At 36.6% G+C, this 144,179-nt stretch overlaps 2 protein-coding genes across 5 annotated transcripts; one reads left to right on the top strand and one right to left on the bottom strand.

Annotated features, from left to right (window-relative positions):
• Positions 1-52,617: 52,617 nt before the first annotated feature.
• Positions 52,618-58,351, bottom strand: CHCHD7 (coiled-coil-helix-coiled-coil-helix domain containing 7). The gene is made up of 5 exons (XM_072604625.1): positions 58,238-58,351; positions 57,533-57,722; positions 54,820-54,892; positions 53,410-53,508; positions 52,618-52,739 (listed from the first exon to the last, which is right to left on the bottom strand). Exons 3-5 carry the CDS (start codon positions 54,871-54,873, stop codon positions 52,635-52,637), a joined length of 258 nt encoding a protein of 85 aa, XP_072460726.1. The 5' UTR covers positions 54,874-54,892; positions 57,533-57,722; positions 58,238-58,351; the 3' UTR covers positions 52,618-52,634.
• Positions 58,352-58,842: 491 nt separating this feature from the next.
• On the top strand, positions 58,843-125,455 carry PLAG1 (PLAG1 zinc finger). 4 transcript variants are annotated; one of them, XM_072606897.1, is made up of 5 exons: positions 58,843-59,067; positions 119,892-119,990; positions 121,735-121,919; positions 122,486-122,844; positions 123,391-125,455. In XM_072606897.1, exons 4-5 carry the CDS (start codon positions 122,603-122,605, stop codon positions 124,652-124,654), a joined length of 1,506 nt encoding a protein of 501 aa, XP_072462998.1. In that variant the 5' UTR covers positions 58,843-59,067; positions 119,892-119,990; positions 121,735-121,919; positions 122,486-122,602; the 3' UTR covers positions 124,655-125,455. The 4 variants fall into 4 exon arrangements, with proteins under 4 accessions (XP_072462998.1, XP_072462999.1, XP_072462997.1 ...); XM_072606896.1 differs by lacking the exon at positions 121,735-121,919 and having other exon boundaries at positions 58,852-59,067; XM_072606898.1 differs by lacking the exons at positions 121,735-121,919; positions 122,486-122,844 and having other exon boundaries at positions 58,849-59,067.
• Positions 125,456-144,179: the final 18,724 nt, after the last annotated feature.

The following is a 144,179-nucleotide window of genomic DNA, read 5'->3' as shown; positions in this document are numbered from 1 at the left end:
ATATTATTACAATCATTCAACCAGTTCCAAATTTCTGTATTGTGGTCTTGAAGATCCCATTGGAATGTTCATCAAATGGTTCACTGAGATTCAGATATACTGTCTAGCATCCTTGTCAAAACAGGAAAAGAGCTTAGTCTAGCATGATTTGTTCTTAAAGAATCCATGCTGACTCAGAATGAGTATTACTGCTCTTTTGAAGGGCTCAACAACCACCTCTTTGATAATCTTTTCTAGAATTTTTTTCTAAAATCTCCTTTAAGCTCACCTGCTTGAAGAATCTACATTCTTTCTACAGTTTGCAGAAGCCAAATTCTTGCCCTTTTTGAAAACCAAGATATTTGATTTTTCCACTTATCAAGTGAATAACTCCCTATTAGTCTTTTTATGTTCAATGTTTTCCTGGTCAAAGGTAATTTATATAGAATTATAAGATTTGTGAATCAAAACACATGCACACAAAGCCAATAAGTATTTAAAATGATAACTATGTGTCAGGCACAGCACTAAATTCTGGGGATTCAAAGAAAGCCATAATCTCTGATCTAAAGAATCTCACAATCTAATGGGGTAGAGGAGGAAAACATGCAAACAACTATGTACAACATGATAGATAGATAGACAGATAGATGATGATGATGATGATGATGATGATGATGATGATGATGATGATGATGGTGATGATGATGATGATAGATAGACAGACAGACAGACAGACAGACAGAAAGACAGACAGACAGATAGATAGATAGATACATAGATACATAGATAGATAGATAGATAGATAGATAGATAGATAGATAGATAGATAGATAGATAGATACATAGATAGATACATAGATAGATACATAGATAGATACATAGATACATAGATAGATAGATACATAGATAGATAGATAGATAGATACATAGATAGATAGATAGATAGATAGATAGATAGATAGATAGATAGATAGACAGACAGACAGACAGACAGATAGATACATAGATAGATAGATACATAGATAGATAGATAGACAGACAGACAGACAGACAGACAGACAGACAGACAGACAGACAGATAGATAGATAGATAGATAGATAGATAGATAGATAGATAGATATAGATAGATAGATAGATAGATAGATAGATAGATAGATAGATAGATAGACAGACAGACAGACAGATAGATAGATAGATAGATAGATAGATAGATAGATAGATAGATAGATAGATAGATAGATAATATACAGGATAAATTGAAGATAATCACAGACAGGAGTCACTAGCATTGAGGGAAATCAGGAAAGTATTCTTGTAAAAAGTGGGACTTTAGTTGAAACTTGAAGGAATTCAGTGAAGCCAGGAGATGAAGATAAAGAGGAGAAACCATTTGTGGCAAAGGGATTGGCCAATGAAAATTCGCAGATTTGAGAGATCAAGTGGCTTGTAGGAGAGACAAAGAAGGAGGTCAGTGTCACTGAATTTCAGAGCAAATGAAGGGAAATAAGGAATGAGAAGATAGGAAAGGTAGGAAGGGACCCAGTTGTAAAGGACTTTGAATGTAAATAAGGTATTTTATTTTATCCTGGAGGTAATAGGGATCCACTAGGATTTATTGAAGGGGGTAAGGGAAGACATAGTTGGATCTGTGTGTTAGAAAATTCAATTTGACAGCTGATTGGAGAAAGGACTGGAGTGAGGATAGATCTGAGGAAGAAAGAGCAACAAATATGCGTATATACATTCATATACATGTGTATATTAACTCCCCCTCTGAGACTACTCCCATAACACACACTTATGTGTTGAGTGTCCAGAGGAGTAAATAATATCATGGGTTCTAGAGTTGTCCCCCAAGTCTGAAATGTTCTGCCACATCACCTCCACCTCCTGGTTTCCTTGGTTTTTTTAATAGTTCAGCTTACTTCCTCCTACTGCCATTCTTTTGTCTTCTTTTTCCATTGCAAATGCCCTTCCAACATTTGAGATTGGCCTTTTCAAATATGAACTTATCAGAGAGTTGTCCACAGCCACACGTGTCTCTTTACTGCCTTCCCCTCAAGGAAGTCATGGGATTGTGAACTTTTCAATCACAGAAATTCTTGAAGACTGTCTCTTCAGTTATAGAGGAGTGACATGTAGTTACATCTGTGTATTACCAATTCCCGAGACATTGAAGGACTAGACTGGAAGTTCATAGGAATGGTGTAAGTATACTATACCTAGATATCAACAAAGCATTTGACAAAGTCTCATGCTGGTAAAGGTAAAGAGAAAAGAGAAAATGAAAAGACAATAAATCAGGAATAGAGATGATCATTAAAGGTAAAAGAGATCATTTAGGTTATATAAACTGAAAAGCTTTTGTGGAGATAAAATCAATACAACCAGGAAATAATCACTTCAGAAAATTTATTGCATCTGATATTCCTTATAAGGGTTTGATATCCAAGAAACGTAGGGAACTAATACAATACATATGACAAAAAGCCACTCTTCAGTGGATACATGGGCAAAAGATATAAACAAACAGCTCTCAAAAGAATTGCAGATTATTAACAATTACATAAAAGTTTGTTTCAATAATTGTTACCAAGAGATTCAAAATAATCCCAAGGTTTTATCTCATACCAAGAAAACTGGCAAAGACATCAAAAGATGAGAATAGTTTATATTGAAGTGATTGTGAAGATAGGCAATGCTGTGTTGGTGAAGCTATGAATTGATCCAACTATTACAAGAAAACAATTTGAAATTATGCTAAGAAAATTACTAAAATATCTAAATCCTTTGATTCACACATCTAGCTGCTATAAATGTCTCAGAGTAAAAAATAGAAAGGTACAGTATACACCAAAATACTGTAACATCACATTTGTAGTAGGAAAAAACTGTAAACCAAGTAGATACCCATCAATTGGGGAATGGAAAAATAAATTGTGCTACACGAATTGTACCATAAGAAATGGTGAATAAAAACAATATAGAAAAGTATGAAAGATTTATATGAACTGATACAAAGTGAAGCAAGTAAAACCAAGAATGCATTACACATGACGAGTACAAAAATGCACAGAAAGAATAGCTACAACAAAAAAACAAACTAAATACTATGAAATTATAAAGACTGAGCTTGGTCCCAAGGACAAGAAAAGCAAATTATTACCTTCTTTACAGAGCTGGAAGACTTTTGGTGTTGAATATTACATATGCTCTCAAACTGAGTTGATGCATTGTTAATTATACTACTTTTCCCCTCATTTAATTCTTTGTTATAAGGGATAGCTTTCTGGGAGAAGGAAGGACAAGGTGATATTGGCAAATGAAGATTATGCAGAAGATTAAAAATACATCAAGACAATTTACATTTTTAAGAAGAAAGTGGATTCAAAACTGGTTTCATATTGGACCCAGAGTACTCATTATTGGTACAATAACAACTTGGAATGAAGTCTCTGATGAGTCTATATGTGCACGTTCAGGAGTGTTCAAGGGTGTTCATGACTCCTGGGCCTAGAGACCTATGGGTATATAATTGTAAAGACCTCAAAAAGTTAAATAAATACAAGTTACTATGTTTTATATGTGTCCTTAAGGGAGTCATGTGCTGCACTGTGCTACAAGCATAGGTCTTGGTCACAAAGGACACTATAGAGTTCAAGAATGAAACTGTCAGAAAGTCAGAGACAGCAGCATCCTTGACAACACCTTCTGAGCACTTTTCACCTGCCTATATCAGAGGTGAAGAAATCACAAAAATGGTCGTAAGCATGTGAATTTAAGATCTGCAAAAGAGAACTAATGATTAAAGTGATGAAGTAGGGAGAGAACATTGTGTAAAAATAAGAAATTGCACAAAAAATGCTTTATAAGCCTTAGAGGGCTATCTATTATTATCTATTAACTATTATTATTTTAAGATAATAACCATGGGCTTCCTTTTAGTATCCTAATTAACAAATAACAAATCAGATCAAATGAAGTGCTAGAGTAATACTGTATGCAAAGGGAATATGTACTTATGGGGAAATCCAGGAACCTGGAAAAGAGCAGAAGATGAGAGAAGGGGAAGCATGTTAGGGAGCTTTTGGGTAAAGATGAAAAGAAAAGAGAGATATACATGATATTGTGTTGATGTTGTTCAGTTGTTTCAGTCATGTCCAACTCTTCATGACCCCATTTGGGATTTTCTTGGAAAAGATACTAGTTTGCTATTTCCTTTCTCTATCTCATTTTACAGATGAGGAAACTGAGGCTTAAGGATTAAATGACTTGCCCAGGGTCATACAGCTAGTAATTGTCTAAGGCCAGATTTGAACTCAGGAAGGTGAGTATTTCTGATTTCAGGCCCAGCACTTTATCCACTGTGCCACCTAGTGGCCCCACCATGATATTGTGGTAGAGGATATTTATAGAACATCTGACTTATTGGAAAAAAACAAACTGAGTTCCTGATGCAGATTATCAAACCAACTCATAGACAGAATATTGTGACGATGGGGACTGACCTGAATGATGGTCAGGTAGTTTCATCTTTCAGAAGGTTTAGGAAGCAACATAGGGAGTTACAATTCTAGACCTGACTTTGAGATCCACTGTCATTACTAAGCAACAATTAGAGCAGAAATCCTTAACTTTTGTTTGTCATGGGGCCCTTTGGCAGTCTGCTGGAGCCTAGGTACCATTTTGCCTAAATTGGATTTAAGTGAGTCAGAGTTGCACAGAGTCATCAGCCTCACTCTCTCTTTCAGAGTCATCAGGGACCACTGGCAAGAAAAAAATCAAGATAACTAGTGATGGCTCTGGATACAGTGGATGACCTTGGTGTCTTTGATGCCTGACCAAACTCTAAGGCCTCCATTGCTCTTTCTTCTGATGCCTTCATGGCCCATTGAAATAAAATATTCACCTTTGCCTATTCCATTGGGGAAGTCTTCATATGCTTGAGGCAGATATCCCACTAACTCACCCACAGTTTGAGGCCTGTTGGTTACACTGTCTGGTTTAGCCCCTCAGCCAAGGTGGTTTTACTGGAGTGTGGGTGCTGCATATGCTAAAGTTTCTTGGAGCCATACATAAGAATTGGATGGCAAGCGGACACGAAACATGGATGAGCAGCACCGAACAGGCTCAGCAACCCTCACCCTTCCTACTTGTGTGACCCTGGGCAAATTACTTAACCCTGTTTACCTCAGTTTCCTCATCTGTAAAATGAGCTGGAGAAAGAAATGGCAAACTGCTCTGTCATCTTTGCCAAGAAAACTCCAAATGAGGTCACAAAGAGCTGAACATGACTGTAATGACTGAACAACAAAATTCATATATATATGAATATATGTATATATACATGCACATAATCTGGGTGTATGGGTACATATATGCAGTTGTATGTATAAAGTATATATTATGTATGTGTATGTGTATTTATAAATATAAATTTAGATTTTTATATATGTATACATGTATAAAAAGATTTTATATATGTATGTACATAAAATCTGATTTAATTCTTCTGATAGTACTATAACATAGTTCAGTGATGTAAGTACTATTATTTACAGAATGATAGGATTTGAGAGTTGGGAGGAACCCCAAGGGCCATCCAATCTAACCCACACATTCAGACAGTTAAGAAGTATTTATTTAGTGCCTACAATGTTCCTGGCACTGTGCTAAGCTCTGAGGATATAAAGAAAGGTAGAAATAGTCCCTGCCCTCAAGGATTATAAAGGAACTATATTTAAATAACTAGGTACATATATGAAAATATTCCCCAACAAGCAAAGTATGTCTTACATACAACCCTCTGCTTGTATATATATCAATACATAGAAGCCTCTGCTTATAGACCACAACCCCTAGAGGAAACCAATTCCAGTTCTGCTTTATTTTTGTTTTGTTTTGGAGGGAAGAAAACAAGGCAATTGGGGTTAACACAGCTAGTAAGTGTCTGAGGTCAGATTTGAACTCAGGTCTTCCTGTCTCCAGGGCTGGTACCCTATTGACTACACCACCTAGCTGCCCCCCAATTCCATTTTGGAACAGCATTAATTATTAGGAAGGTTTTCCAGAAACCAAGCCTAAATTCGCCTCTTTGGAACTTTCAACCCTTGTTCCTGGTCAGTCATCTGGGGCCAAAGTGAATGAGTATAATCCTACCTCCACAGGATGGACCTTCAAATACTTGAAGACAACTATCATGTCATCTCTGAGTCTTCTCTAGGTTAAACACCCACAGGTCCTTCAGCTTATCCTCAGACGTTAAGGACTCAGAACGCTTTAGTGCCCTGGTTGCCCTCTTCTGGACATTCTCTATTTATCAATATCCTCAAACTGTCATGCCCAGAACTGAACACAATACTTTAATTGCTGTCTGACAAAGACCGAGTACAATGGGATTATCACCCCCTTATTCCTGGAAATTAAAACACTTCTTAATGCAGTCCACATTAACTTTCTCAACTGCCTCCTCACACTCATATTGAATTCATTGAATTCACTAAAAGCACCAGATCTTTTTTTTTTCGGAACTATTGCCTTCTGTCCATGTCTCCCTCATCTTGTAATTGTGAAACTGATGTTTTGTATAGAAGTTCAAGACTTCATATTTATCCTTATTGAATTTCACCTTATCAGATTTAGACCAATACTTTTAGATCCTAATTCTGCCATCCAGGGTGTTAGTTATCCTTTCCAGCATTAGGGACAACTTAAAATTTGGTGAGCATATCATCTATGTCTTTATCCAAGTCTTTGATAAAAGCATCAAATGCCAAGCACAGATCCCTCTGACACTTCACCAAAGACATGCTGCCATATTGACATTAAACCATTAACAATTCCTGTCTAGGTCTGTAATATACCCCAATGTCAAAATCATTTCTCCCTATTTGACCTTCATCAAAATACTCTCTGGCATGTTTCCTTACTCTGATTCTTGGATTTACTCATGCGTATACTGTCTTAGTATACAATACTTCCCTACCTCACCCTCTTCTTACCTGTTATTTCTTTTGAATAAGGGTATAGCTATCCAAAACCCATATCACAATCATGCCAACAAGTGTCAATGATACCTATGAGGCCAACTTTTCCTCTCTGTATATAAGGACCTCTTCTAACTCTCATTTATTGCCTAAATTTTAGATATTTATGTGTAGACATTTGAGGACATAGGTTTCACTGCTACTTCCTTTCTTGGATTTTGTCTCCCATGAATTCATGGGTCTCTCAATGGCTATTTTTATTTCTTATTTGGTGTTATTCTGATCCCTAGAGCATCTAATTTGGGGGACATATATATTTTTCCCATTCTGTAAATGAGAAAACAAGCTGAGAAGTTATTACTTCCCAAAAGTCACAAATATTAAGTGACAGAAACAGTATTCAAACCCAGCTCTTCTGACTCCAGATCTACTCTGTCACTGATAGGGAATCATAAGCAAAGCAGTCACCTATCCATCAGAACCTCTTGATCAAAGTGTTCTGGCTATAAAGGTCTCACCTTTGCTTTCCCTCCTTCCAAGAGAAACACCACTATAAGCATAAAGATTCTACAAGCCTGTTCAAAGGCTCTAAATTTTCATGACTTTTTCAACTAGGTATGGATAATTTCAGAGTGAGAAGATTTTACATAGTCTTCAACACATTGTCTATAGCTGCCTGGAAGTCCTGCTACTCAGATGCCTTTGTCTAATAACAGTCTTATCTAATAATAACAATTAGACAATAATTATCTAATAATAATTTCTTTGCCTAATAACAATCTGTTGTTTTCCAACTCCCTCTGATTTGCAACCCCAAAGCCTGTTCTTTATCTTTCCAATCCCTCTATCCCTCATTTCTTTCTAGCTATAATCTCCTTCTTTCCCCATCTTGACCTTTAGATGTATCAGTTCAACTCTATTCTGTCTTCTTCTCTTAAATAACATGATCTCTAATTCTGTCAAAGAGCTAACACTGCCAAGCTTTAGCCTTGACTTATTCCCTGTATCTGCTGCCTTCTCTTCAACTCGCCTGCTACTGAACAAAAATGGAAAAAAATCACAAAACCAGGCCTACTGAATCCACTACATATGTATGTGACATAGTCTTCACTGGATCTTCACTGGAGCAAAGCAATCCTTTTACAGCTCCCTAGTTGACTCATTATATACCCCCTCTCCATAACAGCTCCCATGGATTCAATTATCATCTCTATGCAGATAATCTTCAGATCTATTTATCTAGCCCTACCCTCTCTCCTGGCCTCCAGTCTCACACTTCCAATTGTAGATTAAATATCTTGAACTGAATGTCTCATACATCTTAAATTCAACATGGCCAAAATGGAACTCACTTTCTTCCCCCCACCCCCTCCATCAAAAGAAAGAAAATAAAAACCTGTCCTTTTCTCAACTTTCCTGTTACTGTTGAGGGTACAACCATTTCCCAGTCACCCAGGCTCACAACTTAGGTGCCATCTTTGACCCCTCTCTCTCTCTCTCTCACTCATCATACCCAACTGATTGGCAAATCTTGGGGATTTTTTACCTTCATTACATCTCTCATATATGTCCCTTTCTCTCATCTGACACTGTCCTCATCATCTTACCTTTGAACAACTGCAATAGCCTCACAGTTGGTCTCCTGTCCCAAGTCTCTCATCACCTCAGTTCATCCTCTACTCAGCTGTCAAACTGATCTTCCTAAAGTCCAAGAGTAAATGTATTATACTCACATACATTCCACCTCCATTCAGTAAATTCCAATGGTTCCCTCTTGCCTCTAGAATAAATTATGAAACCCTCTATTTGGCTTTTAGTGCCCTCCATAACTTGATACCTTTCAACCTTTCTAGTCTTCTTACACCACACATGTTCCCACCCTGCATCCCTACCCTTCACCAATTACCAATGTACTCTTCAAACCAGTTACACTGGTCTGTTTGCTCTTCCTTACAAAAAAAGACACTTCATGTCCTGACTCCAAATATTTTCACTGACTGTCCCCTTTGCCTCCTGTCTTGCCTCAAGTCTCAGCTAAAGTCCCACTTTGTACAAGAAACCTTTCCCAGTTCTCCTTAATCTTAGTGCCTTCCCTATAAGATTACCTCCAATTTAACCTGTATATATACTGTTTGTACACAATTGTTGGTATTCTGTGTCCCCTACTTGACTGTGAGCTCCTTGAGAACAGGGATTGTTTTTTACTTTTTTTCTTTTTAATCTCCAGTACTTAGCATAGTGCCTGGCATGTAGTAAGTGCTTAATAAATGCTTGACTTATTAGATGACTGTCTTGATATGGTAATGCCCATTCTCTGAGCTTTAGCAGACAAGTATCTAAGGCTTAGCACAACATTTCTGCCACTTTTCAGTTTAATTCACTAGACATTTTTAAGTACGTATTCCATTCAGGGTACTGTGATAGGCTACAAAGTCTACATAAATTAATGGTCAAATCCATTGTTATTCTTATTCCTATATCATACTGGCCCTTTACACTGTCTGATTTTGCAAATATGTTGCAGATTTTTTTTCCTATTAAAATTCTTAGTTTATATCTCTGAATTGAATTGAAATAAAATTTAAAGTTTTCAGAGGTGATGGACCAAATATATAGAATGAAACATACATTTTTTTCTATATGCCCAATGTGAGAATTAATTTTACTTGACTATAATATTTGTTTTAAAGGATTTTCTTTTTGTTTTTCAGTGTAAGAAGAAGAAAAGGTAAATGCTTCTTACTTTTAAAAAATTAGCTAAAAATCTTTGTATAATTTTAAGTACCCATTGACTACTTAATTTTCTTTTATCTTTTCATATGAATCTGTCTTATCTCCTCAACTATGGTAAACTCACTTTGATTCAGAAATATTAGCCTTCTAGGCTAACACAGGACAAATAGTCCCATCAGTTCTACATGAACAAAGACATCTTCCAAGGACCAGTGAGGTTCCTGAGAGGCATTCCACTTTCTTCCTCTGCAGACTGGCAAACTTTTCTGAAGGGAGATACCTATTTTGCTATTACTCATCCACTTAAGATTATCAGAGACAATTATTTTCATTACTGCATATTCAAATAGTGTCATGTTTTAGAAATTAATTCTCCTGCAATACAGGAGGAACTATACCCATTACATAGCTAGGGAAATACCAACACAAGAATCACACTATTCTGTGTAGAATAAGACCTGAGTTTAAGTGCTTTATACTTTGTAGAAACAAATCTGTCAATATATATCCATTGAGTGCTTATGTATCTTACATAAAGCACAATGTAGAGACATCAACAAGACTGAATGAACTTCCAGTGTCTGATTGTAACATTATAGAGTCACTGGTACAAGGGCTAGGATGCTCTCTCCCACTAAAGGGCCCCACTTCTGAACTCATGAGGACAAAGTACAATCCTGGGGTTGTATAACCTCTTTAGACAGGCAGGCAGACTCTTCTTAGACTTACTGACTCATTACACCATCTACCCCAGACCAGAATTCTAAGGATAATCACTAAAAATTTAGATGGGGCTCATATCTAGGCTCTACGCAAAAGAAATGATTAATAACAAGGTTCTTTCTGGAAATTTATTCAGTGTTCAAAATGGAGCAAGTTTAAGCAATTATTTATATCCTCTATCACAAAATAAATGCACAAAACACAAACTACTCCTAAGTACTGACAGATATTTAGAACAAGTATGACCCATCACATAACTTTATTCCCTCAAAGGAGGTTGGTACTTAATACATTAAAACAGGAAGCACTTCGTGGAATTGCTAAGCAGGTATTTTATTTTCATTCCAGCTCTGTAGTGTCCTGGCAACTTGCTCTAGGTCCATATCTCCTGGCACAGGTTGAGCTTATCTACTTGTAAGCAATTATCTTCTCTGAAAAGCATATAGTTGATTTAAAAAAAAAACCTTGTTGCTAATCATCCAGACTTTCAATTGACCCCTGGCCTTTTGCATCCAGATTGCAATGATCAGAACTGGAAAGGTTCATTTTCAGATCATTGGTCACCAGTTCTCAGAGAAAGAAACACAAAGCAAAAAAGACCAGAGACTTGGAGTCATTCTTTTGAAGGTCAGTATATGCTCTGCCATGTGCAAGTCACTACCATATCTGTCAGAGAGTAGGAAGGAAGAAAAACTCCTCTCCCCACACAATAATTCCAAGGGACAGTTATCTGAGTCTGAAATCACATACTCAGAAGAAAGGAAGAAGAGGAGGACAGAATTTTTCTCTCTCTTTAAACTTTACTGAATTGACAATTCTTGGGTCTCAATAGTCAGCTCCCCATCATAGATGGCATTGTAGGTTGGGGGCATGTAAGGAACAACCAGTAGTCTCTATTTGTATATTTCTTTTATCAAGAAACCAAAGAAATGTATTGAGGAAGTGACCATGGTTCTTTCTCAACACTTCATGGGAAGTGTTATTATTTTTCTTTTTTAAGATAGTTGTTTTAGTCAAGGGTTGTATTTTTTTTCTTAAATAGAAAGGGTTAGTGTCCTTATAGGAGTAGGCAGTTAAATTGTAGATGGCCTGAATGCAATGTCACAAATAAATATCAATATTTATTCTGAAAGATAATGGTAAATTCCATTCAGTAGACATTAACTCCCAACATAATCTCTAGATTGAGAGTTCTGAGCCATGCATTAGGAAAACATTCCTAGTGGTCTGTGGAGGATTCATTACTATTCCATCAATCTATTTATTTCTGCTCCATCAGAGTATGCGTGTCATTGGAAGTAAGTGACCAGGGCACAAGCCTGTTCCCACAGATGGGATGATTTATGGGATGGTCACTATCACACTGGGACCAGACTTGTAATGGTAGCTGCATTACAAGGGATTAGGAAATCCCAGTTGTTTAAAAAGCATCCTTTTCCCTTCTTCCTGATGAGGTCTCAATCATTTAAAATGCAATATCCTTGAAATTAAATAATCTTTATCAAGCATTCACAATTCTATGTAAATGAAAGAATACTTTCAGCTTAGATTTTAATTTGAACTGGGACAGAGAACACTTGAGAACTCTGTAGCCTAAAAGTAGATCAGAAAGCATTCACCAATTTCTTTAAATCAGCTGGTACCTTTTAAGGGTCTACTATGTGCAGGGCACTGCATGAGGCCCTGGTTGCAAATGTAACTGAATTTCAAACTGATTTCCCTTTAGGTAAACAAAGAGGGTTCAAAAGCCTAACTGGAAATTCTGGGAGTTGTAGTCTTAAAGAGATAATGTTCCCTCCTAACTCTAAAAGAAATGGGACTATCATGAAGTTAGAGACCAAAGTAGAGCAAAGTTTCACCAGACTGGAAGCCTTTGAATCAATCTTTAGCAGAACGGAGAAGACAGAAGGGCCAAGAGAAGGGAGCCAAAGCCAAAAGAAAAGAGACTGCAGTGGAGGAGGAGCAGCAGCTACACTATAGCAATCAAGTCCTGGTGATGGTCCAGTAGTGCAAGCTCTGAGACTGGGGGCTAAGTCTACTGGTCTACTACTAAGTGGCAAGATCTCTGCTTAATACAATAAAGACGTCAGACAGAAACAGCTAGTTTTAACCATCCCTTCTCAGTTTGGTGACTGTTGCTAGCACGTATTTATATGTTATTTTCTCATTTCTTTAAGCTGTTTCTGTTTAACGATTTTGTTTCACAATCATCATTTCTTGGGGCTATATCTGTATACTAATTCCTAACAGACATCTAGGTGGCATAATGGATAGAATGCTGGACCTGGAGGCAGAGATACCTGAGTTTGAATTCTGCCTCAGATACTTGTAGTCTGAACCTAGAGAAGTCCCTTAACATCTCCCAGTCTCAATTTCTTCATCTATAAAATGGGAATAATGCTAGCACCTATATCACAGATTTTTGTGAGGATCAATGAAATAAAATATCCAAAGTGCTTCGCAAACTTTAAAGCGCTATATAAGTGATAACTGTAATTGTAATTATTATTACTAATAGTTCTATACTATGGAGGGCAAAAATGGAGAACAATGGCTAACTCTAAATGAACAGAATTTCACTAGGTCTGATTTAAATATCTGTTCAAGACATAAGACTTTTTCCCACAGAGGGGCTTCTCAAACTGAACCATGAGATGATCTTACAATGATTATTTTTATTTATAATTTTTATTGATTAAATTCATGAAGTAACAGAGAGAAAAAAAACTCACATAGACCCCAAGACCAATTTGCCCCTAGGTTAAAGCATGAGCCATTGTTGTAACTAGAACCAGGCATCTGGGCCATCCAGTAGAAGGAAAAAGAAAGAGAGAAAGAAAGAAAAAGAAAGAAAGAGAGAGAGAGAAAGAAAGAAAGAAAAAAGGAAAGAAAAAGAAAGAAAGAAAGAAAGAAAGAAAGAAAGAAAGAAAGAAAGAAAGAAAGAAAGAAAGAAAGAAAGAAAGGAAGGAAGGAAGGAAGGAAGGAAGGAAGGAAGGAAGGAAGGAAGGAAGGGAAAGAGGGAAGGAAGGAAAGAAGGAAGGAAGGAAGGAAGGAAGGAAGGAAGGAAGGAAGGAAGGAAGGAAGGAAGGAAGGAAGGAAGGAAGGAAGGAAGGGAGGGAGGGAGGGAGGGAGGGAGGAAGGAAGGGAGGGAGGGAGGAAGGACAAAGAGAATTCCTAGCCAAAGTCTTGCTCCATAGTAACATCTTTCTGCTGGTTACACACACACACACACACACACACATACACACACACACACACACACACACACACACACAAATGCACTAAGGGATAAGTACCTTTCCTCAATCAACTTGCATTCTATTAAATATAATTATAAAAAGTCTATAGGACCTAGAAGCAAAATATCTCAGGTCAGTTTTGTAAAATTAGATGTCCTGTTCACTGGATATGTTTTTATAGGAGAGTTTTGAAACCATTCATATTTTGGGACAAGTTTAAAATTATTAAAGGTTTACTAATATCTAGCGTCTTCCTCTAACTGCTGAATTCCTCCACAGAATCTTCATTTGAGGAAGGCTACCCACACCAGCCATGCTCACTTCTAACTTGGATCAGTTACTGATCCTCTGGTATTTTTCCACCATGACCCTTCAATGGTATTCTTCCTTCCTTTTCAGCTCTCTTTTATATGGTGACTTCTCCGTTCAAATGTAAGGACTCTGAGGACAAAGGCTGCCTTTTTTGCTTTTGGCATAGTGGATTGAGTACCCAGGCTGGAGTCAGAAAGAGAACTCATCTTCAAATCTGGCCTCAGATACTTACTAGCTGTGTGACCTTGGGCAAGTTAATTAACCCTATTTGCCTCAGTTTGAGCTGAAAAAAGAAATGGCAAACCAGTCCAGTATCTTTGCCAAGAAAACACCAAAAGGGATTATGAAGAGTCAGACATGACTGAAAAATTACAATCATAATGCTTTGCTGGCACTTAGTAAACGTAATAAATGCTTTGTCTAATCTAACCTAGTCTACTATATACTAGACACAGGGAAAACCCAAAATGTAAACAAGATATACTGGAATCAACAATTCCGCATACACATTCTTGAAGCAAGACGGAGTAGTGAGTTGAGTGACTTGAGTTTTGCACTTGTCATCAACAAGAGAGACCTGAGTTTGAATTCCACTCCATTTACTAGTTATTTGACACTGACAAGCCATTTAACTTCTCTGAACTTCATTTTCTAATCTGTAAAATGGGGATAATAATATCTACAGCACTTACCTCACTAGGTTATTGTAAATGTCAAATGAGACAAGATATACAATACACTTTGTATATCTGTATAAATATCAGTTCTTATTATTATTATTAGAATTGGCTGGAATTTCAGAGGCCATCTAATCCTTCTATCTGAAAATAAATTCTTTTTACTCACCATCATTCAGGCTCTGCTGGAAGGGCTCCAGTGATGGGGAAACTTGCTCTCTAAAAACAAATAAACAACAACAAACTTCATGTTATTTTTATACAATTCTGATAGATAGAAATTGGATTCTGTAAAATGAGGATAATAATAACCTACATCCTAAGGCTGTCCTGAACATAAAATAAGATACTATTTATAAAGTGTTTTGCATACCTTAAAGCACTATAGGAATGCTTATTATTATTAATTCTTATTATTGAAAGTTCTTCCTTATATTCAGTCAAAATATGTCTCATTTAACTCACCTTACTTTGATTCTACAAGTGTATATTAACTGTTTACTCTGTGATAGACACAAGTAAAATGCAAAATTTAGGTAAAATTTCATCCTTTCCCTCCTCGAATTTTTAGTCTGGAAGAGAGGTATTATATTTTGATAAGTACAAAGTAAGATATAGTGCTCTGATAATAAAGTATAGTGTGAAGTCTACAGAAGTAATTATGAAAGGAGGCCGGGAAGGAATAAGGGACAAATCAGGGAAGGCTTCCTGAGGAGATAGCATTTGAATTGGGGTTTGATAGGATTCCGCAGACAGAACAGAGGGGAGACAATGTTCTGGACAACAAATACCTGGAGAAGTGAAAGCAGGTATGTATGGGAGACTACAAAGAGACTGCTGTTCTGGATTCTAAATTGACTCTGATGCTTTACAAGTGGTGTGACCATGGGCAAATCCCTTAATCTTTTGAGGATTCATGATAATATACAGCACCTGCTTCTTGGGGTTTTAGCGAGCAAATGCTTGGAAACAAACCTTAAAGCACTACCTGAATATAAGCTGTTGTTGCTGTTTGTCCTTTGAGCTGTTCAAATTAGTCTAGTTAATTAGAGCACAGTGTACATAGAGAGTAGAATGAAATGGGGTTGGAAGGGTAAGGTGGTGTCTGATTGTGGGCAGTCTTGAATGTCAGATTAATGAACTTGGATTTTATACAGTAGGTAATAAGAGTTTATTGCAAGTTTTTTAGCAGTATTTTATTTTTCCCATTTATATATAAAGACAAGGCTTAGCATTCATTTTTACCAGTTTTGAATTCTAAATTTTCCTTCCTCCCTTCCTCCCTCCCCTTCCCTCTTCCTAAAATTATAAGCAGTTTAATATAGGTTACATGTATATAATCATGTAAAACATATTTCCATTTAGTCATAGTTATGACAGAAGAAACAGACCAAAAGGGAAAAAAAAAACATGAAAAAAGAAAGGAAAATAGTATGCTTCAAACTGCATTCAAAGTCCATTAGTTCTTTCTTTGTATATGGAGAGAATTTTTCATCATGAACCCTTTGTAATTGTCTTAGATCACTGCACTGCTGGGAAGAGCTAAGTCATTCATGGTCAATCATCATACAATGTTGCTATTACTGTGTACAATGTTCTCCTGGTTCTGCTCATTTCACTTTGCATCAGTTCATGTAAGACTTTCCAGGTTTTTTCTAAAATCTGCCTGCTCATCATTTCTCATTGCACATTAGTATTTCATTACATTTATATACCATAGCTTGTCCAGCCATTTCCCAATTGATGGGCATCACCTCAATTTCCAATTTTTTTGGCACCATAGAAAGGACTGCTAGGAATATTTTGGCACATGTAGGTCCTTTTTCTTTTCTTATGCTCTATTGAAAAGTTTTGAATAGAGGAATAAGTGACTCATTAAAGCATAGAGAAGACAAGGAAATAATATAATAAATATCATGGAGGAACAAAGATATTCAGATTTGATATCAGAAGAAACTTCCTCAATATTAGTGTTGTCTAAATGTGGGATAGGATGCCACAAAAGTTTATTGGAGACCTTCAAGCAAACACTAAATGACCACTTGTCAGGTACTCTGTAGAAGAGATCCTTTTTAAGTATGAGTTGGTCTAGATAGTCATTGAGGTGTCTTTCAACTCTTACATTCTTTGATTCTGTGAAATCTGCTCTCAAGTATCTCTAAAGCCAATCTCAAATATACTGGTTCTACTCCTGAGCTCAGTTTCATACTCACATTGATTCACTCTCTGATCTCACGTGAACTCACATTGACAATACTAATCTTACCACAACTATTTGCCTGCCCATTCCATCCATGCTACCAATTCTCACAACTCCCAGGCTAGCCTCCAATACTGGTAACCAATCTACATTAGCTTTGAGGCTACTTTGCTGACCACTACCCCATCCATAAAACTGAAGACTCTGACTCTCCTTCCCTCCTTTACCCCACTCCCATAGTAATAACCACAATTTCTAAAGATGAGAAGGAAATCATCCAGAAAGGACATAACTACTTATCTTGTCACCCCATTAGCCCCACAGTATCCCAAGGTCTTGACAACTTCTCCATTATTTCTCATTACTTTCTTTCATGTATCCTTCATTCCAGGTGAAATGAACTATTAGATGTTCTCCAAACTTGATATGTTGTTTCCCCCCTCCACATATATCTGTACACTATCTCCTATGTCTGGAATGCACCCTCCTTTTTATCTCTTCCTTTCAAATTACTGTCTTTTTTTCAAGGTTTAGGTCTGGTGCTACCTACTCTGTGAAGTTTTTCTTAATTGTCACTAATTCAAGGCATTCACTCTCTACAGAAAATTTTTTAGAACTCTGTCTGGACCTTCTTCCTTCGTTCCTAGCCCACTATACATTGTATTGTGCTTAACTGTGTAACTGTGTATCTCCCTCAATATGGTTGAAGCTCCTCAAAGGAAGCTTATATCACTTTTTTCATCCTTAAATCCCCAGTGCTCAACACAAAGTAATACTTAATACATATCCTTAAATGTTGAATTGAGAGGCAAAGTGATATAGTGAAGAAAATGTTAGATTTGGAGTCCAAGAAGCTGAGTTTGAATCCTGAGGATATGTACTACATGTAGACCTTGGCCAAATAATTTCACCTCTTCCTGTCTCAGGTTCCTTATCAGTAAAATGAGGATATTCCTAATAGATCAAAAGATATGAACAAAGTTTTCAAAACAATTTCAAACAAGAAGTCCAAATCACCACTAGTAAGAAAATTAAAATAACTCAGAGGTTTTACCTCATACTATTTCAATTGACAATACTGACAAAAAATGAGAAGAATCGATGTTCGAACAGCTATAAAAAGACAGGCCTACTAATGTACTTTTAGTGGGACTTTGAAAAAGTCTAACCATTGTAGATTTCAGTTTAGAATTATATAAGAAAAGTGACTAGGTTGTCCATGTTTTTTAACCCAGTGATCCTGCTACTAAGAAACATGTACCCCAAAGTCAAAGACAGGAGCAAAACAAAATATACTAAATGTACTTAAATATTCATAGCAAAACTCTTTATGGTAACGAAAAACAAAGTGGTGTCCATTGCCTGAAGAATGGCTGCTAAAAATCTATGATATGTGAATGTAATGAAATATTACATTCAAGTGAAAAATAGATTCATATGATTCAGAACTAAATAAGCAGAACCAAAAGAATAATATACCAAATGACTACAAAAAATGTAATTGAAAAGATCAATGAAACGAAGCTAAAATCTGAATAACTACAAAACCAATGATCGTTTCATGGAACAAATAATGAAACAGACCCACTACAGAGAAGTAGGGGACTTCTAGTATAGAATATTGTGTATATTTTCAGATACTGTCACTGTATTTAAATATTTTACTTATTTTCTTTGTCACAAGAGAGGATTCAATATGGAAGAGAATAGAAAATGTGTGATTTAAAGACAAAAATCTACAATAACTTTTTTTAATGAAGGTATTAAACTAGAGAGTCACTAAGGTCCCTTCTAACTTGAATCTGTGATCTATGAATTAAATCAAGTTAAACTGAAGCTATAGGTCTAACATGCAAGAAAGAAATCAGAATTGGAGAGAGAAATTCAGGCATCATCTGCATAAAGTGGTAGTCTCTCTGACCACTAACATTAAAGGGACTTCAGATTAAAAGACAGGGAGAAGGAAATGTGTCCAGATACTCCTGTTAAACCAGATACTGCTGAGGGCGAGAAGTATGATATACAACAAATAGCCCCAGGGGAACTCAGTAATCCACAAGAAATGAGAAGAAAGCAGAAATTACATTTGTGATATGCATGGGCTCAGATGCCTACACATAGATGCAAACAGAATAGGTAATAAATATGTAGGGTGACAAACAGGACCTGAGAGATATTACTGAGGCTTGGTGGGTTGTGACTAATGACTAATGCGATAATTAAAGCGTGCACACTATTCAAGAACAAATTAGGTAGAAGGTGAGGCAAGCTAGAATTGAGTAAAAAGATATGCTATGACTGGAATGTCCTCCTCCCTCCCTTCTACTTGTGGAATTGCTGTTTGTGCTTTGAATCTCAACTCCAGAGGAGCCTTTCCCAAAGAGCCCTCCCTGTTCATGATAAACCCACTCAACCCTCACAAAACATTCTGTTTTGCAACTCACTAAGACACTGATCATCATGTAATATTGTGTATTCGTAGCTGCCTATGTCTTTGTCTCCTAGATTATAAATTCCACAAGAGGAAGAGCTACGTCATCCCTAAAGTGATCTTCCACAAAACTTAACATGATGAGTTTCAGTCATTTGTCCCATAGGCAGCTAGGTGACATAGTGGATATAACACTGGGCTTGGAATCAGGAAGACTCATCCTCATGAATTCAAATCTGGCCTCAGATACTTACTAGCTGGGTGACCCTAGGTAAGTCATTTAAACTGGTTTGCCTCAGTTCCCTCATCTGTAAAATGAGCTGGAGATGGAAATGGGAAACCACTACAGTGTCCTAGTCAAGGAAACTCCAAACGGGGTCACAAAGAGAAAGACACAACTGAAATGACTCAGCAACAAAACCATATGCCCAGAGTTCACAAAGAGCTTCAAATGGCATTGGTGATCTTTTGTGTGATCCTCAAGGAGCAATGGCAAACAGGAAAGGTTCCACAGAACTGGACGTGTCCTGTCTTCAAACAAAAAAGGGAGCTTTCAAACTGTAGGATGATGATACGATATTGATTCCTGATAAACACCTTGGACAGATTACTGTAAGGAAGCTTGTGAGCACTCTCCCATTATAATTCAAGCTCCCTTTCAGTAAGGACTTTTTCATTCACTGTCATATCCCCAGCCCCTAGCACAGTACTCAATAGCAGGTGCTCAATAAATGTTTGTTGATTGACTGACTGATTAAAGTGTAAACATAAGTCTTCTGGATTAGCCAGCATGGGTTCACAAGATCTAAAATCTGGAAGGGAATTTCTGAGACTATCTAGTCCAACTACCTCATTTTATAGATGAATAAACTGAGGCACAGAGAGGCTAAGCTAACTTACCCAAGGTCCCACATCATAGCAGTAGCAAGTGACAAAGCTGAGATTCAAACCGAAATTTGAACCTTGACTCCAAATGCAACTCACCCTCCAATGCACTGTGCTGCCCTCTTAATGGGTCCATTAAGAACTCCCCACTCTCCCTCACCTCTTATATCCAAACAGCTGCCAGGTCCTATCATTTCTACCTTTGTATCATCTCTTATATATTGTCACCTTCTCTCCTCTGATGCTACCACTCTGTGTCATAGATTCTCATCCCCTCATGACTAGACCATTGCAATAGCCCTCTGCTTGGTCTCCTCATCTCAAGCCTCTCCCTACTCCAATCCATTCTCCACTCATCTGTCAAAATGGTCTTCCTAAAGCCCAGATATAACCATGTCACATACCTATTCAATAAACTCTAATGGCTCAATATTACCTCCACTATCAAATACAAAATCATGTTTGGCTTGGAGCATCCTTTATCATCTGACCTGGTCTCATTTTTCGAGGCTTCTTATACTTTAATTCCTTTACATGTACTCTGCATTCCAGTGACACCTACCATCCTCCTGTTTCTCAGACATGATATTCTATCTCCTCACTCCAAATATGTTCTCTCCCTCCTCATCCATGCCTCCTGGCTTTCCTCAATCTCAGCTAAAACCCTTCATTCTAAAAGCAATCTTTCCCACTCCTCCTTCTGAGAGTTCCCTTTTATCCTGCATATATTTTATTTGTACAGTTGTTTGCACACAATCTCACTCATTGAACTGAGATCCTTGAGAACAGGGTCTGCTTTTTTTCCCCTTGTTTGTATCCTCAACACTTAGTACATAGTTCCTGATACATAGTAGGTACTCAATAAATGTTAATTGACTGACTAACTAAACCTGTCATGTTACATTAGCCAAGTTGTTCTGTTTTGTTTTTGTTTTTACCTGACAGGTTCATTAAATTATTTTATTTTATTTTCAGGCCTGAATTCTTTCCTCCTTCCCCATCCACTGAGAAGGCAAGGGGGGAAAAATGCATCACATATACATAGTGATGGTATTTCAATTCCCTTTTAATCATTTTTGTTTAATCCTTTACAATCTAACAATCATTCTCATTTTTGTTTAATCCTTTACAATCTAACAATCATTCTCATTGATTGAAAAGAAACAAGAACAAAAATCAAGGCTAAATAATTCTACTTCCTTTCTGTTGACTGTTTTCATCCTACCATCCATATCCATTAGTGAACCTAAACCTTCATCATTCTTTTTCCAACTCATATAAATAAAAAGTCTTTTTTGTCAAGCTTTTGTCTTTATGTGGGCTTCACCTTCCTTATAATCTTCTTACAAAGGTCATGTCATTCTTTTATATTCATATTTGGTTACATCCAGAAGAGAGTAAAAGAATGGTGGAGGACAGAGCCAAGGTGGTGGAGTAGAAGGATGGACCTGTAGAAGCTCTCTCCCTATAACCCATAAAATACCTGTAAAAAAATGACTCAACAAATTGTAGAGCAGCAGAAGCCACAAAATGATACAGTGAAAGAGATTTCCAACCCAAGACAGCCTGGAAGGCCGACAGGAAAGGACTGTCACACAAGGCTCAGAGCAGAGCGCAGCTCAGCCTTGGCTGCCCAGTGAGGCAGGGACAGGACCAGAGCAGGTTTCAGAGCAAGGAATCATGGGCTCCCAAATCTCTCACCCCACAAATGCCAAAGACAACTTCAAAGGTCAGTGAGAAAGCTTTTTCACCTGAGTGAGAAGGGAGCAAGGTCCTGCCCTAGCCCAGGCAGTCTCAGGTGGCCCCAGGTGGTAGCAGCATCCATTTTTGGAGCCCTAGGCCTAAAGACCCTGGGGGAATTGGCAGCTGATCCGGATCTCAGCCCTGAGTGACAGCCCTAGGGTAAGGAGGAGCGCTGGTCTGGTGGAGCTGATAGAGGCTCTGCAGAGGGAATTCTACTCCTAGATTCTGGGCAGAAAAGCTTGGGGTTGCTCCCAGACCAGAGTGCAGGCCAGGAGAGGAGTAAATTCCTCTCCTTTGATTGTGCCACCTTGGAGGAACTGAGAATTTACATGTCCCTAGAGTATACCCTCCCCTTGACAAAAGACTCAAAAGTCAAGTAACTGGCTGGGAAAATGTCCCCCAAAAGGGAAAAAAATAAGACTATAGCAGATTACTTGGTGAACGGGTATTTTCTTCCATCCTTTTGGATGAGAAAGAAAAATGCATACTCTCAGAGGAAGAAGGCAAGGCTTCTGTATCCAACACCTCCAAAATAAATATTCAATGGTCTCAGGCCATGGAAGAGCTCAAAAAAGATTTTGAAAATCAAATAAGAGAGGTGAAGGAAAAATTGGGAAGATAAATGAGAGCGATGCAAGAAAATCATGAAAAGTGAATCAACAGCTTGCTAAAGGGGACCCCAAAAAAATGCTGAAGAAAATAACACCTTTAAAAATAGACTAACTCAAACAGCAAAAGAGGTACAAAAAGCCAATGAGGAGAAGAATGCTTTAAAAAGCAGAATTAGCCAAGTGGAAAGGGAGGCTCAAAAACTCACTGAAGAAAACAGTTCTTTAAAAATTAGAATGAAGCAGATAGAAGCTAATGACTTCATGAGAAATGAAGAAATTACAAAACAAAACCAAAAGAATGAAAGAATAGAACACAATGTGAAATATCTCATTGGAAAAACAACTGACTTGGAAAATAAATCCAGGAGGGACAATTTAAAAATTATGGGACTACCTGAAAGTCATGATAAAAAAAAAAGAGCCTAGACATCATCTTTCATGAAATTATCAAGGAAAACTGCCCTGATATTCTAGAATTAGAGAGTAAAATATTGAAAGAATCCACTGATCACCTCCTGAAAGAGCTCTGAAAAAAAAATTCCCAGGAATATTGTAGCCAAATTCCAGAGTTCCCAGATCAAGGAAAAAATATTGCAAGCAGCCAGAAAGAAACAATTTGAGTATTGTGGAAATACAATCAGGATAACACAAGATCTAGCAGCTTCTACATTAAGAAATTAAAGGGCTTGGAATATGATATTCCAGAAGTCAAAGGAACTAGGATTAAAACCAAGAATCACCAGCAAAATTGAATATATTACTTCAGGGGAAAAAATGGTCATTCAATGAAACAGAGGACTTTCAAGCATTCTTGATGAAAAGACCAGAGCTGAATAGAAAATTTGACTTTCAAACATAAGAATCAAGAGAAGCATGAAAAGGTATACAGGAAAGAGAAATCATAAGGGACTTACTAAAGTTGAATGGTTTACATTCCTACAAGGAAAGATAATATTTGTAAGTCTTGAGACTTTTCTCAGTATTAGGGTAGTTGGAGGGATTATATATGTATAGATAGAAGGCACAGGGTGAGTTGAATAGGAACAGATGATATAAAAATAAATAAAATTAATGAGTGAGAGAGGAATATATTGGGAGGAGAAATTAAGAAATGGAATAGGGCAAATTATCTCTCATAAAAGAGGCAATAAAAAGTTTTTTCAATGGAGGGGAAAGAGGGGAGATGAGAATCAAAAAGTGAATCTTACTCTCATCACATTTGGTTTAAGGAGAGAACAATGTGCACATTCAATTGGGTATGAAAATCTATCTTACACTACAGGAAAGTAGCAGAGAAAGGAATAATGAAGGGGTGATGGGATGATAGAAGGGAGGATAAATAGGAGGAGGGAGTAATTAGAAGTAAACACTTTTGGGGAGGGACAAGGTCAAAAGAGAGAATAGAATAAATGGGGACACAATAGGATGGAGGGAATACAGTTAGTCTTTCACAACATGCCTATTATGGAAGTTGTTTGCAAAACTACATATTTATAGCCTATATTGAGTTGCTTGCCTTCTTAGTGAGGATGGGTGAGGGGGAGGAAGGGAGAGAAGTTGGAACTCAAAGTTTTAGGAACAAATGTTGAGAATTGTTTTGCATGCAACTTGGAAATAAGAAATACAAGTAATGAGGTATAGAAATCTATCTTGCCCTACAAGAAAAAAAAGAAGATGGGAATAAGGGAAGGAAAGGGTGTGAAAGAAGGGAGGGCAGATTGGGGGTAGGGGTAATTAGAATGCATCATGTTTTGGGGTGGAGGGAAGGGAGAGATGGGGTGAAAATTTGGAACTCAAAATTTTGTGGAAATGAAGGTTGAAAACTAAAAATTAATTAATTAATTAAATCAAGTGGAAAAAAAAGAATGGTGGAGACTTGAAGCCTTCTCATCAGTGGGTTGACTGTTGTTTGTTCTTTGTTCTAAAAGAAGACTGATGACTTCAGGAGGGTGATGTCTTAAGTTGCAAGTGAATTACATTTAAGTGAGCAGGGCTATGCAGAGTCTGTCTCACCCTCTCCTACAGAGGCATCAGAGTCCAGTGGAAAGACATAGGTCCAGATAACTGGCAATGGCCCCAGAAGCAGTGGGAAACCTTAACCTTTTAAGGGAAGGTTTTTCTCAGGTCTGAATTGATTAAAGAAACTAGGAATATATAGTCTGAGGAACACTTTGGAATAGCACAATTGCTGTCTTTCAAATAGAATTGTCTAGTGGAAAAATAATTAATTTGTGTTTCATGTTCTCAAAGGGAAGAACTAGGTTCAATGAGTAGAATTTATAGGAAATAGATTTTGACTCATTATAAGGAAAAACTTATCTATTTGATGTACCCCTCCCCCCCCCCAAAAAAAACTAATGGGGAGGAGTTCATGGATAAGTTAGGCAGGGGAGGGGAACCTGCAGCTTAGAGGCTATATGTGGCCCTCTAGGTCCTCAAGTGCAGCCCTTTGACTAAGAACCTAGAGGGCCACATGTAACCTTGAGGCCACAAGTTTCCCACCTTTGAACTAGAATATATACCTTGCTGAGACCCCATCAAACAGAATCTTATAATCTATGACTTCGGCAAAATAGGTGTGTGGTATAATTTGAATCACCAAGAAAAGGCTTCATCAAGAAAGAAAAAACAAAAACTCTCCTCAACCTGCTGTCTGGTTATTTGAAATCTTTTAAACTTTAATTCTACAATTAAACAACTTTACAATTAAATATAAACACCATGCTGTCATGGAGTAGGTGCAACAGGGTGCCTGTACATTTTAACATCACTATTTTTCCCCTACTAGCAAGCCCACATCTCAGCTCACTGGTGCCTCCTTTAGGTTTCAAGCTGCTACCAATTTCTCCTGTCTCAAGGAAAAGACTAAAAACTAGTCCACCCCACTCATTTTTCTTTGCCTTTCTTCTTCTGTCTCACCACACCTTCCTCTCCCAATTGCATGCCAACCTATTACGTATTTCAAAGAGATTTATTGTTAGGCACTACATTGGGGCAGAGAGAATAGGACTGAAGATGAACAGTTCAGATGAATTCTGATATTCTTGTCATTTGCTGTTGCTGTTTAGTCTTGTCTCACTCTTTGTGACCCACTGTGCCCAGTATCTTTCTTGGCAAAGATACTGGAGTGGTCTGCCATTTCCTTCTCCAGTTCATTTTACAGATGAGGAAAATGAAGCAAACAAGGTAAGTGACTTGTCCAGGTCACACAGCTAGTAAGTGTCAGAGGCCAGATTGGAATTCACAAAAAGGAATTGTCCTTATTCCAGGTCTGGAGCTCTATCCACAGCACCACCTAGCCAGCCCCCAGCAAAACTATGCCAGTACCATATGGGCACTAGTTGAAAGAGCCACGGATATTTAATTTGGGGAGAAGAAAATTTGGGAATGTGGAAAAGACATGAGGGTATCTTCAAATATTTGAAAGGCTGTCATGTGGAAGAGGCTTACTCTCTTCTGGACCACAGGGCAGAACTGTGAGCAATGGGTGCAAATTATAGAGAAGTAGATTTTTGGCTCAGCTTATGCTTATTCCTTTAGGAGTATATGACTCACATTGTATAGTGCTACTGCACTATATAAGAATTCACATGTATATCAAAATATCAATATATTCTCAAATCCTATGCACACACACCCCATAACTGGAAAAGACAATTTCTTTTTTTCTTGTTTTCTTTTAATTAATTTTTTTCAATAAACAAAAATAGACTTTATCTCCCTTCCACCAATTCTGTCCTCACTATGTAGGGGGGAAGGGAAAGGATTAAAAGAATCAAGAAAAATAAAACTATTGTAACAAATACTCACAGTCAAGCAAAACAAAATAATGCATCAGTCATGTCCAAAAACTTCATATCTCATTGTGCACCCTGAGTCCATCACCTCTCTGTTAGGAGGTGGGTACCAAATGGCATCATCCATCCTTGAGAATCTTGGTTCATCGTTGCATTGATTGGAATGCTCAACTCTTTCCATTTTACTTGTTTTCACAGTCTTGTTGCTGTTATATAAATTGTCCAGTGGTTCCCCTATTACCTCCAGGATCAAATATAACACAATGCTTCAGCTCCCAACTCCAAGTATTTTCATTGGCTGTCCTCCATGCCTGGAAATCCCTCCTTCCTCATCTATACCTCTTAGCTTCCTTCAGGTCTCAGATTAATTAATCCTCACTTCCACAAGAAGTCTTGTCCAGTCCTCAATTTTAGTGCCTTCCCTCTCATTTTCCCCAATTTATCCTATATATATCTTGTTTATACATATTTGATTGAATATTATCTCCCCTGTTAGACTATAAACTTCTTGAAAGCAATCACTAGGGTTTTTTTTCATGTTTTTCTTTGTTTTTTTTTATATCCCTAGCACTTAGCACCTGCCACACTTGCCAACTGTCTCACTCACTTATTTCACTCAGTATCAGTCTATACAAGTGTCCCCAAATCTGTATCATTCCTTATCCAACAATAATATTGCATTATATTCATATATCATCATGAGCTCAGCTAATTGAGACAGGAACATTTCATCACAGATTTAAAAGGAAAATATTTTAGAGAGATGCAGAGAATGATATCTCTTTTTCCCTTTAGGCCAGGTATTGACAGGATGAGAAACAGGGAACCAGTGAAGGTTTAGTAGGAAGGGAAGATTGAAAGATAGGTAATAAAAACAACCCACCCACCTCTTAGTTTTGCCTAGGGCCAATCCAAACTGACAGACAGACGCAGCAAGATCTGTTGGAAGGACCAAAGATGCTATTACAAAGTTGGACTTCCACTAACTCATTGGGTGACCTTGAGTACAATCAACCTATCTGAACCTCAGTTGACCAAACTATAAAACAGGGTTTAAAATATCTTACATGACTGAAGGCAGTAGTTGAACCAAATGATCTACTGAGGTCCCTTCCAGCTCCAAAGCATTCTATATTTCTGTGGGTCATTAGAATGGGTAGGGTTGTTGGATTCAGGGAGACTGCAGCTAAGCAGGACACCACCAGGAGGCAGCATGGAGTTGAGTTATTGCATAGAGAGAGGAATTTCAACTTGACTGTCACTGAACAATACATAGGAAAACCGTACCCACAAAGGTAGAAACAGCTGGATTCATAGGATTCTCTGAAGAATCCCAATCAAAGACCACCAGTTAAACAAATTATGTACTGATGAGGTAAGGCAGTGACTCAATTAAGTTCCCATCCACAGTAGCTAAAATTAAGAAAACAAACAATAAAAATCAAAAGAAAACTAGTGGCTTTAGTGGTCCAGGCAGAGTTCTGCTATCACCTAATACTTGCACAGTCGCTGTGTAGCTTAGTTATGGCTGTCAGTGACCAAAGAAGCATAGGTGATACTCCATAAAGCTGCTGACAAGGCTATTCTCAGCCCTTTGGAGAATGGACAAAAGTCAAGGTATCCTGTTCAAGAACAATGATGCTGTTGGAATATAATAGGGCTTCGCAGACCAACAGAGAGGGGCATGCTCACCTCAGTACCCTTCAATACCATCTTAGTGATGGTATTGCCCAGGATACATAAATGCATTCAGGTTGGCGATAAATTCCATCTGAGCTGCCCAAGGGACTTCACAAGCATTAATTGTCGATCTGAAAAAGTCAGCCTTCTTCCTTTGTAGCTCTTAATAGGAATAACATTGGAACAATCTGTCATAGATTAAAATACTGTAGCTAAGACTCCATGAATCTATTCATTGTTTAATGGGGCCTGTGTCCTTCAAGGAGGGGGTCACAAATTTACATAATGTCCCCAAATGCTATAATTTAAGCTTGGCTCTTAGATTTACTCAACAGATGTGAAAAACATATGTATCCAAATAACTCCCTAGAAACTATGCATATGAAGAAGCTGAAAACAACAAGTTATTCCAGCTAAGGTCAGCATTCATTTATACTCCAAATTTCCTCTGATCTGCGTTTTTATGATGATATAACATGGCATAGTATTGTAGTTATGATCACACCCCTTTTTTTGGAGAGGTGCCCAATCCAAATGTGTATTACATGTGAATCTATGTTAATTAAAAACAAATATTCCCAAAATTATGTTTTTTTACAATAATTACACAATTACTTCAAGTTAAGGAAAACAAGCAACAACAAAAACCCAACAACCCACTACTAAAAAAGATTAGCCATTTTAAGATCAGGTGAAGGGGTGACCACTTTTAATGAGAAATGTGTTTAAGGCACCACTGGAAACTTCTTAGTTAAGTTAGACACTTAGATGGAGGAGGGTCTGGTTCAATACATGATCAAATTGCCCCTGTGGAGCATTTGAATATTTAGAGGATTTTGAAAATATCTAAAAAATGTTGTATGACAAGCAAATCCCCTTTCAACAAAGCTCATCTCCAGGACTGCTTAAAGCAAAACTAAAGTGGGCAAAAGTCCTTCACAAAACTCCCTAACACTCTTCTTTCTCTATGAGACTTTTCTCCCACACCCTACCCTACCTCATGCATCCTGTCACACTATACCAAGAGTCTTAACTAGGAATTTTTGTGCTGGAAGCAAAATACTCCAGACTGTATCAGGGCAAGTAACGTAAAATGTTTTAGCTAAGGTGAACATTACCTCACAGCAGCCTGCCCACTGGTAGCCTCCTATTTTAAACTATCGTTGCAAACTTTTAAATTGCTAAAGGATTGCAAGTACTCTCTGTGCTCTTGAAAGTCAGTGCCCTGGACCTTCATCACTACACCCTACTTACAATTCTTATTCTACATGTATACTTAAGACATCACAGAAGACCAGGGGAGGATATGGTTTGGGGGACTGTCCAAGACCTTCTAATCAAACCGACTATTTGTATAACCTGGTTGAGAAAAGAGAAAGATTACTGTTACAACATTATATTGAAGCAAAAGGGACAGAATATGAAAATCTCAAAATAAAAGCACAAATATTTCTTTAGAAAGCAAAAAAAAAAATTGTAGTAAAGATAACTGAGGGAATACATATTTTATATAACACCTACTATGTGCCAGACACAGTGCTAAGTAATGATTTAAAATATTATCTCATTTGAGCTTCACAGAAACAGATTGCCCAGGGTCAAACAGCTAATAAAGTTTCTGAGGCCAGATTTTTAACCCAGGTTTCCTGATTCTAGACGCAGTGTTTTATCCACTGCACCATCAGCTGTTTCTATGAGAAATTCATAGACCTATTTATATTGGAATTTAGGATATAATAAAAAGGATAGTGAGATACAAGCAAGTTTTTTCTTTTCTTTTTTTTTTTAAGAAATTTTCATCTGAGCTAGTAGAAAAGAATATGAATAGCTAAGCAAATCAAAGGTAATTAGAGACTAACAGTTGCAAAATAGGATGGTAAATGACTTAATAAAATAGTTGAGCATGTCTATTACCTCTAGGAGCAATAAATGAAGCATCTCAAAATACTATCATTAAAATTCCCAGAAAGTGAGTTCTAGCAGGAATAATTGTTCACACTGGATTGGATTCTACATGGTGAGTAACTTTTTAGTTATATTTTGAGTATTACAAAAGCACTATAATTGGTTTAGATTGCTAGGTCCTCCTTCTCAAAGTGTGGTCTGCAGACCACTAGAGGTCTGTGAGAACCCTCCAGGTGGCCAGTGAGTTAGTTTTTATAGCATTCATGTTTTTACCCATAGCTTTATTTTTGTTTTTGTCATGAATTAATACTCCTGCAATAGGGGCTGAATCCCTCCTCATACCACAGAGATGCTGTGTTGGTGAGACTACCATATGATAAAGTCTTTTCAAATTCTTCAATAGTTCAAACACTCTCTTCCCTTCTTTATAAATATAACTTTCAGTGAATTAAGAGAAACAGAATTTAGAGTTGGAGAGGATCTTAAAGATCATCTAATTCAGCTACGCCTCCCTGCATTTTACAAATATGAAAACTGAAATCAAGAGAGACTGATTGCCTTTCTTTTTTCTTCTTTTTTAAGCCTTTTTTTCACAGTCAACTTATTAATAAATACAAAAACATTTCAGTATACAAGGGAGAGCAAGAAAGAGGCTAGTATAAAAAACTGTGAAGCTGCGTACAAAAGGGTTTTTTTTTTTGAGAAATATAATGTCCCAAAAATCCTAGAGCAATTTTACACTTAAATAACTTCAGAAATACAAATGTTATAAACATAACAAAGCAACATTTGAAAGGTTAATTATTTACATTTTTAAAATATTGACTTATTCATTATTAAAAATTTAATATAACCACCATCCTGTGCTATACATAGCTCTAGTCGATTTTGGAATGTTGTAAAACTTTCATCAGCTACTTTTCAGTGACTGAAAGGACAGCATTTGTAATCTTAGCCTTAAGATCATTCAGAGAATGAGATTTTGCTATAAACAGGAGAGTGTCGATATGACCCCATAAGAAAATAGATCAGATGATTGAGATGGTAAAGTAAGAGGTCCTCTTCTGCTGATTAGTCTAAGAAAGTGTCAAACAGAAACTATCATACCTGCAAAACATAATGAAAAGTGTCCTATTTAACTTGAAATTAAAATCTAATTATTTAAAATTTACAAAGCCAAATAAGCAGAAAATAAATTTAAATAATTAGATTTTTCAAATAATGTCTTTTTGTTTCTGAAGTTATCTAAGTTTAAAACTATACTAAGACTTTTGGGACACCCTGTGTATTCATATTAAATGTAAAAAACAACAAACTTACTCTCTGTGTGTGGCTTTCTGCACTTTCTTGTTTTCCTCAGTTTTTTTTTTTTTGCTTACATTTTACTTTAATAAATTGTCCTACTTAATATCCTCAATTCCAACTCCCTGTCCCCACTGAGCCAATAAAAAGAATAAACTGGAAAACTAAAGCCCTCAATACATAGCTCTATAGTCTGGCAAAACAAGTTGCCACATTGACCACATCTGAAAATGTATATGTGGCTGATTTTCCTAAGATCAAGGAAGTCAAGAGCAAAGCTAGGATTCAAACACAGGTCTGCTAACTCCAAATGGGAAGTTCTGCTCAGCATACTGTACTTCCCAGAATGCTTCTTGTGAGCTCTATGCAATATAAATTAGGCAGACCCAATGATAGGCAGATGTTCTGCACAACTATTGGATCTGCTGCAATCTTAGCCTCTAAAAATGAAGGAGATTAAAGGAAAATATTCTTGATTTACCCTATTTGCATCTCTTCAAAAACAGTATCCTGAAGTTTTAGTTCATGGTTTGTTTTTGTATCACTATGTGGGATAGTAATAGATGACCTCCATGTTCTTTTTTCTTCAACTAAGTGGTTTGTAGAAATGGGATAGTCTGAGAACCATGGCTCTAAGTTCTACTCATAGGCAAAAAAGCAAACAAGCCAAGCTATTTCCATGAATAATATTAGTCAGTCAGTTTTACTCCATCCTTTCTTCCCTAAGTCCTACGTTAATGAACTCCAACCTGAACACTCCTGATCAAGAGTTTAAGAGAAGTACAAATTGGAGTAAAAGAATAGTAATTGATCCTAGAAAAAATAATTGAAATCAAGTCATTCCCATTCTTCATAGCCATTGACAATATCCAACTTATCTGAGTTTGATTTCATTCATAGGTGATGAGGTGGAGCAGTGGATAGAAAACTAGACCTGGAGTCAGGAAACCCTGAATTCAAATCCTGCCTTAGGCATTTATTAGTTGTGTGACGCTAGGCAAAGTCCCTTAATCTTTCCAAATCTCCATTTCCTCATCTGATAAATGAGGACAATAATAGCACCTACGTCATAGGGTGGTTGTAAGGATCAAATGAGATGACACATGTAAAATGCTTTGCCAACTCCAAAATTCTATGTAAATGCTAGCTATTCTAGTCATTATTGTGGCTCTAGGAAATCAGGTGGAAACCAGGTCAGTGACTAAAGAGTACCCTGTAGTTAGTTTGAAACAAATACAGAACCATAAATTAAATCAGCCCCACCTTCTGTCCTCAGCTTCCCCCTCTGGTTTTTTCTCTCCAGAACCTAGCATGATGACTTGCAACATGCACGCTGTAGGAGCTCAATTGTTGTTGATTGAATTGAGTTGAGTTAAGCATAACCTAAGGGGGTACTTGATAAAGGTGTGACGAATTGAATTAAATTGAATGTTGATTTGGCTACATACATAGGAATACGACTTTTCCATCTGTTATGAAGTACAATCAGTTTTAAAATTATTTTTTCAGTTTTAAGTGATTCAAAATGGCAGGTGGTCCTTTTAAAATGCAGTTACTGTACTCATATAGCTGGAGATCTTCAAAGACTCCTATAAGGAATTTTACCAGGCAAATTCATTATTGTATTATCTTCCAAAATATATATTGACATGATAAAACACTATAGATTTGTACTTAGAGTAGAAAATACATTAAAAAATGTAAGTACATTTGTTGACCAATTGAACAAATAATATTTTAATACTGATCAAATTTGTTTAGAATAAACCAAAATCAACTTTTTTCTCTTTTTTTAGATAGATAATATGTTTGTATGGTTATATATGTATTTGTATAAGATATGTGTTTATATTCATATTTATACATTATATTTATTATATATGCACATATTTCATTCATATATATGCATTTGACTCCATTATTCCTTCCCTCAGTTCTACAAAATAGAGCCATTGAATCTTTCAGCACTGCTGAAGATTTTAAGCCAACAAGCTTAAACAGCTGCTCTATAAAAATGTTTAGATATGAATTAAAGTGCCGTAACCCCTCCTACGCCCCAGACACTGCCTTCCTCCCATTCTCTGATCCTCTTCCTCTCTTGATCTCTCTTCCCACAAAACACATCCTTTTTTTTTTTCTGTTTCATGTATTACCCAATGAAAACTAAACCACTAGCTGGGGCAGGGAGAGGAGAGGAACTATCAAAGAAAACCAGGGGGCAAAAATTGCTAAAAAAAATTCCTACACACTGGAAAGAGTACAGAAGAGAATCATGTTCATAGAATCACTGACTTAGAGCTGAAAGGGACCTGAGAAAACATGAGTCCATCCTTTTTATCTCACAATCAAGGGAACTAAGACCCACAGGAGTTAAGTGATTTGCTCAAGGTCATATAAGTATTAAGTAACAGAACTAGGATTTGAACCCAGATATCTTGACTTCAAATCTCGAGGTATGTCCACCAAATTGCACATCTGTCTTTTGAGGCATCTCAAACCCAATATGTATAATATGACATGTATATTTTTAAAAGTTTCCCCCCAAACCTGTTATCCGTCTTCTGAATTTCCTCATTTCTGTCAAGGACAATTTCATCCTTTCAGTCACTGGGGCTACCATCTTGGAATCATCTACAATTCCTCCCTTTTCCTCACCCCATATATTCAATCAGGTGACAAATCTTGTGGATTTTAGCTCCATAACATCTCCTGGAAATGTACCCTTCTCTCTTCTACCTTGACCATCTTAGTTTAGACTTTTATCCCCTCTCATCTGGACTATATACAATAGCTACACAATAGTCTTCTGATTGATTTTCATGCTCCCAAACTCTATCCTAACTCATCCTCTAGGAAATACTAAACTGATACTCCTCAAGCACTGGTCTAATCTCATCATCCTCTTGCTCAGGAAGCTTGAGGGACTCTGTATTGGCTCTGGTATGAAATATGAACTCTTCTTTTTGTCATTTGTGTCTTTTTATTGTGTCTTTTCACAACCGGGCTCCAACTTGGTTTTTCAGGTTTATTATATATATTACTTGCCTTCACCCACTCTATGAGCCAAAGTATTCCTTTTACCATTCCTGTCACAGGATATTCAATGTATCATCTCCGTGTCTTTGTACAGACTGACCCTTGTTCTTGGAATATATTTGTTCCTCACTTCTGCCTCTCAGAAATACCAATTTCCTTTAAAGTTCAGCTTAGCACCATTGTTTGTATGAAGCCTTTCTTGATCCCCCGCAGTTGCTAATGCCTCCTCCCTAAAATTACTTTGTATTTACTTTGCTTATATTTTCTATCTACTTATATGTGGGCTTATTTCCTCATTAGACTTATTGTTGTGTTCATCCTTCATTGCCAAAGAAGACCATGCCATCAGAGAAATGATGACATGACTTGCACTTGATTTTATTTTGAGTGAGGGAGGGCTGTGCAGGTCACCAACCTCACTTCTCCTCCAAAGCCATCTGAATCCACTGACCAGATATTCATCAGGATGACTGGAGATGACCCACAAAGGCAGAGTCTGTTCTGTTTTTGTCTTTCTACCACTGTCACTTGGAAAGTGCCTGACATATGATAGGTGCTTAATAAAGAACTTCTTGATTGTGTTTTTTTTTTTAAATTTAAGTAAAAGCTGTGTGTTTTGCATGTCATATGTAACCCTATAACTGTGTTTCTGATTTTTTAACGGGGTGAGCTATTGTGAAATACCCTGCTTGAGAGGCTATTTATCAATCTCATCCTTCTGATCTATATTTCAAGGCTACAATGGACCAGCAAAGATGCTTTAATTGATCCGGAGAGGCTGAAATGTCCACCATTGACTTGTTTATCTAAAGGAACATATACTGTCCTTTAGTCCTCAGTAAGTTCTGAGAATAGAGAAAAGCTCATTCAGTATTTAAGCACCACCCCAAAGAGGAGGCGAAAAAATAATAATCCTGCTTAGCTAGATAGATGACTCATAGAATCTTGAAGATGCCCACCTAAAATCATCACTTAAGTAAGTGGTAGAAATCAGTGAATGAGGGTCTCATGAATAGATGCTAGAAGGAGTGATGGTTATAGGGAATGTAATGAGCTCATCTCTCCATCAATTTTTTCCTCCCTGTTAAATTATCTATGATTCGAGAATGCAGATGTGGGAAATGGATTGCAGTGTTCTGACTGTAAGCTATAGGATCAAGATGAGAGGTTGCCATAGCTTGCTCCATGACTTGAAGGTATACTTCAGAATTTTTCCCTAACCACACAAGAAGTGCTTTATTTCATTCATATCTCATTTAAAAGGAATTAAGTGCTGCTTTGTTGTTCAGTCATTTTTCAGTCATATTCAACTCTTCATGACTTCGTTTGGGGTTTTCTTAGCAGCGATATTGGAGTGGTTTGCCATTTCCTTCTTCAATAGATGAGGAAACTGAGGCAAACAGTGTTAAGTGATTTGTCCAGGGTCACACAGCTAATAAGTGTCTGAAGCTAGATTTGAACTCAGATCTTTCTTCCTGACTCCAGACCTGGTGCTCTCTCCACTGAGCTTCCTAGTTACCCTTATTGAACAATCTAGAGTACAACCTATAATAGAATCAGATTTAGAGCTGGAAGTTTCCTGAGAGAACTTCTAATAATAGTGATGATAATAATAACTAACATTTACAGAGTACTTTAATGCTTGCAAAGCACTCGACAAATATTATCTCATTTGATTCTTACAACACCTCTGAGAAGTAGGTGCTATTAATAATACCACTTTACAGATAAAGAAACAAAGGTAGATAGATGTTAAGTGACTTGCCCAGGACCATGCAGCCAACAAACGTGGGGGGTGGAGAGAGATGGTGGATCTGAACTTGGCTCTTCCTGTTCAGTGCTCTCTCTATTCACTGCACCTTCTAGTCCAACCTTCTGAAAAAATAGAATCCAAAGAAAGGGTAAGTGATTTGTCTAAAATCGCACAAGTACTACTCTGAAATGTAGAGCAAAGCTAATAGCAGACAGGTTCATGACATCAGGTAACATCAACAGAAAACAATTCTGTTTCTTCCTTTTAGCTGAATTTGACTGGCTGTTTTCTTTTTAAAATTAATGTCTTAATCATTTAAAAAAAAATAATTCCCATCTCAGCCCAGCTTAGAAGAATTTAGACTGGGTCTGCACATTGGCAAATATCTGGGTGAAAAGTGGGAAATTCAGACAGTCATCATATCCATAGAATAGTTAGATGAATGACTGATTTTTTTTTTACTTTTCAAATATATGTATATATTCATGTATATACATATGTATATATGTGTGTGTTTGTGTATGCAAATATATATGTTTTATATATACATATACACACACGTATATATATATATATATCCTTTTATGGAGACTCTCAGATTCTCATAACGTGTTGAATGAATTGGTCTTTAAGTTTGAGTGTTTCTGAAAGTCAAGGTGTTCATGCAAAAATCTCTTTTTCAGGGCTTCATGCCAAGATGGCTACCAGAATAGGAGAAAGATCACTCAACTCCCACATATCTAAAGAAACAAAAACAAAACCTGATGTTTGCACTAGACTAAATAATGATGAAGAAATCCAATGAAGAGCAAAAACAAAATAAAACATTAAGTGACTTCTCCCATACCAGAACTGCACAAGACATTTTACAGAAGCGAGAAACAATAGGAAAATCACCAAATCCAAGCCCAAGGTCCTAGAAAAACCAGCATTCACTCTCCTTAGCATGACCAGAGATAGGTAGGGATAGGTGTAACCTTCAGGGCTCTATGTCCTAAGGCAGCAAGAGCAAATGACTCTCTTCAAAAGGCCCCATAAATTATTTTTAATTTTAAAATCTTTTAAATTTAAATTTAAAAATTTAAATAAAAATTTTAAAAATTTAAAAATAATTTAAAATAAAAAAGAAAAGAAAAAGCCGCAAGGTGAAAATCTAGGAAGTGTTGGAAAGGAAGCAGCATCAGTGATCAGAATGGAACAGTATGGCTCTAAGGTCTTTAATACTCTTGTCCTGAGATACCAGAGAGAGTTTTGAAGATCCAGGGCTCTGAACCTCAAAGATCCAGGGGAGGTGGAGGTCAGTACAGGAAACCAAAGAACTCAGGGAAAGACCAACCTGACAACTTCCCCATCCCACCCCCCCCAAGTGCAGGAAGGGATGGAGAAAGACCCTGACATAAAGTCCCACTTCAGGAACTAAAGTTGGAGAGATGAGTAATTCAAAGAAATCCTCTATCAGCATCAGAAAGTATTACAAATCTGGAGATTCTCTCCTTAGGAGAGAAGAACTCTGTTATAGCTACAAGTAGTTTAAAGGGGGAAAGGAGAAAGAAACTTCCACAAGGACTATACAAATACCTAGAAGAAACAAAGAAAGAGATAAAAATAAAACCTCTGGAGGAAAGAATTGGAAGGAGAATAAATAGTTCAAAAGAGAAAGTGGTAAATTTTACCATGAAATGGAGTCCCTGAAAATTAGAATATACCAAACAGAAATCCATGACTCCATGAGGCAGAAAAAAAAATGATCTAAATAAAAAGGTCTGAAAAATAGAAGAAAATGTAAGATAGCTGATATTAGAAACAACTGATCTGGACAACATGACAAGAAATAATTATTTAAAAATCACTGAACTTGTAGGAGATGGGAGTAGGGCATAGGAAGGGGATAGAGATAAAGTCAAAAAAATCAAATAATAACTGTCATTTACTTCCTAAAAGGAACCCAGAAAAGTCCCAAGAATGTCATAGACAAAGCTCCCTTGTCAAAGAAAAAATACTGCCAGCACCCAAGAAGAAATAACTAAAGTCCCAAGAGACCACAGTCAGATTCATAGACCTAGTTATTACAATTAAAAATGAAAGATCGTAGGCTTATAACCAAGAATAATGCACCTTATGAAGCTAACTGCAATCCTGCAGGGGAAATAATGGACCTTTCATGAACTTTTAAGCATTTCATGTCACCCTTTCCTGTGGTTCCCTATTACCTACAGGATTAAATATAAAATCTTCTGGCTTTTAAGACCCTTCATAATCTCACATCTTCCTACCTTTCCAGTTTTCTTACATTTTATTTCCTTCCACATTCTTGGCAATTCAGTGATCTTGGCTTCCTTCTTGTTCCTCCCACAAGACACTCCATCCCCTGACTCCCTGAATTTTTACCAGCTGTGTCTCGTGCCTAGCATCCTATTCTTCATCTCTTTTTACTGGCTTCCCTGTCTTCCTTCTGATTCCAACTAAAACCTCACCTTATGAAAGAAATGCTTCCTGATTCCCCTTAAATCTAGTGCCTTCCCTCTGAAATTATCTCTAATTTATCCTGTATATAACTTATTTGCAAGTGGTTGTTTGCATATTATCTTCTCCATTAGACTATGACCTCCTTGACAACAAGGATTATTGTTGAGTTTTTAGCGGGGTTGCTCCTTTTGTATCCCCAACCCTTAGAATGGTGCCTGGTACCTAGAAAGTACTTAATAAGTATTTGTTGATTTGACTTCTGATGGAAAGAGCAGAGCTGAGGAGGAGCTTTGAAACATAAACACGGGAGTCTAGAGGAACTGAGAAAGGTAAATTTATTTGAACAATTAGGAGTTATATGATGATATCATGCTGCCCTTCTAATAGAAGACATAAAAAATGTGTCCTTTTAAAACCTGAATGTCTTCAAAAGTTATCAAGGGAGTTAAATTAGAAAAAATAGTAGAGGTCTTAGGAGTGAATAACTTCTATTCTGAGGATTTGAAGTAGGAAAAGAGAAAGAGGGGTAGAAGGAATACAGTGTAGAAAAGAGGAAGAAGAGGATGGAATGTGCCAGTTCTCATAATTAGGGTGTGTAAGATGTGTATGCAAACAAAGAGAAAGGGTTTGGGGGAGTGAGGAGCAGAAGAACTTCATTTTTAAAAATGAACAAAGGAGGATTGAACACATGTATACCCACATGAACACACAGAGTGTGGTATAGAAAATACATCATACTCAACAGGAAAACAAGCGGGGAAAGGGAGGGGAGGTTGTTAAAAGGGACGATAATACAAAAGAGGGGATAATTACAAAGAAAACAAACTTCCTGATCCTGAAGAGTAGAGAAAAAGGAGGAGGGGAAAGCAAAGAACTTGAATCTAAAGGGGTGCCTTAGAATGCTTCTTAGGTAATTAGGAAATAGTTGAATAAAGTGAGATATAAGAATGTAACTTGCACTGTAAAAATGATGGAGATGATTTCAGAGAATTCCAGGAAGCATGAAATGGCATAGAATGAAGTAGGTAGAAGCAGGAAAATAATTTAGTCAAGGACAGAAACCTTGTAAAGAAAAACAACTTTGGGAGACTTAAAAATTCTGATCGAGGTAATGACCAATCATCATGCTTCCAGAAGACCCAAGATAAAGTCTATTATCCACACCCTGACAAAGAGCTGATGGACACAAAGTGGAGAAAGAGCCACACATTTTTGGACATGGCTACTATGGGGATTCACCTTGCTTGACTGCTTATTTGGTAAGTTTTTTTTTTCTTTCTCTTGGTTTTCAAGAGAGTGAGGAGAAATTTCAAAAGAATATAGAATGTATTATATACTTTTTAAAAAAGCAAATGGTAATCAATAGAGATTCACAGTTTTATAGAGGATCCTCTTTTTGTGTTTTGTTGTATGTACGGAAATGCTCTTTTTTTGGTATTTAAGTCAAGAATAAAGAAAAATAAAATAACTAAAATTTCTTTTTCTCAAGTATGAAAATAGCACTTCCCAGTTACTAATTCTTAAATAATGGTTATATAGCTGCTCTCCTAGTTTAGGTTTAAACTTTGTGCCTAAACTATACATAGTTTTAATTTATATATAATATATATGTATGTGTATATATAATATATATGTATGTGTATATATAATATATACGTATGTGTATATATAATACATATGTATGTGTATATGTAAAAACTGTATTTATTCACCTCTCTAGTTTTTTTTTATTTTTTTCTGTTGCCCCACTTTCAGAATGTAGGCAACCTCTAAACTATTATTCAAAGTCCTATGGCTTTATCCACACCATTTCAGCAATCGTAGTTTTTCAAATATTCCTTGTCATTTTCACAGCTTCTAATATCTCTTCTTTTCCTTTCCTGTTCAAATACTAGCATACTAGTAAATACTAAATAGTATTAAATATTAAATAGTAGCAAATACTAAGGTATTTTTATCAGAAAATCAAAGCAGGATGCAGAGTAGCAAGGAGGAAAACTCAATTGGTCAAAAGACTGCTAAGAGAAAAGATGATCATAATGGGGGTGGGAAGGAGGACTGCTTCCTCTATTCTTTTTGAAACACTAATGATATTGAAGGAAAGGGCATTATTCTGGACACATTAGAGCTGATCTAAAGATTTTTCTCTTGCTTCCATTTTTCACTTATATGACAAAACTCTAGGCAAAATGTCAGTGAAATCCATCTTTGGAATTGTATCATTTCTCTTTGCATCTCTGTTAGTTTCTCAGTGCCCTTAAACCACACAAACTTCACCCCCCTCAACCCACTCACACAGGTTTTGTCAGACTTGACCGTTACTATTTGAGATATAATTAAAATTAAAACAAATTAAATCGCCCTTACTTTTATCTCTCACAGCAATCAGAGAGTCCATCAACAAACCTTTATTAAACATTTACAGACTTCTAGATCACATATCTTAAAAATGGAGGATGACATTTTATTCGATGTTTACTACCACTAAAACCTCTCCAAAATAGGAATTAAATTCAAGAGATAAAGCAATTTCAGTTTTCTCCATGGTCTAAGACACCAAGAACCCTAATGAGGTAACAACTCAATGAACTAACAGGAAAGAAGATTAATTCTAATCTTTACTGTTCTTAATCAACCCTAGCACCCCTGTACCACCACCAAGTCTTTATGCTTTGTCAGGGCCACACAAGGTTTCAGCTTAATTCAACTGTCCCTCCCTCCTCCAATCAACTTTTACCTTGTACTATGGAAAGCAAAAGTGGTAAGCATGTTCTGCTTAGTAATGCAGAGACAGCATGGGAGTATGCTATGCTGCAATAGTGCTCAGAGAAATGAGGTCCAGAGGGACCTTAGATAGAATGCCAGCATATGTGAGAGGGTCCACCAGTCCTTATGGAAATGGGACTGGCAGCCACCTGATACCAGTTCTGTCCCCCCAAAAATCACCTGAGTCAGAAATTAAGACCAGCAAAAAGTGAATTCCGCTGCAAAGGAAGAGACTGAGACAACTTTAAGCTCCATTCCTCTGGGAAACTGCCGGGGGAAAAAAGGGGAAAAAGTCAGAAAGTGAATGACAGAACAGTATAAGGATGATACTAAAGATCTCAGAATGAAACAAACTCAGTTAAAGATTCTGAACACACGCAGGTAAACAGACAGGGAAGATATTAATAACAGAAGAGAATATGGCCTCTTGACCATCTAAGCAATTCCAAACATCTCTGAATAAATATTGTAAGAAGGGGAAATTAATAAATACTTGAAGAAGTGGAGGACCCTGTGGATTTCTAAGAGAACATAGAACCACATGAGAATTTTCCTGAATGGTCCAAGAGGAAAATAAGAATTTTGAAAGCAGAATTTACGGCCAACATAACAGAAATAATCAACAAAATAGAAAAACTTTTATCCATGGTAGCAAATCTTGCCAAAGAAATACAAAAGAGAACAACTGATTGGAAATTCAAATACACTAATTAAGGACAATCTGGAAGGAGAGAAGCAAAAAGTGATAATGTTGGAAGAAAACATGATCTCTATACAAGCAATATATATCTTGAAAAAAAGATATAATTCTTCCAAAAGAACATGACAAGAAAACCCCTAAATTTCATAATATAAGAAATAATACAGGAAAACTTCTGAGACCTTCTGAATATGGAAAAAAAATGCAAACTGAAATAATCCACAGATTGCCTCCAGAAAACAAATGCTAAGCTACAAACTCTAAGACTCATAGTAGTTAAATTTAAGCACTTTAATAGCAAATAAATTCTTCAAGAACCAGGAGAAAGATCTTCAAATATAAAGGAAAGAGATTTGAATAACACAAGCTTCTTCTATGCCCCTAAGAAACCATAGAAGGAAATGGAATAGTGAGTACTAAAGAGCAAAGGATATCAAAATTCAGCCCAAGGTAAAATATTAGATGTTTACCGTGTGCCAGGCACTGTACTAAATACTGAGGATAAAAAGAAAGTTATATTCTCTGCCCATGAGATGTGTACATTCCAATTGCAGAGGTTCTTAACCATTCCTGTGATACGATACTAAGTTTTAAGTAGGGAGGGCCACAACTTCGTAATCAGCATGAAAGTAGATTTAAGTCACCAGGCTCGTCTAAGTTCCTTTTGGTCTTTCTAAATGAAGCTCTTATGAGTGATTTGGTCATACCTTGCTGACATAATACAAGTTAAGGGAATTTTCTCAGTTTAACTTAAAATGTAGACTGAATTCAAAGACCAGAAGATGGGGACAGATCATGTACACAAGCTTAATGTTTAAATACTTCTCTGACTGACTGACTGTCCAGGTTGTGTCTAAATCTCAAAACTGGCATAGCCCATAGAGCTATGAACTAAAAATGAGGAAAATTATATAATTTATAATTCAGCAGAAAACCAAAATATGGCAGAAATGGAGATCCATCAGACAACATTTCAGATCAGACACCAACAGCTTTTAGAAAAGAAGAAAAGATAATCCAGCAGAAGTCTCCAGCACTGTGCAACAATAGATAAAGCAGCTTCATGTCAGATAAGGTCACTAAGTCAATAGATGACTTCCAGAGGGAGTAAGAAGAAGTAGAGAGGTATTCCAAAGGAGTCACCAAACTAGGATATGTTTCCCTCTCTCACTTCTGTCACATTGTTCTTACAACTTTCTTACTTAGAGTATACCCTTTTGTATACATGAAGTTAGGAGACAGGACTAAGAATATGCCTCGTTACTTATTTTGTTAAACTATTTAGTTAAATCCCTCTTGCTTAAGCAGATGATTAACCAAGGTGTTTTGAATGTCAGATAATTTTCAGGGAGTCCACAACTGATGGGACCCAGATCATATCTGACGTGTTATCTTCAATAGGATCATAGATTTAGAACTCTATTTAGTTGCATTGGTCTAACTTTCTTATTTTAATATTGGGATGAAGCACCTGGAGATTTGAGAGGGTGAATGATAATAATAAATAATACTTAGCATTTATATAACACTTTAAGATTTACAAAGCTCTTTACAAATATATCATTTTATTCTTACAACAACTCTTGGAAGGAGGCACTATTACTATTTCAATTTTACAAATGAGGAATCTAAGGCAGAAGTTAAGTGACTTTCCCAGAGTCACACAGGTACACAGGTATTAAGTGTCTGAGGCCATATTTGAATCTACATGTTCCTGACCAGATACAGTATTCTGTCTGCTATGCCACCTTGCTGCATAGGTAACTTGTCCAAGGTCAAACAAGTAGTCAGTTGTAGAGTCAGGAATCAAATCCAAGTCTCCTAACTCTAAGTGCTTTTTTCATTCCATCAGATTGATACTAATCTTTTGATTACAAAGAAATTGAAGAGTAACAAGAAGTAATTGTCACTAGAACCATTCTAGGGAAAGGGTACAGGCTTAGGGCTGAAGGAAGTGGATATATGTAATTCCTCAGCAACTCAAAAAGAAACTTAAAAAAAAGAAATTTACATGATAACTTTGTTGTGTATTTACAAGGAATAGCAAGTTATTTGTGTGTAATTATCTTTTTTTATTATGCTGTGCTATGGAAATGCTTATTTTATTCCATAAACTAAAAAAAAAAGAAAAGAAATTTAAAAGAAAAGGAAACTAAAGCCAAGAAGATGAGGATGACATTGCCTCCTCTTTTCTGTCCAAAGAATGAGAGATGCATGTGATGGACTATGTCTTACTTCTTGGAAGAACCCATGTAATAATTGCTAGCGAATGGGAATTTTGGAACATTGTGAAATAGGCAGTTTTTTTAAAAAGTCTCTCAGTTGATTCCTTTTCTTCATCAAAGCTTCATTTATTCTGTCCTTTTGCTAAGATATGTGCATATTGCCTGTAGGCACTTACCAATGTCAGTGTAATCCTTGGCTGATCAGAGTTTACCATTTGTAGCTCCTTGAGCATTCTATATATCAAAAGAGGCCAGTGAGGGAGATATTTAAGGTCTATTAAATGATACCACTTTACAGGATCAATTTTACTGATTTTAAAATTTGCTGGGGAAATGAGGTGGGAGAAGGGAGAGGTGAGGATTCAGTTTACAATGTGGCTTATAGAATATGTGGGTTATATGTTGGAAGTAAGAGGGTAGTCTAAATTCTAAAATAAGGGGAAAACTAAATAGCATCCTGGCAAAAGCAGGGTTCCCCATTTTTGGCTAGGGAAAAAAACAAGGAAAAGGGCAGATAGAATGCAATAAAGTCATGGTTTTCCCTTTAGACAAGTTTGTAATCCAGTTTAAAAAGAAACAGGCAAAGAAACATGCAGGTAAAAAGTCAAAGTTTTTCCATTTCTTACATGACATATGGAGAACTGTATTAACTAAATTGGATATGAGTTTGAGTGTAGCCCCTCTTCCTAAGGGAAAATTTTATGGAGAAAGTGGATTTTCATAGGCAACATGGACGGAAAAAATAGGCATGTGGGTTAGTTAAATGAAGGAGGTCAGGAGACTTTCTAGATGTGAGGGACAACATGACTGAAATTTTGAGGACAGGTCACCAGTACAACTAGCCTGATTACAGCAGAATTAACCTTTCTATTCTTTTGACTGTTTTGTTTTTCTAAGTGGTAGAGAACAGGAGTTTATTAGGGGTGTGAAAGACATTCTTCAAAAGTGGAAATTATACACAGAAGCTGTCAAGGGATTGGAATGCTGTTATACAAGGTGACGTATAAATCTAAAATGCAAGAAGCACAAAGATGAGAAGAAATCCAGGCTCCCAAAAATGTATCATAAATTAAAAACAAATAAATCAGCAACAACCTAAACCCCCCCAAAGTTCTGAACAATTAAAATTGCCTGTGTTGACAGAATGCCTTCCAAATACCAAAAGGACATAATCAATTCAATTATCCAGGGAGAAGTTATCCATTTTGCTTCTCATCTGGGCGCCTTGTTTTTCTCATCCTTCCCATTGCCTCACACTTAGTAATGCCACCTCTCGTAAATACTCTACTTTGGAGGATGGGCTATTGAACTCCATCGCCTTCCACAGTGACCTTTATATAGTGGGTTCCTAATGGACATTTATTGTTGGTGGTGAATAAGATAGATGTGAAATCCATCAGGTTACATTTTTTGTTTTTGCTTTTCAACATTCACAGTTCCTACAAAGTCAACAACTCTGTGGGAGGGCTAAATAAATTTGGAAACAGAGTCCTTTGTGTACAGAGTACTATAGCTGTTACTGATTCATTTCAACTCAAAATTGATTAAGCATACAGTATTGGCAGAGTACTGGAGATTGTGTCAGAGGACCTGAGTTCAAATTCTGCCTTTGCTATTTACTACCTTCTACAAGTCACTTAATTTCTCTGGATCTGTTTCTTCAAGTGTAACATAACAAAGATAGAGTAGATTATATCTAGGTTCCCTTCTAACTTTGAATGTTATGATACCCTATGTACTCAGATAACTATGATGTAAGGGAGAACCAAACAAATATGAAGAGGTTCAGGCAAAGTGTTACAAGAAGTTTGAGGACAGAGAGAGAGGGAGGTGGATGCAAAGTACAAGGAAAATGGAAGACTGAATGTAGAAGACCTTTTTATTTTAATGGAGGAGATGACAAAGACAAACCTATAAATACAATACAAAGATGCAGACATATAATCATGCACACAAACAACTTCAGAGTTATGCACATTACTATTAAGCCTTAAAAGTGGTAGGTAGGCAGAAGGGAATCCTGTAGGTGGGAGTGAAAGGTTACTAGAATAAACAGTGACTAGTGCAAGGTAGAATTAGCCTGGGCAGGTTTTGCAGAGAAGGTAAGATTGGAGCTACATTTTGAAGGAGTAGAGGGGTTTGGTCTGAGGAACATTCTAGACTAAGAAATGGTATATTCTAGAGATGAAGGCCAAGTCATGGTGAATAGATTTCACTTATCTCTGTCACATACCTTAATTCTTTTTTAGGATATACTTTATTTCCTTGAGGAGAAAGTTTCTCATCCAGAGTACTGTTCCCGAAATTGTGGTGAAGGATTTTAAATGATCTAGAACAGAGATTTTTAACCTTTTTATACATGTCATGAAACCCTGTGGCAGTCTGGTACAGCTGATTGACCCCTTCCTCAGAATAATGACCTTAAGTATAAAGAAAATATACAGGATTATAAAACTGGAATATAATTTTATCAAAATGTTTTTTTAAAAAGAAGTTTCTGGACCTCAGGGTAAGAACCTATGATCTAGAAGATTTCTAGTTATGTATTTCATCTGTCCCATCCTTCCTCTTGTTCTGTTTCTAATCATTTTTATTCTGTTATATACAACTATGGAAGATCTGAAGGTAATGTTAGTGGATAAGAGGTAATAGTAATTTACTCTGATATAACCTTCAAGGTTTGCAAAGTGCATTATATCCTATCATTTGATCTTGACAACAATCCTGTGATGTCTAACTCACTGAAATGTGAGCTCCTTGAGAGCAGGGACCATTTTTGTCTTTCTCTGTATGTATGCCCAGCACTTAGTACAGAAGTAAACACTCGATAAATGTTTATTGGATGGAGAAAAAGGATGAAAGAACTTTGGAGAGGACAATATTTTGTGTAAAAAAATACAATAAAATTTTAGAGTGAAAGCATCAATAGGTTGAAATGGAAATAAGCCAATTTGGAATCTATTAACAATTCAAAGAGGAGCTTTTTTTTTTAAAGAGTGGTAGTAGGAGAGTATTAGAATTGTTAAGCTAATGCTGAGGTTCTTTTTTTTCTAGGCCCAGAGATAATTCAGAATTAGTCATGATTCTCATTTGCCAGCACTGGGTTTATACGGAGGCATTACATATATATATGTTTTTAAAATATGTGTACAAAAGCAATTTAAAAGTTATACATACATGTAGTACATGTATAACTTTGAATTCACATATACATGTGTAGAGGGGGAGAGAAAGAGAGGGAAGGAAGACAGGGGGGTTGGAGAGAGAGAGAGAGAGAGAGAGAGAGAGAGAGAGAGAGAAATGCAGTGCTTCTTAGTGGATAGGGAAGGCCTCAGAGTGAAAAATATTTGGGTTCAAGTTCTGCCTATGGCAAATATTGGTTGTATGACCCTAGCCTAGGCAAGTCATAACCTTGGTGTGCCCTTGGGCAACTCTCTAAGGCTGTAAATTGCAAGAGCTCCTTATTTCCATTGGTAATGGCAGCAATAAAATCATAGATATAGATTAAAAAAAAAAAGTGTGTGAGTGTATTTGTGTGTGTACTTATATATGTATGTATATGCATGTGTTGATCTTTTTTGAGTATATGTATGTATATATATACATATATATACTGTTACATGTAAGTGTACATATGTAAATGTGTGTGCATATAGAAATAGTCTGGATGTGATTTCGTTGGTGCATGGCACTCTTCAATGAGAGAACTCTCTCTACTAATGTAGGTCAGCACTAACTTTGCCAAGAGCACTGAAAGGCTGTGACTTGCCCGGGGTCACAAAGCCGGTATATGTCATTGGTAGACCTTGAATTCAGGTTTTCTTGACCATCCACTATGCCACAATGCCTTTATGCATTTATCTCCAGATACATACAAATTACCATATACATAAAACTTTGCATTAAGATTTGGAGATTTTGACACACCTTTGATCATTATGGATGATCCTTAAAATTTATTCATTACCAAAGGTAGAGATTATTTCTATAAACATGCAAATTATAATTACTATAAACACACATAGGTCTTTAAAAGAAAGACTCATATCCTGCCATGAACCACCTAGGTCATTATCTTCTTTTTATTTGTGTCAACATTCCCTTGTTCCTCACAGCTTGCTCCATATTCTTGGTCCCATTCCTTTTCTCTACTCACATTAAGGTGCTGAGAAAGGACACAGGTAATCAGTACATAGGTAAGTGAATATTTTTGTAAGCTGATAGATTTTTTTTTCCCCTAGAAAGAGCCTTTCAGACAGATGATAGGTTTGCTGTACTTGTTGGGATTTCAGACTTTTGCTGCACAATAGCACCATCCAGTTGTCAAACACAAAAGTATAACCGAAAGAAACCATCAGGGACCCTACACTGCAGTGTGGACATCTTGCCTCTAAGATGAAATAAGTAATCCACAGAAGTGACTCTATTAGGAGTGCTATCAAACAATATTCTTCCAAATTGTTCTTTGAGAATTTTGATTTTTAACTGAAACAAAATCCAGCTTCCCTCTCCTCATATGCATTTGAAACATAAGAAAAAAGGTAGACATTTCTTCTCACCTTTTTTTAAAATGTAAGTGGGAGGTGAAGTCAATTGGTGAAAATGTTTTTTTAAAGGTATTTGAGCTTGTCTTAGTTTACTCTAAAACTCTACTCAGGAAGTTATTTGACTTCAGGCAATATCAGATAAGTAGATGAAGTAGAAGGCCATGTAGAGTTATCTGAGGTTGCCAAAGGGCCTACCCAAAACCATCTTTCTCACACTGACAGAATTTCAGTGGGAAGATACCACAATGGCATTCTAATCCAATCCAGATCCAGGAGAAATCCCCTATTTTAACATATCCATCAAGTAGTGAAGAATTGAGTAGAGAACCCATTATTTTAGAAGGCAATTCATTTCTCTTTTGAATTAAGGAGTCTTCTCCAAAACTTCCCTATCTTGGTGCCTGAAATTCTCACCTACACTTTGTGTTGAAGCTCCATCTTGTATTATAACAGAACTAGAACTATACTTTGATCAGAACTTGGTTCAGATTCTTGCTATGGCATTTACTTCATGACTATATTCAAGTCACAACTGCAGCCTCAATTTCCTTAGTTGTAATATGGGGATATTAATATGACCTACCTCACAAAACTTTAATGCTTGTATAAATTATCAAGAGTAAATACATTTATGTAGGTAATATTCCACTAACATACAATTACATATAATTTTCTTATCCCAAACAAACCAAAGTCATAGGGTAAGGTGTACTGGCATCTTCATGACAGCACAAGGACACTGAACCATGAGTGGAAAGCAATAAGGTGAAGGAATGGGAAGGTACTGGAGGGACTGACCAATTAGCAATTTTACACCAATTGTTGTATTGAGACTTAGGTTTTTTAAGTCTGAGGCTGTTCGTGTTGACTCAAAATGCCAATAATATTTTAGTCACTTCCTCATTAAATGTATTTTATAGGAAATCTACTTATGGGATGAGAGTTTTGCCAGCAGAACTATTATGAAAATTACTATTTGACTACCATAATAAAAGATGCGATATTAAAACTGCAAGCCCTCTAAGAAATATTCTTTAAATATTTGTGACTGAAATAGAAACAAGTTTATACAAAATGTATATTTAACTAAGATCATTTCCAGAACTATTTTAATTTCTATATAGTAACCAAACAAAACCCAGGAAATAGTGCTTCCAGATGAAGTCCATAATTTCCACAATACATCTTTATTCAAGTATAATAGGGAGCTTTGAATTGCTTAGATCAAAATAACATGATTACACTATATTACAGAAATTATTAATAGTCGTCTTTGTGGGTTTTTTTTTTAAATTATGCCATGTAAGATGGTCTGAATTTTGGCAGAGTTCCATTCATCACTACGAAACATTTCTGATGAAAATGCATTTTTAGTTTTAGAAAAATCACAAAGTACACATTCACTTGAGTGAAACAAACATTTGATGAAACCAGTTCTAAATTCACTCTTCAATTTCCTCCCCACCCCAACCCCAGCCCCCCAAACACATCATCATGGTTGTTTATTCATGGTTGAAATATAGCCTACCCTTACAAGGTTGGCTAAGCTTAATAGGTTCAGATTCAGGAGAAAAAAGTCCTATCTAATGCAAGATAGGCTTATTCTATGCAAGCTGTAGTAGCCTAACTTAAAAGGTGTTTCTTCATCTTTAAAACCGGTACTTGCATTACCTACCTCAGCCCCATTGTGAGAAAAGCCCTTTGTAAACCTTAAAGTACTATCTAAATGTTATAGTGAGCCTGTAATCTAATTCTGGGTTCTAGAAGTTACCTTTCATTCACTCACTCAAGACAGTCACTGTCCTTGTAGAACTTAGTTCAGTACATAGCCTAGAAACACGAGCTAACTGTAACTTGGCTCATTCAGTAAACGAAGTACAAACGTAGAAAATGGGGCTAGCTAGGCAAGGTTTTTTTTTGCTGAATTCAGATGGGGTGGTAAATCAAAGAAGGCTTTGTAGTTCCAATTAGTTAATATTTACCACTTCTCAACAACGGATACTAGGAAAGCTTACCAAAACTTTACCAGACTTCCACTTCAGCAAAGCTCAAGGTAAATTTCCTATAGACTTGGAAATCACAGAGAACTATTTCTAATTACTTAGTTCTACTGAAATGCTGCTGTAGAACAGGAATGATATTTGTCAGCGGGGAGCTGCATTTGTGAAGCAGTTAATAAGGTAGTGTGGGATACTACAAAAAGTTAATAGCTTGAGTCAAAAAACCTGGGTTTGAATCCTCTCTGATGTGATGTTACTCTGGATGAATCACAGTCTCTCTAGGTCTCAATTTGTCCATCTCTAAGATGAGGTGGTTGGACGACATGGCCTCTGAGGTTCCTTCAAGCTCTAGATCTATGATCCCATTTCCATTGTACATAGGACTAAAGGTACATAAGGCAGTGTCACCTAACTACATTTAAGAAACTGTAGCAGACAAGCCGTAGCACAACCAAACTCCTAGAGGCTGCTGTGTGATAGTGAGAAGCTGGGCAGTCTCTGACACTGACTAGCAGCATGATCCTAGACAAGTCATTAAACTCGCTCACCTGTTTTCTGTACCTCACTGAATTGTTGTGAGGATTAAATAGGCATGGAGCACAGTGCCCTTATACATGGCAGATGCTATATAAATGCTTATTCCCTTACTCAATTACATTTTAGATTCAAGTTTGATGTCTAGTCTCTGGTTAATTCCAAAGGAATGTTTCAAACCCTTAGGGACTTAAATCATCTGACACTCTCATTTCTCCTATCTGTGAAACAGCAAGGGGTAAGGGTGAGATGGGAGAGGAGAAAGGAAAAGGGAAAAAAAAGATCCAGATTCAAAATCATTTACTCAGTGTCACTCAATAAGTTAGCAGAAGAGCAGGGTGAAATTCATGTCATGTAACTTCACCATCTAGTTGTTTTCTCTCCTGGATCCTTAATAATTTCTGTAACTAAGGCTAATGGGGATGATTGAAGGTAGGAAAAGAATGTGTTAAACTGAGTTAGCTGATGGGGGTGAGATAAGCAGAGGAAAGCCGTTAATTTCTCCATCCTGCCTACAATGCCAACAGTATATAAACGTGGGAGTAGCTGTGTACCAAACTTTTTTCAATGTAATTTCGTTTGAAAAAATGCATCAGGAAAGTTAATAGTAATTGTCACACTAGATAGACTGTGGTGATAGGTTATCTGGATTATCTTCTCATCAATGGGACAAAAAGAGATATCTTTGCTGAAGTGATTCTTGTTGAGATCCAAATTCAACTAGGCAGTCTTGTGAAGTCTCTTTCCAATTCAGATTCTGAGATTACTTTCAGATCCAGTATGGGAGAGTAGACTGAATATCAAATAACCCAGCTTAGAATCCTTTATTACATAAATGATCTCCAACAAGTTTCCACTTATCAGTTTTAGTTTCTTAATCTGTAAAATAGAACATTTAATACTCACAGTATCAACCTCAAAGGGTTTGAGGATCAAAATGAATATAAAACACTATATAAAATGCAAGATATTGCATTTATAAATACATGAATAATTACATAGTATGTCATTAGTAATAATGGAATTATCCCTTGAAACAATAAGTTATTTTCAATCTGACATTTGCAGAAACTAGAAATAGTTAAAAGTATTTACCCTTAACTCCAGGTACAAAACAGTACATTCTCTGTCCTCTGTAACATTAAATTGCAGTTGTACCAGGTCTGTGTTAGTCAAAAGGATCAGATAGTTAAGGGAAGGCACTATGGAGGAGCTGGTGGCATGGGGAGGTGGGGGGAGAAGGGGAGTGGTGGAGAGGGGAAAAGAGAATGGAGAGAGAAGAGGGAAAATAAATTGTTTGGAAATAACTTTGGTATAAAAATCAAAATGCATTAAATATATTTTAAAAGATGTGCTCCAAAACATCAAATCAAAGAAACAACATTATCATATATAAGCCTTTAATATGGCATCTTTCCCATTGCTCCCAAGATTTTTTCTCTTTCTACAACTGTGGGCATAGGTGGTTTAATTCCATTTCGTCGTCTTTCCATCATAACGGCATTCTAAATGTAAGCAAACAGAAATCAAAGTTAATTTTATATTTATTTTAACTTTACTCCACTACTTAAAAAAACCCCAAACAACAATATTTCCCGCAAAGGCAATCTTTTAAAAAACACATCCAAGTTTCAAAGGTCAAGTTTAAAACAAAACTAAACAATAACAAAAAAAGGCCAGGAAAAAATGTACCCCTTAAGAATAAAAAAATTTGTCAAATAAAGTTAGTAGTTATCTGTGGTGGGATGAGAGGAGGAGGTAGAGGTCTTTCCCTTAAGTTCTAAACGTGGGAAAAGTTTAAGAACAAAGGAAGCCTCTAGGAGAAACTAGCTATTTTAGAGGTAGTTCTAGTGTCATGGTAAGGTTGTTTTTCATAAAAACACTTCTATGAGTAGGAGACTATATTGTGCTTTTGCGTGACACAACAAAGCTAGTAAATTTGGATAGGAAAAGTAAGTTAACCTATCATGCTTCTATGCCAGAAATGGATATGGCAAAATTGAAAATGGCTGCTAAGCATCTGTAAACTTTTGGGGCTCTCTTTGCTCTGAAAGTCACAATTAGCAGTAGGATCTGGGTTGTGATTTCTGTACATCTCATCTTTCAAAGTGGTGTTTGGGCCATAGCTAATCTAATGCCTAAGTGACCAATACATTTTGGTTTAATTCTACTTACCCAAAATTTCCTGCAGTTTTTGTACTTCAAGAAGTAAGTGGTACACATTTCCCTGTCATAATTATTTTCATCCATACATCTGGTAGAAGCATCTGATTCCTTTAACATGCAAAACATGCAATATTTAATGATGGAAAGATAAAACTAGTCCATTTTGGAAGCCATTTCGGAACACTCATGGACAAAATTTCAGTTTAACATTTTCCAATGCAACATGTCTGAGAAAAAAATTTGGCTTCACACTTCCTTTTTCCCCCAAACAGTCCTGACACCCTGTAGGAGTTAGGAAATTCTAATCCAGGCAGACCTAAGAGATAAAACCAGGATACAAATGATCCTTGAGTCATATTAACTTCAAGAAAGCCTGTATTATACCTATCACCAAAGTATCTTTAGGTCTATCTCCACCACAGTAGTAAATGCCATATGCTAAGCAAGCAATATTTGAAAAAGGTATTAAATTCCACTTCAAATATAAGTCAGGAAAAAAAAGAGCTATGCGAATTTAAAGGAGTATATCTAACACTTGGGAACTAAGCTTAAGTAGATGGGATAACTCAAAACATCAAAGTGAAAATGTGTGAATTTCAGTTAGTCAACTATAGAACTACATGAGTAGCATGATTATCTGCTTTCATAAGCATAAGAAAACATGTTCTTTGCAAACAGGCTCTTTTAATTACAACAAAGCCATTACGAACTATTTAACACATGAAAGGATCCAAGTTTATATGCCATCAATTTTTAAAAGTGAATACACATACATATGAGAAAATGCACACAGGATTGAATGATACAGTTTTCATTGGCATAAGTTTCAGATGACTGAATTTGGTGGAGTGGGGAGAGGTGAGGGGCAAAGCCAGGAGTACGTGTTGCTAGTCATACTCAACAAATGCCAATAAAAACTTTGTAATACAGTACTACATTTTATTTATTCTATACCTTTTAGAAAAACACTTTAGTTTTAAGAAATTAGTTCTATTAAAATAGGTTACCTCAAAGACAGCACAGAATTGGGAAATAGGAACAGAATTTAAATTCCAATGTCAGTTTTTAAAATGCCACACCTTCCAACTTTCCCATATAATAAAAACCACATTTGGTCTGATATTTTTCTCTGACATTACTATATGTGTGACTAGGTGTCAAGTGACAACAAAATGGTTTGATGTATAAATGTGGATACATTATACAAAAGGGTAAGAAAATAAGTGGGTGCTCAATAAATATTTTGGTGGGCTAACTCGTGAATATTTAATATATTCTATGAAATAAGGCTACGATAGTTGAGAATTTTTTAAAAGTTTATTCAATAATTACAAAAATACAGAAATTCTAAGTTACAAAATTGGGGTTTATTCTTCCAACTCAAAATCTACGAAAGTTAAACAAAAAAAGCCATCCTACCGACAAACAAGGATTTCCGTCAGGGTCTCTAAGTCTCTTCGTAACAATAGGCATCCTAATCTTCTTACTGCAGCTAAAAGTCAGAAAGAAAAGTTATTTATATAGGTGTTATAAAGCTTATTGGGAAAACTGCCTGAAACATTTAAGATTATATTATTCTGAAAAACTTGATGGCTACCATGAACTTCAATTAAGTTTTACAATTAGAAACAAGTACTTTACATGTTTTGCCCCACACTTGTAATTACTAACAGTGGTACAAATTTTGTCTAAATCTACTTTTAGAAGTTGCCAGATTGCTCAAGTGAGTGTGTGATCATCTTTATCTCAATATGTATGTTATATATAGTTACATGTAACTATATATATACTATATCTAACTATATTTATATACATAGTATATATGTATACACACACATATATACATATAACTGATTAGTTCATATAAAGCAATTAAATATTTAAGACTGGTTCTGTTTAATGAAGTACAAACAAGGTAAAACCCTACTAAGTTCAATTCAAGTATGTGTGTAAATTTGGGAGAGGTGGAGAAAAGGTGACAAGAAGAATCAAAGAATGATACAGAATGTTAGAGCTGTTATATGGCCTTAGTTATATAGACATCACCCTCACTTTGTCATTTAATGGTATGAAAATAAAAAAGCGATGCAAGCTAATTACTATCTTCAAAAATACTGTCACATAATTCCCACTTCATTACAAATCACACTAGTTAAGTAATACTGTTCTTAGATAAAAGGATTCCATCTGAAGGAATGATATTGAGATATATTAGCCTATGCATGTGTGCGTATGTGTGCGTGTGTGTATGTGTGTGTATTCAGGTATCACTCTATTTTATAGTTAAGAAAACTGAGATCTAAAGAAATTAAAATAACTTGCCCATAGTTGCATGGTTATGTATCAAAGGCAGAATTTGAAACCAAGTCACCCTGACTCCTAAGTCCAACACCATACACATATATCCACTATACTTGCCTCTCTCTGCTACAATAACTAAGGTGTGCCTCAGAAAATGTCATTACAAAAGGAGAAAGTACTGTGGATACCTTCACTAATGCTGCCTCTGATAACATAACATTTGTGACGCTGAGCAAAGCACCCAACCTCTCAGTGTTCTCGGCAACTGTCAAGCTTTAATTTTCAGAGAAAGTGATAATTTACATTGATAGTTTTGTTTCTCAATGAAATTATAGCTCCAGTTCTTAAACCTATAGGTATATTGTACAGAGAGCCTACAAACCATCCCAAAATAGCAGTTTTCATAGGAATTAAGTTTCTCCCTTGATTAGATTTTTATGAAATATTTTTCAGAAGCTTTCATAAAGTTTAAGCATGTTCTACTGTTGATTTCTATTCTTATCTATCAAATACCACCTCTAAAGGAAATGGAGAGAAATTCCTTAGAGACAGCAGCACAACCTACTAAACTAAGATGAATATGAAGTTAACTGTGAATTTAAAAATTATAACTAACTGTTATGATTCAATTTTCACATCTCAAAAGAGAAACACTTGCTTTGTTTTGACAAACAGTACAAGGTTTGTTTTTTTTTTCTTGGAGGGGTGCAGAGGGAAGAAAAAATTGATTCTGGAGGATGGCATATTAAGATCTTGTAAGATTAAGGGGGTACTCAGGCTAAATTTCTTATGTAGGCATAGAAGATGTTTGAAAAATTTTTTCACATATGATCATCTTCCAAGCATTCAGAAAACAGTTTAGCCCCTTCAGTTTTAGCTAATGTCAATGGGGCTACACTCAATAAAAATACAGTAATTCATTTTCAACATTTAGAAAATGCAGGTGAGGATGCTCTAAAGATGTCAAAAATGCTACTTGAACAAGATTTGGGAACTATCTAACAAAATTAGAAATGCAATAAAAGATATGTAACACTAAGTCAATATGTGGCCTGCAGGGATGTTATGTATGGCTTGATGACCCTGGTTCTTCTTGAGTTTGACATCACTGCTCTAGACATAAGTCCTAAGCAGAGGTCAACAGTCACTCAAGTTGATAACTGTTAAGAATCAACAACTAGAAGTTTCCTTCCTTCCTAAGCACGTTTTTATATCATCCTATTTCTCCCTGTACAAGGACAGTCAATGTGCTATGAAATGATTTTTTTCCTATGGACCCAAAACACTGGAGCTTACCTTTAGGAAATACCTTCTTTTCAGTTTACTAGTTAATCAGACACCTACTAGAACTCAAGTGGCTAACAGGACTTGAAAGTAGGCAACTTCTTCAAGACAGAATTAAATGGTTTATTACTAAGATTGTGAGAGAAATATAGTAAGACCTGCTTCCTTTCCCCTTCAGTATTTATTTTCTGTGCCCCTCTTATCAAAAATGTTTTAAGTTTCTCAAGGTTACTATGCCGCAAGCACAAATGATCTTCCCATAAAAATCAGTCGAGTTCAAAGTCCATTGAGGGTAAGAAGGCAGTTAGGTGGAAGCCTGGCTATGGAGCACAGTTAACGTGACAAAGGTCTTGAGGTTCTGGCCCACTCTGTGAAGACCAGAGGGAGCTTTCCACAGTGGTTCTGGAGGGTGTCTGCTCCTTGCACCCCGAGGAGGCAGCAAGGACTCTCTTGTACCGGGACAGTGCGAGAGGGGAGCAGCAGACAGACTGCTGCAGCTCTCCCTCCCCTCCCTCCCATGCCCTGGAGGAGAAGCTCAGACACCTACCCAGGCGGCTCTCGAGTGCTTACTCCTGGTATCACTCCCCCAGCGGCTGCTGTCTTCTCGGCTCCGGATCTGCTTCGGGACGAGAGGGAGCCCGCATGTCAGGGAGTACGTTTGTACCCATCCACTGGCCTGGCCGCTGCCAGGGCTCGGGGCCCCCCGAGGACCGGCGGCTCCAGCCCCTAACCGAAGCCTGGAAGACACAACCAAGGCGTTCCACACCTGAGTCACGCGAGGGGGCTGCAGCTTCAGGCTGCTCGAGGGTGGGGAGGGAACCCCAGGAGGGGGGCGACCGGGCCCATCTCACCCCAGGGGGCCACTAAACCTCCCCCTTAAGAAAGGGCTGAGGGAGGAGCGCTGAATGGAAGCGAAGAGCTGAGGTGGGTCTTCAAAGACAGCATCTGAAAGGGGGGAGCTAAGCATGGGGGAGGGGGTTTGCGCGCCCCCTCCCCAACCACACCCACCTCTCCGGTGAGGAGGAGAGGTCACCTTCCCCGTCCCGGTACAAATGGTGCAGCTGCTTCCCCGACCTGAAAGCAAGCGAGGAGGAGGAGACAGAGCCACGACTAGGCCTAGAACACGCCGTTCCGGCCCGAGGAGGCCGCGGGGTCTCCGGCTCAGGCTGCAGGGCCGAGGAGCAAGGGCGGGGGACGGGACCGTGCACATCTTCGCTCTAGTTAGCCCAGAGCTAGAAGGGATCCCACTCACCTCTCACCGCAGCAAAGCCAGCACCCAGGCCGTCTCCAGCTCCAAACACGTCAAAGGCTCACGCAGCAGCGCCTTATGTAGCACGCAGCCTAACTCGCTGCCCCTTCTCCCCCCGGTTGCCGCTCTGTCCAATCGGTTCTCAGTCTCGTGTGACTGACAACAGGCCCGCCCACTCCAAGACTTGGATTCAGCCGGCCCCTCCCCACCCCCAGCTCGCGAGGAGGCGGGAGCGAGGGAGGAGGAGAGAGGGGGGAGAAGCCCGCGAGGTATACGCCTCCCTTTCTATTCCCCCCTCCCCCACGCTCCCCCCAACCCCGGCTCTGCGCCCACCCCTTAACACCAGCTGCTTGACAGACGTCCAGATTCGCCAATCGCCTGGCCAGAGCTGGGTCCGAGGCCGGCAGCGGCGCCCAATGGCCAGGCCCGGCGGTGGAGGGTGGTGGTGATGGGGTGGAGGGGAGGAGGAAGGATGAAGTGGAAGGGGGGGGGAGAGGAGGGCGGGCGCGAAGGGGGGGGGGAGGCCGGAGAGGGGCGGGCCATCAGGGAGGCGGCGGCCCGAGCGGGCCGGGGGAGGCGGTGGCGGCGGCGGCGGCGGCGGCGGCGGCAGCGGCGGCGGCGGCGGTGGGCGCGACGTCGGCTGCGGCTGCGGCTGCTGCAAGTTGGGCTGCAGGGGCAGCGCATACACTACAATGGCTGCTGGAAAGAGGCGAAAGGAAACAATTTCCAGGCCCGCCGCGTCCAGCCCGAAATATGAGAAAAAAATTATTAGAAATTCGGCGGGCGGTGTAAAGGCGGCGGACGGGCCGGAGGGAGGATGTTAAAGCCCCGCGGTGAGTTCTCCCGGGGTCCGGGGCGGGCGGAGAGGCGTTTAGCGGGGGAAATATCAGGGTTATTTAAATTATGGGACGAGCCGAGGGGGCAGAGGAGCAGCCGCCGCCGCCGCCGCCGGAGCAGGAGCAGGAGCCGCCGCCGCCGCCGCAGCAGCAGGAGGAGCAGGAGGAGCAGGAGGAGGAGGAGGAGGAGGAAAAGTTTGTGCTCCTCGCAGCCCCTGCTCGGGACCCCAGAGAGAGCAAAATAAAATGAAAAAAATAAAATCAAATCAGATCATTGGAAAGGGCAGCCAAGAGCCCCAGCTCCCGCTCCTGCCGGGGCCGGAGGCGACGCGTCCCGGGGACCCAAAGGTGAAGTCGGTGGGAAAAAAAAAAAAAGAAACTTTTTTTTCCCCCTTTTCGGAAGGGTTTGGAAAGTTTGAAAAGTTTTTTTTTCTTCGCCTCCTCCTCCTCCTCCTCCTCCTCTCCTCTCCTCCTCCTCCTCCTCCTCCTCTTCTCTGGTGCTGTGAATATTGTGACAGCAGCAGCAGCGGCAGCAGCGAGAGCGGAAGACATTAGAGACCCGAAAAATCAGGGAAAAATTAATATAAATTCAGTTTTGAGAGTAAACACTCCGCATTTTCCACCAAAACATCCCCGGGGAAAGTCGCTTCCCAAGGGCCCCGGCGGAAACCCGCAGTCGGCAATATTTGGGGGGCACTTGGAGTGACTTGGGGTAACTTTGCCCCTTTTTCACCAGAGGTTTTTCTTTCCAGAGAAATGAATTTGTTTTTCCCCTTTCCCCAGGTAGGAGAGTTGGGGTTGGGGTGTTTTGTTTGCTTGGGGGGAGGTGTGAGCCCTGGAAGGGGGGTTGCATTGGGGGGGTAGGGGGAGGGGGGGTGTTAAATGAAAGCAGGAGATCTGCAGAGAGCAGGGACAGCTTGTTGTCAGTATCATAAACAACCAAAATGGAGGGAGAACTCAGGCATATAACCAAATAAAAATTTTTAAAAAATCACAAAAAATGCCTAAAAACCCGGGATGCTCCCCCTTTTCTCGCTAAAGGTAAAAGTATCCTCCGCGTTTCCCCTCAGGTCCATTTTGACTTTGCAGGGACCAAGGAGTTAATATTTATTTATTTTTTTAAAACTTTCGAAGGGCAAAAGCCTTTTATAACTCACAACCGACAATGAGAAAACGTGAAAATCCGATGCAAGAGAAGGAGGGAGAGGGAGGGGGGAGGTGGTAGTGCAGAAACTGCTAAACTTATTGGTAATGGGGACTGATCTGAGATAAGATAAATGCTGCCTTTGCTCTTTTGGAACTCCCTTTTCGTGATCTTTGCGTGAGTTTGGGGAGTCAGAGAAGGGATGTCTTTACAATGTCACTTTCTTCGTCCAGGGGGTTACGTGGGATGCGAAGAATAAACCTTTCCGGCTGTAAATTGCATTTTCGTTGCCTTTACGTTTCAGGTTTGGTTAGTGGCTCCCTCCTTTATTTAAACTGAGCTCTCTGGTAGCCAGGGGTAGAGGTGATGTTGCACAGGGAGGACAGAGAGTCAGCGAAGTGCACCTTTTGGGGAGGGCGGAGGAGTTGTTCGGTCTCTCTTGTCCTGACACCTTTGTTTCACCTGTTGCTCTTAAGGGAAGAGTGTAAGCCGAGGTTTTCTCGTTTTATGTATGTAAAAGGAGGATGCCTCTTGCATCACATTGAAGTTAATGGGAAAGTGCTGCTGATGTTGGTTCCACGTGGGATCAGGGACAGAACAGGGCATGTTAAAGAGACAGCTTCTCTTTTCTTATAGTTATCATCACCTATGCAGAAGCTGTCTCTGGACCTAAGCAGCCAAAGGGGCTTGGGGGGGAGGAGGGTGGGGGGGGCCTCAAGGGGGGGGAGGTCTTTTCTTTATATTACAGAAGTGCAGTCATCTTTGGGAGAGATGGCATGGGATGGAGTAAAAGACTTCCTAAGAGGGGTAAATGTGTAGATTTGTTTGCATCTAAGCATTCCTTTTGTGTAACAAGTCCTCACAGGAACTTTTTGTGTTAGATTACTTTGCTTTGGAAACTGATTTTGGAAGGAATTCTGGAGAAATGGAAATACTTTAAGGTGTATGGTATCATGGTAGCATAGCACAATTTAAAGTTATGAATCTCATGCAGTGAGATCAGAGGACTCTGTGGATCACTAATGGGATTTTATAGTCATTTTATAAAAACTTTAAAATATAGAATAGTCACTTTGGCTTATGGTACATTCTGGGCTTCTTGTTGAACATTGTAAACAAGTTGGTTTTGGGTTGGTGGGTGGGGGGTGGGACTTAAACATTTGAGCAATGGCCATTCCTGTGAAAATATGTATGAACTGTGGATAGGTTTACATGTATGTTCACTCTAGAAAGGTTGTACCATACCTACCTCTCCTATGGCTCTGAGTCTTTGAAGTGTTTTTAAAATCACTAGAACCATCAGATTGCATCTCTTGATGTATTTGTCTTATTAACTGTTGAATGTTTACCTGTGGTGAGCTGTATCATCTGCCCTCAAGGGTTTGTTTTTCCATTAGTTTAAAAATCTGTGATGTGTTAGTGATGATCTGTTTGAGAGTAAGTACAATCTATAGGAAATTACTTACACTGCATTTTCCACAGGTGTATGCAGGCTTCTGAAAGAAGTCCTAGTTTTTGTTTTATATTTAATTCTTAATGAAAGTGACTTAAATACTAAGTAGTTCTTTTCCTAGAGAAGAGAGCTGAGTTTTTAAGCTTCCTGTGCAAATCACCTTTCCTGCTGTATAAACATGATGCTTTTTTGTAGTCTATTGTATGTTAACCTGTGTTCACCACTGATCTCTTATCTTTGCCACTTCTCTAAGCTGTCTATAACTACACTACACTAGATTAGTTGAGTATCAGCTTGTGGTTTCTGATTTTGGAAACAGAATTTTTTTTAAAAAACCCACTTTAAAAAAAATTAAATCACATTAGCTGCTCTTAAGTAAATACCAAGAAAGGAATTAATCTACTACTGAAAAGGTGAAGTGGAATTTTAATAAATGTCTCTACTTTCAGAGATCTAAGAATGTTATCATTAAAGCCTTAGTGGACCTCAATTTTCATATATACCTTTTCTTCAGTAAAAAACAGTTACCATGGCCTCACAGTAGGCAGAAATGCATTATATGTTTAAAAGAAAGGAAACAGTAGTTGAATAAACGAGAAAGTGACACCAAGAAATCAGTTTTCTGTAAAAGTGAATGAAAAGCATTTCCCTACAACACAGGTTAGGTCATTGAGCTGTTCAGGTTACTTGGAAACTTCATGTTGTCATTAGTTTTTTTTTTTTGTCAATTTAAATAAAAGCAATAGTATTGTGATTCCCTTTTACCCTTGCTTCCCAAATAGTGTGAGTTTGAATATATGTTTCACACAATTAGAAAATACTACCAGTGTGTACTAGTATGGAATTAGTAATTCCTAAGGGAGTTCTCTTTAGATAGAGTACCACACAGTATCTAATTTGAATTTGCTTTTTTTTTTAAAAAAAAAAAAAAAAAAGCTTTTTCTATGTACCAGAAATATTACCTGTTGAGCATCTCTTCTCTCAATTGCTACTAAGGACTGCTGATTTTCTATAGCTAACCTACTCAGATATATTCTGAGGATGTTATACAAATCAAACCTTCCCCCCCACCCGCTATTTAGGGTTGAGAATGCTTTTACTGACTGAGATCTTACTTAAAATGTCCTTAATCTCACTAATTCAAAGTTTGTGAGAGTTCTTGGAAGAATTTAGTTCTATTTAAAAAGAAGGACATTCAAGAGTTTTTATCGATAACATTCTCAGAATAGATCTTCTCAAAGTGTTTTAAGCTCTGTAGACATATTTCAGCCAATTAAGACAATAAGTTTATTTTTATTGATATTCAGTCTTAACTTTAGTTAAAAAATTAAGACTATTGATTTTGCTATTTATTATCAAAGTCTACCTTTTGAGCATTTCATGGAATCTCGATTGCTACAGTAAATATTTTGGTTCATTAAGTTTTCTACAAAAGGTGAATTTCCTTTTTAAGGATTAAACTTTCTTGCTTAATTAAACTTAATATTTTATCTTTTATCATCCACTTTAAAAGACATAACTTTATTACATAGGTAAGCTACCTTTGAAGTCCTAGATGTGTAATCAAAGTGATAGTGCCAGCTTGGAGGGTTTAATATGTTTTTATTATATCTCTTTCATTTAGTAAATGAAGCTGTTTTAAAATGTATAAGCTAATAAAGTGGTTGATTTCATTTGTGTGGCTTCATTTACATTGCCTAGGCTTTTATAGTGTTTCTAATAGGTCTCTACATGTATTGAATCTGGTGAAATCTAAAACTTTTCTCTTTGTACTGATAATATCTTAGATTCTTACGTTAAGTTCTTTGAGTAAAAGAAGTTTCAGAAGTCTAGAACAAATGAATCTGTTCATCAGAGTGTAAGGTAGAGGAAAGGTAAAAGGCATCAGGGCTATAAATCCTCCATTGAAACATTTTTATGTTTTAAGTGTTTTTGATAAAATATTTGAATACTTCTTCAGAGCAATAATTGTTATTCAGATCTGTACAAAAGTGAGCATTTAGATTCCTTAAAATTTTAATGCAAACAGAAATTAGCAGAGTAGGCACCATATTTAACCAATTAGTAAATGTTTAGGTAGCCTTCGAAAAGTATTTACAAATAAGTTAAATGTGATGGCAAGGTACATCTGCATTGATGAGCTGTAAGCTAAGTATGATTTTACAGTTCTCATGTAAGGTTTCTTTTATGCTTTGGAGTAAGAAACCATTGTGTTGGTAGAATTTTTACCTTTCAGAATTCTGTCATAACCACACACAAGCATTTTCAAATGCTTGTCACAGATTCTTCAATGCAATGAATACAGTGTATCAATATTTTAAATTTATGACAGATTAGCATCAGGTTCACTTGTAAATTAAATTTATCATCAAGGGAAGTAAATTTTTGAATTGATTTGAATTTAAACTAAAATTTTCATATTATAATAATTTTTCATACAATTATTGTTGTTTAGTTATCAGTGATTGAGGCCATGAAAGACATGCATATAAGAAGACTTAGTAGAATTTGTTATAGTCCCATATTTGAGATTTTCCTTTTAAATGTATTGGCCTGCTGCCCAGTATTTTGCATTTTTACTTAATGTGTACACCTGTCACTACTTCTTTACAGGGTAATATTGGCCAGAATATGGTGGTATGGAACTACCAAGAGCACTTTGGTGTTTTTGTTTTCTGCTTCTCTATGTGCTGTTGAATTTGTTGTTGAGGAGGGGGGCTCCTGCACTTTTTTTTTTTTTTTTAGCTTAGGATGCATTATGAAACATTCTTAGGGAAGAGAAGGAATGTTATGTCACTTAAAATTGTAGTGGTGTGATGCTATTCACAGAGGATGGGGCTCTTCTCAGAATACATTTAAATTGTTAGTATTTAAATAGTCCCTGGATATCTTGTAAACAGAGTTACTGCAGGATCATGGTATTAAAACTAACCACAGTGTGTGTTGGGAATTTGAGATGACTACCTAAGAAATGTGTGTGCATACTTGCACATTGAGTGAGCGAACTTATGCAATTATATCTTAGGTTAACAGGATAAGCAGTTTTGCCTGAAACATTTCCCTGTACCTTGTATTACCTTTTCTAAGTTAATATTTTTCTTAATCTTCAAAAATAAGTATTTCCAAAAATTAGAGAGTGTCCAAAAGCAAGTAAAAAAAATTTTATTCCATTTTTATGACCCAAGTTTTAACGAATAAAAATGTATACATGTATGACCACAACTGAGGGCTAAAATGCACAAAATAGATGAGAAGCTCGTGGGTAGATAAGGATTTTGAAATAAAATAATAATTATGGTAAGTTTAAAATTTGATCTATGCAAATGCAGGACCAGTAACTACATAGTCAAATGTTTAGATATACGAAAAATAAGTGGCCAAAAGAAGGGGGAACTTAAATGTCTTTTGCCATAAGATCCTATAGAGTCTACTTTTTAAACATGACCTTCCAAGTACCATTCTTAAAAAAGGCTATTTTTTTCCTCTAATCACATTAAAAGAAGTTACATTTTGAAAATTATTTATAGTGATTATTTGGGTTAAATTTCTTTTAAAAAGAAAACATTGTATTCTGTGTTATTTTAAATGTAGGATTATTTGAAATTGTAGCTGGCTGAAGATCCTGCTAGTTTTATTATTTTCATCATCAGAAGCTATTGACAATAGCAAATTTTAAAAAATTACCTACAATTCATCTGATAGTCCAAAATTTGCTTTTTGATAAATGAAATCAGGGCAAAGCTCTTTAACCATAAACAACTTGTCTTCTGGACTCTATGGGGCAAATTTGACTATTTCTTACAGACCTAATATAATCTGAAAGATGTAGTTGGTGACTATCATTTCCAGAGTACATTCTCTGTACACAGGGTTATGCTGTGGATTAAAAGAATCACAGCATCATTTTAAGCATTAAGCTATTTCTTACTTAAAGAAGAATATAGTTTTATTAGTGTTTAGTATTAGAAATTTTTTATTTTACTAGAAAATATTTTGAGAGGTAGAGAGAGGTATTTTAATTAAAGGGGGATGGAATCTAACAAATAAATCTTTCCTTTTAGTCACTGTCAATCAAGATTTTGTGTCTGGTTAATTTTCTCAGTTATTCTGAGAGGTACACATTTTAGTCACAAATATTTTACATGCTATTATTTGAATTGCATATTGATTATTTAGGATTGATAATAGTTAATTCCTGAATATAGGTATAGGTATTAAATGAGGGAAGGAAAGGGCTGCCATATAAAGTTGACATCTTTGGTATATAGCTATTCAGTCAATGCTTGTTAAAAAGGTACAGTTATTCGTTTTGATTAAAATGTGGGGAGATTCTCAAATAAAAAGTTCGAAAAAAGGCAATTAACTACCCTTGCTCAAATATCAAATGTAGATGTTGACAAAAAGTCCTCTAGTTCACTGGAAGATAATTTAAGCAGTGTTTTTTTCATTGTTCTTAGGAAATGTTCAGTAAGCTGAACCATTGAACTTTGAGTAGCTCAAATGTGGCTGATGAAAATAGGTGACAGTTTAATATAAATCTATTGGATTTTCTCAATTATTTGACTTTTTTTCTTTAGTGTCTTAATACTGGGATTATAGATGGAGAACGATTGCTTCTGGATATATCCAAATAGAAAGATATAAGTAATGAATTAGGTTATAATCAGCTTTAGAAAAAGAAATAAAAATATTTTGTGGAGTAAGACTGTGCCTTTTTATATACACCACTTTAGTATAATTTGTTAATAAGTATTTCTTTACAAGTAAATTGAGAAATTATGTCTTTCTAGGAAAGTAAAATACTTTGATCTGGGAAGACTTCTCCCTAATTTAGATAAGACCATCTTTTCTTGATGTAAGCCTTTGAATAAAGATAGCTATGAACAGTGCTTCTGATCATAATCAACATTGTCAGGTTGCATTTGATTATCCTAAACTTTTAAAATACAATGTTTCCTAGAACTTTAAAAAATGATTTTTATTCATCCTTCAATTTTATTCATTTAAAATTTTTTTTCTCAGTTTATCCATATTTAATATATAAGAGGAAAAAAATAATTCTGGAAATTTATAGGGGTTCTTATTAGATTAGAATGAGGCTGTAGAATAAAAGAGGAAAGTAAATTGCACCAGTGTGCTGGGAGCTGTCCCAGCAGTTGTGAGTTGGAGGAGGGTGAAAAGGTCTGAAAAAGAAGCAGCTTGCCAATGGTTAGTGCAAGAATCTATCTCACTGTTATGCCCAAAGTGTTTTTATCTGTTTCTCCAGAAATTGTTTCTGAGATCTTAAGAGTTATCTGTGTATTTACATAAAAATAATGTACAGGTCAAGTTTAGCTTAATTTCTTTCATTATACTTTAGGAAAATTTTGCCTTTCAATAATAACAGCAACCTAGTGTAGGTGAATGTGAATTAAATAATTTAAGATAAATTGGTTTTTGGTCCAATTCATGATATATTTTTAATAAGTAACAATTAATTGGAAGTAGGAATTGAGTTTTAAAATTTCAACTGGAGAGGCATGATCAGAGAAAAACAAATGAATTATTTTTTAAATATATTTTTGTTTATTCCCTGAAGCCTATAAAAATGGTTAATATTTAGAAAGAAGGAAGGCCTTCAAGTAGCAGATACTATAAGGTAATTGATGACAATATATTTTAAAGATTAGATAATACATAAGCAAATAGTTTTCAATAACATGATAAAATTTGTCAGGGTTTAAAATATTCTGATTTTTTGCTATTTATTAAAAGAAGTGAGAAATAGGTGGGAATTGTTTCTTGACAGAAAAATATTTTGTAATCTGTTACCTTATTTAAAATACGTTTTTCACTTATAACCATTCACATAACCATTTTCAAGATATTTAAAAATTTTTAAAAACATATGTGTTTCAAAATTGTCATAGGTAATGTTTTCTGTAATAGTTTTTCCTAATTAGTAGCAGCATAGTCTATGAGTATAACATACCCAAATCCAGACAACTTTTTAAAAAATTGTATTTGTTTTAAGAATAACTATTTTCCTTTAATAAAAATACTCTTCCCTAGTGTCATGTTATAGAAAAAGTTATTAACTTGAGGTTCACAATGAAACAAAATATTTTTAAATGATAATTTTTATTGTTATCCTAACACATGGTAAGAATGACATTACTTTTAAAATAATGAGTATATGAATCAGGTAAGTACCTGGTGAGGTCCTTGAACTATATTAAGCAGGTGTAGAAGGAAAGGAGGGAGGGTGGAAGGCAAACTTTTTAGTTTATTCATGAATCAGAGATGCTAATTGAGTTTCTAACTAAATGTGTTATTACTAAACTGCAATTTTTTACACATTCTTTAGATGGCTTATCTAAAAGCCAGCATTATATGAGAATGTAAAGGAACTATTTAATTGGCACCAAGTACCCTTGGGCTCTTAAGAAGTTATTGCATATTCAGTTTTATATCTGTGTACAGTCATTGGTGTGTATAGCTGTGCTTTTGCTATGCTTGTCTGCATTTCATTCTCAGTGCTGCCACCCTGTGTATAGCAATACCTGTCTATAGCAATACTGTGTTGCGCTGATTTTTCAGTGCTATATTATCAAACAGTACTGCTCCAAATTGTTGTCTGAAGAGATAAGTATTTAAAGAAAATTGAAAAGATAGTTAGATTTCCTTTGCTTTTGTGTTTGCTACTGTATTGTTGAGGGTGAAAAGGCACAGAATTAAAATGTCTAACATTTAGAAGCCGAAAGTGGAGTTCAGGAGCACTTTTAAAGACAGTTCTCAGATATGTCTATCATTCCCTAAATCAGGTTGCCTTTACGCTGTCCTAAGGTCAACTTTGAAGTTTGTAAAAAAGGAAAACAACATTTTTTGTCCTCTAAAGGTGGGAACTATTACGTTTTGATTTTTTTTTAACTGAAGTTTTGCTTATAAGTAAATTTTCCCCAAGTTAAAAAAAGTTTGTTGTTTCTGTTTCAGTGAATCTCTAAGAGTTTTGGTTAATTTGATGCGATCATCTTTTACTAATGTTTGTTGATAAAAACTGCCTGGTTAACTTAATATTCCAGTATTTCTGAGAGTGTGAGATAATTCCTTGTCCTATGATGATTATTTGTGTAATGCAGTCCAGTAATTGTACAGTAATTTTCTAAATACTTTCACAAATACCTTTTGATCCTCCTAACAAACCTGTGAGGTCAAGACAGAAATAATATGAGAAGGACAGTAACAGTTTTGGATTTTAGAATTCTGACACTGATCTTGATTTTCTCCATGTTAAATTGGGATAGTTCTGTTCTGTTGATTTATAAGAAATGAAATTCGTAGGAAATAAATTCAAAATTTGCTAATAAAGTAAAAATGTTAATCAGTTTAATGAACTTAGTGTTTATTTTCATATCTCTTCTATTAAAATTTTTCAGAAGTAAAGATAGTTAAATGTTTAAGTTATAGAGAATGCTATATGCTGACTAATTTTTTAAAGTGCTAATTAAGGAATTGTAACCTTATTGCAAAACAATATTTGGTTAAGAACATTTTAGAGGAAAGGAATTCAAAACAATTGTTTTATTAATTTTTAAGGTGGAAATAATTTTGTAATGTAATTTTCCTAGCTTAGCTTAGGAAAAGCAAAAGTAAAATACTGTGAGTTTAGAATAGGGAGGTGACTGCTTTCTAAATTTTTAATCTTTATGAAAAATGTAATAATATAAATTAAAATTAAGGTTTTAAATATTTACTGCCTACTAAATCTGACTAATCCTAATTGCCACATATTTAAGTTAGAATTGCTATGGATACTCTTGCCTTCCACAAGAGTTAAAGGAGCCAAATACTTAAATGGGTATTGTCTGACTTAATGAATTCAAACTTAGGGAACTCTGAATTTTAGAGGGTTTATTACACATAAAGATATATCTGCATAGATTTGGGTAATTTGGTACACCTTTCCCCTTCCTCCTTCTAAGGATAACTTGGTTTGTGTAGAAAATGCTGTAGCCTTGATCAGTATTGAAGCATTACGAGTACTTGCAAGGCACATTAAGCATTACATACAGTGATTTATATAAGGTGATTGTGAGAAATAACTAGCTAAGAGGGTTGTTTGCAGAAGCAAAGACTCATAAGGTCTTAGGACAAATTGTTGACTTGGAATTTACTAACTGTGCAACTTCAAAAAAGTCATTAAACCTATTTGGGCCTCAGTTTCTGTATCTTCAAATGATATGATGGTCTCATTAGGTCTCTTGTAGTAACTGACATTCATTGATTCTGTGATTATAGTTCTAACTTCCCAAGTTTCTAGTGTCTTGATAACTATTGGGCTACATGCTGCTTTTATTTCAGAATTAGTGGGATTATTAGTTTTATATTAAAAAGCAATAGTTCTCTTTTAAGGAGACATGATTTGTTGCTAGTTATCAGTTATTAAAATCACAGAGGTTGTTATATTTACCAAATTTCAACCTTGTCAATCTATATAATTTCCTTTTTTTGTAGTTAGCTTTTTAATCTTAAATGCTACAAAATATTGCTACCATTTTGACTGGGTATTCTTACTTTCTTTTTTAACCTTTTTTTTGTGAAGTTTAGCATAAACATACATTTTGAGGAGGAAAAGAAATCTCACAGAAGCATTTTGTTATTCATAATTTCTATATGTTAGTATAAGGAATAAAATAAGACTCAAACTTATTTTCCTGCATCAAGGAAAGGGAACAAGCAATTACTAAGTGCCTACTATATGCCAGGTACTATGCTAAGCACTTCACAAATATTTCATTTGATCCTCACAGCAACCCTGGGAGATAGGTGTTATTATGAGCTTCATTTTACAGTTGAGGCAACTTGGGGTAGACAGGTTAGGTGATTTGACCAAGGTCATGTAGTAAATGTCTGGAGTCATATTTGAACTCGGTTATTCAGATTTCAAGCCAGTATTCTATCTACTTTGCCACTTAATTGAATCAAACAATGATCCTTTACTTTTCGGTTTATGAACGGGTTGTGTTCCAAAAGATTGGAATGTGGGAATACATTTTACCATAGAAATGATATTATGAAGAATGGTTGGATTATCAGACTAGCCCTCAAAACACAGTTTAACCCTGGGGTGGGAACCTGCAGCCTTCTAGGTCCTCAGGTGCAGCCCTTTGACTGAATCCAAACTTCATAGAGCAAATCCCCTTAATAAAAGGATTTGTTCTGTGAAACTTGGACTCAGTCAAAAGATTGCATGCAAGGACCTAGAAGGCTGCATGTGACCTCATGACCCCAGGTTCCTCACCCCTGGTTTAACCTATAAAGTATACCATAGACCCCCTAATTAACATCTACAACCATTTTTTCCATGGAAAAAAGTGTATTAAGTTTTACAAGTTAAAATACCAGGAACAGAAGACAATAATAAACCCTCCCCAAGTTCCTACTCCAGCCAGAGGAGTTCTTGTTCTGTTGGGTCCAACTATTTGTGACCCCATTTGAAATTTTCTTGGCAGAGATATTGAAACGATTTGCATTTCCTTCTCCAGCTCATTTTACAGATGAGAAATTGAGGTAAATAGGGTTAAGTGACTTGTCCAGTGTCACAAAGTTATGAGTGTCTGATGCTAAATGTGAAGTCATGAACATGAATCTTTAAGCCCAGTGCTCTATCCACTGCACCACCTAACTGCCCTATCAGCAATGAGAGATTTCCTTATTTTTTTATTTCTCCCTTTTCCATTGTCCTTATTGAGTTTCTGTGTCATAAGGTATTGGGGGAGTGAGGACAGTGGGACCTAGTGGGGATGGGGATTAATTATGGTGGTTCAATAATAGATGAAGAGAATGGGAGGCCTGGAATTTTCTTTCTCCCTCCCCCATTCTTCTCCCTCAATTTCATTGTCTGGCCCTCATGGGGCAGAGTCCCTGTGCTTTATGAATTTGCAACCGAGATGAGAAGTTATATACACAAATGATCATAATGTGAGATAGATATGGTATCAATTAAAAACATCAAAAGTGCTGTTGGAATTCAGAAGAGTAATGGATTACTGAGAAGACAGTAATTTGTTTTGACTTTCTGACCAGTGTAATATAGTGGAAAGAGTTCTGATTAGGAGTCAAAAAGCCTGAGTTTGAATCCTGAATCTGTCACCTCTTGTATGATTTGAGGCAAGTCACAAAGCCAGTGGGCCTCAGTTTCATTATCTGTAAAATGAGGTAGTTGAATAGATCACCAGCCTTCAAAGTTCCTTCCAGCTTTAAATCTACAAATCTTGTAAAGCAGGGGTTCTTAACTTTCTTTTGTATCACAGATCCCTTTGGCTATGTGATAATGCCTGTGGCTCCCTTCTCAGAATAATTAATGTTTTTAAATGCACAAAATCCAATATATAAGATTACAGAGGAAATCAGTTATATTGAAATACAATCATCAAAATGCTTTAAAAAATTCATGGACCCCGGGCTAGGAAATGCCTGCTCTTTTCCAATATCCTACTTGTCAAAATATTATGATTTACTCATTCGAATTACTTGTCAAGGATAGGAAAGTTACAGATAGAAACTAAGGAAAAGAAATAATGAGAAAGAAAAAAGAAGAGTAAATATAATGAGGCTATTGCTTTTGTCTCCTATTTAAGAGGGCTTTTGTTGCAAATACTTCCCCAGCACATCTCAACCACCCATGGACAGTTCCTCTAGGAGAGCTGCTTTCCCAACCCTGCCCATTGGGATCTCTGCTTCTCTTTCCTTATTGGAAATCCTTATTTCCTAGTGCTTTGAATCTACCTGAACACTAGAACTCACGTGGTTTGTTTTTTTTTGTCCTAATAAACACTTAAGAGTGAACAGTGCTTTTTATGTAGATAATTGGAGACTCATAACATGGAAGGGATTTTAGAGGTGATAATCTAATCCTCTTATTTTATAGTTGAAAAAACTGAGCTGTCTGAGATCTTCTACTTACCCAAAGGCCCACAGCTAATTAATGGGAAGCAAGGATTAGAATCTTTCCTTCTGGTTCTCAGTCCACTGTGCTTTCTCCTGTATTACAGCACAATCAACTAAGGTTAATGGAGAGAACATTGGCCTTAGAGTCAGAAAACTTCAGTTCAGGTTTCCCCTCTACTACTTACTAGTTGTCTTAACCACCATGACCATATTTCTTCATTTGTGAAATGGGAATAATGACAAGTCTTACCACTCATGGGAGTCTTTGAAGGATTGAAATTAAAGGTCTACTAAAGGGTAACATCAAGCAGAATGGACAGTTTGCCTAGGGTGCAACACATTACCAATTAAGACTTAAGAAAAGCTGTGTAAAGTATTCTATCTGGAATGACCAGAAGAGAAGATGGGCTAATCATGTGATGAGAGCAAGGAATAACTGATGGACATTGCATGTGTATTCATTTAATGTTAAGCAAACTAAACCTTCACTCTCGGCACTTGAGTATGGACTGACTCTGTGTGGATATTTATGAAAAGATGTGAATGAACCATTCAGGTTGAGAGACATAGATTGCAATGAAGACTCGAAATATGTACCACAGAGTTGTGAGAAAATGTTTTGTAAACTAAAATGTGCTATATAAATACAGCTATGTTCTTTCCAAGAATCAACATCACATAAAAACAGGTCATAGTTTCTACCAGCATAGTCTTCTTATTCCAGTCCACATCAGTGTCTTCTCAGGGTGACATCACGTCTTATCCTCTGTAGACTAAAAAATTACTTCCCAGTTTTGGTATAATAAGAACCTACTATTGTGGTTTTTTGGATTTTATTTCGGTGTACTTAATTTATTTTCAAGAAATAATATATACCCTGAATAAATACCATATATTACGTCTTTTAATAGACTTGTATATAAACCACAAATAGCTACAACATTTAAAGCTTTAGTAGGATTTAATATCCAAATTGGCTGTTCACCTTTTTGTCAAGAGCATATTTTCTAAATGGATAACATGCATACCCTAACACACAATATTTACTTTAAGGGTCATAAACTAGTAAGTAACTTGATCCTAATACCATCCTCCTTGCCATTAGCCAACATTTATTAAGCAACCTTAAGGTATGTGTCATTATATTTGACTGTGGTTTTAAAGTGTCAAAGCTAAATATAGTCTCTATCTCTAAAGAGCTTATGATCTCTTCAGAAGACACATCTGGCAAATATAGATAAGATACACTAAGTAAATATTGAACAAGCAACATTGCTAATATAATATCCAATGGTACCTCATTTCTCTAGCATCATTAAGCAGGGAGGTGTTTCACTAAGTGAATTTTCCATAAAACTGGTGTTTAGTCTTTCAGATGCCAAAATTTTAACTATTTTTCATGGAAAAATTATTTTTTAAGTATTAACTTATCTTTTTAGAATGTGGGCATATTTAAACTTTTCTTGAAGCTGCAGGATTGTCAGTATGAAGATTGTTGAATTTTGGTATTTTACGGGAATAATTGAGATACGTTGGCCTTTTTGCCACTATACCAAATGGATCTCTATTTTAAATCTTTTAAGCTTTTCTTTATGTTTATTGTCATTTTTGTGCGTTTTCTTTGGCTATTAGCTGTCACCTCTGTAGTGATTTTACTTAACTTTAACAGCCTTAACTGGTTTGTAATTCTGTTTAACTCTGCTGTAGATTGGGAAAAAATGTTTGTTAGAATTGTGCCCAGAATAAGAATAAATAGATTAAAGATTTGGGTCATGTTTCTTCCACTTCACAGCTTTGTGATTCTGCACAAATCACTTCATTTTCCTGATCTCTATTTCCTCATTTATATAATGGGCATACTAGTTATGCTGCCTGCCTTCATAGGGTTGTAGTAAAGACAGCCATGTATAAATTGCAAAGTTCCCTATAAACATGAGCTCGTTGGTTGTTAGTAAGAACCTAAAGTGCCTGTCTGTGAATACAACTCAAAGTTTTAGTGCAGGCATTTTGTGTCATCTCTTTTTGTCTGTTCAGAGCCTTTCCTTTTTCTTCTTTCGGCAATTTTCCCTATATGCAGGCCAGGGGAGGTTGCTAGACATATGAAATGTTATTTATGATTGATTTATGCTGCACTGCTAATTAGCAATATTTTTGTGACTTATTGACTCCTTTCTGACTCTCCTCCAGGCCTCTTCTAGACGTTTTATCCTCAGATCCTGTTTCAACTCTTATGAGTAGATGACCCTGTCTTATAATTTACTGAAAGCATTGAGATCATCTGGGTTCGTTCCTTTTTCAGCCTCAAAATCTCTCTGTCCTCATCTGTTCTCTCCTCCTTCCTTTCTGTTTCTGAGGATGAGATTATCTTTTCTGCCAGCTGAGGCTAACCCAGCCATTTTTGCCCTCAACACCATCTTTTCTCAAGTTACCCAGGACATTACTTCTTTAGTCTTAATAAGTAAGGAGATGCTAAGAGAGCATTTAGCTGCACTTTAGGTCATCAAGTCCAGATAAACTCTGTTTTTGAAAAAAGTGGTGGATATTATTGCCAAGCCATAGAGGAGCAGGGAAGGTGTTAGAGAACTGGAGATGAACAGATGTCTTAATTTAGAAAAAAAAAAGTTAGCTTTATTTTCTGGTCAAATTCTAGACCATATAATTAAAGAGATGGTTAATTGGATGTCCATATAGAAAAGGAGTTATTAAAAAAACAATAGGTCACAACTAAAGCGCCTAGAGAATAGGTAAGGAAGCATTCTTCCTTCTGTTGTTAGGGAGAGAGGGACTACTTGGGCATAATGTTGTATTGTCAAGCACAGCTTCTGCATTGAGAATTTTTTGCTTAACTTTTCTTTGAGGGAGGTTTTAGTTGCGGGAGGAGGAGGTATTTCCAGAAATGACTGTGATATAGAAACTGGTAGAAGAGGAAAACCTTGTTGGTATCTATTGTTTTCTCTAATTTCATGCTGAAAAATAGCATGATACAGTGGAAGAGAACCTAGATTAAGCATAATAAAAATTGATTTGAATCACGGCTCTACCACTTATTGTGTGGCATCCAGCAAATCATTTACTTTTTTGGCCTTGATTTTCTCATGTATAAAATGATGGAGTTGGACTATATGTTTTCTGCAGTCCCTTTGGGCTACAATCCATATGATTAGATGAATTCTAAGGTGCCTTTTAATCCTGAATCTCTGAACCTATGACCAATAAAATTTATTTTAAAAAAATAAAACAAGTTATGCCAGAATAGCTTCATTTCCTTTTTCTCACAGTTAATAAGTTTATAATTGCTGTAGATATAGTTTGACTAGATTTTTACAAAGCACATAGGAAAAGTCTTGCTATTTTGGAAAAAAAATGGAGAGATGTGAGCTATTCCATAAGATAATTAGACTGATTTTGAGCTTCTTGAATAGTCAAGCCCAAGTAGTGTTTAGTGGTTCATTGTCTGTTGGAAGGAGATGGATTCATGTTTTGCTCAGTGCAGTTCAATATTTTTATCGCTGATATTGATAAAGGCATAGGTTTTATGCTTATCAAGTTTGCAGGTAGCTGGGAGCCGCAAGGTATAACTAACACAACAAATGAAAAAGTTTGGATGCCAAAAGATCCTGACAGGCTATCACTGGACAGAATTTAATAAGACTTGTGTGAGCTGTTAAAGAGTGAAGAGACTAGACATAGAAGAACAATATTATACCACTGCAATAATGTAGATGAAAATCACACACAGACAAACATAAACTAAGATTAGCTTTGGTCCTAAAGAATAGATGATAAACATCCTTGCCTTCTTTAAATAGAGAGGGAGGGAACTATGAGCATGGAATGTTGCCTGTTTTATCAGATACAGTTATTCTATAGAACATTTTTTGGCTTATATTTTTATTATTATTAAGATAAATGTATTGATTCCATTTGTCTTTATAGCCGAGTTGGGGGGGGGGGTGCAATTAAGCAAAAACATCTTCACATTTGACAATGTATGCAGAGTAGTCCCCTGCTCTTCTGCCATAAATAGGAGAGAGATAATTTTCATTACCTCTTCTCTGAGACCTTAACTTTTTTTAGTTACTAAAGTCAGCTTGTTTTTAGTGATATTTTCATTCACGTTAAATTCACTGTGATTTTTTTTCCTGTTTGCTTCATTCTGTATCTGTTCCTAAAAGTCTCCTCACATTTCTCTGAATTCTTTTTTTTTAATTGCATAATATTCCAGTAATACATATACTCTTTCTTTTTCTTCCTTGGGAAAACATCTATCTTGTTTACAATTTCTTATTACTAGAAAAATGTTGGTATTAACATTTTGATATATAAGCGGTCTTTTCTTATATACTTCTATCTCATTTATTAAGTGAAACTGGACTTTTCCCTAAAGATACCACATTCCGTATCATTCTGTTGAAAGTTGAGCAAACCTTTTCTTATATCTTTTTCCTTACTCAAGGATTTGGAGAGATAGCATTCTTCTTGTTTGGCACTGGTATTCCAGACCCTTGTTGTGATGCTATCATTCAAAAATCCCCCTTTTTAAGTTCTTGCTGGTGAATATGCCCTCAATAATCAATATATCGAAAAACACTTATTAAGTGCCTACTACAAACCAAACACAGTGTACACTGCTAAAGGAAGAAAGAAAGGAGAGTATTCCATGCATGGGAGACAGCCAGTGAAAAATGCCCGGAGTCAAGAGATGAGTATCTTGTTCCAGCAGTAGCAAGGAGGTCAGTGTCATTGGATCAAAGAGCTTGGGGAAGCAGAGGGGAGAGGGGAATAAGGTATAAGAAGACTGGAAAGTCTGGGCTAGGTTTTGAAGGGCTTTGAATGCCAGACATTTCTATTTAATCCTGTAGGTGATAAGAAGCCTCTGAGATTGATTGAGTCGAGGAGTGACATGGTCAGACCTCTGCTGTAGGAAGATCACTTTCACACTCAGTGGATTATGACTTGGAGAGGGGAGAAACTTCTGGTAGGCAAACCAACTACAGTTCATGTATGAGGTGATAAGGGCCTGCACTGAGGTGGGCAGTATTCTGTAAATCCCCAATCATCCACTTTCTTAGTTCTTACCTCAGAGTTGTAAAGTAGTTAGTCACAAAATTATTCTGATTGAGGTTACTATAATTTTATACTAAGCTCACTACTACACAGTAGTTCTTATGTTCAGTCCCTTAGTTATTCTGTCCTATCTCCTACTAGATTGTAAACAGATTGAAGGCAGATACTATATCTTCATTAACTTTGTATCTACACAGAATAAGTTTTCAGATATTTGCTAAATTATTAGGTGCCATGGTAGTGGCAGAAATTAAACTTGTAGTCTAAGGAAGAGATGGTATATAATTGTTAGAGGAAAGAGTTTAGGAGAAAAGGAATTCACCTCACTACTTGCCTAAGAGAGAAGGAGTTGGAGGAAGATGCTAAAGGGAAGGAGTGATTTTTATCAAGCACTAAGCTAGAGGATAGAATTGAAAGCTTTTAACGAAGTTAGAAAAAAGCAGTGTGTGTGTTCGTCCTTCGTTGCCGAAGAAGATCATGCCATCAGAGAAATGATGATACGACTTACACTTGACTTTGTTTTGAATGAGGGAGGGCTATGCAGGTCACCAGCCTCACTTCTCCTCCAGAGCCATCTGAATCCAGTGACCAGATATTTATCAGGATGACTGGAGATGACCCAGGATGAGGCAATTGAGGCTAAGTGACTTGCCCAAGGTCACACAGCTAGTGAGTGTCAAGTGTTTGAGGTGAGATTTGAACTCAGGTCCTCCTGACTTTTGCACTGGTGCTCTATCCACTGTACCACCTAGCTGCCCCTAAAAAGCAACAAAAGAAACAACACTTAAAAGGAAAGTTGAATCTTAGAATCTTGGAATTTGAGAACTGGATATTGGTCACGTGCAACCGGCTGATTTGTCAGATGGGTAATCTGAGACACAAAAGATAATTGCTCATAGACAACCAGTGATAGCAGAGTCTCAAATCTGTCTTCTGTTAGCCCAGTGCTGCTTCTATAAAACCTCAGAGAAGGAAGAGGAAGAACTTGCCAGAGCAAAGGAGCAATAGGTGTGAACATCCCCCATCCCCACAAAGGAGGAGGCAGCTTATGTTTTATTTCTTTTTTTTTTCATTTAAAATGGCTGTTGAGATCTTTCTTTAATTGAGAAATAAAAAATAAGAAAGGAATCTAGAAGACGGGAATGGAAGACATAAAAGTTTATAAATTAGGTTTTTAAAAAAATTCTTGAAATTGAAGGCTGTGGTTATTACTTATATTTTCAGACAATTTTGTTCCTTAATAAAATATTTAGTTGCCATGTTTTGCTTTAGGTGATAGAAAAAATCTAGTTGGGAATGTCCTATATATAGTAGAAGGAAAACTTCCTCTACCTCTCTTTTGGATATGTGTAGTCATAGCAATACCACGAAGTGCTCTAGGCAGATAGGTGGCTCTGGGTGTTTTATGGAAGCTTTGCAGTGACATGGCAGAATTTTCTTCTCCACACCTCTTTCCTCCTTCCTCATTCACTTGCCCAAACAGAGCAGTTGGCCTTCGAATGCACAATGTGTAGTAAGAACAATGTCCACTCCTGCCTGCTGGGAAAGTGGGAGAAGTGAATCTGTGTCATTTATGGGATTCATTGAGGTTATATAGCCCTCTCAAATCTCACATACCATATTATGTGGATCTGTCCTATGCACTTAACTATAATAGAAGTTACATATAACTTGTCTTAATCCATATGGATTATAAAACTCTTAGGAGGCAGAGACCATATCTTATTTCATTTTTGTATTCCCAGTACCTAGTCCAGTGCAGTGCATCATGTGTATAGACCTTTGTTCTTTGAACTGAATCAAACACAGCAAGAATTTGAGAGAACTAACAAAAATAGTTTGGTCCCTAACAACACAAATAGTTCACTAATTGATTAAAAATAAAACTGTGTAATGTAAATAAAATAGATGATTTGTATATCTGCCATTTTAAACTGTCTTGTCCTGTCTCCCTTTTGTGTTGCCCTCAACTCACCCCCTCACTGTCTCCCTCTAAGCTTCCCACTCCATACACTGTGCTGTCTGGAATACCTGTTCCACGTGGACAGTAAACTTGCTTTTATTTGATTCTTTTCCTTTTTCACTGCTTCCATCTTCTGGCTGTCACTGAGATTTGACTCGTTCCTTATGACACAGCCTCCATGGAGACTTTGTCTATCACTGGCTTTATTTTCACTAATATTCCCCCCACTCACTGGTTGAGATGAAGGAGTTGGAATAACCTTTATCACTTCTAAGTTCTCCCACTACTATCATCACTCAGTAATCTTTCCTCCTTTAAGATCATTCAGTGTATGTCTATCATTCAATCAATTCTGGTAGCTGCTGTTTGCCAACCTCCAGGACACCCCCCTTTTTTCCTCAGTAAATTCAGTGCCTGACTCACAGTCTTTCTCTCTTCCCAATGCCTGTTCTCGGTAGTATACATATTGATAACTCACTCAAACCCACTAAGTTGCTCAACTTCTCCATGTCCTGTGAACTCCTCTTGCACTCCATCTCAGCTACATATGGTCATATCTTTGTTCTTGCCATAGCACAAATGCCCCACTTCTGTGTTCATGAATTCTGAAATTCCTTTATTTGTCACAATCTATCGTCATCATACCTGTTTCTTTGTTCTGCAAACCCAAATCCTGTTCTTTGTCTACATGGTGACCTCTGATCCCTTCACCCTTCACTTTTTTCTCAGGTCATCACTGTGCCACCAAGCCTTAGTCTTGGATCACTCTCACCTTCACTACCTTTGCTTCTGCAAAAGTGCTCCTGAGTAAAGCTGGAAAAAATTATGAAACTGCTCTGACTGGGCCCACTAAAAATTCCTTATATAGCATCATTTGAGTCCTCACCATTGACAAGGCGATTCTTTTACACCTCCCTAAGTAACTTGCAATACTGCTCACTACAAAGGCTTATCTAAACTTTTTTATCCCTCCTCAAACCTCTCATGTCTCCTTTTCTCCCTTCTCATCTTAGAATCTTGCTTAATATTTTAATGAAAAAAAATTAAGGGCATTCCCAGAAGGCTGTCTTTTATCCCCTCCTCCTATCTCACATCACCCAGATGCTTTTTGCCTCTATATCTTCTTTCATTCATATTTCACGTAATGAGGTGGACCTTCTCTAGGTGTCTCAGTGGCTAGAACACTGGACCTGGAGTCAGAAAAGCTAAAGTTCATATCTGTGCTCAAATACTTGCTATCTCTGTGACCCTGGGCAAGCCACTTGACCTCTCTTTGCCTTAACCCACTGGAGAAAGAAATGAAAGCATTCCATTATCTTTGCCAAGAAAACCCCATGGATACTATTGGTGTGCTGTGATCCATGGGGTCACAAAGAGTTGGATACAACTGAACGACAGTGACATTTACTTGTGGTTCCATCCTATCTTGTCTTCTCCAGCACATTGCCTCCTTTCATTTATCTTCACTTTCTCTGTCTACTGGTTGTTTCTCTTCTGTCTGCAAACATATCCAGTTCCCTACACACACTCACGCACCCCAATTCCTCAAAAAACTCTCACTTGATCTATTTTTTCCCGCTAGTTACAGTTCCATTTCTCTCTTCCCGTTTGTGATAAAGCTTTTTGAGAAGGCTTTCTCTACTAGGTCCCTCACTTCTTTTCCTCTCATTCTCTTCTTTACGCTATAAACTGGCTTCTAACCCCATAATTCAACCAAAATTGCTCTCTCTAAAGTTACTAACAATCTCTAATGACTTTTTCTCAATCTTCATCCTTCTTGGCCTCTCTCTAACCTTAGATACTGCTGGTTACCTTCTTGGTACACTCGTCTCTCTAGGTCTTTATGACAGTAGTATATCTTGTGGTTCCCTTCCTACCTATCTGCTTGTGCCTTCTCAGTCTCTTTTGCTGGTTCTTCATCCAGGTCACATCCACTAATGGATATCTCACTGGCCTAAGTCATAGGCCTTCTTTTCACCTAGCTCTATACTGTTTCACTTAGTGATATCATCAGATCCCATAGATCCATTTATCTCTGTATTGACGATTATTAAATATACTTGTCCAGCTTTAACCTCTCTGTTATCTCCAGTAGCCTGTTGGGCATTTCAAACTGGATGTCACACAGACATCTTAAGCTTACCATGTCCTGAACTGATCTCCTTACCTTTTCTGAAAGCCTTCTCTCTTCCTAAGTTCTCTCTTACAGTTAAGGGCACCATCATCCTCCTAGTCACCCAGGCTAACAATCTAGGTGTCACCCTTGACTTTTCACAATCTCTCATCACTAATATCCATTCTGTTGCCAATTTCTATCTATTCTACCTTCATAACATCTCTCTTTCTCTCCTTTGACACTGCCACCACCCTGGTACAGTCCCTTATCACCTCATAAATAGTCTTCTGGTTGATCTCTCTGACGGTGTCACTGCCCCCACCCACACTCAGTCAACTCCAATGGCTTCCTGTCACCTCTCGGCATTCAAAATCCTTTATAATTTGTTGTCTACCCCATCCTTCCAGTCTTCACCCTATACTACCCTTCTCCTCCCTCAACACACATACTCTTTAGTTCAGTGATACTGGCCTCTTTGCTCATTCCTTGAACAACACACTCCATCTCCTGACTGTGAGCATTTTCACTGACTGTTCCCCATCAGAAGAGTGATTTATAGTGGTAATTAACTGAATTCAGAGTCCCTTTTGTGATTTAGCAAATTTTCAAACCCACCTGCTACTCATGATGCTCCCTCATTTGATGTGTGCCAAAGGAAAGCAAGCAAAAAGATCCATAGTTTTTAGTGAACCGCATTCAGTCAGCTTAGCAATGTGACAGCACAAATAGCTTTTGCAGTATTAATCTACTTAAGAAAAATATAGTGTCCAGAACATGAGGTAGTAATCTCCCTGTATTCTACCTTTGTAAGATGAAATCTGGTGTACTTTGTTTAGTCCTGGGGACTACAATTTAGGAAGTCATTGGCAAGCTGGAGAATATCTAGAGAAGAGTGATCTGGATGGTGAGAGGCCTTGAGGTTGTGTGATTTAAAGGAAGTAAAGATGTTTAGCCAGAAGAAGAAAAGACATGAGGGCAGGGAAGGAAGAGAAATATTTTAGCTGCCAAAGGATTTTATTTTAATTAAAAAAACTGTTGTTGTATGTCACTATCACTTCCAAGTAACATCCCCACCTCTGCTTCACAACAGTTTATCCCTTGTAACAAAGATTTTAAAAGGGGGAAAATTTCTGCAAACCCAATACAAAAATTGTGTCTGATAGCATATAAAATATTACACATTTCTATTCTAAGACCATCTCTACAAAGCTAGACTGAGCTACATTTTCTCAACTCACCACTGATAGCAAATTTGGTCATTGTAATTACATAAAATTCAGATTTATTATTTTTAACATCATCATAGGTACATATCGTTTTGCTGTTTCTGCTGATATAGTTGGCATCACTTCATGTGTTTTCCCCTGTGTCTCTCTGAATTCTTCATATTTATCATTTTTATGATACAGTATTATTCCAGTCTATTCATGTTCCATAATTTAAGCCATTTCCCAGTGACTAGCATCTACTTTGTTTCTCTCTCTTAACTACCTCAAAAGATCCTCCTGAGTTAAGAGTATAGATTAGTAGTCATAGTAGTCACTTTATTAGCGTAATTCCAAACTACCTTCTAGAATGCTTATACCAGGGGTGGGGAACCTGCTGTCTTGAGTCCACATGTAACCTTGTAGGTCCTTCAGTGCAGCTTTTTGACTGAGTCCAAATTTTACAGGACAAATCCTTTCATTAAGGGGATTTGTCATGTGAAGTTTGGGTTCAGGCAAAGGGCCACATGTGATGACCTAGAGAGCCACATGTGCCCTTGAGGCCACAGGTTCCCCACACCGGGTTAGATCATTTCATAGATCCACTGACAAATAATATTTTCCCTTTGTCCCTCCATTATTGACCATTTCCATCTTACATCATCATGGCCAGTGGTCTGGATGCAATGTAAAACTTTGAACTGTTTTGATTTGCATTTCTTTAATTAGTGATTTGGAACACTTTTATATGATTGGTTGTCGTTTGTAATTATTCTCTTGAAAACTTGTCTTATCCTTTGACCACTCATGCTTGAGATAATGCCCTGCATTTCCTGGTTATAGACCTTTATCAGGCATACTTGATGCAAAGATTTTTTTTTCCTTAACCGTTAGTTTCTCTTTTTTCCTCAAGTATTTTTTAAAATGCTATTACATGGAATAGAGATTAGGTTTATTCTCCGTGGCTCCACAGAAACTGGGAGCAGAGGGCAGAAGTTGCAAAGAGAAAGGTTAGAGTGGCACCGAGCTTAGTTTATCTGAGTAGATATTTATATATCTCCATATAGAGCCTGATACACAAGGTAATAGGGATGGGTCCTAGCAACTCTGCTATCAGGAGAGATTTCAAGTGTGCAGTAACACTTAAACTGAGTCCTGAAGGGAAGAGAGGAAGCATTTATGTAACTTCTGCTATGCACTAGGCGCTGTGCTCAACGCTCTTACAAATGTCTCATTTTGTTTGTTACTGCAGGCCAGCAAGGTAGGTGCTATTATTATCCACATTTTATCCTTGATGAAACTGAAGCAGACAGGTTGGGTTTTTTTTTTAAGGGGGGATTCTTTTTTTTTTTTCATAAATGTAGGCAGGTAGATGGGGTGGGAAGAAGTATATTTCAAGGATAGGACATGGTCAATGCTAAAGCAGAAATGGAATGTCAGGTATGAATAAGTAAGAAGGTGAGATTGACTAGACCTTGGAGTATAACTAGCCTGGAAAAGTAGTTTGGCCGAACTGTGGAATGCTTTAAAAAAGCAGAGGTGTTTGTGTTTGTTCTTAGAAGTAAAAGGAATCCACAAAGCAGATTAAATTGTAATTGGGAAATGTTTAACAAAATAAATAAAAATAATGCATAAATAATGTTAATTGGTGGTTTTCTAAGTCAATATATAATGGCCTGCAGGGATCTCTTTCTATTTGAGTTTGACACTACTAAAGAAGAATGAATGCTGTGGTGTAAGTCTTGGGAAAGGGAGAAGCAAGGCTATCAATATAGCCTAGATGAGAAATGATGAAGTTATGAAATTAGGTAGTAGATGGGACTAGAGAAAAGGGAACATAGATATGCAGTAGATGTTGTAAACATAGGCACAACAATAGTTAGCAATACAGTAAATATGTGAAGTGAGTGACAGTAAGGAGTTGTGATTATAAACCCAGGAGAATGGAAGGATGGTGGTTTCTAGGACAGAAATTGGGTAATTTGGAAATGGAACAAGAGATTCAAGGGCAAATATAATGAATTGTTTTTGATATGTTGAGTCTGAGATGCCTTCAGGATATCCTATTTGAAATGTCCAGTAGGTAATTGATGATGCAGAGCTGGAGCTCAAGAGAAAAAAATTAAAGCTGTCTATATAAACCTGGGAGTCATCCATGTAAAGATGAAAAGTAAACAAACCCATTAGAGCTGATGAGGTGTTATGTAGAAGAGAAAAGAGGAGGAATCATAAGATCCATTTAGCTACACTTGCATTTGAGGTTGTGATAGGGATGATGAGCTAAAGATACTGAGGAATGGTCAGGCAGGGAGGAAGAAACAGCAACAAGAGAGGTCACTGTCACTGAAATTCAGAGTAGGAGAAGTATCTAGAAGGAGAGGATGAAGGGTGTTGGCTAGTCCAGGAAGACCAGGAAGGTTGAGTTCTGAGGAATGATCATCAGATCTGACAGTTAGAAGATCATTGGTGTCTTTTAAATGAGGTGTCAAATCAGATTGGGAAGTGAAAGCTGGATGACCACTGGCTGGGTATGTTGTATGAGGGGATTCTTGTTGAGTTATAATTTAAAACTAGATGACCCTTGACGTCGTCCAAGTCTGAGAGTCTGTAAAACTAGTTTGAATATGAACAAAATCTTACGTTTGTATAAGGGTTTTTAGAATTTTAAAATTATATGAGATCAGAATAGGACTCCACTGAAGTTCAGTCTAGGGCATTGTGGTATAGCCTCACCTTTGGATCTCTACAAATTCTGGCATGTCACACCTAGCTGGAAAGGCTTGAAAGTATAGACCAATGATAGACTACCTTTAGTTGTTGGAGGGTCAATCTCATCACTGGAAGGTTGACTACTAAGAAATGTTTTGTTTTGTTTTGTCAGCCACAGGCTTATAAGGAGTTAAAAATCTCTGTTGGTTGAGGCAGTATACACAGTAATTAAATCATAGGTCCTTGGAATTGTGAAGTACTAACAGTTTTTAAATGGTGTCTCATTTGAGCCTCACAACAACTTTGTCAGGTAAGCAGGTCAAGAATTAGAATACTCACTTAAGGGAGAAAAATATAATTTAGAAGTTAACACTACTGTCAAAGCCCCACCAAAACAGTAAAGCCTCAATTCAGAATAACAGTTAGGAAGTAATGCCGAGCGAAGCCCAGCCTGATCTTTGAAAGTAGGCTCTGTAGAACTTACAAGGGAGAGAGGAGACAAATTTCTATTAAAAGGTAACTGAATTTTCCTTACTTGGAAAAAAAACCCACTAAGTTTTTAGAGGCCTAGTTATGTCAATAAACATTAATTAAATACTTAGTATATGCCAGATACTGTGCTAAATGTTGGAGATATAAAGGCAAAAAAGACTCTGCTCTCAAGGAGCTCATGGTCTAATAGGGAAGACAACATACAAACAACTCAATGTAAAGGAGATATATACAAAATAAATTGGAGACAGCCTTAGAGGGAAGGCACTGACTTAAGGAAGACTAGGAAAAGCTTCTTATAGAAGGTGAGACTTTAGCTGGGAATTGAAGGAAGCTAGGAGGCAGAGATAAGGATGGAGAGAATTTTAGGCATTTGGGACAACCCATGAAAATGTAAAGAATTAGAAACAGAGTATCTTATGGTAGGAGCAGCACGGAGGCCAGTGCCACTGAATTGCTGAGTAAGTGGGAGAGAGTAAGGTGTGAGCACACTAGCAAGGTGGTAGGAAGGAGTCATGTTATAAAGAACTAAACAAACCAAACAAGATTTTATATTTGATTCTGATGGTAACAGCCACTGGAGTTTATTGAATAGGGAAGAAGGGTAGGGTGACGTGGTAGAACCTGTGCTTTAGGAACATCAGTTTGACAGCTGAGGGAAAGTGGACTGGTGAGACACTTGAGGCAGAGAGACAAAACAGAAAGCTATTGCAATTGTCTGGGTCCACAGTAATGAAACTCTGCACCAGGATGATGACAAGGTCAGAAGAAAGAAGTTAGCACAAACGAGAAGTCTTATTAAGGTAGCATTGACAAGACTTGGCAACAGATTGGATGTAGGAGGTGAAAGAGGATGACACCTGTTTGAGAGCCTAGGTGAACCAGAAGGATGATAGTGTCTTTGCCAGTAATTGAGAAGTTAAGAAGAGGACCGGGTTTTGAAAATCCTAAAGTTAAGATGTCTATAGAACATCCAGTCCAAGCTGTTCAATAGGCAGTTGAAGATTGTGAGACTTGAATTTCATGATAGATCTTAGAATTATCTAAATAGAGATGATAACTGGATCCATGGGATTCTTTTTTTTTAATTGTATTTATTTATTTATTTTTAGATTTCAACATTCATTTCCACAAAATTTTGAGTTCTAATTTTTCTCCCCATCTCTCCCCCCCGTAATACCTTGTATTCTGATTACCTCTTCCCTCAGTGTACCCTCCCTTCTATCACACTCCACCCTTCCCTTATCCCCATCTTCTCTCTTTTCTTGTAGGGCAAGGTAAATTTCTATACCCCAGTATCTGTGTGTCTTATTTCCCAGTTATATGCAATAATAATTCTCAACATTTGTTTCTAATACTTTGAATTCCAACTTCTCTCCCTCCCTACACATCCCCACTGAAAAGGCAAGCAGTTCAATACAGGCTATATATGTTTTACAAAAGAATTCCATAATAATCATGTTGTGTAATACTAACCATATTTCCCTCTAACCTACCCTGTCCCCCCCTTTTTTTATTCTCTCATTTGACCTTTTCCCTTCCCAAAAGTGTTTACTTCTAGTTATTCCCTTCTCTCATTTGCTCTCCCTTCTATCATCCCTTTCACCCCACTTGTCCCCTCCTCCCCTACTTTCCTGTAGTGTAAGATAGATTTTCATACCAAATTTAGTGAGCATGTTATTCCCTCCTTAAGCCATATGTAATGAGGATAAGCTTCACTTTTCCCCTCTTACCTTCTCCCTTTTCTCCTCCATTGAACAAGATTTTTCTTATCTCTTTTATAAAGAGTTACAGTCTGTCCCATTCCATTTCTCCCTTTCTCCTCCCAGAATTTTCCTCCCTTACACCTTAATTTTTATTTTATTTTTTTATAGACATCATCTCTTCTGATTCAACTCAACCTGTGTGTGTGTGTGTGTGTGTGTGTGTATGTGTATAATCCCTCCACCTACCCAAATAATGAGAAAAATCACAAGAGTTACAAATATTATCTTTCCATGTAGGAATATAAACAGTTCAGCTGTAGAAAGTCTTTTATGATTTCTTTTTCCTGTTTACCTTTTCATGCTTCTCTTGATTCTTGTGTTTGAAAGTCAAATTTTTTCTTCAGTTCTGGCCTTTTCATCATGAATACTTGAAAGTCCTCTATATCACTGAATGACCATTTATTCCCTTGAAGTATTATACTCAGTTTTGCTGGGGAGGTGATTCTTGGTTTTAATCCCAGTTCCTTTCACTTCTGGAATATTCTATTCCAAGCCCTTCGAACCCTTAATGTAGAAGCTGCCAGATCCTGCGTTATCCTGATTGTATTTCCACAATACTAGAATTGTTTCTTTCTAGCTGCTTGCAATTTCTCCTTGACCTGGGAATTCTGAAATTTGGCTGCAATATTCATAAGAGTTTCTCTTTTTGGGTCTCTTTCAGGAGGTGATAGGTGGGTTCTTTCAATATTTATTTTGCCCTCTGGTTCTAGAATATCAGGGCAGTTTTCCTTAATAATTTCATGGAAGATAATGTCTAAGCTCTTTTTTTGATCAAGGCTTTCAGGTAGTCCCATAATTTTTAAATTGTCTCTCCTGGATCTATTTTCCAGGTCAGTTGTTTTTCCAGTGAGATATTTCACATTATCTTCTCTTTTTTCAAACTTTTGATTTTGTTTCCTAACTTCTTGGTTTATCTCATAGTCCTTAGCTTCCCTGAACTCAATTCTCTCTTTTAAAGAACTATTTTGTTCAGTGAGCTTTTGAACTTTCTTTTCCATTTGGCTAATTCTGCTTCTCCTCATTGACTTTTTTGGACCTCTTTTTCCAATTGAGTTAGCCTCTTTTTAAAGGTGTTATTTTCCTAAGCATTCTTTTGGTTCTCCTTTAGCAGTCTGCTGACACGCTTTTCAAGCTCTTCTATGGCCTGAGCTCATTTCATCTTCATTTGGAGGTACTGGAGGCAGAGGCCTTGACTTCCTCTATAGCATGCCTTGTTCTTCCTCATCCCAAAGAATAGAAGGAGACACCTGTTCACCAAGAAAGTAACCTTCTATGGTCTTATTTTTTTCCCATTTTTGGGCATTTTCCCAGTCAGTTACTTGACTTCTGAATCCTTTGTCATGAGGAAGGTCCTAGTGCTCCTCCTCTTCCCAGTACTGTGCTCAAGGCTGAGATTCATATCAGCTGCTCAACACCCCCAGGGGCTTTGGATGGGAGTAGGGCTGCCACTGAGGGCTGAGGTTCAGATCAGCTGCTCAGTTCTGCCAGAGGCTTTAAGCTGAGCTGCCTGGACAATGGACCCAGGCTGCCCATCACCCACTGCCGCCGCCGCCACCTGGGGCTGTTGCTGGAGGAACCTAGTTCCCCTCTCTCCCAGCTGGGAAAGCCCTCCCACACTGACCTTTGGAGCTTTCTTTGTTGCTTGTGGGTTGGGAATTCTGCCTGGAGGTCTGTTGAGGTCCTGGTCCTCCCAGTGCGGCATGACCAGGGCTCCGCTCCACTCAGTCTCCCTTGAGATAGACCTTTCCTGTCAGCCTTCCAGGTTACCTTCGGCTGGAAACCTCTTTCATTCTGTTGTTCTGTGGCTTCTCCTGCTCTAGAATTTGTTGAGTCATTTTTTACAGGTATTTTGTGGGCTGTGGGGGAAGCGCTAGAGTATATGCGTCTTTCTATTCTGCCATCTTGACTCTGCCCCCCAATCAATGGGATTCTGATGATACCACCAAGTGAAGTAATATGTAGGGAAAGGAGAATAGGACCCAGGACAATGGTTTAGAGGAAACCCAGTATTAGTAGGCATGGCTTGAATGAAAATCAGCAAAAGAGACTGAGGAAGAGTTGTTGGAAGGGCAAGAGGAGAATCTGGAAAGAGCAGGGTCATGAAAACCTAGAGAGAAGAGAATATCAAGGACAAGAGTGTGACTGAGAATGTCAGGAGCTGCAGAGAAGTCTGGAAGGATCGAAGATTGAGTGGGGGAAAGCATTAAGTTTGGCGATTAAGAAATCATTGGTAACTATGAAGAGCAGTTTTAGTTGAGTCCATGAGATTAGAAGCTAGACTACAGAGGGTTAAGAAGAAAGTAAGAGAGAAGGAAGTAGAGAGCTTTCTCAAGGAATTTATTCACAAAAAGGAAGATATACATGTCTGGATAGTTAGAGACAGATAGGAACAGAGAATATATGGATCAAGCAGGGGCCTTTTGAGGGTGGGGTGAGGGGAACCATGGGCGTGTGTGAGGGCAGAAGGGAGATAGTTAATTTACAGAGACTGAAGGTTAGTGAGGCAATAAGGATGATAAGAGGAAACAATCTGCTGAAGAAGGTGGAGTAGAATGGATCCCCTTGTGCCTGTGGGGAAGGATTTACCCTGGCAAGGAGAAGGACTCCCTCTTTATGTGAGGCAGGAATTAAAGGAGGAGATAGTGGGGAGGCATCTAAGTGATGTGAGATGAGGAGGAAAGAAGAAGGAGCTCTGTGTGAATGGCCTCAATTTTTTCAGTGAATTATGAAACAAAAGTTCTCAGCTGCAAGAGTGAGGGGAGAAGTAGACATGGGAGATATGAGGAAGGATGAAAAGGTTTGGAAAAGCCACTAGTGAGTGGGATAGGGAATCAGTTAGGCAGGTGTAAAAGGGTGGCCTTGTAGAATTCAGAAAAAACTGGAAAGACTTACCTGAACTGATGACCAGTGATCAGAACCAGGACAACATTGTGTACAGTAACAGCCATATCGTGGGATGACTGACTGGTCAGCTTAGCTCTTCTCAATGATGCAAGGATGTAAGACAATTCCAAAAGACTCATGATGGAAAATGCTACCACATCCAGGGAAAAAAGTGTGGAGTCTGAATATAGATCAAAGCATACTATTTTCTCTTTTTTTTCTTTCTCATAGTTTTTTCCCTTTTGTTCTGATTCTTCTTTCTCAACATGACTAATGTGGAAAAATGTTTAATATGATTGTACATGTATAGCCCAAATCAGATTGTGCTTGCCATCTTGGGAAGGGGTAGAGGACACTATGTAATTGGAAAAAATAAAATACTATTAAGTGGCGGGGGGAGGGGGGGAGGGAAGGATTGCCTTTCCACAAAGAGGACCCAGTTGAGATTATGTAACAAATTTGTAGTGGATTCAGTCACTTTTCTGACTTTCTCCATCTTCTTCAACAGCAAGTGGTGTGTAGGAGCAAAGATAGCAGATAGGGAGAAGGGAAGGGAACAAGCACTTATTAGGCACCTACTGTATGGCAGTTGTTATGCTAAAGTAATCTTTTGTGATCCTTACAACAACCTTGTGAGATTGATGCTATTTTTATCCCTAGGATGATGAGAGTACTCTGAGACTGAGGCTTACTAGGGTAAGACTGGCAAGAAGATACTGGGGGAAGGAACTTGAGTGAAGAGGACAGTGTACAGCTAAACCAGTTCACCAAGGTCACAGTGGGAGAGGAAGGAAATTGTAGCCTCTGACTGGGGAAAAAACTGAGGAGTGAAAGGATTGTGGGTCAACTTGAGGATAAAAAACAGGGTTGGGGGGTTGCTGCAACATAGAGTAGTGGGATAACAATAGATTATGATCAGATAAGAGATTACAGAGCTCATAAACTTGGAAATAGATCAGTTGTGTTTGATATCATCATGATTATGACCATCTCTGTGTGTAGCTGAAGTGGTGTGGTAGTGTATGTTAAAGAAAATTAATATTTTGAAGAATTGTGAGGTTTCGTTGTTTGAGAAATTATCACTATTTATGTTGAAGTCCACTAATAAAAGGGCAGGAGTTTGGGAGAAGAGTGACTGTGAACCAGGCACTGAAATCATTGAGGAAGGAAGGAGAGTTTCCTGGAGGCTGGTAAACAACAGCTACCAGAACCTTGATAAAGTGGTAGTTATGCATTGAATGAACCTCAAAATTCATTCAGGTTACTGAGTGATGGTGGTAGGAGAGAGTATTGAAGTGTTGGTGATGAGCAAGGAGAAATCCAATTCTCCCACCTCAGCTGTGGGAGTGGGGGAAATAAAAGTAAAAATGCAACCAGTGCAAAAAGATGGAAGGAATGAGAAAGGAAAAGGTGACAGCTAGTTTTGTTACTTACGGAGCAGGTATTCCTGAGAGTGGTGTGGAAAGGACGGGACAGTTTGGGAGTGTCATGTTGGAGTTGGATTGAGGGGAATTGGAATTAGGGAACTGTTGGCGGGTAGCATTTGAGGGGAGGAGAATGAGAGAGTGAATGAGATTTGAACAATAACAGCTTGGGGTTCAGAATCACTAGGATGGAGAAGATATGAGGGACTGTGAATTTGTTAATCCTTAAGAAATGAGTTTGTTGTTACTCAGTCATGTCAAACTCTTTGTGACCTCCTTTGATACTGATGTGGTTTGCCATTTTCTTCTCCAGCACACGAGAAAATTGAGGTAAACAGGGCTAAGTGACTTACTCACACGGTAAGTATATGAGGCTGGATTTGAAATTAGGTCTTCTTGACTCCAGACCTGGCACTCTATCCACTGCGCCATCTAGTCACCCAGTTGCCTGTGCAGTTAGGTAGATTATTATCATCCCTAGTCTTTAGGCCTCTGATGAAAAGTTTGTGTGAGAGAGAAAGATGGTTAAGTTCAGGTGAGGTAACTGTTGGAAGAGGAATTGTAAGATGCCCCAAGAGCTACTGGAAAGGAGCCTCATGAATGGGTATTCCAGAAAGGCTAGGAGCTAGACCTTCCTCTACTTATCTTATCCAGAAGACTTAGAAATAATTATTTTGAACTTTTATTTGGTAAAAATAACTAGCATTTATATAGCACTGTAAGGTTTGCAAGTGCTTTAGAAATACTATCTCATATGGTCCTCATAGCAACACTGAGTAGTAGGTGCTATTATTATCCTCATTTTACCGTTGAGGAAACTGAGACAAATAGAGATACTTAACCTCTTGTTAAAGCTTGTCCAGGGTTGAACAACTAATAAGTGTCTGAGACAAGAATTATCCTTTCTAAATTATTCAAATAAGTTTGGAATATATTTTTAAAATATTCCATGTTGCTGTTCTCTTAATTATAACCCATATGCGTATGCTATTTCAAAGTTTACAATGTTTACAGTTTTGTGAGTTAGTTAGTACAAATAATGTAAGGTTCTTTTTGTAGATGAGGAAACTTTTTCTCTGCACAGTTCTTGGCACAAGGCACTTGATAAATGCTTGTTAATTGATTGATTCAGAGGGAAGCACTTAGAAGTGAATTATATTGCTGAAAATGATGCTGCCAAGAATCTTCTGAGATGTCTGCTCCATATCCAACACTTTTCTTACACTAACTTCTGCCTTTCAATTTTGTCATTAATTTGTACATAATAAGAAATAATTTTTAATTGTATTCTCTATCTTTAGTTTAGATTCATGCAAAAATATGATTTTTAAAAATAGAAAATGAATTTTTAACACATCAATGTCATATCATTTATTAAGTAGTATCTTTTGAACTAAAATTACTCTTGTGAATTAAACAACATCCTAGTTTTCTAAAATAGTTTATAGACATTTTAGAAGTGAATTAATTTACTGTTAGGATTAGGCTTGTTAATCAAAGAAAGAAAAATAAGAAGGAACTTACCTCAGTTTATAATAAACCTGAAGTCAGTATTAAACTATATTTTGCAAGTTACTTTAACTACTTTTCTGATATTTGAGAGATACAGATAAAGTACACATACACATAGATAACCCGTTTCCTTTTCCAGACACAGCAGTGTTTCTTTTTTAAAGAAACTTTTGAAGGTTGTGAACATCTTTGGCCCTGTAGGGATAGGTTTTTAAGCATACTCAACAGCCACTCTTTCCACACACTTTGCAAGTAATCCCTTCCTTCTTTATTTAATAGCAAGTGTAGGTAAACAGTTCATGACTTCTTCATTCCTTTTTCTTTTTTGTTGCTACTCATCAAATATCTTGATCATATTTTGAGCTCTGCTTGAGAAGTGAGAAATAAAAGGAGCAGAGGAAAAGGGGAAAGAAATGAGATATTTTTGCGATAGAGCACTGTTTAGAAAACAGACTTGTGATGTGGATGGATGTGATAAGTATGGAAGTGTAAGAGAGATATTTGAATTAAGCTACATAAAAAGGTAGAGCAGAACTTTTAAAGGGAGTTAGAGAAAATGATAAAAGAAGGAAATATGTTCAGGTTAATTTTTTGCTTAGAGATATTCCATATGTTCATGTTTGCTTTTTTTTTTTAACCCTCTCAGGAACTTAGGAAATTGGGTGTGGCATATGATGGTATCTGAGTTCCATTTACATACAGATAACATTCCAATATAAAATTTAAAGATAAAATATTAGACAGCTTTTATATGGTAGTTTAGTAAATTAAAAGAAGCCCTTTTAACCCAGTAAGGCAGAGAAGTATCCTGGACACACATTTAATATCCCTTTCCTCCTAGGTCCTGAATCATTTAGGACTTTGATCTCACGTGGATTTTTAGTAGAAGGATAAGAAGATTTGAAGGATAATTGCAACTTGATGTCAAGATAAAAACTCATTTCAGTTCTCATTTTCCCACCTCCATTACCAGCTCCCTCAAGTTCTTTTTAAAAAGGTTCCTTGGACAGGGACCAGAGTGGTTGTTATATAAGATTACCTTTATTAGTTCAACATAGCATTTTTGGAAGAAGTAGCTTCATATAGAACTTCGAGTTGTAATGAGATTTTATTTGTATATAAGTTTGTTTGCCGCAGAGGATTTGTGAAAAGTTGATGGCATGAATTGCACAGAATGAGAGAAGAGGGGCTCAGTTAGTCTTTGTGAAGGAAGTAGGCACTTTTCAAAAATCATGGATCCATTGATTCATGTTTGTTAATCTAGTGTGCTTTAAATTAGAGACGATTATCTGGGAAAGGTGAGTTGTGAACAGAAGAAGAGCTGATACTGTTTTTGTGCATCACCTCCTTCCCTCCCCCATAAACACCCCACTTCCCTCTCTTGGTCACTGTGAAATAAATACCAGGCTCTGACACAAGGTGGCGCAGCAACTACACACAGCTGTTTCCTGGTATCCCGGGGAAAAAAACAAAACAATGATTGGAAGCCAGGAATCTCTTGATTCCAAGTGAATCCCCGTGAAACACAGGAGAATTGGCAGTTCTCCTTTTTGTAGTAAATTCCGATTATCCACATGGAGATAATTGAACAAATTTGGGGAGTTGTTGCTGTTTTATGACATCATATTCCAGTTGGGCAACAGGATATTGACAGTATTTCTGTTGTCTTGATTACAGGCAAATGGGTTGCAGGGAATCAAACAGGAGTTTCCTGCTGCCTTACTTACATTAGTGACTTCTGAAGGTACCTTTCTCCTCTTTTTTGTTCTAATAGATGGGACTGATAGTTTTTTTTTCCTCATTACTCTGTATTGTGTAAATACTATTCCCCAATTTGAGCGCTCAGTATCAGTGTATCTTTTCATATAGATCCCATTATCAGACTCCATGTTTATTGTTGATGTTTTCTTCTTTTTTAAAAAATGCTAGTAGCAGTTTTAAAGATTAGTGTATGTACTGGTTTTCCCGAAGATGCCAGTAATATTTTTAATGTTGCCTCTAAGATCTGCTCCTTGAAAACATTGTTGATTGTCTCTTAGATTGGTGTTCATCTAAAGTTTTTTCTTTTTCTCACTTTTTAAAGATACGGGGGCAGGGTTCAGGAGCAGGAAGCCTGGAGCAGTCCAACTTCATTCCTTAGATTTTAGAACCAGGCTTGTATTTTTGCTAGAAGTGGTTAAGAGCTATCCAAGTTAATGTTAACGTGCTTGAAACATGTATTATGTGTATACAATTTGCAAGTGACCTGGAGTTTGAACTTCAAAAAAGTTCTATTTAAAAACTGTGTCAGAAATTGTAAAATTTTAGACTATAATAATTTATTATTAACCCTAACTGGTTTCCATTTCAAGGTATAGAGACTAAGAATATGTATGTATATACATATATGTTTGTATACACATACACATGTGGGTATACATATATGCACACACAGATATACATATATATGTACACATACATATACACATGTGAAAAAAGACATGGCATATCATTAACTCCTCAGGGGACAAAAAAATTACATATTTCTAAATGTTTTATTTTGGTCATAATGAGGAATCCTAGTTTTTGTCTTCAGGATCACAAAATTTTATCCTTTGCGGATTTGGGTCATTGTGCTCTAGGAGCAGGGTCCTAGGAAATAACAGTGAATGAGATTCAGTGCCATCGCTCTTCTTTTTCTTCTGACCTTTCTTTTTTTTCTTTCATTTAGAAAGCAATGAGAAGATGTAAAGGAGATGATTTAGAAGACTTGCTTTTACTATTATGATGAGCAATATAGTGACAACATATTTACCTTCCTAATTCTAGGTATCAAGGCAGCAAAGCTCCAGAGGGTTCACATTGCTTTCTGACAATGGCCCAAGTCCCAAACCTAAATTCTTAAAAATGATTTACTGATGGCTTTCACCTCTTTTTATTATCCCTTTTAAAATCCATTTTTTGTCTATTTAGTTTAACAAACTAAAAATAAGCCAAGTAATTATGCTAATAAATGCAATTACGTTTATAGTTTTTTTTTTTAAGGATGTTACTATGGTCAGTGGACTTTATCTCAGAATTTATTCAGTTTCTCTAGCTTATTAAGTTGCATTCATAGTAGAACATTTAGATAGCAAGTGTAATATGCTAGTCCATAAAGTAACAGGTAAATTAACCTAGTTTCCTCTGTGTTTTAACAGTTGAGAATATGTTTTAGAACCATGTATATACATCTTTAAAAAGATTTGAATGGGACTTGTAAATTAATAATATTAATGTCTATTTTTTCTTTTGGGAGATGACATTCAGTGAATTGGAGGAGAAAACATGCAAATAGGTATACAAAGGATAAATTGGAGATAATTTGAGAGGAAAGGCACTAGCATTAAGGGAAAGTAGAAAAGGTTTCTTGCAGAATGTGGGATTTTAGGTGAACTTGGAAGTAAGCCAGAAGGTAGAGATAGGAGGACGGAGAACACTCCAGGCCTGAGCAGCAACCAGTGAAAAAGCTTGGAGCTAGAAGGAACAAGCAAGAAAGTCAGTGTTATTGCACCATTAAGGTGCATGGAGAGAAATAAAAGTATAAGAAAACTGGAAAAATAGAAAGAAGCAAGATAGTCATCTGTATTGGTAAATGCACCTGCCAAAAAGGAAAGGAAAGGTTGTTGGAGGGATATAATGTGGTGACATTAATATTTTAAAACATAAATGGTATTAGCCACTTTCCAATTAATTGCTAAACCTTGATTTTTAAATAAGTTTGTCTTTTTTATTCCTTAATTTAAAAAAAAAATTGCATGTTAGTGATACCTAGTTCACTTTGGAGATATATTACAATCTTTTACATGGAACCTGGAATAAGTATTCTAGACCAATAAATTCTGTATTACAATATTTTATGCTAGATTGTACTGGGTATGCTAAAGTCATATAGTTTCTTTGTGGAAAGGTGATTTGCAAATAAGGCTCCAGAATCATGTTTCTTAAACTATAATTTACTTGAGAATTTCCTCTATTTGCATGACTTTAGCTCTCACAGCTGTCCATATCTCTAGTACCAAATAGTCTCCTAAGATTCAGTTCCAGTCTTCTGTTGCTTGCTCCATATCTCCACATCTCCAAACAACGTGCTTCTGAAAATAAATATCATTTCATTACCCTCTTCTGGATTTCCAGTTTCTATCATTCTTCCATTCACCTAAGTTCAAAACATTGAGGTCATCCCTGACACATCTGTCAAGTCACCAAAATAACATGGCTCCTTGCTTCAATCTCTCATCCTGCATTTTATTTTCTTTCCTATGCTGCTAACCAAGTTTAGGCCCAGTATGAAACTTCTGAGCGTCTGGGCAGGTTTTATTTGCTAGTTTGTATATTCTTTCCAATAGGTTCCTTGAGGGTAAGGGCTCATTTCCCCTTTTTTTACCCCTTTCTCTCCAGTATTTAGCATTGCCTAGACTATAGGCACTTACTAAATGATTGTTGAACAGTGGTTTTTAAAAAGGTTTTGTTTTGAATGTAGGTATAAACAGAATACTTTGTTTCTCCTAAACTTTAACTGTGGCCAGTTATAGTTCCAGAAAGAGGGTAACATTTATAGCATAAGTGGTTAAGCATTATAATTGTGATTTTTTTTTGTTGGCCTAATTTTTAATATCACTATTAATTGCCAGTTACTCCATCTTCCAAACCAACACATCCGCATCTGAAAAAAAAACATGCCTCACTTCTGGATCACATGGCCAGCATGATGGAAGACTAGACTTTTTCTCAGATACTCAAGACTTTTGAAACTTCTCCTTAATAGAAACTGCCCCAGAGATGAACCAGTTTTATATATCTCCATGGTATAGGACAGCAGTCAAATTCAAAGAGAAATAGATCCCTGCAGGTTGCATATTGACTTAGAAAATCACAAATTAGCACTGAATCAGCTAATGGAAGGAGAATCAGAGAGAACTGGGGTGGGATGCAGCATGTGTGAGGAAAGGTGGGCAGAGTGACTTTTTTGTGGCATTTCAATGAACCTGAGGGAAAGAGTCCCTCAACAGCAAGGTAAGGCCAGTTTTCTCTCCCTCCCATACTCTCTCCTCACCGGCACCTTCTCCCCACCCCTCCCCAAAAAAGTAACATGGGATAACTACTTAGGCTGATTAACCATGAATTGCCAAGCCCATGGGAGGAGGCTGAGGCACTTTAAGATTTAACCCTCAGAGAAATCACCATCAGAAGGGAGGCATTCAGAATGTTAACAGTAGGGGGAAATTGAGGGGAAAGAATCAAATTACCAAAGATGTCAGGTAGAAGAAAATTGAAAGACCTTGAACATAACCAGATAAACCAACAGGGAAGACCTTAACAGAAACAGTGATGGGACCGAGGATTTTATGAATTTTGAGGAGAGCTTGCTGTTCCTAAGTTGTTTAAAAGACAATTGAGAATTATAAGAGCAGAATTTAGGGCCTGAACAGGTGAAATAATTGACTAGAGTAGAAAAACTTGAATCTGTGGTGGCAAGTCTCACCAGGAAAACAAAAAAAGAAGGCAAATTATAAGTAAAAATACAAAGAAGTGAAGAACAAGCTGAAACAAGAGAAGCAAAAAGCAATAAAAGAAAAGAAAATATACTGTAAGTACAAACAAAATATAGTGTTCTTGAAGAAAGGAAGAACAGATACTGTAAGAATTATAGGTCTTACCATAGAACATGACAAATTACAAAACCTGAATACCATAATAGAAGGAAACTTCCCAGAACTTGTAAACCCAGAAATCAAAGTACTAATGAAAGAATCCATGTATCATCTCCAAAAAAAAATCCCAAAAAAAACAAAAATCCAGGGCTGAGTGAAAACACATAGTGGTTAAATTTAACATTTCCATTGAGAAGCAACCAATTCAGCAAGCAACCAAGAGAAGAACCTTCAAATACAAAGGGAGGGAAATTCTAATAACACAAAACAATTTCACACTCACTAGAAAAAAAAAATAAAGAGGGAATGGGAAAATGTGTTTGGAAGAGTGCTGGACCTTAAAACGCAATACAAGGTTACCTACTTTGTGGAAAGATCAGCACATTTGAGTTTAAACATAAATGAAAAAGATGGATTTTCAGTAATAAAAGGAGCATTTGAAACTTTCTTATTAAAAAAAAAAGAGAGAGACCTGAAGAGATGACTTTTTTCTTAAGTACCCCAGACAACAGAAGTGCTGGAGAGGTGAACAGTGTAGCAACCAAAGGCTGCAACAGAGAGACCATTAAGATATTTCTTCCTAAATGTAAATGGGGAAATAGAGTAAAGGCAGAAGTCAGATGAAGATGATACTGGGGAAGTAGACCTGGGAGATTGTGCCCCGAGTTTTGTAGCACTCTACCTACGTAGAAATCACCTTTTTTTCGGTAATATTAGATTACAAAATGGGAGACTGTGCAGAGGGAAATAGGGAGGAGAATAGAAGAGAGTGCATGATATGCCCTGGTCCAGTTGAGTGCTAGAAGTGAGAAGAACATAACTGCGTCTTTCGTGAAGTAGAGAACCTGCACGGTTGAGGATAGCAGTGGGTGAGGAGGTAAGGGGAGGCCACTAATGAATGTACCAATGGGTAAATAGAGATGTTCTCTGAAGGTAGATGGACATCTTGCACTGGGTGTTTGTCTTTGAGGATTTGATTCTTGGAAAGACCACTAATCCTCTGCCTGGATTGGAGGAGTCTGAGCTCCTGGGGACAATTGGAGCTTGGGAGAATGGGAGAACATGGAACCTGGGAGGAAATTTTGCAGCATATCCATAAGGATAAGTGACCTGAGGAAGTCAAAAGTCACTGATGGGCTGCATATTAAGGGGTGGGGTTGGGGGACTCTTTGCATGGGATATGGTCCTCACTATCACTTGAGAAATTGGTATTTTTTTTAGGAAGTGAGGTATACTGGAAAAGGGAGTAAAGGGCAAGTTCCACAAGGCAGTAACAAACTACTTAAAGTGGAGAACTCAGAATAGCTGCTGTGGAAGTTTTGGATTCTATGAGGGATGCAGAGACTAGAGAGGGACTAGGTAAATATAGAGACTGTGAACTAGAGAATGAGGGTCTAGAGTAGACAAGAGAATGGATAATGAAAAGAGTGAGGAAGAGAAATCCTCTCTGAAAAGGGGCAAAGAAAATGAAATTTTAAAAACTAATCAACAGGACAAGTTAAAGAGGAAGTGAAATAGGGGATTCTATTTGACTAAGAGGAAAAAAAGAAGAGGGGAAGAATTAAATAACCAGATAAAAGCAGGAAAAGAAAAGAATCATAAAGCAAAACTGACTCTAAAGGGAAAACGGTTACAAATGGGGAGAGCCCAGGGACAAGAAAGAGAGCTTGTGGAAATAGAACAACCTCAGAAAAAATCTGATAAAGTAACAAAAGAGATGCACTGTGTTTATAATAGAAGAGGGGGGAAATTACACCTTCAAAAGAACAATATTAGATACAAATGGAGGAAAATATAAAGCTAGTTCTCATAAAATTAAATGTGAGTGAATTAAATAGTCTGATAAAATGAAAAAGAATGACAGATGGGATAACTCAACAAAACCCCATATTCTGATCCTTACCAGAAACACATTTAAAAAAATCAGACATACACAAAATGGCTGGGAGACAGAAATGATTGTGTCTATCAAGTGAATCTGAAAAAACAGGAGTTGCAATCCTTCTATCCAACAAAACAAAAACAAACATTTGAAAACTAGAAGGGAGTAAACAAGGAAACTTCATTATGCTGAAAGGAACTATAGACTGAAAATAAACATTAGTATTAAATTTATATGCTTCAAATGCCTTATCTAAATTCAGAAATGAAATAGTAACTGGGCTACAAGAATACACAGTAACATAATAATGGCAAGGTATTTCAGTGTCCCTTCCTCACTTTGGGATAAGTTTAACAGAAAGATAAACAGAAAGGAAAATATAGAACTGAATGAATTGTTGCAGAGACTACAGCTAAAAGATTTATGGCATCTTCTGTTAGACTGTAAAAGAATATACACATTTCTCAGCACCATTATAAAAACTGACCCTGTATTGGGGCACTGAGAGATTGCAAACAAATGTGAAAAGGCAGAAATAGTAAATACATCCTTTACAGTCAGTCATTGGCTCAGAGACCACATACAAAAGATACTTAATAACAAAAATAGTATAAAAGGAAACAATTATGAAATAATAAATAATGAGTGACCCAGAAAACAAATCCTGGAAACAATAATCACGTGAAGGAAAATTATAATAATGGAATAATATACCAAAATTCCTGGGATGCAACTAAAGCAGTCCTCAGGGGAAAAGTCATATTCCTTCAAATATACATTAACAAAAAAAAATTTTTAAGAGCGTTAATGAACTGACTGTGCGTTTTTAAAAATTAGAAAGCCAACCAATTAAAATTGCACAAAACAAGAGATCTAAATATTAGAGGAGAAACCATTAAACTAGAAACAAAAAACCCTTATAAAATGAGAAATAAAATTAAAAACTGGGTCTTTGAAAAGATTAATAAAATGGACAGATCTTTAGCGATTTAATCTGATTAAAAAGAAGAGGCAGAAAATCAGGTTAATAAAATAGCAAATGACCAAGGTGAAATCACAAAACCAGAACAAATAAAAAGAATAATCAGAACCTAGTTTACACATTTATATGCTAACAAAGCTATGAACATCAAAGAAAGAGAGGAATACCTTAAAAAAAATACAAAATAATAAAATTATCAGAATACTACCAGAGAGATTTTAAATAACCCATTATCAGAAGATGAAATTAGAAGTAAGTGAAAAGAAACTACTCAGGGGAAAAAGAAAAAAAAACATTTCTGGTCCTGATAGATCACAGAAAAATTCTCTGAAACATTTAAAGTATAGTGCATATATTCACAAAATATTCTCAAAAATGAGAAAGAACCTTATTAAAATCTTTATATGAGACAAATCTGGTCTTAGTACCACTAAACCAGGGAAAGACAAGACAGAAAAGTACATAAGTAGGCCAATATCATTAATGAATTATTCAATTTTTTTAAAGAAATTTGTCAGATTACAATTTATTTATTCAAGAAATCATTCATTATGACCAATTTGGATTTATATCAGGGAAGCAAAGATGGTTCAATATTAGGAAAACAATAAAATTAAGTTAAAAACCAAAATATTCCAAACCACATGATTATCTCACTAGAGCCAGAAGAAGCCTTTACAAAATATAACAAACAAAAAAATATAAATTTTGTGACTAGAGGGACTTTTTAAATGTAAAAAGTAGCTATCTAAAACAAAAACAAGCATCATATGCAATGGGAAGATACCGGAACCTTTTCCAATAAATAGAGGAATAAAACAAGGATTCCCACTCTACTCACTGATTTAGTTCTGGAACTGCTAGAAATAAGATGAGAGAGAAAAATTTAAAGCATAAAGAGGAAAAAATAACTATCCCTATTTACTAGGGACTTGAAAATCCTAGGAAATCAACAAAATATTAATCAAGATAATGTCTCCAGCAGAGTTGCAGACTACAAAATATACCCTAAAAATCAACTACATTTTTATATAACAATAAAAAATCCAAAGAACAATAATCAAAATATCTGGGTATTGTATAGATTCTATTGCAAAGTGTTCCTTAAAGGAAAAAAAAGAACAAATTGCTGGGGGAATGTTCAGTACTCATGACATTCAGTACTCATGCAGTATTGTCATGAAAATGACAATACTACCAAAATTAATTTGTACTTCCAATATTTTCACCAATCTAATTACCAAGGGAATACTTTACAGATCTTGATAAAATAATAATCAAATTCATTTGGAAAAACAAGAGCCATAGAATATTAAGAGAAATGATAAAAGGAAGGTAAGGATGAAGGGGGAGTGCCTACAGACCTTAAGATATAAAACAGCAGTCATCAGAACCATCTGATATTGGTTTAAAAACAAATAGGTAGATCTAAAGATCAGATTAGCCAGTCCCTGGTCTCAGGGAGCTTAGTCTAATGAAGGAGAAAATGTGCAAACAACTATGTACAAGCAAGATAGATCCAGAATATATTGGAGGTAATCTCAGAGGGAAGCCACTGATGTTAAGAGGAGCCTGAAAAGTGTTCTTATAGAAGATAAAGATTTAGCTGAGAGTTTAGGAAGATGGGAAAGCTAGGAGACTGAGGTGAGGCGGGAGAGAATTCCAAGCATGGGGGCCAGCCAGTAATAATGCCCAGAAAAGGAGGTTAGGAGTCATGGATGGCACAGAATGTGAAGGACAATAAAATGCAAGAAGACTGAAAAGATAGGAAGGGGCCAGGTTATGAAAGACTTTAAAAACTAGCGGATTTTATATTTGATCCTAGAGGTTGTTGTAAATGTTTGTTAGTCATTTTCAAAGAGAACCAGTGACATCATGGAGTGATGTCTTAACTTTTGAGTGAATTGGATATATGAGGTAGAGTTGCGCAGTCTTTAGCCTCACTGTGTCTTCCTGAGCCATCCAAGTCCAGTGGCAAGACAAAAGTCAGGACAATTGGTGACCATCCTGGTGCACAAGGAGTCAGCTGGGGAATAGGCTGATCAGTGTGGCTTTTAGGAAGATTGTAAGCTGAGTAGAAGATGACCTGGAGCGGGGAGAAACTTTCTGGACCAAAAGTGTTGGGAGGGAGGTATTTTTTGAAGCCTTGTACACCTACCAATCTATAAGTATAGGTAGAGCTGTTACTTCAGTAGCACTTACATGAAATAGAAGAAGTTATAACTGCTTTGAAACACTTAAGATTATTCAGCCTGGACAGCTAATAGGTGTCCCATCTTGGACACTTATTAGCTATGTGACCCTGGACAAGCCACTTAATCTGTCTGTGCCTATTTCCTCAGTTGACTTTCCTCAGTTGATTATTTCCAATTTGTCCTGTAATATATCTTGTTAGTTAATAAACTTAGATCACAAAATTTACATATACCTTATCAGATTTTTAAATATATCTTTCGTCATTACTAGCATTCTACTTTATATAGATAATAATTTGCCATGGAATCTAGGGCATTTGCTTTTTTAAATAAAGGAATAGATCAAAATGAGTAACAATTTTGGCATAGGGATCATTTTTTTTCCCCAATTGATCTTTTCTGTAACATTTTCCCATTCTTTATTGTATAGTTTAGGAATTTGTATTTCTAAATTACTCTATAAATCTTTTTCAATTATTTTTAAACAAATCCTCTGCTAATCGTCTGTGGGTATGTTTTGTTTGTTTGTTTTTTGTTGTTTGGGGTTTGTTTTTTTTTTTTTGGTATGTGGTTTCCTGAGAATTTTTTTTTTTTTTTATCTCAGCTTCTGGCACACAGATATGCGTTTTTACCACATTTGTATATTGCTTGCATTCACTTCACTGCTTTATTCCACATCTTGTACCTCACCTACATAAAATACAATGCCTTTTCTCTTGAATGTTAAAAACATATATATGCAAATTTTAGTTCAGCATTGATTTTATTTTGTTAAACCAGCAGGAAGAGTTTTGAGCTGTGTAGTCTGGAGCATAAAAAACTAAAGTTTTTCTGACAGTTTCCTTTGTAAGAATTAATTTAAATTGTCCATGTTGATATAGAGAAGCAGTGTTACAGATAATCCCAAATAGGGATAATTGAAAAATGATTTACTTATATTTGAAATGTGTTTTTTTCTTTTTTTCTCTTCTTTAAGATGTATTTCAGATATTCTAGGAACTTATACAATATCTGGGGGAAAAAATGAAATCTGTTGCTCTAGCTAAGGAAAAATCACTGAGAGGTGTAGCTTCCTACCCTTTCTTTTACTACAATATCATTCAGCTTTGCTCCTTTCTTTTTCACTTTAAGTAACTGAAATACTTTCTCAGGTTGATATAAAAAACACCTATGCCATTTTTCTGAAAATACACTGATTCACACCTTCCTTGGGCAAGTAGAGGATTGTTTTGTGATTAACGAAGTTACTTCATTTCCAGAGGCTTCTGGTAACTAAAGATGCCATTTAACTGTTCTCATCTGAATTTGTTTATTATGAACTTAACAAACATGAACACTTTCATATGCAAAGGCAGAAAAAGAAACATATATTAAACTATGAATCTCTATTATGTATTTTGTTTTCATTATATCTGAAATTTAACATGAAAGGGCCATGTTGGCACTTGATCCATTGATCTTGCTATCATCCATGAGTGTTGCATTTCCATGTTCATGAGCTCTGAAATTATTTTATCTAATCATCTTTTCTTCATTCTATATTTCCCTCTGCCTTAGGATCCCTAATGCTGTTCTTTATCCTCACCGCCATTCCATGAGAGCTCCCTTCTTATCTCATGTCACTCGGATACCTTCCCTTATGATCTTTACTCTTGCCTCACCTGCATATGTAATTCTCCTTGCAAAGACAGTCCCACTCTACATCCATTCCTTCCCTAGTAAATTGTCTCTCTATCATCCTTATGTTCACTAATCTTCAAACTCTCCCTATCTACTAGCTGCTTCCTTGCTATCTACAAATGTGCCTATCTTGCCCCATCCTTTAAAAAAACTGTCATTTGATCCATTCATCCTTATTGTACCCATTCCCTTTTATGGGAAATTCATTGAGAAGGCTGTCTATAATCAGTCCTTCACTTTCTTTCCTCTCACTCTCTTAACCTTCTGGAGTCTGGCTTCCTGCTTCATCGTTACCCTGAAACTGCTCTCTTGTTAAGTTATCAGTGATCTCTTAATTGCCTTTAATGGCATATTATCTGTCCTTATTCTTTTGACTTCTCTGCAGTCTTGGACCCTTTCTCCTCGATATTCTCTCTTCCCTCTAGGTTTTTTAGAACCCTGCTCTTTCCAGGTTTTCCTCTTACCTGACAACTACTCAGCCCCTTTCCCTGGACCTTCATGCAAGCCACCCCTACTAACTTTGGGTGTTCCTCAAGTCTCTATCCTAGTCCCTTTTCCCCTTATATGCTATTTCATCTGGTTATCACATCAACTCACATGGATTCAGTTATTATCTCGATGATGATGATTCTAAGATCTGCTTATCCAGCCCTAGCCTCTATCCTGACCTCCAGCCTCATATCTCTAATTGCCTTAATAAGCTATCTAATGACAATTTGAACCTGATATTCTGTAGACATCTTAAACTTAAGATTTCCAAATATGAAATCATTATCTTCCTCTCAAAACAAACAAACAAAAATCCTCCTTTTTCCTCAATTTTTCTATTTCTGTCTGGTGCCACCATCCTTGCAGTCACTGAGGCTCTCAACTCAGGTGTTATCCTCAGTTACTCAGCCTCTCTTCACCTTCCACTATCTGATATATTGTCAAGTCCTATAAATTCTACTTTCACAATATCTCTCATATACACCCCCTGCTGTCTTCTGATACTGCCACTACCTTGGTACATAGTCATATCACCTCATACCTGTATTATTAGAATAGCCTTCTGGTCAACCTGTGTACCTTAAGTTTCTCCTCATTCCAGTCTATCCTCCACTCAGCTATCAAAATCATTTATATAAATCATAAGAGTTAGCATGGTACACCTATTTCAATAAATTCCAATCACTTCCTAATATGTCCAGGTCAAATATAAAAGTTCACCTGTAAAACCTTTCACATAGTGTAAGTTGTCTTACACCTTACTTCATTCCATATTTTCTATGATCTATAAGCCTTTTTGCTGTTTTTCAACAAGATACTCCATCTCCTAATTCTCTGCATATTTGCTGGATGTTCTGAATTCCTGGAACCTTCTTCCTCCTTTTTTCAGCGTCCTGGTTTCTTCAGCTTCCTTATGGTCTCAGCTAAAAGTATGCCTTCTACCAAGAGCTTTTCCTGGTCTCCCTTAATTCTAGTGCCTTTCTTTTGAGGTTTTACCTGATTTATCCTATGTGTATCTTGTATATACGTAGTTATTTACATGTCATCCTACCCTTTTAAAAGTGAACTCTGAGAGCAGTCTTTTTTTGCCTTTCTTTGTATTGCTCACACATAGTAGGCACTTAATAAATTCTTCTTTACTGTTGCTAACCTTGCCTTTTCAGAGCACTGTCCCTTTCTGAACTTGCTTTTGCTTTTTTTTCTATGCATATTAATAATATTTTGTCAGTTTTCTTTTTATATCCTCACTGCCCCCAATCAACTCCCTGTACAAAAATAAATGCCCTCCCTTATAACAAATCAAACAAAACAAGTTTAACACGGTAATATCTGAAAATGCATAGTTCTCTCTGCATCTGTAGTCCAGCACCTCTCTGCCAAGAGATGGGAGGCATAGTTCATTAATAAGTCTTCTAGACTTGTAGTAGTTAACTATTCAAAGTTCTTAAGTCTTTCAGATTTTTTCCTTTACAGTGTACTAGTCATTGTATAAATTGTTCTGGTTCTGCTCACTTCATTCTACATCAGTTCATACAAGTCTTCTCAGGTTTCTCTAAATCTATTCTTTTCATCATTTCTTACAACACAGTAATAATATTTGTCCAATTCTTCCTCAACCAAAGGACACCAATTTGTCTCCAGTTCCTTGCTATAACAACAAGTATAGCCATAAATATTTTTGGACATATAAGCTCTTTCTGCCTTTTGAACCTTTAAGAGGATATATGCCTATTCATTGTGTTGCGTGTGTATTCGCCCTTCATTGCCAAAAAAGACCATGCCATCAGAGAAATGATGACATGACTTGCACTCGACTTTGTTTTGAGTGAGGGAGGGCTGTGCAGGTCACCAGCCTCACTTCTTCTCCAGAGCCATCTGAATCCAGTGACCAGATATTCATCAAGATGACTGGAGATGACCCAGGACGAGGCAGTTGGGGTTAAGTGACTTTCCCAAGGTCACACAGCTAGTGAGTGTCAAGTGTCTGAGGTGAGATTTGAACTCAGGTCCTCCTGACTCCTGCACTGGTGCTGTATCCACTGCACCATCTAACTGTCCCTCCTATTCATTGTACTGCTGGGTCAAAGGGCAAGCAGAGTTTAGTGACTTGCCAGAAGGTCTAAATCAGTCTCTAACTCCAGCAACAGTGAATTAGTATCCCTCTCCTTTCCATTCCCTCCAATATTGAGTATTCCCCTTATTTGCCTTCTTTGCCAGTCTAATGGTTTTACGGTCAAACCTCAGAGTTTTTAAAATTTGTATTTCTTGTATTAGTGATTTAAAGGGTTTTTTTCCTTACAATGAGTTGACATTTCTTTGGAAAATTCCAATTTCATATCTTTTGGTCATTTATCATTTTATCATTTATTGGAGAATATCTCTTATTCTTAAATGTTTGTATATTTCCACTATGTATCTTGATAGAGATAAAGACTGAACTTGTGATTTTATTAATATAGGAAATACCCTGACAGAGAAATTCCTTCTGTCAGAGCAGATTGGCACCTTCCCTGTTACTTAGAGTCTTAGTTGCTGCTTAGAGCACCAAGAAGTTAAGTGATTTACCTAGGGTCATGTAAGTGTGTGTTAGAGACATCTTGAGTCTGGGTCTTCCTGTCTAGGTGAAGCTGCCTCTCTATTCCCTATACCATATTGTCTTTCATGCATACTCTTTCCAAAAAGCCATTCCTGTTCTTAAGCTTCAGCCTTTGCTTATCCTGTTTCCTTTACCTAAATATTCTCCAACCCTCTCCCTACATGGATCATATACGTTCTTCAAGAGCAGAGTCCATGTATTAGAAGAAGCCAAAAGAATGGCATTTGAGTCTCCACTCTACCACTTAAGCTTTGGAAAGTCATGTAAGTTATCTGAGCCGAAATTTCCTTCATCTGTAAAATGGAAATAAAAAAGCTTTACAGCTCACCTTTTTTTTTCTTTTATGAAGCCTTCTCCAATCCTTCTAGTCTATAGTGATTTCTCCTTTAAAAAATTCTCTAATATTTCTCCTTTGTATCATTTATGTTGTTCTTTGGAGAGACATGTGATTTCATCAGTGAAGGAAATTCCCTCCTTGTGTGAAATCTGCTTTAATTTATAGTCTTAGTTGTCTGGAGTAAAGCAAGATTAAATAACTTTCCAGTGATCATATAGGTAGTATGTGTCAGAGACCAGATTTGACCCCAGGTTTTCCTGATTCCGGAATTAGTTTCCCTTCCTCTACATATCATTTTGCTTCTCCATTCATTGGACTCCTTAAAACATATATTGCATCTTTGTGTTATCTTTTGTTTTCTTATTTTGCTATTTATTAATCTAATTTACTTCAGTTTAGCATCTTCTCATTTACAATTCACATTGTATTTTACATCTCCTACAGCAGCTAGCATTTTGCCATGTACATGGTAGGCAGGAACTAATAATATTTGTTGAATCAATGAATTTCTCAGTGAACTATTTAAGCAGGAATCAAATAATGGAGGTGATAGTATATAGACTTTGGGATTGCAGACAGCTTTGTCTCCTGCCCAGTGGGGAATACTTGCCTTTTGGTATTCCTTTATCTCCTTGGCAGTATCCATAATTTAATTCTTGAATGTCTTTACAGACAGAAGCAAGTTGAAGTTTGTCCAAATTGTTGAATGATGCAAATTGTATTTTATACTTTTCTGTTATCTTATTTCACCATAGAACTGGGTTTGGACATTTAGGAAAACCCAACCCTTTAAATTTTCTCTCTTCCCTGAAACTTATTCCTTATTATGAGTACACAGTTCTAGTATTCAGTAGGCTGCTAGGAGAGTATAAAGTACTGAGTCTAGAGTCAAGAAAATCCAAGTTCAAATCTAGTTCTGTGACCCTGGACAAGTTATATGATCTCTATTTGCAGCAGTTTCTGTGGTTGTAAAATGGGGATAATAAAAGCACCAACCTCCCAGCATTGTTGTGAGGGAGCTATGTGTAAAGTGCTAAGTGCATAGCAGATGCTTCATAAATGCTTGTTGCCTTCCCTCCAAGTTGATAGGAAAATACCATTCCAAATAGGACTTTGATCTCTCAGCCGTTTAAAAAAAAATTCCCAATGACTACCTCTTCCATAACAAATAAATATAGTTAAATGAAACAAAGCGACATGACCAGGTCTGGCACCATATGCCACACACAGTGTGTACTTATAGCCCACCTCCTCTCTTGCCAAGCGTAGGGGAACGTAGTAAATTGTTTGTCATCTAAAGTTATATTTGGTCACTGAATTAATTAGGACTCTGATGTCTTTAAGGGTTTTTTTCTTTACTTTATTGTGGTAGATGTGAATATTGTTTTCCTGGTTCTATTTACTTCCCTCAGTCTACCTATTTGTATTTTCACTGAAGTATTCGCTCTGAATACTTCACATTCTTCATTTCTCTTGATACAATAATATTCCATCATTCAGTCATTTCTTAGAATGAGGAAAATAGCCAAGTTTTGTGCTAGAATGGGGGATGGGGGTGGGGTTATGGACTAGAATAATGAACTAGCATACATTAGGATTTAAGAAACAAGACTGATCAAAGATAAGCCAAACTTTCCACAGTGTTCATTGTAATATTAGTGGTATAAAACCAAATAAAATCATTAAAATTTATTTTATAAAAAAATTAAATATGGGGTCCAAAGCTGAAACTGCCTTGCTTGGGAAGTAACCAGCATAATCCCCATGATTTCAGAATGTTTGCTTTAATGGTGAAGTAGAATGAATGTGATGAGAGGAGTCTCTCTATGTAGTGTCTGGGAATTTGTTTCCTTGTGTGAGGTGGACTGTGAGGGAAGAGGAGAAGCATAAGAGAAGTAGGGTTAGTATAGAGTCTGGACCTGGCTGCTTAGGAGCCAACCAGGGAAGCTATTGATTGTACTGCATCTGAAAATGACTGGTGACAAGGAGTACATCTCTAATAGGAATGGGGGAATTACTTGTCTTCCCCTAGAGTGTGATGGGTGGGTGAGGATCTAGATCCCAGAACTTTAATTGAAAATTGTTCTACATCAGGCAGTTCCCAGAGTTAATCTTCTAGAAACCACTGCCATGTATTTCAGCTTTTTTCCCCCTGGAGAAACAGGAGAGGTTCTTGTTGGGGGTGGGGGAGGAATGGGCTAATTGTCTGTTCTGACCCAGGTTATCCTCACCAGACTAAATTTGATTAGCATTTAGAATTGTCTACACAAAGAGATGTAGTGTAATTGTAGAGATAATGAGATCTCTGAATTTGGAATCAGAAGAGACTGGGATTCTAATCTTGCCTTTAATATTGACTGGCTTTGTGTATTTGGGAAAATCACTTAACTTCTCTGAGGTAAGCTTGTAGGCTCCTTATCTGCAAGATGAGTTTTGATCTGCATTCCTGACAAAAATCATAGATCTACCTTCCTTCCCGCTACCCGGAACTGCATCTTCAGATCAGACCAGAGCGGCCAGTCAAGTCAACAATATTTTTTAAGTGACTGTTATGTGCTGCACACATCATGCTAAGTGCTGGATATACAAAGAAAGACAAAGCACAGTTCCTCCTCTCAAGGAGCTCATGGTCTAATGAAAGAGACAGCAAACAGCTATTTACAAACAAGATAGATACAGGATAAATTGAAGATAATCTCTGAGGGAAGGCATTAACATTAAGGAGGACTGGGAAAGTCATCTTGCAGAAGATGAGAATTTAGCTGAGACTTAAGGGAACTAGAAAAGTCATGAGACAAAATGAGGAGGGTGGGAGTGCAGAGCCAGGAGATAACGATCTTATTCTGGGAACAGAAAGGAGGCCATAATCATGGAGGAGATCGTATATGGAGGGGAGTAAGTTGTAAGAAGATTGGAAAGATAGCAAGGGGCCTCATTATGATGGACTTTAAAAACGAGAGTATTGTGTATTTGAACCTCAGGGTTTATGAATGGGGGTTGAGGGGAATGACAAGTGGGCTTTAGGACCATCAGTTTGACAGCTGAGTAGAGGATGAAAACAAGCATTTATTAAGAAAGACTAATCTTTCTGAGTTCAAATCCAGCCTCAGACATTTACTAGCTGTGTGACCCTGGGCAAGTCACTTAACCCTTTTTGCCTTAGTTTCTAATCTGTAAGATGAGCTGGAGAAGGAAATGGTAAACTCAACCACTCTCTGCCAAGAAAACCCCAAATGGGGTCATGAAGAGTCAGACACAACTGAAATGACCCAACAGCAGCAACAAAGCATTAAGCAATTACTATCTGCCAAGAAATATCCAAATGCTGGACTGGCGTGAGGAGAAATTTGAAACAGGTCTCCAGTTGAAACTGAACCATTGAAATGGGTGATAGCAAGATCTGTATGTAGCTGAAGTGGAACAGAGGGAGGTCAGAGGAAATGAGGAACTGGGAGATTAGGGTATTTGAGAGAGTATCATCAGTATACATGATGAAGTCCCCTAGTATGAAGTCAGGAGTTGGGGAGGAGACAAAGGCTGAAAAAAAAGAACTGAATTCATTGAGGAACATCATATATAGTTGATAGATAACAGCCATTAGAATCTTGATTGGGTGATAAATCTAATTTGACTGAACTTCAGAGGAGGAGAGGTTATTGAGCAATGGTGAGACAGAGAGAGCCTGGAAGTAGCAAGGGGATTCCATCTCCCCTACCATGAGTTAATCAGGTAGTATGAGTGAAATGTTGGACAAGGAAGCTGTATCCTCAGGAAGAAGCCAGGACTTGAGTGCAAAAAGATGAAAAAAGTCCTTGAGGCCTTCTTGACTCATCCTCTTAAAAGCTTGCAGCCTCCCTGTCCAAGGAATTTTTGTGACAGACAAATATTTACCACTTCCACCACTGTGATAAGAAGCAAAATATCTTCCTTGGCTGGGAATTGAAGCCATGCCAAGATAGCAAGAGTATCAGATCCTAACTACTAGACCACCAAGGAGTTCAGCCCACTACCATGACACATTGAAATTCAGAATTGGGGTCTTGGATTTGTATATTCTTTACTTTGTGAGATTCTTTGTTACCATTCTAAAGAATTTGGGACAACAACTATATCCTGATTTAAGGAATCCTTAAGAGATAGATAGCCTAATTTTTCTACTTAGTTCCCAGTTTAAACAAATGAGGGAGTAGGGAATGCAATTAAGATACAGTTTAGCCAGTACATCTTGTAAGATAATAAAATCATAGATCTAGAGCTTGAAGTCTTCAGAGGTCATCTAGTTTTGTAGATGAGAAATCTGAGAACTGTATAAGAAGTACGCTTTGAATCCAAAGTCTTCTGACTAAAATAAGTGCTCAGTCCAACACATCAAACTACTTTACCTTTAGGATTTATTAAATTCCTAAGATATTTCTAAATAATATCCAGCAGAAAATTGAAAATAGCACTACCCAAATAGATTAAATCCAGGTATAAGGAATTTGAAGAAGATTGTTAATTCTTATGTTGTGGAATTTTCTGAGTATTGCTCAAGATAAATTAAAAATGTTCCCCAGTCAACAAGTATTTATTAAACTCTTACCACAGAAAAGACATAGTATAATTTTTTGCCATGTCACCTGTTTTTCTATTTTTGTAAATAAATAGTTGGAATCTGCTATTTGTTTACAAAAACTAAGATTTTTCTTTCAAAGAAAAAATGTTAAATGTTGCTGCTTCCATCATTAGTCAGTCTGTGCTTTCCCTCTTCCTTTCCCCGCTTTTGTAATTGCTGTGTTGTACATGGTAAGTCAGCACAGAATAGTGGCAGAAGAAATTTGAGAAGGCCTTGGTCACATAATCTCTAAGACTTTATTTTAGAAGAGCTCCTGTTCTTCCTTGGACAAAGGAATTTTCAGACCTGGAATTCCCTACCATGATGGAAAGTCATAGATCCAGAACCAAAAAAGAATGCTATACCTGAAGAAAAAAGTATGAGTGCTTTTCTTCCATTATGTCAAGTAATTTGTATGAGTAACGGAAGACTGGTATAACCAGGAGAACATTCTTTGTAAATCAAATATTCATAGTTGTGAATCCCATTGTAACAAGAGCAATCAAGTGATATCTATTAGAATAAACAATAGACTTTTAAAAAAAATCCGTAAGCCTTCAGAGTCAGGTAAGGTTCAAGGAGATTACAGCTTTTATATAGTCATCCGATAAATCACTGATGAGACCAGAAAACAGACTCTTGGCCTCTCAAATTTCTCTTAAATACTACATTCACTAAATCGCACGGTTTCAATAGGTTACATTAATTCCAACTTTTAAATGTAAATTAATACTCTAGTATGGACTTTTTCCATCATGGATATTTAACATAGTTGTATGCAGTTGGAAGCTTTTTTTAGGCTTTAGTAGTTTTTAGATAAGCATATGTTTCTTTTTCCCATCTCTAGTCAGTAACTTTATAGCATTAGGGAAATAATTGAGAGGTAAAAAATAGTTTTTACACTGAATAATATTTTATTCGGCATTTTAAAAACTCAGAGCTTAGAGAAATTCAGTTTTACTTGGGGTCAGTAGTCAACGGGCTTCCCCACTATGGATCTGACCTTGGTATGGAGAGACAGGAGATGTGGGGAAGAATTCCTAAATAGGAAAACCTCAGTATCAGAGGTGATTATATTAATAGTTTTTACCCATTACTCACAGTTAGGAAATGTGCTGATAATCCAAATTAGATTTCTAATAAAAGGAAAAAAAATTGAGGGATATTGAGATTTTTTTTGAAACTGCAAAACACATTTAATTAAAAAAAACAACTTGTTAGTGCATTATAGCTTTACTGTAATGTGTTGTGTCTACAAGCTGAGTAGCTTCTTCTGTACCTTTCAAATTTGTATGCTGCCTGTTAATAAACTTGCAAATTGCAGTGTACTACAAGCCTGGTAAGTTTTCTCTTCCAATCCATCTTATTTATATTACATTACTTAGGTATAGGGAAGATTTTATGTTGATATATACAGTTATAAATGTCTCATGAATGCTTTTTTTCTTAAATGTTTTTATTAAGGTTTTTTTTTGTGAGTGACATGATTATGAGACTTAAACTGAGATTTGCAATGGCACTCTATTAGAAAAGTGCATTTTACTTTGTTAAACTTTTAAGGAACTGTGGATGCAGGTAAGTCTCATTAGAATTTATGTCAATTGTTGAACAGTAGAACTGGGAAATTTAAAAAAATCTGAATTATGCCATACTTTCTTTTTTATGTAAAAAATATTTGTTAATAAATCCTGTATGTGATACGTTACTTATTTTATTGTCTAATTTACTGTTCAGAATGCAGTTTTTAAAAATCTAAAATGAAGATTCTGTATATTATGTTTATATAGAGAGATTTCCCTCAATTTTTGTAATTGCATATGACTAACTTCCATTATTAACTTGTACAGTGGAAATGAGCCTGTATTTTGGTGCCTGCAAACATTGGAAGCATATTCTGAAGTGTTGACTCCTCATAGTAGCAATTTGAAATGGTATGGCACAAACACTTTCACTATTGCAATCGTTTGCTTTTTTTTTAAATGAAAACAAAGAACTGTTAATTAGTTTAAAAAAAAAAAAACAGTGAACTTTGATAAATGAAGGAAAATTGGTAGAGGTTATGGTCCAATTCTGTGGGGAAGCTAGGTGGCACAGTGGATAGAGTGCCAGACCTGGAGTCAGGAAGATTTATCTTCCTGAATTAAAATCTAGCTTCAAACTCTTAGCTAGCTGCGTAACTCTGGGCAAGTCACTTACCCTTGTGTGCCTTGGTTTTCTCATCTGTAAAGTGAGCTGGATGGATAAGGCAATGGCAAACCACTCCAGTATCTTAGCCAAGAAAACCTCAAATGGGATCACAGAGAATTGGCCACAACTGAAAACAATTGAACAACAACAGTGGACCTTTCCCTGAATGATATTTCCATGTAGAAATTCTACAAAATATTCCACCAGAGTACAGAGATTCCACCTTAAAGTTGTTATTCATTGTATATAAACACAATCCATACTTTTCATATTTATTGTATCAGGATAAAGAATTAGGTCTAACTAGTTTTCTTGTTTCCTCTAGTTTACTATGTAATTAGGCGCCCTGCAAGGCAATTAGTAATTCAAAAAGACTTTTATGTTTAGAATGAATGACATAATTCTTACTTTGTCTTTGTTCTGTTCCCTGTAGTTTAGGACATAAACTTTTCAGCAGGATTGTATTCTCTTGACTTTCATAAAAATCACATAAGACTTTAAAAAATTATTATGCAAGGTTTGAAGCATGTAGATAGGTTGAGAGATAGCGTAGTGGAATGGAGAGAAAAGGACTCCGAGCCAGGAAGACCTGGGTTCAGGCCCCCCTCTATTCCATACTGGCCATGTCATTATGCTGGACAAGTTTCTTAATTTCTCAGTTTTCCCAGTGTTTTCCCTAAGACGGTAATTCACCAAGAAAGTGGTGAATGTGAGCTCCTTGAAGGCAGGGACAGACAATGCTTTTGCCTTTGTCTGTATCCTCAGTGCTCAGCACAGTTCCTGGAACATAGTAAGCATGAAATAAACATTTCTTGACTGACTGACCTATATTAGTAGAAGGAGTTCCTCATAGGTCCAGTCTCTTTGCTAGATAGCTTCGGCTAATAATAGCTCACATCTATATAGCACTTTAACTTATAAAGTGCGTTATCATTGGAAAATAGCTAATGTGTATCTGATGTGAATAGTTTCATATAATTTAAATGTCTCTTGCAGTTGAGAGGGTTTTGCAGATTGGGGAGGGACACAATCTCACTGCCGAAGTACTACCTTCTATATGAAGCTTTCCCTGATCCCCCCAGTTATTAGCACTCGTTTATTTTCTCTGTTCTTTTGTATTTATTTATTTGTGTATGTGGTATGTCCTCTCCCAGTGGAATTTAATCTCCTTTGGGGCAAAACTATTTCATTTTTTCTTACTGTGGCTAGCATTGTGCCTGGCACATAATCGTAATTTAATGGATGTTCCTTACATTGAATTGAAAAGATTGAACTAATTTCTTTATCATTGACTTTGATTTCAGATGTCATAAGCTTCCTAATTTTACCAGCTGATATATATACACTTAAAATTCTAAATATGCTAATATATTCTTGATACTCTCTTGTTTAAAGGAAGATTTGAGTATCCTAAATTCTTTGTTAATGCTACCTGTCAAAGGGAGAGGAAAAGGGACTTGGCAACTGTTTTAGCCTTACAAATAAGTTCACAAAGTTTACTGGCCCATAAAATTTTCTGTGTTACTCTAACCTCTTCACTAAAGTTACATAAAAAACATTTGTTTTATGTACTTATTCATCTGCTAAAAACTCACTATTTATCCTGGGCAAGTAAGTATTTGCAAGGTTGAATTTAATCATCCTAAAAGTTTGATTTGCAATAATCTGGTACCTTATTTATGCATGTTCTTTGCTTTGCAAAAGAAGGCAGACTTATTTCTTTAACTTTTAAAATGTTTTTTAATTAGGCTGAACCTTCCTTAAAGTATGATGTATCAGTTTCTGTTTTTCGAATGTGCTCTCAGTAATGCCTTTTATACAATATTCTAATAATGTCTTTTTGTTAAATAATATAGCTTATAGATTTTAGAATTAGGAATTGTATGGAAATTTGAATGGGGGATATTTTGGTTTTTGTGTTTAGCAGTTTTACTAAAAGATTTTTGTTCTTGGTCATTAATAAGTTCTTCTTTATAGCTTGTTATCATTTGATTTATATTGACCTCATTTTATTTTCCAGTATTGATTTCTGAATAATATGTCTCAAACATTCACTGCTTGCTTACCTGTGCCTATACCATATGCTGCATCAGATTTTTCTAAATTTTTTTCTATTTCTATCATATCTTGTAAATAAATTTTACTAATACAAGCATCTTTTTTTACATTTTTTTCCAAGCTTGTTTTTAGTCTGTTGAAATGTATATTGCATTAATAGGTTGTTTGGAGGCTACTATACTACTGTAGTATAGTATAGTATACTACTATACTACTCTACAACCATGTTGTATAAAAATTTAAATTGTGGTTTGTCTTTTTGCCCATTTAACTGACATGTTTAACTTAATAAAATAATAAATCCAAGGAACAGATGATTGTTCTTTCTATCTTTAATATAAGCACCATTCTAAGAAATAAAGAGGGAGGTGTTGGATATAAAGAAACCAATACTGAGAGAATTTGATATTCTCACAGTTGAATTTAGTTTAAATTTCCTCACCTTCAGTTCATCGCTTTTATAGGCTAAATAGATTAAGAACTAGAGGAACTACAGAGGTTATTTTATATAAATAGAAACAGATGACCAGAGAGATGACATGACTTGTCCAATGTCATATAGATAATTGTAGAACTAGGATTTGAAACTAGCTTCTTTGGCTCCAAATTTACTGTTTCCTACTGTATTCAACTCCTCAACCCATAAACTAATGTTTCTTAAAATAGCATCCTCCTGAGTTGTCAGTGCTTTTTTTTTTTTCATTTTCGTTCCAGCTCTTAATCCATTGCTTAAACATTTCTGAAAATTTCTTCTCAACCAATTTTCATGTTCTTTTCTATACCATTTTTTTTTATTCTCTAGGATATTGATTAATACTATTAAGTGTAGTATAATGGGTAAAAACCTGGCTTCGAACCAGGAAGACCAGATTTCAAGATTTTTTTGCCTCTGACACATGATGTCTATGTGTTATTTTGTTAACTTCAAAGGAGTGTGGACAATTCGGAGATTATAAACTGCAGAGAAGATGATCTTCATTAATCAAGAGAATATTTTCTTCCAAGAACTTCTATGCACTAGTGAAATCACAACTCTAGTTCCTCTCCCTTTAGAGGATTACTTAACTCTAAATTTAAAATACTAGAAAATCCACTAATAGTAATTATTCTGAATCTGGGCAATATTGATATTCATTCTTGGGTTACAAATTTTCTTTCAATTTAATTTTTTAAAATATTTCTTAACAGTATTTTTAGTAGCTAAGTGGGCTATATTGAACTTTTTAAAAGAAACAGCAAATATTTGAGAATAGGAAATTTTATTTAAATAGTATTATGAATTAACATTTATCAGAATGATTCTTCTTGTTCTTTTCTCATTTTGTCATAAATTCACTTAGAATTATATTAGTGCATGATTAATCAATAGTTTATGAAATCTAAGCATGTGCTTACTACTAAATCACATTTTTCTTAACTTTTACCTTTATTCATAAAAATACTGGTTCCATTAGTGTATAGTCCATTCTTTTTTTTTGTTTTATAGATCAGCCAAAATGGGAAGTACTGGATTCTGCTCTCCTCCAAGAAGAGTCAGTGGGACTGGTTAAGATCAGTATCTGAGGATTTTACCAGCTATCATCAGGTGTGCATTGAGCAAAATCCATTGTAATTCTCTTTTATGTATGTATCTAAGATATAGCTTAATGTCATCAGCTTTTAATGTATGTATTTATTGTTTAACATAAGCAGTTATTATTAGATGTTGAACCTTGTGTTTATCCTGAAGTTATGAAAGCACCAAAAAAAGTATACTTTGAATTTTGGTATTCTGTTAAGTACAGATAGGCATTATTATTCATAAAATATTTTCAGCTGGTCTTAGAAAACTGTAATATTTGAGCATCAGTGTTGAAATCATTCCTCATTGCTCAGTATGTACATCCAGGAGTAAAATTTCTGACTCTTTTAAGGAGTAACACTTAAAACCAAAGGTGAACCGTTGTCTAAAAGTACCAAGTGTATATTTGTACATATTTTCACAATTGCACCTTTGATTTTTTTTCAGTACACTTCACTAATTTAAAATTCGTTCTAATTAGTCCAAACTAAAGTTATATTTGTTATGGTTAGGTCGCATAATATGTTAGATATAGCCAATTTCTAAAAACCTTTGGCCATTATATGTAGCAGCTTAGGAAAATGGCATGTATCATGAATTATTGACTTAAGTAGAAAACAATTAGTGCCATTTGTTTTATAAGTACACAAAAATATTATGTTATTGATAGGAAATAGATAATTATTCTAATATGTCCTTGAGATTCTAACTTGGCAGAAATACTTTGCAACATTCAAGAAGGTATAGCTAGCTGGCACAGCTAATTAAAGTTATTCATTTAGGAATTCCTGAGGAATATATAATGCATAGTGGAATAGGGAAGCTTAAAGGAAAGGAATTTTCGAAGATCCTTAGGGCTAAGAAAATCTTGAGAAAGAGCAAAAATATAGCATGTCGGTAATTAGCCATATCAGTAGCAATGATTGCTGACTATATATGCATACCCAAGGAAAGATGCTACAAAGCACTGCCTCAGTTATATGGATATTAATGGATTATTCAGTTTAAATTTTTGTTGTACATTTATGTGATACACTTGGATGAATTGCTTGGTGTCCAAGGCCAGGCCACTATGACATCATTTTCACTGCTCAGAACTCTATGTTCTCTGGGTCCATTTGTGTCCTGAGAAAACAACATGACTACAGATTGGGCCTCAGTTTCCTTAACTATAAAATGAGGGGATTAGATTAGATGTCCTGTGAAGTTCTTTTGAGCTCTATGAGCCAATTAATGCCAGTAGTTTTTCAGCAAGAATTTTATCCCATAAGAACAGTGTCATAAAGAATTTTTTTCCTGTTTCATGCTCTTAAAAAAGTAAATTGAATCCAAAATCGACAATAATGCATGCATTCAGCTGTGTTCAGTTTTTACTTCAGAAATTGTCCTTTTTTATTTAATAGAGTTGCCAGGTTACGTTATTTCTGCGTGTACTCTAGTGAACTGAAGAAACACTGTCTTTTGGACACTGTAGGACAATTCATAATTACATATTTACTAAGTACTTGATATTGACAAGCCATTTACTTTTTCAGTATTAGTTTTTCCAAGCTGTACAGTACTTTCTATCTTCCATTTAAGAATTTCTTGAAGATTAATGTTTATGAAGCTCTTTTAAGATCTGGTGTTTTTTTAAACCACATGCTTTACAATGCATTATATACATCTTCCCAGTATAGGTTATAAATTCAGTTACTCTGTCCCACAGACATTTTTGCCAGCTTGAATCACCTCATATAGTGAGTAGTTCAGTTTTACTGTTTTTTAGGTGTTCTTGCGCAGACATTGTGCCCCAACCAAGGTCTTTGATCCTTCCAAAATAATGACAAGGAGCCATGATCCTGACCTAATTTAAATTTCACGAGATTTTACCATTTCAAGATGCAGACTTGTTACGAAGATAAGACATTTCCAGTCTTGAACTCAGAAAGCCTATTGGGTGTGATAATACTGGTAAGAGGAGTAAATTGTTCATTTCGGGGGAGTACATTAACTCTTTCAGGCCTTCAGTGTCCTTTAAATAAATAGCCTCTTCCAGTGTGCCAAATGATACATGAGAGTTTTCACCTAGCCTTACCTATTTCTTATTATACAGTAGTCTTGAAATAGTATTAAGTAGCACTGAGGGAAATGCAGGCATGAATGTTTTTTACTATTTGTTTTTACTCAGATGTATGTACTCCTAATCCCTTGTTTAAAAAAATGAAGCTGATATAATACAGCTCTTCATATTAATTTTGTGTGGCTATCTCCTATGATTTCCCTGAAACACTATTATTATCCCAAAAGTAAAGTTTTTTAGGTGAAGTTTCAAGGTACATGTGGAACTGTTCATTCTGAGCAATGCATTTATATATAATTTTAACAAATATGAAGAAATCTACAGATATTACATTAGACCAGCTGAATCCAGTTTTATGGGGTTTTTTAATTCAGAAGCATCACATAGCAAGTAAACTTTAAAAAAAAAATAAATTAAGTTTAGTTACAAACTAGTTGTTTCTTATTTTTTTTTCCAGTCCCCTTTTGCTTTCTTTTACGACCACATGAAACTTGAGAAGCCATCTAAAGCTAAATCATTTAGTGGAGTTGGGCAGTTCCCAAGTGTCCAACAAGAAGGCCTGGTTTAGGCTGCGATGGCCACTGTCATTCCTGGTGATTTGTCAGAAGTAAGAGATACCCAGAAAGTCCCTTCAGGGAAACGTAAGCGTGGTGAAACCAAACCAAGAAAAAACTTTCCTTGCCAACTGTGTGACAAGGCCTTTAACAGTGTTGAGAAATTAAAGGTTCATTCATACTCTCACACAGGAGAGAGGCCCTACAAGTGCACGCAACAAGACTGCACCAAGGCCTTTGTTTCTAAGTACAAATTACTAAGGTATTAAACTCTCTTTATCTTTCAGATTATATTTTCTATAATGTTGGCCATTTTAGGCCCTTGTAAAAGTATTTATTATGTTTACACATTCTTCAGCTGATTTGCAGAGAGGAAATGTTAAGTAAATTAGATTTTGGATTGTTTTTAGAATTCCAAATTGCATTACTTTAATGTTAATGTCTTTGGGTTTTTTTTAATAAAAAGCTTAATAAGAATAGAATTTCCATTTGTACAAGGAATTGCTACAAGAAAAGTGTATGGACTGAGAATTTTTGGTTATGGACATTTACGTGAGTATGTTCAGTCTTACCTATTTACCCTTGTTATGCTGGCTAAAAGCCAACAAAAACTAAAATGACAATTTAAATGGCTCAGATTTGCTATAACTTAGACAAGTTCAGTTATCTTTGTAGTATCATATTGTAAGCTAAAAAAAGGTTCTGTTGGAAAGAAACTTTAGCATAGGATTTTAGCTTCCTTTTTAAAAGTGAGCACATGTAACTTTTGATCAAAATAATTACTTACAGAATATATCTGTGTTTAAAGGCATATGGCTACTCATTCTCCTGAGAAAACCCACAAGTGTAATTATTGTGAGAAAATGTTTCACCGAAAAGATCATCTAAAGAATCACCTACATACACACAACCCCAACAAAGAGGCGTTTAAGTGTGAAGAATGTGGCAAGAACTATAATACCAAGCTTGGTTTTAAACGTCACTTGGCCTTGCATGCTGCAACAAGTGGTGACCTTACCTGTAAGGTATGTTTGCAGACTTTTGAAAGCACAGGGGTGCTTTTGGAGCACCTTAAAACTCATGCAGGCAAGTCTTCTGGTGGGGTAAAAGAAAAAAAGCACCAGTGTGAACATTGTGATCGCCGTTTCTATACCCGCAAGGACGTCCGTAGACATATGGTCGTGCACACTGGAAGAAAGGACTTCCTTTGTCAATACTGTGCACAAAGATTTGGGCGGAAAGATCATTTAACTCGTCATATGAAAAAGAGTCACAATCAAGAACTTTTGAAGGTCAAAACAGAACCAATGGACCTTCTAGATCCCTTTACCTGCAACGTTTCTGTGCCTATAAAAGACGAGCTGCTTCCAGTGATGTCTTTACCTTCCAGTGAACTAACATCAAAGCCATTTACAAACACTTTGCAGTTAAACCTTTATAATACACAAATTCAGTCCATGCAGAGTTCCGGACCAGCACACCAAATGGTCACCACATCATTACCGTTGGGAATGACATGCCCAATTGATATGGAATCTGTTCACCCTTCCCATCATCTATCTTTGAAATATCCACTCAGTTCTACCTCATATGCAATATCTATGCCTGAAAAAGAACAGCCATTAAAAGGGGAAATTGAGAGTTACTTAATGGAGTTACAAAGTGGTATGCCTTCCTCATCCCAGGATTCTCAAGCATCTTCATCTAAACTGGGCTTGGAGCCTCAAGTAGGACCCCTAGATGATGGATCTGGGGAACTGTCCTTATCCAAAAGCTCCATTTCCATTAGTGAACCTCTAAACACATCATCTTTGGATTTTTCCCAATTGTTCAATTTCATACCTGTAAATGGCCCACCCTATAACCCTTCTGTATCGGTGGGGAATCTTGGACTGAGCTACTCTCAAGAGGAGACACATTCTTCTTTGGCTCAGCTTCCACCACAGACCCAGGATCCTCAAGATCCTGCAAACAGTATAGGCCTCGGTTCTCTGCACTCCCTATCAGCAGCCTTCACAAGCAGTCTAAGCACAACCACCACCCTACCACGCTTTCACCAAGCTTTCCAATAGGACACTGAAAGCTCTCTTACTAAAAGAATTTATTTGTAGAAATGCCTTAGGTGACCATTTTTAATGTAGTGCCTACATTAAGACATTATAAAATCTCTGCTTACTTTGTATAATACCAATTTCATTAAGCCAGTAAGAAATTGAAACTAACTTTTTTAATGAGCTCTGAAACCGTTTGTGTTCAATTATGTTTACCTTGGTTAAGTCTCAAAGTGTTTTGTCGTCTTTTCACTGCCAATTGACGTGCTTTACAAAATAATTGATATAGGAAAGCCATTACTGTTAAATTTCAGTATATCCCCTGTTAAAAATCTTCAGACATTAATCCTTTCATTTTTATGCAGTAATAATGGCTCTACCCATTAATGTTTGGCTCAGTAAAAAAGATTTGCAACTGAATGTTAATTTACAAAATTTTGAGGTATACCTGGAGACTTCCTAAATTCTTAAGTAGCTTTGATTTGATACATAATTTGATTTGATACATAATTTAAATGTTAATTATAAATTAAGAATCCAAATTTTGTGACAAAAAAAGTTTTTATTTGCTATCACAATTTCAGGTCAGTATGTTTTGAAGACTTGCTATTGTCTGGCTAAAATATTTGTGGTCTTTATTTTAAAACATTAATATTTTAAAACAGCCACTTAAACACAAAGCAACAGTATTCTCAAGAAATAATGCTCTTTCAGTCAATAAATATTTTCATTCTGACATGAAATAATACTATTTCATGACACTGGTAGGAAGAACATCATGATTGACCTTGGAAAAAAGTATTCAGTAAAAAATTAGTACCACAGATTATTCTGTCATTTTTCAACTTTCAACTTAATTCTAAACTTGCTATCTTTCATCTTAATGGTATTAAAATTAAGGCATATTGGAGTCTTCAGAGTCTGTTCAAATCCATAGACCTCATCAGTCTTTTCAACTTTCACAGCCAAAGTGTGGGTCAAGTCCAGCCAGAAACTTTACATTGATTGTCAATTAGCCAACATTCAGAGAGCCAGTGTAGATTTGCAAATGTCAGGTATGTTTGTAGTAGAGTGGATCTTCTCAGCTTGTATGGTGTGATTCTCCTGAGCAGTAAGATATTAATCACACCTGCTAACCCTGGGAACTTGGTTAGGGACAATTTCCCCTGTTGCCAAGGTGTAAAACAGGACTCTTAGGAGTAAAGTAAAAGCATATTGCTTACACCACTTTTTACTTAATACACTCTAATTCTTCCCCTAAGTCTTAAGAGCCCAAAGCAAAAAAAACAAAAACAAAAAAAATCTCAACCCTCCCCCCATCCCACAGTAAAAGCATATTTTCTACATAGTGCTCATTTTTTTCCTTGCCATTTTTTAGTAAAGAATTTAAAGTTAAGTGCATGTCAATTATCTTTGAGGCATTATACAAAATTTTAAATGGCTGAATATATATACAGTAAAACCCCACTTTTACACTTCTCCAGGAAATGAGGTAGGGGGAAATTATAAATAGGTAGCAAGTGACAACAAGAAAATTAAAGTTGAACAAGCTGAATTCTAGTTAATATAGTATCAGTAACCATAGAATATTTTGCAATCACCAAATCAAGTGCCTTGCCACCTTACAGGTGCTTAATAAGTATTTTAATTGAATTAGATGGTGTTTACTCATTCTGAGTAAATACCTTCTCAAGAGATAAAAATAGTAAAGCTATTTTACTATTTTACTCATTGTCAACTGGAAATCAGCCCAGGTGACCATTTCTGTAGGTAACCTTATAAGGTTTATGGGATTGTTAGAGGAACTGTGTATCTCTTTTAAAAAAAGAAAAAAATGTGCCAAGCACTCAGCAGAATAGCAGATACTAGAACCTTTATTTTACACGATTAGTTTCACTCAAATAATGGAGTATTTCCTCAAGAATTTCTAAGAAATTTGTGCAGATTACTGAATCTAATGCAGTAGCAACATAGCATATTTTAGAAGTTTGTGGCAGGGAGAGGAGGTGTAAATTGTGAGGAAAAATGTAAATTGTAACAATGTAAATAGGGGGTTTCACTGTGTATATAGCACATCACAAAAACAAAATTGTTCCCATTTAAAGAGCTATGGCTCCTGCTCCTGTTTTTGTTTACCCTGGGAGCAATGTACAGGTGTAGTTTTTTTATACTTATATTTAAATTTTATTACTAAAAATAACTTTTTTATAAAAGAAAATTTGTTCCAAAGGCATTAAGATGAGATGTGTTAGTAAGGAAAAACCTTTTTTTGTCATTCTCAAACTGTCGCTAAGCATTTGGTTTCAGCGACTGTTTGCTCTGAAAGTAGACGCTTAGCTCTGCTTCCTGACTGCTTCCTTTAGTTTCTATGAAACAGATTGCTATTCTAAAACTGTAGTTGAATGATTCGTGTTCAATACTGCTTTTCTCACCATATTAAGAAGGAAAAAAATGGTGACAGAGCACAAATAAATAGAAAAAAATATATTTTTAAATAGCAACTATATTAAATAGCAAATGTAGAATCACTGCTTCATTCTAGCATTTGTTTTTAAACAGTAGAGGTGGATTAACGAGTTGAGACATTAGCCTTTGTGGGCTGTATCTTCTTTTTCTAATATAAAGGGAGTACCAGGATTAATTGACTATAGACTTTTTTAGAGGTGGGGTATGGCAATATGTTGATATTAACCCTAATTCTCCCCGTATTTTGGAGACCTGTAATTCAAATACATGGAAGAACATCTATTGGGGCAGCAATGTTAAACTAGCATACTCTTAATATTCTTGTACTCAACAGTTTTGCCTATTGCAATCCCATAGGCTTGGAAATTATACTTCAAAATTGGAGAGAATCTAACTTAATTAGTTTAAAATTGGCTATAGTAGTCATTAACCAGTTTTGGAAGAGTACCTATGAAAACACATGTTAGTTTATTTGAACTGCATGGCATTCTGACCAGGATATGACACAGGATTGGCTCTTACATTCTGGAAAAAGATATTGTCATTTGTTGATGTTTGTTGAAATTAGACTTCATTAACAATAACGTATTGCCAGTGATGTTTTCATTTTTGATTAACCAGAATCATTATTCTTAATATTTCTGGTAGTGCCTTAATATTTCTGGTTTTTAAAAAGGAGTAGAGGTGGTGATGGAAATTAATAAAAATAGTTCTCTTGGAAGTTTGGACCCTCAATATATTGAACCTCATTCAGTTAGAACTTCCATTTGTGACTGCACTTTTAGTCACTGAACCTGGAAGTATTGTATGGAAACAGATTGACACCATAGGCAATATTAGTATATTATGAGTATTATCTTTTTTATCTATTGGCTATTAAAATTTCCATTTTAAAACCCTAATACCAAGTTCAGATTTTAAAGTTACAATATTTTATACGTCCTGGCTGATCATGCACCACTCTTTGTGCAACTCTTTTATTTCAAGTAGTGTTTCTTTCAAAACTATATTTTTTTGTCTACTTGTTGCTTGTGCTTTATTATTAGTAAAATTGTGGAATATAGTGATATATTGTGTTAATTTGGACAGTAGCGGTTTTTAAAAACCATATACTGACTGAAACATGAGCCAGAGCTGAGTGCTTTATTTTAAGCTAATAATGAATGTTAAAGAGTACATATTTTCAGGATCATTTGTCTAGTGAGCAATACTTGTATTATAGGCCAATATTTTAAAAAAAATAAAGCTTGGTCAACCTCTATGTTACACATATTACAAGATATAGCACTTTCAAAAAGAAAACCTAAACCTTTTAAGAAATTGTCTTATAGGTTATGCTTTTTTATTATAAAATCTTTTATTATTTGTTTCAAGTGCCATTAGATTACATATATGTAGGCCTTTCATATATTGCTTTGTGTACAAAAATGGTAGACTTAATTTTAAACAGGTACATTTTACAGTGTTTTCTTATCAATTTGCTATATTGCACAGAATCCAGTGTGTTTTTTCATGAGGTTTTACAATTTTTAAAACTAGATTTACATGTTTCAAAACACACTGTCTTCCCCGGGTACATTAAAACATATATACACACCCATGCCCCAGGCCGTTTTTTTCTAGCCTACTGAAAACCATATGATGTAGTGATTTTGGAGGAAGAGATCTTTTAAACAATTATATTAAATATTCATAATTAGCTGTAATAGATTATTATAAATCTATGATAAGTAGATGCCTATATTAACTCTGTCTTTTTTCTCATACTCTGTTTCAGCAGCCATCTCTCTACACAGCCTACTCCACAGAGAATCTGTTGATTTTTATTTACTATATAGACTTACATAACATTATGTAGGTTTATCCTGAAGATCCTCAACCCATATACAGCAAGACAGAATAAAACCACCATAGTTAAAAATGTATTTAAATGATTCTTAAGGCCCTCATGCAATAAGGTTGTCAATGCTCTATGGTTGGAAGGCAGTGTCTTTTGATAACAGTTATCTAGCCCTAGAAATGACACAGAACTATTGCTAATCATATATAAACACTTTGCAGTATAAGCTTCAGTGGTACAGTTGAACCAGAATGAATGTTTATCTTCTCAGAAACACTCCTGCAATATTGTTCTATTGGATCATGCTGCTAATGTAACTTGGGAAACAACTCCTCATGGTGCTACAAACCTTCCTGTCTCATTCAGATGTATTTTTACCCATAGAAAAAGGACAATATTAGACCTATAGGTGTATGATATATTTTTATACTGTGACTTAATTTGTCATTAACGAACTTTTACAACACCACAATGTATTCATATGCACTTGCAAAAGGAAAATCTTGGACATGCAAACCTTACCAGAACAAGCCTAACTTTTGTTCATAAAATGACTTAGTTAAAATGAATAATGGGCTTTTCTTTTATATATAGTGTGGAGTGAAGAACATACTGTATGTTACTAGAAGCCCTTTGAATTTAAAAGAAACTGGGAAACCATTAGGAAATGGATGATGTCGTACCTGAACATGTGTTGAATTGCTGATATTGTATTGAGGTAGTTTAAAAAAAAAAGATGTTTGGACTTGAACGCTAAAATATTCTAATGATAAAGTTTTGAGTCAAAATAGAAAAAAAAAAACAACCCTGCATTCCAGACTGAGTTTGTATATGTCTCCTGCATTTAAAATTGCTATCCTGTGATATGGGAAATCAGATTGCTTATCATGTATATGTACTTAAAATGTATTCACAAACTACTGTTGTATTTGTATAAAATATAGACAAAGATTGCATATATATTTTTGTGTATAAGCTCTGTGAAATAGCAATCACATTATGAAGCTGCAGCAGTACTTCATTTTAAACATTCACATCCAAAGAAACAGACTATTTATTATTCAGATATCCTGATATAAAATATAACTTGCTGCTATTAAACAATAGTGCTGCAGCTTCTCATGGCCTACAGTGTTATGTTTGCTGTACAAAAACAAAAAAAAATATGTGAACACCACAAAATATATGAATAAAAGTACAGAATGGTTTTAGTTAATGTAGAACCTCTGCCTGAAATCTTGATAGACCATGGTTTTGTTTGGTATCATGAAACAGATATTTGGTATTCCTTTCCCCTACTAAGCTGGATGCTTTTTTCATTTATTTGGAATAAGATTCTAATATTTAGTACCAGGATAGTATTTTGTGGGTGGAATGGGAAATGTAGCTTACCCTTCATTTATAGTTTATATTTTTAAAAGGAAAGCTGCAAAATGTAAGTAAAATGAAGCTTACTTTATACAGAAGCAGTATGGAATAATGAAAAGAAGTACAGGACTTGATTTCAGAAAACTTAGGTTTTAAGCCCAGCTCTTAAAATTTACTATCTGACTATGGGCAAGGGACTAAACATTATCTACCTTCAGGTTTATTGTGAGGAAAAGATAGTTGGCAAACCATATAAATATGAGATATTAATTTTGTGAGATACCCCCAGTTGAATCTGAACTTTAAAACAAAATTGATAATATTTCTTGTTCATCTGAAACAAATATTTTATAGGCAATTTATATTGAATTTACACTTACCAAATATGTGTATCTTTCCCCTTGGACTATTTACCTGGAAAACCTTAATAGTTCATCTGGATCAATATTACCTTTCACTCACCCCACCCTCTGCACTCTTGCATATTATTTGCTACTCTTACTTAAAACGCATAGAGAAAAGCAGTAACTAATTACAGGATTTTTTTCATATCTCTTGTATTACTGCATCTTTCTTCATCTCTTTAAGTAGGATGTGAAATCCTGATTTTTCAAGACTTCTGCTTTGAATGGGAGGAAAAGTTTTTAATTGCTAAGAAAGCAAATTTGATTGCCTTTAAAAAGTGACTGCGACTGGGTTGGATGTTCTTTCATTTCTATTAATCACTTTTGTAAAGTGAAGCTTTTTTTAGAAAGTAAAAACCACATTCTGTTTTATCTTTATAAACATCTCAGTAGTTACAGTTGACTAGAGTGTTACCTGAGTACTCTCCTTAATGGAGGATGCACCCATTTACCTCCTATTTCAGAATGTTCTATTTTATGTGTGTTGGAAGTTCCCTACCACCATCCATTTGATCGGTTTACATTTCAATTTCCTTAAGTCCTCTTTGCTCTGTTAAGTGAGAGAGAAGATGTAGACAGTTTGAAGGAAAGTCCTTTGATGACTGATGCATTTCTATGGATCTAGAAGTTATGGCAATTGGATCAAAGGTTCTATTGAGAATGGTGAGATAATTTAAGGCAAAGAGCACCAGCTCCAGAGTCAGATGGATTTGTGTTCAAATCCTGCCACGAACTCTACCTGGACATGGGCCCCGTTTTCCTCCTCTGGAAGATGATGGGGAAGAGGGAGTGGCCTAGATGGTGTCTGAGAAACTTTCCTGCTCTACCTAGAGCATGATTCCGTGGACTTTCCCAGCCCTCTGGATAATAATGACATGCTTCTGTTCTTTGCTGTTTTCAAAGCATCGTTATGAACATTGTCTTATTTTTGCCTCACCACCCCTGTGAGGTAGGAAGGGGAAGAATTGTTCTGATTTTGTAATGAGGAAGCAGCCTCAGGGACATAAATAATCTGACCAAGATTTCACAGACAGTTAATAAGTGTCAAAGACAGATCTACAACCATGGGTCTTGGAACTCCTAGGTCAGTAGTCCCATGAAGATCCCCTGGGAATGACCTAATAATGATCAATCCATGATTACCAGGGGACAGTGCTACACTGGTAAAAATGGAAGTAGCATAATAACAAAGATCTAACATCCTGAGGATAACAGTGACCAACAGCTTCAATGTCTTTTCTTAGAGTTTAAAGGGAAAGAAGATGAGAAGGATGAGTGTATGATTATAGAAAAGGGAGAAAGTATGTCTTGTTATGAGGCACTTGTGTGAAAGGTATCTAAAACAGGAGACTGAAGAAAGATCTTTTTAATAGGATGTCTTCAGGATTGGAGACCATGGCTGGCAAATTGCAACATAAAAGTTATTTAATTGAATGAACAATTGATACACGAAGGTGTTGGAGATGTACTAGAAGACCTTTTGTGCCTTAGTTTCTCTGTATTGATGGGTGCCCCCTGCCCCGAAATCAGGATTTTACTAAACTTACGCTTTCTCACACCCGGTTTCGTATTGAAGACCATGATTATCCTATTTTAAGACCTACAAAATGGCTTCTGAAGGTGTGATGGTTTTAGTTTTTGTTTGTAATTGAAGACTTTATACAGCTTTTGTTTTTTGTTGTTTTTTTCTTTTTTTGTATACTTTCTTTTTTTATTTTATTTATTTATTTAGTTTTAGTTTTCAACATTCATTTCCACAAGATTTTGAGTTCCAAATTTTCTCTCCATCTGTCCCCTCCCACCACCCTAAGATATCATGCATTCTGATTATCCCTTCCCCCCATCTGCCCTCCCTTCTATCACACCCCTCCCTTCCCTTATCCCCATCTTCTCTATTTTCTTGTAGGGTAAGATAGATTTCTATACCCCATTACCTGTATATCTTACTTCCCAGTTGCATGTAAAAATAATTCTCAATATTCATTTTTAAAACTTTGAATTCCAACTTCTCTCCCTCCCCACCCATCCCCACTGAGATAGCAAGCAATTCAATATAGGTCATATATGTGTAGTTATGTAAAAGACTTCCATAAAAGTCATGTTGTGAAAGACTAACTATATTTCCCTCCATTTTATCCTACCCCCTAATTATTCTGTTCTCTCTTTTGACCTTGTCCCTCCCCAAAAGTGTTTACTTCTAATTACTCCTCCCATTTGCCCTCCCTTCTATCATCCCCCACTCCATCTATCCCCTTCTTTCCTACTTTCCTGTAGTGTAAGATAGCTTTTCATACCAAATTGAGTGTGTATGTTATTCCCTCCTTAAGCAAAATGTGATGAGGGTAAGCTTGACTTTTTCCCTCTCACCTCCCCCCTTTTCCCCTCCATTGAAAAAGCTTATCTTGCTTCCTTTACGAGAGAAAATTTGCCCCATTCCATTTCTCCCTTTCTCCCCCCAATATATTCCTCTCTTACCCCGTAATTTTGTTTTTTTAAGGTATCATCCCTTCCTCATCCTATGCCCTCTGTCTATATGTATATAATTCCTCCAACTACCCAAATACTGAGAAAAGTCTCAAGAGTTACAAATATTATGTTTCCATGTAGGAATTGTTTACATTCCTAGGAAGTCCCTTATGATTTCTCTTTCCTGTTTACCTTTTCATGCTTCTCTTGATTCTTGTGTTTGAAAGTCAGATTTTCTATTCAGCTCCGGTCTTTTCATCAAGAATGCTTGGAAGTCCTCTATTTTATTGAATGACCATTTTTTCCCTGAAGTATCATACTCAGTTTTTCTGGGTAGTTGATTCTTGGTTTTAATCCTAGTTCCTTTGACTTCTGGAATATCATATTCCAAGCTCTTAGATCCCTTAACATAGAAGCTGCTAGATCCTGTGTTATCCTGATTGTATTTCCACAATACTGGAATTGTTTCTTTCTGGCTACTTGGAATATTTTCTTCTTGACCTGGGAACTCTGGAATTTGGCTACAATATTCCTAGGAGTTTTTCTTTTGGGATCTCTTTTAGGAGGTGATCAGTGGATCTATGGATGTTTTCCATTTCTATTTTACCCTATGGTTCTAGAATATCAGGGCAGTTTTCCTTGGTAATTTCATGAAAGATGATGTCCAGGTTTTTTTTTCTCATGGCTTTCAGGTACTCCCATAATTTTTAAATTCTCTCTCTTAGATCCATTTTCCAGGTCAGTTATTTTTCGAGTGAGATATTTCACAGTCTGCTCTTTTTTCATTCCTTTGGTTTTGTTTTATAATTTCTTGATTTTTCGTAAAATCATCAGCTTCCATCTGCTCCATTCTGATCTCTAAGTAATTATTTTCTTCAGTGAGCTTTTGGATCACCTTTTCCGTCTGATCAATTCTGCTTTTTAGGACATCCTTCTCCTCATTGGCTTTTTGGATCTCTTTTACCATTTGGGTTAGTCTATTTTTTAAAGTGTTGTTTTCTGCAGCATTTTTGGGGGTCTCCTTTAGCAAGCAGTTGACTCATTTTTCATGATTTTCTTGCATCACTCTCCTTTCTTTTCCCAAATTTTGCTCTACTTCTCTTGATTTTTAAAACCTTTTTGAGCTTTTCCATGGTCTGGGACCAATTCATATTTTTCTTGGAGGCTTTGGATGGAGGAGCTTTGACTTTGTTTTCTTCTGTTTGCATGCTTTGGTCTTCCTTGTCACCAAAGTAAGATTCTACAGTCTGATTCTTTTTCTGGTTTTTGCTCATTTCCCCAGCCGTTTACTTGACTTTTGAGTTCTTTGTCAAGATAGATCTCTACTTCCTGTGGGGGTAGGGGGTGTACTGTCAGCTGCTTGATCCCACCACAATCTATGGCCTAGAACTCCAGAAACAGTGACTGCAGCTGCCCCTGCTGCTGCTGTGGCTGCCATGGGTTCCTCCGCCCCCTACCCCCTCTGCTGCCCTGGGGCTAAGGACAGATCAATCCACTCTCCTGCACTGGTCCTACAGGCTTTTTCTACTGACCTTCTGATTTGTCCTCAGCGTTTTGGGGTCCTGAAGTCTGAAAATTGCCACAGGTGTGAGAGATTTAGTCTCTCCAGGTCCTGTCTGTGCCTGTGTGCAGCCTGCACTAGACTGTGCTCTGCTCCCAGTATGGCATGACAGATGCTTCCCAGTGACCGTCCAGGCTGTCTTGGGCTGCAGATTTGCTTCATTCTGTCATTTTGTGGGTTCTACAGCTCCAGAATTTGCTTGGAGCCATTTTTTAAAGATATTTGGCTGGGTTTGGTGGGAGTGCTCTAAAAAGTCAGTACTGTTACTCCGCCATCTTGTCTCCACTCCTCTTTTATTGAGTTTTACAGTGATTATCTGAGAGAGTTCTAGTAGCTCTGTGCTACTTCTTGGTAATATAGCTCATAAATCAAGTTTTTCAAGTAGCTTAAATTCGGAGATGCGTGTATAGTTTTATTTTAGAATTGAGAAAGATGACACCTAAACTTAGTGCCCCAAGGCTTGGAACAATCATTTCACTCTTAGCTTTTCTTGTGAAATGACTCCTGTTGTTCAATTTGCTGCCTCAATATGTGGTCTGAAATTCTTACTATAAATTATTTTACATGTTATGTTCATTTCCAGCTCATTTGCTACCTAATTAGAGGAAGCTCAAATCTGAATCTTAATAACATTAAAACTTTATGGAATTTGACACTATTGGAACAACATATTCTCATTCCTTATAATTTTTTCCTTATGTAAAGAAGCTGAATGGTGACTTAATGATGTAAAATCATAGAATTTTTTTAACTTCCTGCCCATGTGACCCTGGACAATTCACTTTTTGGGCCTCAGTTTCCTCACCTGTAACTAGGTAACCTCAAATGACCCTTCCAGCTCAAAATATAGGATCAAAGGATTGTAATCCCAGAAATGGTAAGATGTGGAGCTGGAATTTGAACCCATGTTCTCTTACTCCAAATCCAGTACTGTAACTACCCTGAATACAAGTGTTGTCTCTAATTGAAGTCCAATTCTTGGCCAAACAATCAAAATCACTTTATAAGGCTCTAAGGTTTGAACTTTGTTGTATATTGTCTCTGAATTAATCTCAAATAAGAAGGGTTTGTTTTCTATACTTATTTAGTCTTGAAATTTCATATCCTTGGCAACCAGAGCAAACTTACCCCTGTTGAAACAGATATAATGTATAACTGCTCGTCTAAAACATTCTAAAACAAGTCAAAAGAAACTGTCATACCCATTTTTTTCCAGACATAATGTCGTAGTTGTAATGCATACACTACATGTTTTCTCTCTAGTTCCCTTTTAGTTGTCCTCTTTTATGCCATGTAAACTTTTCTTTCTGACTTAGTTGTGTGCTGCCTTTTTTCATGTTCTTTAGTTTTCCCACTCCTTTCCCTTGTTTAGTGTACCTTTCTGCAATAACTTACTGCTTAGATCTCTTCAACATCTGCAGCATTGATCATCTGTTGACTGTATCTTTGTACGTTTCTACCTTTAGGGGAGTGTTGCCCAAGGCAGAACACAGGTAAACATCATCCATTCGACTCTCAGTGATTTGATTTAACTTCCTTCCAAGCTTCTAAAACCAAAAATCTCCAAGCTAGTATCTTGCTAGTTCAGCAGACCTGGGAAAACAGGAGATAATGAGTTAAAGCTGCCAAATTTCATTAATAACTTTTGAATTTAACATGAAAGATAGTCATTAGATTATTGTTCAGCTCCAGAAATGTAGTGAAGACGTAGACATTTTCCCAGTTTTTGTTTGCTTAATTACAATAATTTGTTTCAGCTGTATTCTGGAAGCAGTGGGGTAAAGAGAAATACATTTAGAAAAATATTTTGAAGGTTCCAGATGTTCATAAACATCAAATGTACAAATGATTAAGTTGATACTTAGTAGTTATTTGTTTTCTGTAATAATACTTGATATAATGAAAACTGTGAGGTCTTGCTTAAAACATTCATTTTATCTAATCTTTCTCATAGCAGTCAAATTCATATAAGAAATGTCTTTTCCTCAAAAGTGATAGCCATAATGAAATTCCATAGATCATAATTGAAGAACCAGTGGAATTATGCTCCTTAAGATTTCTGCAATTCAGGACATCTAATATAGAAGCTTAGACAATTCTTCTGTGGATGACAAAAACTCTCGGAACAACTAATTTCATTTTTGTTTCCTGAAGATGTATCCTCAATTTCATCATCTTTATTGCTAATAAGAGGCTGAGGTAAGTGGTTTTCCCTTTTTCCTTTCCTAAAATATATCTTAAATATGCAGTATATCTTAAATATGAAAGAGTAAATCATATCATTTCCCCATTCTTTTCTGAAAGCAATTACAATTCTAGGAAAAGGAAATAGCTATAAAACTGCAATAATCATCAGATGTTTTTACTTCTAGATTATTGTTCAGGATACCCCATTTCAAGAATAAACAGTAGCTGTATTTGCTATTAAAAACTCTGATGTTCATAAGGATGCCAAGAAGTTCAAAACCAACAACAGATTACGGAACATTGAGAAGGCAGGATGCAATTAGACCATGGCTGTTGTCTTGTTGTTATGTCTGTCCTTCATTTTCAAAGAGGACCATGACATCAAGGTGATGACATGACTTGCAGTTGACTTTGATTTGAGTGAGGGAGGGCTGTGCAAGGTCACTAACCTTACTTTCTTCTCCTGAACCGTCTGGGTCCAGTGGCCCAACATTCATCAGGATGACTGGAGACGGCCCAGGATGCAATGTGAGACACAGGCTCTTTCAGGCTAAGTCTTATCACATTCTCACTTTGAGAAACACCTACTCAATGAATAGTCTTCTTTAAGTAGTTACTCAAGGAATGGCGCCTTTAATCAAAAAAAAAAAAAGAAAGAAAGAAAAAATCAAACCGGGAAGGGACGACCCTTAGGGTTCTTGGGTAAAAGAGAAACAGTTACTATTTAGTTATTACATTCACTCTGTGCTAGGTGAGTGGGGACTTGTCCAGTCTGTGAGCTCCAGAGTGAATTGGGTTTAAGGCTTGATCTTTGAGCAAGAAATGTAGCCAGTAAACCCAAAGGAAAAAAAGTGGTTTTTGGCCAGGGAGTTTACCTTCTTCTGGGCAGAGCACCAGAGGAGCGAAAAGGAGCTGCTACTCACTCACAAGTTGTGTTTGTCCTTCATTCTAGAAGAGGACCATGACATCAAGATGATGACGTGACTTGCAGTTGACTTTGATTTGAGTGAGGAAGGGGTGTACAAGGTCACCAGTCTCACTTTCTTCTCCTGAGCCATCCCATAGTAACAGAACTGAAGAAGAAAGAAAAATGATAGAAGTAACTTACAAAGCCTTGCAAATAAATAGATCTAAGCAAGTAGCCACAGTAATTGTCAAAATATACATAAAGGTGGAAAAAACTATTAGCACACACTTTACCCTACCCCCAAAAGATAGCAACTTATATAAATGATGAAGTGTATGGTTTCAGAGCAACCTGGGAAGAAACAATGAAGTAAGCAGAACTAGATAGAACAATTGCTCTATAATAACATTTTAACAGTGAACAGGTATGAAAGATTTGATTCTATGTGCAATGACCAACCATGATTCCAAACAGTTTATGGACATGGCCAATGTGGGAATTTGTTTTCTTGATCATGTTACAAAGGCTTTGTTTTCTCTTTTTCCTGTTGAGGGCGGAAGTGGGGGGAAGGGAGAGATTAAAGATGGAAAAAAAGCTTGTTAATTGACACAGATCTATAAAAAAGATACCACCCAGCTAAGAAGTAGTTTGCTATTACAGATAACCATGTGGGTTAATTAGTAAGAGCAATAGATATATTCAGCAAATATGAAAAGGCAAGGAGAATATTCAGTAACCTAGCGACTGTGCTGTGGTTATATGTCTGTCAGTGTATCAGATTAAAGATAGTTCTTCCTAAACAGAAGGTGAAAGGTCTGAGTAAATTATTTTATTCTCCAGCTTATTGGGAAGAATAAAGTGTTCTTTGAAGGAATGGAAAGTAAACTTCTGTTAGGGAGCAGGGGATATAAAAAAAAAATCTGAAGAGCCCTCTTACCAGGAAGCTGGAACTATGTAATAAAGAACCAAAAGGATTTCCACCATCTAAAACTAAACCTGTTAATGAGAAAGCAGCTTCTCTAGGAAATGGTGATCCATATGTTCTACAAAAGGAAAGGGTATGCAATACTAGCCCAAGGAGTCCACTTGAGGGCGTATCTGTTTAGCCATGTATTAAACTTAATGAGCAGTTGGGAAGTATGTTATCTTCCCATGTATGTGGCTGGAGAGATAATGGAGAGCTTCCTAAAGCTTGCCCAACCTGACCACCAATACCCACTTCTAGTGATTCTTGTAACACAAAATGCTACTGCCAGAAGTCAGTCAGTAAACATTTATTAAGTGTCTGCTATGTACCAGGTACTGTGCTAAATACTGGGGTTACAGATGTGGAAGAAAAAAGAACAGGTTCTGCCCTCAAGGAGCTCACAATCTAACTGGTGGGTGGGAGGAGACAGCACACAAAAAGGAAACTAAGCAGGTGAACAGAGGGGAGTTACTGGTGGTAAAATTAGGAAGTGGATAACCTGAAAGCCTTTTATAGATGGAAGCTTTGGGAGGAGTTCTTTGCCCTGCCCTCCCAGACTTCCAATCAGAGGTATAGATGAGGTGTCAGAAAGAAGGTGAATACAATATTTCATGGGGTGATGAGTTTTCTGTTGAAGTTTCCGGAGCATGACTGTGATGGAATCCAGTCCAAAGGAGTGCAACCAGGTATGGAACAAAGAAAGAGGGAGCCTAGGAAGTATTGTTTAGGGATTATGTAATGGGCATGAAATGGAAGGCTATGGGCAAGGAGTTCTTGACCTGAGGTCCATGAATTTGTGTTTTCATGTGTCTGTGTAGATGGATAGGCAACTCAGAATAATTGTCTTCCTTTGTAACCCTATTTATTGTAGTTTAATATATTTGAAAACCTGAGAAAGAATCCATAGGCTCCACCAGACTCTCAAAGGGATCATAACATCAAAAAGATTATGGACCCTTACTATAGAAACATAAATTTGATAGTGTAGTTATTGTCAAATGAAAGTAGGGTCTTCAGAAGAGAGTGGACTTGAGCAGGGAACATCTGTTTCAGAAGATATCAAAGCACAGAACTTGGACCTCTGGATCATTCAGAAATAGGAATTACAGTCTTAGCTGGAGATGAAATATATCGAATAAGAACTATAAAAATATTGTCGTACATGTGATCAACAGGATGGTGCAGTGAGTTACTCTCGGCTAAGTTAACAAACTTTGACACTTCTAAAGAATAGGTATATGTCAGATTTGTGGTGATTTAAATTGTATCAAGAATAAGAGAAGATAGAAAATGCCTCCACACAAAATCTTCTGGAAGAAAAAAAAGGTTAAGCTTTAAATAAAGGATTGCTTCCTCACCTCTCACTGACCTACAAAGCAGGCTTCCATTTCAGGTACTGGTTATGATAACTTTTATCTTTTCTCCCTCCCTCCCCCCCCCAAAGGTAATGACCCAGCCTGACCTTCAGTGGGAGAGAGATTTGAATTAATCCAGCACCATGATGGAGAGGGAAAGCTACTGGACATATGAGAGTACAGCTGGTGTTCCCTTCTGATGGAAGGATTTGTGGTATAAACAGCTATGATCCTTTACCTGTGAAGTTTCCATGTAGCCCTCAACACAATGAAGTTGTCTGCATCTGTTCTAGACAAAAAAATAACATTGTATCAATGCATGAAAGAAGGGGCCAAACATTTCAGAGTACTGACGGGAAGGGATAGGACAGATGGCAGTGGGTCTATCAGGGAAATGTTGGAGATAAACTAGAGATACAAGCCATTGAATAAACATTATGTAATGATAGAAGGCAGCCAAACCACTCTAAAAAAGAAATCAAGACTATTCTACTGGATCTCCACCCCATCTCTCAAAATGATGAACCCAAAGCAAACAACTTCAGAATTGTTTAGAAGATAAGAAAATTATCAAGAGAAAAAAAGGAAAAATTTAGTTAAAATTCAGAACTCTCAAAAATAAAGATAGGCTAGGATAGGCAATTTAGGATACGCAATAGAGAATCTTTCTCCAAAAATAGCGGCTCTGAAATGGGGGCTGGGGGACAGTGCCAGATTTGGAACTCAGACTTACAAGAGTCAAAGGAAATTTAGGACAACAAAGACAGAGGAGAACAGCACTGGAAAATTATGTGGTATCAATAGGCAAAAATGGTAGACGTTAGAGATAGGACATGAGGAGGCAATTTTGAAGGTTTTAGGTCTCCCTGAAAGAGGAGAAAAATAACGAATTGAAAAATCTAAATAGCATACTGGAGGAAATAACACAAAATTGCTCCCAAGTACTGTCAGCAGGACAAAGATAAAATACACAGATTGAACACGGAGAAATTCCAAGTTATGATCACCAAGGAATGCAGTTGTTAAATTATGGGATTTAAATGTAACAAGTATTACAGGAGCTGAAAGGAATGCCTTCACCCTTCAGCACATAATTTGAATAGTACAGGACTGCTCATCAGTGAGAACCAACAAGCAGTCATTAAACACCTTCCATGAACTTAATTGTGTACTAGGCATTGGAAATACAAAGAAAAAGAATGGAATTGTCTCTACCTTCAAAGAGTTTATGTTCAAGGCGAGATGGGAATTTGATATTTCACAAAGCAAATGAAATTAAGATATACTCAGGATAATATCTTGTAAAACTGAGCCTAATCATCCATAGGGGAAAAAGAGGAGATTTTCATCAAAAGTAAGTCTTCAAATTGCTTCTCCAAAAGAACCTAAAGATGAGTTGGCTATTTGATGTTCATTTTAAACATGACAAATTCAAGATAGGTAAATATAAGTTAACAAAAGACTAAGCAATGAATCATTTCACATGATGTGAAGGTAAGAAAAGACAATAAGTTATATTGTGAAGTTAAATGTCTCAATCTAATGGGCTAGAAATTTAAGAAAATTTTTAAAATGGGGAAGGAAAGGATAAATCCTAAATTGACAATATACACAAACCTATATTCCTTTATAAATTCAAGTGGGGAGAAGCAAGATTATGCATGTGAAGTTGTTCAAGTGGGAAGAGGAAGCCAAAGGAAAGAAAATGTGTGTATGTATATGTGTGTGTGTTCCTGTCTGTGGTTTGAAAGGACGGGAAAGTGATCTTTCCACCACTACTGCGAAAGAGGGAGTTAAAAGTAATAAAAGGCAAAAACTGGAGACTGGGAAGTCACTTACGTGGTGTGGAAGGTATTCACACATAGGGTGAGGGTACACAAGGAACTTCACAAAAAAATTTTATTCAGATGAAACTAGAATCTCAGGAAACCCTGTCTCCAAGCAAGGCTTTATCCCTTCCTCAGATAAAGGGGTATATGGACCCCTAAGCATGTCTACAATATTTTCAGTGAAATATGAGTAAGATTCTCTGGGAAGGTGAGGATAGGGAGAGCCATGGGAGGGGAGGTATAAAAAAGTTTGGAAAAAATCCCTGGTGAGTAAGATAATGAAACAATTTGTTGTTCAGTCATTCTAGAGTTGTGTTTGACTCTATGTGACCTTATAAACTACATCCGTGGGGTTTTCTTGGCAAAGATACTGGAGTGGTTTACCATTTCTTTCTCCAGCTCATTTTACAGATGAGGCAACTAAGATCAACAGGGTAAAAGGACTTGCCCAGGGTCACACAGCTAATGAGTGTCTAAGGCTGGATGTGTACAATGATCTGCCTGACCCCAGGCCCAGTGCTTTCTCTTCTTTACCACCTAGCTGCCCCAGTGAAATAATTAAGAATGTATAAAAAGATTACTTTGCTTCAGTGAGGGCCCAGTTGAGATGATGTAACAAATCTATAGTGGATCCATTCAACACACTCTCATGATTTTTTTCTAGCTTTGCTTAGCAACATGTGAGTAGGAACAAAGGTGGGAGTAATTCTGGAGGCTGAGGCTGACTGTGGGCATTTAAGGGCATGGAATGGGGCCAAGTCAGTGACTGAAAATAGCTTGTCTGGAGTGAGGATTTTGGACAAAAATCCTTTTTTAAAAAAACCAACAAAACCCAACAGAAAAGGAAAGGTGAGAGTGAGAAAGATCTTCAGTCTTAGTAATAGAGATGGACAAAGAACAAAGCAGCAAGATTTGTGTCTGACAGAGCTCTACGTTATATAACATAGAATGGAGAAAATATCCAGAAACATAGTTTAGGAATGGGAGACTCAATTTAATAACAGCAAAAAATAAGAGAATTAAGCAAATTGATACTTCTCAGGGAAGAGTGCCTCCAATGAATGTCACTCAAGGGATTGGAGATGAGGTTAGAGAGGATTCTAAGCCATTTGTATCAGAGTCAAAAAAGGGAAAAGGGGGAAAATAAAACTATAGCACAAACTCAGGAACCTTGGGAAGTGAGAGGTAGCCTATAGAGGAAGACTGGTCAATAATGTCTACAAAACATTGTGGGGACCAACTGCTGATTTACAATAAGAGAGGAAAGGGGAAAATACAAAAACAAAAAGCCTAAATGAATGAAAACACACCTTAAAATTATAATCTTGGTGTAAATGGATCTAGAATAAACTTGGGAGTATGCAAAGAACTAACGTGTTCATAACTTTTCAACCCAGAGAGCTCAGGAGTAGTAGTAAGGAGGTCAGACACACACACACACACACACACACACACACACACACACATCCATATGTGCTAAAATATTCAAAGCAGTTTTTTATACTAGCTAAAACTGAAAAATAGTTTTTCAGGGATTGCGTAGCATGATGGATAGGATGCTACACTGGAGTCAGGAAGACCTAGGTTCAACTCCTGCCTCAGATACTTGGTAGTTGTGTGTCCTTGGGCAAGTCATTCAATCTTCTTAACTGGAGTGTCCTCATCTATAAAATGAGGATAATAATATTTACCTTAGAGGGTTGTTTTGAAAATCAAATGTGATAATAAATGTAAACTGCTTCTCAAGCTTTATAGTGCTGTGTTATTTCTGTTCTATTTGAAATGATGAATTTAAAGAATCCAGAAGAACATAGGAAAGCATGAAAGGAGGAAAAGTGAAGTAAGCAAAACCAGGAAAAATCATAAGGAATGACAACAGAAATGGAAATAATGATAGCAGAAGCCTGAAACCCAAAGCTTTTTACTTATAATGATCAAGCCTAGTGCCAAAGAAAAGATAATAAAAGGTACCTCCCTCCTTTCTTTTCAGAGGTAGGGAATTTTGAATCTGGGAACGTTGCATGTTTTGTCAGTTAGTCTACTGACTTTCCTTTTTTCTTTTATATAATTTGCTAGAAGAGGTGGTTCTCTGAATAAGATAATACAGGGAACATAAAGCAAAAATGATACAAAAGCAAAAGATATATCATCTGCATAAATGAATGGATCAATTCCCCAATAAAATGAAACGACAGG

This window comes from Notamacropus eugenii, chromosome 4 (genome assembly GCF_028372415.1).
Source record: "Notamacropus eugenii isolate mMacEug1 chromosome 4, mMacEug1.pri_v2, whole genome shotgun sequence".
NCBI lineage: Eukaryota > Metazoa > Chordata > Mammalia > Diprotodontia > Macropodidae > Notamacropus > Notamacropus eugenii.
This window is presented reverse-complemented; position numbering and strand designations above follow the sequence as displayed.

What these genes read in the sequence shown, in the direction of transcription:
- CHCHD7 (XM_072604625.1), bottom strand. Translation starts at nt 54,873, where the DNA reads ATGCCTATTGTTACGAAGAGACTTAGAGACCCTGACGGAAATCCTTGT. An exon ending in ACGGAAATCCTTGTTTGTCG is followed by an intron (nt 53,509 to 54,819) that starts GTAGGATGGCTT and finishes TGCATGTTAAAG; the next exon opens with GAATCAGATGCTTCTACCAG. An exon ending in AAAACTGCAGGAAATTTTGG is followed by an intron (nt 52,740 to 53,409) that starts GTAAGTAGAATT and finishes GCTTACATTTAG; the next exon opens with AATGCCGTTATGATGGAAAG.
- PLAG1 (XM_072606897.1), top strand. Translation starts at nt 122,603, where the DNA reads ATGGCCACTGTCATTCCTGGTGATTTGTCAGAAGTAAGAGATACCCAG. An exon ending in TCTAAGTACAAATTACTAAG is followed by an intron (nt 122,845 to 123,390) that starts GTATTAAACTCT and finishes CTGTGTTTAAAG; the next exon opens with GCATATGGCTACTCATTCTC.